Source organism: Hyla sarda, chromosome 3 (genome assembly GCF_029499605.1).
Source record: "Hyla sarda isolate aHylSar1 chromosome 3, aHylSar1.hap1, whole genome shotgun sequence".
NCBI classification, from domain to species: Eukaryota; Metazoa; Chordata; class Amphibia; order Anura; family Hylidae; genus Hyla; species Hyla sarda.
In genome coordinates this window covers 433445001-433587226 of record NC_079191.1, presented here as the reverse complement: position 1 = coordinate 433587226, position 142226 = coordinate 433445001, and the positions used below count along the sequence as shown (strand labels likewise).

The window sequence follows — 142226 nt, the reverse complement described above, 5'->3', positions numbered from 1 at the left end:
TAAAACCAAAATATTCAAAAAGGGTGAACTTTATTTTCTTCTCACGACCGTCCACAGTGATTCCCCAACATACAATGGCCTCAGGTTTCAATAATTCCAGTCTTTTCTGGACCATTGTAACTTAAGATCAAACTCAACATACAATATGCAGATAGTCCAGATCTGTGAAACGTGTCAAAGGCTGGAAGAACCGACCAATCAGAACACTGTGTACTGTACAGGACCCTGAAGAAGCTCCTGTCCTCTACATAGACAGTGATTACAGCTCCCAGCAGATCTTTATTACTTTTATATGTAAGGATTTGCTTTATCTATATTAGTTATCTACTTATTTTTCTTTATTCCTCGCTTTTTCCTATTTTTGGTGACATTTTGAGCTTTAGAACCAATTACGAGGTTTCCATAGAGTTATGGTCCCAACATACAATGGTCGTCCTGGAACCAATTAATATTGTAACTTGAGTGACCCCTGTGTGTATATATATGTGTGTGTGTGTGTATATTTATCTGTGGATGTATTTGGATGTATGTGTATATTTTATATTTATATATTTGTGGTGTCCCGGTACAGGACCTAGTACTGTACCATCCTTAAAGGGGTATTCCGGTGCTTAGACATCTTATCCGCTATCCGAAGGATAGGGGATAAGATGCCTGATCGCGGGGGTCCTGCCGCTTGGGACCCCTGTGATCTTGCACGCAGCACCCCAGTTAAAATCAGTCCCCGGAGCATGCTCCGGTGACTGATTTTAACTGGGGTGCTGCGTGCAAGATCACGGGGGGTCCCCAGCGGCAGGACCCCCGCGATCAGGCATTTTATCCCCTATCCTTCGTATAGCGAATAAGATGTCTAAGCGCCGGAATACCCCTTTAAGTCCCCTCAGCAAGAGTCGCTTGAGTCCATAGGGCTCTCCTGCCGGGTTTCCGCCTTGCTCACCTTCTTATTGTTCTATTTAAATGCATTGTATATATTGTGTATGCATTGTCAATATGTATAAATTTTGTACAAATGTATAAAAGTGTTAGTCATGCGAACCACTGTCATGTGATATACCCAGAGTTCCAAGGGCACAGGAACCCCAGGCATTAGCAACCAATGGGCTTGGAGGGGCAAACTGTGCATAACTAGCTTGCCCCCTGACTGGTGAGCAGTTAAGGGGTTAAGAAATATACAGGCAAGGTTTTTTAGCCCCCTCCCCCGTCTGTTAAACTTGTGGGTAAATCTAGTGGTATGTCCCATGGGTGGGGGCAAGGAGTGCACCAATCAGGGGCTTAATAGTTTCCCGGGCTTTCAGGGGCCCTCCCCTGGGTATTTATAGCTGTGGTGCCTCCCTTCCCCCCCCAATCTGCCCAGGACCCGGAGTTTTTGCCCTCCCTCCCTCCCTTTTTGTATCTCTGTTTATTGTAAGTCACAGCTTGGCGATAAGAAGACGGTGAAAGCGGGGTCAACCCGGGGTAGACCTCCACACAGGACGGTGTGGCAGCACCTCTCGGGTTGGCAAGAAGCCAATCGGTGTCTTTGTTACAGTTAAATTGTTATTTATATAAGTAATTTTATAAATAAAGCTGTGGCCGATCCCCACCCACGGAAAAGTTGAATTGTTGTTGTGTCAGTTATTATTTAATTAATTATTGTAATAAGGGGGAGGGGAAGTTATAGCCTGCTAGGAGCTAATTGGGTCTCAACAGTCTTAGTCCAGCCCCCTAGTATATAAGGGTCTGTAGTCTCTCTTCTCTCTTGATTCCTGGATTCATAAGAAAGCACAAGTCCTGTGTACTGCAAATTCTTCTCATCTAGGCCCAAAGCCTAAAGAACCTGCAGCCACTTCAAAACGTGAGTTACCAAGCTCCCTACAAATCTAGTGACTACTATTCAGCTCAAGAATATATTAGTAGCACAGTGGCCTGCATAAATATCTCAATAACTACAAGTCCAAGCAAGCCTGCGAGGTATCCTGTGTCCCGGTTGCCTCTGAAGGAGACTGCATAACTGTAAAGACTGTTCCCTAAGCATTTCAAGTAAAAGTTCCAGTTTATTCAGAATCCTTGCTGTGGACTTTCCTTTATTACAAACCGTTTTTGGGTTGGTTGACGGCAGTTGCCATACCGGAATAATCACATCCTGGCATCACGAACACTAAGGGGTTAACAACATCTTGACCCCCAAGGTTAATACCACCAGACCCTGCCACATACTACAACACCCCAGTCACCACATAGCTGGACATTTAGGTATAATAATTTGTGTGTATATGTGTGAACATTACAGTAAGTAAATGTAGGTTCTTATCTTGGGTGAAGTACAATGTCATTATACTGTACAACTATTAGACGTATTGATTAGGTAATGTTCCTTTAGCAATGACCTGTGTCTGATCGATCATTTCACCACTTTCTGTATTTGCAGGAGCTGCAAAAATCTTATCTTGAAGGCAAACAAATCAGAGCAACCACCCATGAAGGTAGACCCTGCCATTACCACCCATGAACCCTTCTTAAAGGGCCACTGTATAGCCAACTATAGCCCTTTAAAGGGGTACTCGGTGAAAACCTTTTTTCTTTTAAATCAACTGGTGGCAGAAAGAGAAACATATTTGTAAATTACTTCTATTAAAAAATCTTAATCCTTCCAGTACTTATTAGCTGCTGAAAGCTATAGAGGAAATTCCTTTATTTTTGGAACACTGATGACATCACGAGCACAGTGCTCTCTGCTGACATCTCTGTCTATTTTAGCAACCATGCATAGCCGATGTATGCTAAGGGCAGCATGGTGGTTCAGTGGTTAGCACTAAATCCCACTAAGGACAACAATAAATGAAGCGTTATTATTATTATAATAACGTCAACAGAGAGAACTGTGCTCGTGATGTCATCAGAGAGCATTCCAAAAAGAAAAGAATTTCCTCTGTAGTATTCAGCAGCTAATAAGTACAGGAAGGATTAAGATTTTTTAATAGAAGTAATTTACAAATAAGTTTAACTTTGTGCTACCAGTTGATTTAAAAGAAAAAAGGTTTTCACCGGAGTACCCCTTTAAATACAGGCTTTAAGATGCCTATGAGTCAAAAAGGTGATACTGTTTAGTTTCTTTGATAGCAGTAATACTGACAAAGAGCATCTCTGATATTCCTGAACGCACTTTAGTGCCCCTAGTGGTGGTAGATACACAGTCCAATGCAGTTTTATACTCTGCAAGGAAAGGGTCTATTCCTGTTGGCTAACGATACTTGAGAAGATGGTTTCATGTATTGTTGTTTCCTATAGCAGGGCATAAGACAATCGTGAACTGATACTCACAAGGCTCTAACTCTGCTGGAAACCCACAAAGAGCGCCATGAAAGCACGTACCCCAACCTGTCAGGATGTCAGATTGTGCTTTCAAGTTTGACCTGAAGAAGGGGTACGTGAGCACCGAAACTCATTGTCCATTTTATTTATGAAATAAATCCTGCCCTGTGAAATTGCGGTGGCTAAGACTTTCTGTATGCACAAACAACACTGCTCAGCAAGATCCCACTTTTCCCTCTCCATTTTATTTGTCATTTTATGCAGGTTTATTCTTTACACCCAGTTTAGCATTCAGGAAGTTTTTGGTTTTGTTCCACTGGTTTTAGCCAGTACACCATTCACTATACACCATTCCCCATTCACTATACACCATTCCCCATTCACTATACACCATTCCCCATTCACTATACACCATTCCCCATTCACTATACACCATTCCCCATTCACTATACACCATTCCCCATTCACCATACACCATTCACCATTCCCCATTCACTATACACCATTCCCCATTCACTATACACCATTCCCCATTCACTATACACCATTCCCCATTCACTATACACCATTCCCCATTCGCTATACACCATTCCCCATTCACCATTCCCGATTCACCATACACCATTCCCCATTCACCATACACCATTCCCCATTCACCATACACCATTCCCCATTCACCATTCACTATACACCATTTCCCATTCACTATGCACCATTCCCCATTCACTATGCACCATTCCCCATTCACTATACACCATTCCCTATTCACCATTCACTATACACCATTCCCCATTCATTATACACCATTCTCCATACACCATTCTCCATTCACTATACACCATTCACTATACACCATTCCCCATACACCATTCCCCATTCACTATACACCATACACCATTCCCCATTCACTATACACCATTCCCCATTCACTATACACCATTCCCCATTCACTATACACCATTCCCCATTCACTATGCACCATTCCCCATTCCCCATACACCATTCCCCATTCACTATACACCATTCACCATTCCCCATACACCACTCCCCATTCACTATGCACCATTCACTATACACCATTCCCCATTCACCATACACCATTCCCCATTCACTATACACCATTCCCCATTCACTATACACCATTCCCCATTCACTATACACCATTCCCCATTCACTATACACCATTCTCCATTCACTATACACCATTCCCCATTCACTATACACCATTCCCCATTCACTATACACCATTCCCCATTCACCATACACCATTCCCCATTCACCATACACCATTCCCCATTCACCATACACCATTCCCCATTCACCATACACCATTCCCCATTCACTATACACCATTCCCCATTCACTATACACCATTCCCCATTCACTATACACCATTCCCCATTCACTATACACCATTCTCCATTCACTATACACCATTCCCCATTCACTATACACCATTCCCCATTCACTATACACCATTCCCCATTCACCATACACCATTCCCCATTCACCATACACCATTCCCCATTCACTATACACCATTCCCCATTCACTATACACCATTCCCTATTCACCATTCCCCATTCACTATACACAATTCCCTATTCACTATACACCATTCACCATACACCATTCCCCATTCACTATACACCATTCACTATACACCATTCCCTATTCACCATTCACTATACACCATTCCCCATTCACTATACACCATTCCCCATTCACCATACACCATTCCCCATTCACTATACACCATTACCCATTCACTATACACCATTCCCCATTTACCATACACCATTCTCCATTCACCATTCACTATACACTATTCCCCATTCACTATACACCATTCACCATACACCATTCCCCATTCACCATACACCATTCACCATACACCATTCCCCATTCACTATACACCATTCCCCATTCACCATTCCCCATTCACTATACACCATTCACTATACACCATTCCCCATTCACTATACACCATACACCATTCCCCATTCACTGTACACCATTCCCCATTCACTATACACCATTCCCTATTCACCATTCCCTATTCACTATACACCATTCCCTATTCACTATACACCATTCTCTATTCACCATTCCCCATTTACTATACACCATTCACCATACACCATTCACTATACACCATTCACTATACACCATTCCCTATTCACCATTCACCATACACCATTCCCCATTCACTATACACCATTCCCCATTCACCATTCACCATTCCCCATTCACTATACATAATTCCCCATTCACTATACACCATTCCCCATTCACTATACACCATTCCCCATTCACTATACACCATTCCCCATACGCCATTCTCCATTCACTATACACCATTCCCCATTCACCATTCCCTATACACCATTCCCTATTCACTATACATAATTCCCATTCACTATACACCATACACCATTCCCCATTCACTATACACCATTCCCCATTCACCATACACCATTCCCCATTCACTATACACCATTCCCCATTCACCATACACCATACACCATTCACCATACACCATTCCCCATTCACTGTACACCATTCCCCATTCACTATACACCATTCCCCATTCACTATACACCATTCCCTATTCACCATTCCCCATTCACTATACACCATTCCCTATTTACTATACACCATTCCCTATTCACTATTCACCATTCCCCATTTACTATACACCATTCACTATACACCATTCACTATTCACCATTCCCCATTCACTATACACCATTCCCCATTCACTATACACCATTCCCCATTCACTATACACCATTCCCATTCACTATACACCATTCATTATACACCATTCCCCATTCATTATAAACCATTCCCCATTCACTATACACCATTCCCCATTCACTATACACCATTCCCCATTCACTATGCACCATTCCCCATGCACCATTCACTATACACCATTCCCCATTCACCATACACCATTCCCCATTCACCATTCCCCATTCACTATACACCATTCCCCATTCACTATACACAATTCCCCATTCACCATTCCCCATTCACTATACATCATTCCCCATTCACTATACATAATTCCCCATTCACTATACACCATTCCCCATTCACTATACACAATTCCCCATTCACTATACACCATTCCCCATTCACTATACACCATTCCCCATTCACTATACACCATTCCCCATTCACTATACACCATTCCCCATTCACTATACACCATTCCCCATTCACTATACATAATTCCCCATTCACTATACACCATTCCCCATTCACCATTCCCTATACACCATTCCCTATTCACTATACATAATTCCCATTCCCCATTCACTATACACCATTCCCCATTCACCATACACCATACACCATTCACCATACACCATTCCCCATTCACTGTACACCATTCCCCATTCACTATACACCATTCCCCATTCACCATTCCCCATTCACTATACACCATTCCCTATTTACTATACACCATTCCCTATTTACTATACACCATTCTCTATTCACCATTCCCCATTTACTATACACCATTCACTAAACACCATTCACTATACACCATTCACTATACACCATTCCCTATTCACCATACACCATTCCCCATTCACTATACACCATTCCCCATTCACTATACACCATTCCCCATTCACTATACACCATTCCCCATTCACTATACACCATTCCCCATTCACTATACACCATTCCCCATTCACTATACACCATTCCCATTCACTATACACCATTCATTATACACCATTCCCCATTCATTATACACCATTCCCCATTCACTATACACCATTCCCCATTCACTATGCACCATTCCCCATTCCCCATGCACCATTCCCCATTCACTATACACCATTCCCCATTCACCATACACCATTCCCCATTCCCCATTCACCATTCACTATACATCATTCCCCATTTACTATACATAATTCCCCATTCACTATACACCATTCCCCATTCACTATACACCATTCCCCATTCACTATACACCATTCCCCATTCACTATACACCATTCCCCATTCACCATTCCCCATTCACTATACACCATTCCCCATTCACCATTCCCCATTCACTATACATAATTCCCCATTCACTATACACCATTCCCCATTCACTATACACCATTCCCCATTCACTATACACCATTCCCCATACGCCATTCTCCATTCACTATACACCATTCCCCATTCACCATTCCCTATACACCATTCCCTATTCACTATACATAATTCCCATTCACTATACACCATACACCATTCCCCATTCACTATACACCATTCCCCATTCACTATACACCATTCCCCATTCACTATACACCATTCCCCATTCACCATACACCATTCCCCATTCACTATACACCATTCACCATTCCCCATTCGCTATACACCATTCCCCATTCACTATACACCATTCACCATTCCCCATTCACTATACACCATTCCCCATTCACTATACACCATTCCCCATTCACCATACACCATTCCCCATTCACTATACACCATTCACCATTCCCCATTCTCCATTCACTATACACCATTCCCCATTCACTATACACCATACACCATTCACTATACACCATTCCCCAGCTCCCCGACTTGAACTTTTCCAAGGCAGAAGTCCCCCACAGACCAGACAGTCAACAGGACCCCTCCTCTGGCCAACTCACTGACTGTCTCATCTTTGTTGGCCCATCAGGCACTTCTGGACCTCTGGGTCCCTGTCACAACTAATAGACGCACTACAAAGGCACTGCTCAGTCCAACTTTCACCTTACTGATTGGTTCCTTGATGGCCAAGCACATTCTCCTTATCTGGCACCAAACTTTCCCTTACCCTACCTTATGCCACCTCTAACCTTTGTTCCAGCACCACTTTGTTGACCTACATGGGTGTCAGGCTCTCCTTGGGCATGTGATGACGTTGGCACTGCCTCCTTCAAGCTTGAAGCCAGGAAACTATCATTACTGCTGTGCAACTACTCTGATAAGACATGGCAGTGCCGCCACATATCCCAAACCACAAGGGGATCAGATATACTGAACTGTGAGACAGTGACAGGAATAGTGGTCAGGGATTGCTATATTTCCCCAAGGTACTTCTCATATGTAGCTACCAGTTTCACAAAATGCATATATCACTCAGGGAAAGCTGGGTGAGATATGGGAAATCCAGAAATAGTTAAATTCCTGGCAAGACATAGCTTGCTTAGGACTTTAGTAAATTTTGTATTCGGGCCTGGATTTTTATGGGATGAAAGACAGGTTGGTATTGTGGCTTTTCATCCCCTACCCGGGCCAGTCCTGGTTTGCAGTGTTGCCCAGATCAGCACAGGCGCTGAAGATGTAAATCAGTTTGCAGGGTGAAGCTGCGTGAAACCTCTAATAAGAGTTGGGGTCCTTAGGTGTGCAGCCTCAAAGAGGACATTTGCTTGGTGTTAGTAACACATTTGTTGGGTGGCTGGTAGTAAGCCACCTGTATACTGTAAAAGCAGGATTCATTTTGTATTTGTTTGTGACTGAAGCTAAAGGCTGCATTTTGTATAGTGCTGGAAAAATAAAGACAGGAAAAGCCCTATTTGAATTATAATCCTGTGTCACTGTCTCTGACTGCTATTTTGCTGTTATTTGCCTGAGTCTACAGGGCTAATCTCCCACAGTACACATTATAATACAGACAAATGCACAACATATACTCATGACAATTACAGCACAAAATCAATAAATTACTATATTTGAACTCATCACTCTTATGTAAGGAAGGGGATAATGTGAATTTTTCAGAGAAGGTTAAAAAGAGTGATATGTGAACCCTGGGGGTCCCCTATACTGCAGCCTCATTTATCTTCTAGGATTAAAGGGGTACTCCGGTGCAAAACTTTTTTCTTAAATTAACTGGTGCCAGAAATTTTTACAGATTTGTAAATTACTTCTATTAAAAAAATCTTTATCCTTCCAGTACTTTTTAGCAGCTCTATGCCACAGAGGAAATTCTTAGCTCTTTGAATTTAATTTTTGTCTTGTCCACAGTGCTCTCTGCTGACGCCTCTGTCCGTGTCAGGAACTGTCCAGAGCAGTATAGGTTTGCTATGGGGATTTTCTCCTGCTCTGGACAGTTCCTGATACGGACATCAGGCGTCAGCAGAGAGCACTGTGGATAAGACAAAAAAGAAATTCAAAAAGAAAAGAATTTCCTCTGTAGCATACAGCTGCTAAAAAGTACTGGAAGGGTAAAGATTTTTTTAATAGAAGTCATTTAAAAATCTGTTTAACTTTCTGGCACCAGTTGATTTAAAAAAAAAAAAAAATGTTTTCTACCACTGTACCACTTTAAGAGTAACTATAAAGACTGTACTACATTCTGGATGACATGGCCCATCAGTGAATTACAAGGACATCCCATTGATTTCAACAGTAAATTTGTGATTCTTCAGTTCACCTGTGGTGGCGCTGTAGGGAAATCATATACTTACTATCAGGTTTCATCACATAGTCCTTCATGCAGAAATCTGTATATATACAGTGGCTACATTGCAAGGTACTTTGAGGCTAGTTCAGTGAGTACCGGCTGTCAGCAGCCAGGACTTGCCACTAATGATGGACATAAACCATCAATCCCAATGCCGCCATCAATCCCAATCAGCTAACATGGTGGCAGGAGGACTTACCTTGGTGTGCTTGATCGCCAATCCTTTTATACAGTCTACCTAGGCAGGCTGTATAAGTAGAGCGCCGATAGCATTGATCAGCGCTATGCCACTGCATAGCAATGAACAGTACTAGAAAATGATTACTATGGGGGAATATGTGAAATGTAAAAAGAATAGTTTTTGTGTTGTAAAGTTATAAAAAAGCCCAACGTTTTAATTGCCCCCTTTTTCCATTTTACAACTATGTAAATATGGATATCGCTTTAATCGTATGGACCCACGGAATAAAGATCACATGTCATTGCGTAAAAACCAAACCTAACTGAAATGACTAATAACGGGGATCAATAATTCACATCGATCAATCCTGCAGTCACCCCTCCCCTGTCTGAAGTGGTTGATAACAAAGAACAATAGTTTGCATGCACACGTCCTTTCATTAAAGGGGTACTCCGCTGCTCAGCGATTGGAATAAAACTGTCCCGAACGCTGGAGCCGGCGCCGGAAGCTTGTGACGTCATAGCCCTGCCCCCTTATGATATCACGCCCGCCCCGTCCCCTCAATGCAAGTCTATGGGAGGGGGCGTGACAGCCGTCACGCCCCCTCCCATAGACTTGCATTGAGGGGGTGGGGCTTGACATCATGAGGGGGTGGAGCTATGACATCACGAGCTCATAGCGTCACTTGACAAACTACATTATACTAACCAGTCAGATCTGGAAACTCCGGATTTACACGTTCTTTATGTTTTGTGTTTCTATTTCCGTTTTCACCGCGTTTTTCTACTGTGACGTCACTTTCACATTCCTTATTTACGCAAAGTGAGGTTTCTCCTTTTTAAGAAAAGTTTCGGAACTAAGGTTAGGTTTACAGGGTCCGATCGGCTCTTTTTTTTCCTGATCCGATCGGACCCAAAAACAGGTCGGATGTAAACAGCTGCTACCGGGTCATGACGGACCCCATTCACTTTAATGGGGTCTGTCGGTAATCTGGTAATTTCACAGGATTTTAGCGGGGAAAAAAAATAATGCTTATTTTTCTCCGCTAAGCTCCCGTCCTTCTGGCCGGATTGCCGACGGAACTCTGAATAGCAGAGTCTGACAGCAATGTGAAGGAGGCCTAAAAAGGAAATAAAAAAAGTTGAGTAAATTTGCAAATCTTTTACTTTAAAGGGGTACTCCGGTGAAAAACTTTTTTTTTTTTTTTAAATCAACTGGTGCCAGAAAGTTAAACAGATTTGTAAATTACTTCTATTAAAAAATCTTAATCCTTCCAGTACTTATTAGCTGCTGAATACTACAGAGGAAATTCTTCTTTTTGAAACGCAGAGCTCTCTGCTGACATCACGACCACAGTGCTCTCTGCTGACATCTCTGTCCATTTTAGGAACTGTCCAGAACAGCATATGTTTGCTGTTCCTAAAAATGGACAGAGATGTCAGCAGAGAGCACTGTGCTCGTGATTCAGCAGCCAGCTCTGTGTTTCAAACGGAAAAGAATTTCCACTGTAGTATTCAGCAGCTAATAAGTACAGGAAGGATTAAGATTTTTTAATAGAAGTCATTTACAAATCTGTTTAACTTTCTGGCACCAGTGGATTTAAAAAAAAAAAAAAAGTTTTTCACCGGAGTACCCCTTTAACCCCTTGAGGACATGGGGTTTTTCATTTTTGCGGTTTTGTTTTTTCCTCCTCGTCTTCTAATAGCCATAACACTTTACATTTTCCCCCTACAGACCCATATAAGGGCTTGTTTTTTGCGCCACCAATGGTACTTTGTAATGACATCACTCATTTTACTAGAAAATCTAAAAACAACAAAAAATATTTGTGGAGCGCAGTTAAAGAAAAACGCCATTTTGCTGCTTTTGGGGGCTTTGTGGTTCACTTTTTTTGTAAAAATGACACATTGGGGTTTATTTACTAAGAGTGTTGTGTAGTTTTCTTTGTGGGTTTTGATTTCCGACGGGTAGCCCTGCCCCCTTATGATGTCATGCCCCGTCCCCCTTATGATTTTTTTTTCTGTCGAGTTTTCCTCAGCTCAAATCCACCACATTTTCTGTGGAAATCTTAATAAATATGTTGGGATTTTTCAAAACTGTCGGGACACACCCCTTTTGCTGGCCACGCCCCCTTTTCAGGTTTTGTTTTTTTCTCCTTATAAAATGGATGTTTTTTTTGGTCGTAAATTGTGTCACATGGAACGTGCGACACAATTTGGGTGCAAAACCCGACGAAAAAGAGTCAGGATCAGGTTAGTAAATAAACCCCATTATTTTTTTATCTGTAGGTCCATATGATTACAACGATTTATATAGGTTTTGTTTTATTTTACTACTTTAAAAAAATCATAACTTTTTTTTAAAGAAAATGAGTACGCTTAAAATTGTCATCTCCTGACCCCTATAAATCTTTTATTTTTCCGCATACGGGGCTGTTTGAGGGCACCTTTTTTTTTTTTTTGCGCCATGATCTGTGTCCACTTTTGTTTTAATGGGACCTTTTGATCACGTTTTAGAATTTTTTTTCTGATATTTGAAGTGACCAAAAATACCCAATTCTGGCATTTGTTTATTTATTTATTTTTTTACATTTACGCCATTCACTGTGCAGTTTAATAAACATTATATTTTAATCGTTCGGACATTTACATTTTGCATGCAGTGATACCAAATATGTTTATTTTTATTTTTGTTTACATTATTATTATTATTATTTTAAATGGTAGAAGGGGGAGAGGATTTAAAATTTTATTTCGGAAGGGGCTTATTCCCATTTGTTAACAATTTTTTTTTACACGTTTTTCACTATTTTTTTTAGTTCCCATAGGAGACTATTACATGAAATCTTTTGATTGCAGACACTGTTCAATGCTGTGCCATAGAATAGCATTGATCAGTGTTATCAGCGCTCCATTACTACAGACTGCTGAGGCTGCCTGGAGCACCAATTGAACTGGACTGAGGCAGGTAGGGACCCTCCGCCCATGCTTTCAGCTGATCGGGACTTCATGATTTTGTTGTTTTGGTCCCGATCAGTTTCCCTGAACTAACCAGCAATAATTTTTAGCCCTTTTAGATGCCAGAATCATATTTGATCCCAGCGTCTAAAGGGTTAATGTCGGGCTACGGCCCTATCGGCGATGTCTGGCATTAGCTATGGGTCCCGGCTGCTATCAGCAGCCGGGACCCATGGCTAATGCCAGACATCGCTCCTGAGGTGTTAGTTTCAGTTTTGGTTTAGCTCCACCCCCTGCCAGTCATGTGACCTAACAGCTTGGTAAGCATGTAATGTCACCTGAGCTCCCACAATGCACTGCTTCCTGAGAATAGAAAGTCATCGTAATCCTGACTGTCCCTGTCAGGGTAAACATCCAATAAAATAATAAAATAATAAAACACAAAGTGATTAAAAAAACAGAACAAGATAAGAAAAACATTCACAAAGTGACTTCATTCTGTTCCATAGAATTTTCCCCGGGAGTATTGCAAAATGTTTCTTATGAGTGGAGGTTTCCTTAAAAATCAGTATTGTCACTGGGTCATGTCATCACCAGCCTAACCCCCGGAAAAATCACGGGGGGAGATTTATCAAAAGTTGACCAGCCCGGGTTGTGGCAGTGGCTCTGCATGACGATATCCACACAGGAAGCTGAGAGAGAAGAGGAGCATCAGGAGCTGCGGGGGAACAGGGGAGAGGTGAGTGGTTTTTTTTTTTCTTTCATGCAGCCGTGTGAGGGGCATAAAATACTATGGGGGCACTATAAGGGGCATAAAATACTATGGGGGCACTATAAGGGGCATAAAATACTATTGGGGTAATATAAGGGACATAAAATACTGTGGGGGCATTGTAAGGGGCATAAAATACTATAGGGGCAATATAAGGGGCATAAAATACTGTGGGGGCATTATAAGAAGCATAAAAGACTATAGGGGCAATATAAGGGGCATACAATACTGTGGGGGCATTATAAGAAGCATAAAAGACTATAGGGGCAATATAAGGGGCATACAATACTGTGGGGGTAATATAAGGGACATAAAATACTATAGGGGCAATATAAGGGGCATAAAATACTATAGGGGCAATATAAGGGGCATAAAATACTGTGGGGGCACTATAAGGGGCATAAAATACTATAGGGGCAATATAAGGGGCATAAAATACTGTGGGGGCATTGTAAGTGGCATAAAATACTATAGAGTAATATAAGGGACATAAAATACTATAGGGGTAATATAAGGGACATAAAATACTGTGGGGGCATTGTAAGAAGCATAAAAGACTATAGGGGCAATATAAGGGGCATAAAATACTGTGGGGGCATTGTAAGAAGCATAAAAGACTATAGGGCAATATAAGGGGCATAAAATACTGTGGGGGTAATATAAGGGACATAAAATACTATAGGGGCAATATAAGGGGCATAAAATACTGTGGGGGCATTGTAAGGGGCATAAAATACTATAGGGCAATATAAGGGGCATAAAATACTATAGGGGCAATATAAGGGGCATAACATACTGTGGAGGCAATATAAGGGGCATAAAATACTATTGGCGTAATATAAGGGACATAAAATACTATAGGGCAATATAAGGGGCATAAAATACTATAGGGGCAATATAAGGGACATAAAATACTGTGGGGGCATTGTAAGGGGCATAAAATACTATAGGGCAATATATGGGGCATAAAATACTGTGGGGGCAATATAAGGGACATAAAATACTGTGAGGGCATTGTGAGGGGCATAAAATACTATAGGGGCAATATAAGGGGCATAAAATACTGTGGGGGCAATATAAGGGACATAAAATACTATAGGGGGAATTGTGAGGGGCGTAATATTCTCTGGGGGCTTTTCATTTTATTGGGGCAATGTGAGCGGCATAATGTACTTTGGGGGCAATGTGAGAGGCATTGTATACTATGGGGGCACTGTGAGGGACATAATACTCTATGGTGGCCATATTTGGTGCCGAATACTATACAGGGGCACAGAGGGGTCTAATACTAAATGGGGCAGCGTAATACATATAGGGGGGTTGTATAGAGGGGAGGTTTGTGCTGCAGCAGATTCGGTGGAGACGAGTTGTGGTCGGGAGACGTCTTCATGATGATCCAGGACAGAGGAAAAGAGAAAAGTGAGCCACTCCGATCAGAAAAAGACGCCCCCTGTGAGTCACTGCATGTAACTAATCACTTATATGGTCTGCAGCACCTGTGTACAGCTCATATGTACTTCTATATGGTCATTGTATGGATATTAAGCTTTGTTTAGTGGTTTTTATTCAATAACAATATAGCGGTATTAGTCAGTGGTCATGGTGTGGCGTAAACATTTGTCCCTTGTGTAGTGATGTTATTGGTGATACTGTTCTGTGTATAGTGGTTTTTATTTCCTTACAATATGATGGTATTATTGGTAGCCACTGCAGAATATGCTGTTTATGCAAAATTTCTGATGGCAGCCCTGCACGGAAAGTCTGTAGTGTGCACAGAGCAGCAGAATCCCATTGAAATAAATGGGACTCTGCTGCAGTGAAAATTCCATGCGGAATATTCCTGCAGAATTAAGCCTGATAATTTTACCATGTGAAGTGAACACAGCCTTATTCTGCACTTCACACTTCCATTCAGGCGGTGCACTCTACCACCATCTAGTTGTAGAGATAGTTACTGCAGCAATGCAACATTTGGCACCATGTCAATAATTCACTTGTTGGCCAAGTCCTGGACATCTATATACATAGAAGCATCAGTCTAAAATCTGAGGCAGATAATGATGTACTGATGAGACCTCGTCACACAAGTCCATTTCTCACAGACATCTATATACATGTATAAATGGTGGCATCGGTCTATTGTCTGAGGCAGATAGAGATGTATTGATGAGACCTCGTCACATACGTCCTTTGTTCACAGACATCTATATTCATGTCTACATGGAAGCATCCGTCTATTGTCTGAGGCAGATAAATATGTACTGATGAGACCTTATCACACACATCCTTTGTTCACAGACATCTATATGCACGTATACATAGTATCATCTGAGGCAGATAATGATGTACTGATGAGACCTCGTAACACTCGTCTTTTGTTCACAGACATCTATATGCATGTATACATAGCAGCATCCGTCTATTGTCTGAGGCAGATAATATACTGAAGAGACCTCATCACACAAGTCCTTTATTCACAGACATCTAAATATATTGTAGGAGGCAGATAATGATGCACTAATAAGACCTTGTCACAAACGTCCTTTGTTCACAGATATCTATATACACGTATACAAATTAGCATCCATCTATTGTATGAGGCAGATAATGATGTACCGATAAGACCTCGTCACACACATCCTTTGTTCACAGACATCTATATGCACGTATACAAAGTAGCATCCATATATTGTCTGAGGTAGATAATGTGTTAGGGACCGATTGGGGGACAGGGAGAGTGAGCCCTAAACTGACCCTAATACCGCTCTCCCACTCACCCTAAACAGTGAGTCGACAACTGGGTGCCGATCCCTCCCTGAACTAAAGTGCTGGGGCCTAAATAACACACACTATCAAATAGTCAGTCACCAACCAGAAAACTAACAGGAACATACAACTCTAGATATATAAGTTCAGAGGACACTAGATCATTGGACATGAACAGACGACACTAGATCATTGGACATGAACAGACGACACTAGATCATTGGACATGAACAGACGACACTAGATCATTGGACATGAACAGACGACACTAGATCATTGGACATGAACAGACGACACTAGATCATTGGACATGAACAGACGACACTAGATCATTGGACATGAACAGACGACACTAGATCATTGGACATGAACAGACGACACTAGATCATTGGACATGAACAGACGACACTAGATCATTGGACATGAACAGACGACACTAGATCATTGGACATGAACAGACGACACTAGATCATTGGACATGAACAGACGACACTAGATCATTGGACATGAACAGACGACACTAGATCATTGGACATGAACAGACGACACTAGATCATTGGACATGAACAGACGACACTAGATCATTGGACATGAACAGACGACACTAGATCATTGGACATGAACAGACGACACTAGATCATTGGACATGAACAGACGACACTAGATCATTGGACATGAACAGACGACACTAGATCATTGGACATGAACAGACGACACTAGATCATTGGACATGAACAGACGACACTAGATCATTGGACATGAACAGACGACACTAGATCATTGGACATGAACAGACGACACTAGATCATTGGACATGAACAGACGACACTAGATCATTGGACATGGACGACACTAGATCATTGGACATGAACAGGGGGCTCAATGGCCATGAACAGAGGACTCTATAGATCTGTGGTCATGAACAGAGGTCACTATAGATAAGTAGACATGTACAAAACTCAAGAGATCAGAATACAAGAACTAATAACAAATAGAGTTCAAAACATTAGACTGGAAAAACTGATAAGTCAACAGACTTCAGGAATATAGCATAATCCCCCAGAACATCCAATAGACTCCAAATCCAAGGACCAGAAACGGGTGTATATATCGCCAACAGGGCAGAATATAGTAAATTAGCAAACAGTTCATAAACCGGAGATCAGATTAACGGCAGCAGACATGCTAAAATGAACAAGACTAAGCATGATAAGAGAATACAGCAGAATACAAGATATTCAGGGGATAGCAGAAGAACTGAGCCGAAACACTAAAACTGAACAGGTAAAATAGAACAAATGTTCATACAGGACAAGACAGGAAACCGCAATCCCTCAGGAACGTTCAGAAGACTCCAAGTCCCCATGGACCAGAAACAGCGATGCCAGATATAGGACACTGTACACACTGGACACACAAACTGGACACTCCACAATAGGAATAGCCAGAATAAACCCAAATAGACCACTGGCACACACCTCAGTGTGGTCAGGATGCTGGCCCAGTAGGAAAACAGAAATACAGAACACAGAACTTCACATAAACGGGCATAAGAGCAAATACAGTGTGAACAGACACATAACAGAAAGGATACAAAAATCCTAAAACCGACAAAACAAACATAGCTAAAAATCTACTAAGAGCATCGCACAACAGGACTAAAACCAGAAATATAAAGTCCATGCAGAAACTGATAGAGTAAAAGCACAAACAAAGTGTTTCACCCTGACCCAGCCTCCATTAACCACATGGCCATATAGCATCAAGGGTATAATAGGGTATAACCAGCACAGAGCTTAACCTGGGCGGACAATAAATAGACACGCCCGAAAGGCTATTGGCTAAGAGAAGCCTGGGCTTAAACAGCCAGAGGAATTAACTCTTCTCTGACTAGGAAAACTAAAACTGTTCACACACACCCAATGCAATAGGTATAGGCTGTGTGTGAATACAGACCAATACAGACATGACATAATGATGTACTGATAAGACCTCGTCACACACGTCCTTTGTTCGCAGACATCTATATACACGTATACAAAGTAGCATCCATCTATTGTATGAGGCAGATAATGATGTACCGATAAGACCTCGTCACACACGCCCTTTGTTCACAGACATCTATATACACGTATACGAAGTAGCGTCCATCTATTGTATGAGGCAGATAATGATGTACTGATGAGACCTCGTCACACCTTTGTTCACAGACATCTAACGGAGATAACGCTTCTATCGCCCTTGGAATCCACCCCGTGCTCCGCCACACAGGATTAGTATTCAGATACACGCCAAGCAGTCAGTGTTTCCAAACTTAATGAGAATTGCGCAAACAGCGGGGTGTAGTTTTAGGCATTTTACAATTATCATCAAGTTGTGAAAGTTAATGTCCCCTTGGATTCTGTAAAAATGCATTTGCATGATTAGAATGAGAACGCTATTCATTGCTGCGGCCGATGATTTACAATTCTCATCCAAAAAAAAACCCTAATCTCATTATTTCAGGTTACACAATCTTTGCGGCCCACGCCGGAGATAAACCGGTTGTGATAGTGGGAAATGTTGGGTCGCTTTTATTTCTTAACTTTAATTTAAAAAAAAGTGATTTGGGCTCCCTGCAGATTCCTAATAAATAGAGAAAAAGATAAAAAAATAAAAATAAAAAAAAAAAAATATATATATATATATATATATATATATATATACATATATATATATATATATATATATATATATATATATATATATATATATGAAAAAATCTGTTCTACAATTAATGGGCAAAATGACAATCGCCACCGCTAAATAGAACTATCCAGGAAAGTATACCGAATACTACTGGGACTTTTCAGCTCACAGATAATTGTCCTTAGCAATGTTTCCCAACCAGGGTGCCTCCAGCTGTTGCAAAACTACAACTCCCGGTCATGCTGGGAGTTGTAGTTTTGCAACAGCTGGAGGCACCCTGGTTGAGAAACACTGGACTATAGACTGGATACAATTGAATCACTAGTTATGTACAATGTATCAGTCTGGAGTCCAGGATGTATAGCTCACAGAGCATTGTCTAGACTGGATACAGTTGTATCACTTCTCAGCTGAGAGCAGGACTAGCTATGTGCAATGTATCAGTCTGGAGTCCAGGATGTTTAGCTCACAGAGCATTGTCTAGACTGGATACAATTGTATCACTTCTTAGCTGAGATCAGGACTAGCTATGTACAATGTATCAGTCTGGAGTCCAGGATGTTTAGCTCACAGAGCATTGTCTAGACTGGATACAATTGTATCACTTCTCAGCTGAGAGGAGGACTAGCTATGTACAATGTATCAGTCTGGAGTCCAGGGTGTTTAGCTCACAGAGCATTGTCTAGACTGGATACAGTTGTATCACTTCTCAGCTGAGAGCAGGACTAGCTATGTACAATGTATCAGTCTGGAGTCCAGGGTGTTTAGCTCACAGAGCATTGTCTAGACTGGATACAATTGTATCACTTCTCAGCTGAGAGCAGGACTAGCTATGTGCAATGTATCAGTCTGGAGTCCAGGATGTTTAGCTCACAGAGCATTGTCTAGACTGGATACAATTGTATCACTTCTTAGCTGAGATCAGGACTAGCTATGTACAATGTATCAGTCTGGAGTCCAGGATGTTTAGCTCACAGAGCATTGTCTAGACTGGATAAATTGTATATACTTCTCAGCTGAGAGCAGGACTAGCTATGTACAATGTATCAGTCTGGGGTCCGGGATGTTTAGCTCACAGAGCATTGTCTAGACTGGATACAATTGTATCACTTCTCAGCTGAGAGGAGGACTAGCTATGTACAATGTATCAGTCTGGGGTCCGGGATGTTTAGCTCACAGAGCATTGTCTAGACTGGATACAATTGTATCACTTCTCAGCTGAGAGGAGGACTAGCTATGTACAATGTATCAGTCTGGAGTTGATGTTTAGCTCACAGAGCATTGTCTAGACTGGACACAATTGTATCACATCATTTTTGATTTTCGTACATCTCCATATATCAGTTTTCCCTGGTACCACGTTGATTCCTTTGCTGGCTCCTTCCATGCTCGCTGCTGTTTACTCTCTTTCCGGCGGTTTATGGTGGCAATAACCCAAAGACAATATTGTCCGTCATAAATGGATTGGAAAGACTGAGACTGAGTCCATTTCGCCCAGAGATTAGAGTGTTAGCAGAGGTGTGTTCAGCAAGTGCTTAAAAAAAACACACAGATTCTCTTCCCATAACAAGATACAAAGGGTTAAATCGGACTGAAAAGGTCACATTATCCTTTATTCAACTACCATGGGTAAGGTCACCACCAGTAGATGCCACCACATCTGGCCCTACACATAGGATACTGTAACTACTTCTCCTGATCCCCATATACACATGCAAGCTCAGCTCAACCGAGCATTCACATATTCTGAATAGCCGCTGCCAGACATCTTTGCTGGTGTCTTACCTCACCAAGAACCAAGGCTGGTGCAAGGTTTTTCGCCACCCTTGCCAAACGCTAATTTTGCCTCCCCAATAAAGGTGATGTTTGGTACAGACTATTCCTATTCCATCCTCCCCGGGCTGCAAATAAAAAAAGAGAAAACAAACTTTCACTTACCTTCCTACGTTCCCCCGGAGCTCCGCAACAGCTGATTGGTCGGGCGGTCTGTCTACTTCCTACTTCCTTTAGCCCCGGACGTCCTACATTGCAAACCCATCTAGTAATACAACAGTATGAAACTGGAGAGATTTGTGAGGGTCCAAAAAAAATGCTCGCCCAGGGTCCAAACAAAATTAAAGACGGCCCTGAATATAATGGCTGCGCAGGCCAAAATGTAGAATTTTTGAGACCACAGTGGGCGCTCGGTGACCATATTCACACACCAGATCCAATCAGATCTTTAAATGTATTTACATATTTGATTATTATTATTATTTATTTGTTACATTAAATGAAATCCTATGTAATGTAAAGAATACATAAAACACATGTACATGTATACACATACCAGTAAGGATTATTCAAAGTTCTCCCTGAGTTTCGTTCTTCCTTGTGCCCCAATCCCCCCCGCCCCCCCAAAAAAAGAGATTGTATACACATTCCATCTCAACCACATATATATACATATATATATATATATATATATATATATATATATATATATATATGGTGGGGTTTTCCAAACAATGTGCCTCCTGCTGTTGCAAAACTACAACTCCCAGTGTGCTAAGCAGCAGGTATCGTGGTTTGGGCAGTGGATGGGAGACCAACAACAATGCTCAAAGTAGTGTTTGTTAACCAGGGTGCCTACAGCTGTTGCAAAACTACAACTCCCAGTGTGCTAAGCAGCAGGTATTGTGGTCTGGGCAGTGGATGGGAGACAAACAACAATGCTAAGAGTTGTGTTTCTCAACCAGTGCACCTACAGCTGTTGCAAAACTACAACTCCCAGTGTGCTAAGCAGCAGGTATCGTGGTCTGGGCAGTGGATGGGAGACCAACAACAATGCTCAGAGTTGTGTTTCTCAACCAGTGCGCCTACAGCTGTTGCAAAACTACAACTCCCAGCAGGCCCGGATAGCCAAAGGCTGTCCGGGCCTGCTGAGAATTGTAGTTTTGCAACAGCTGAGAACAAACTTGTTTGGAAAACACTGATGGAGAGAGACATGATGTCCCAGATGTGCTCAATCGGATTCAGGTCTGGGGAACGGGCGGCCAGTCCATAGCATCAATGCCTTCCTCTTGCAGGAACTGCTGACACACTCCAGCCACATGAGGTCTAGCATTGTCTTGTATTAGGAGGAACCCAGGGCCTCCAAAAATCGCTAAGTGCCGATATTCATGGTAAAAATCCGCATTTCGAATATTCGCGCTCAATACTATTGTCAATCAGTGTTCTTCCTGAGTGGACAGTGTCAGTGACTTGGAGTTACATTGTGTTGTTTAAAGGGGTATTCCAGGCAAAGACTTTTTTTTATATATCAACTGGCTCCGGAAAGTTAAACAGATTTGTAAATTACTTCGATTAAAAAATCTTAATCCTTCCAATAGTTATTAGCTTCTGAAGTTTTCTGTCTAACTGCTCAATGATGATGTCACGTCCCGGGAGCTGTGCATGATGGGAGAATATCCCCATAGAAACTGCACAGCTCCCGGGACGTGAGTCATCAGAAAGCAGTTAGACAGAAAAAAACAACTCAACTTCAGAAGCTAATAACTATTGGAAGGATTAAGATTTTTTAATCAAAGTAATTTACAAATCTGTTTAACTTTCCGGAGCCAGTTGATATATAAAAAAAGTTTTGGCCTGGAATAACCCTTTAAGTGTTGCCTTTATTTTTTTTGAGCAGTGTAGATCCCAAAAGATTGTCAAAAAGAAAAAAAAAAAAAAAAACATAGTGGGGGTGACTTTCAAGACTATGGCAGTCTAAAAAATGGCAGGCGGACGGCTCTACATGACGAATGTTGATGGCCACGCCCCCTATTCGCTATAGTACACCCCCTCCTATTCGCTAGGCCATGGCGAAAACTGCACATAAATCACACAATATCTGCACCTAGAACAAGATTCGCTTTGGCCAGAAGGCAAAATAATCACACAAAGTCCCTTAGTGAATGTTATTAAAGGGGTACTCTGCTGGAAAACATTACTATTATTTTTTTTTTTTTTTAAATCAACTGGTGCCAGAATGTTAAACAGATTAGTAAATTATTTCTATTAAAAATATTAATCCTTCCAGTACTTATCAGCTGCTGTATGCTCCACAGAAAGTTATTTTCTTTCTGATTTTCCTTTCTGTCCGACCACAGTGCTCTCTGCTGACACCTCTGTCCATGTCAGGAACTGTCCAGAGCAAGATAGGTTTGCTATGGGGATTTGCTCCTACTCTGGACAGTAATTGACATGGTACAGAGGTGTCAGCAGAGAGCACGGTGGTCGGACAGAAAGGAAATTCAAAAAGAAAAGAACTTTCTGTGGAGCACACAGCAGCTGATAAGTAATGGAAGGATTACATATCTGTTTGACTTTCTGTCATCAGTTGATTTAAAAAAAAAAAGTGTTCCAGTGGAGTACCCCTTTAAGACCAGGCTGTCCAATAATCCAGAACATTCTGGTAATTTGTGACGATCTGTTCCCGTGGATTTTTGGCGTGGTTTCCTAAAGACCAAATCTTATGCCTCCATTCTGCATACGTAGGGGATCGTCCATGATAGTCCAGGAATTCATTCTACATCATTAGTTGAATCCACTGAAAAACAAAAGATAAAGTATTATTGTATAAAATAAATATTTACAATGGGATAAATGAATTAGGGCTGAGGTAAAGTGAGGATAGCGCCAGGGTTTGGCCAGCAGAGAGGCCATTGTTGTGGGACTGAAGGGGTTACGTTTCTCCTCGAGGAGAGCAAAAAACCGGCATGTGGAGTCTTAAAGGGGTACTCCCCTGAAAAACATTTTTTTTAAATCAACTGGTGCCAGAAATAACGCCATTTAGTAACTTTTGGGGGCTTCCGTTTCTATGCAGTATATTTTTCGGTAACAATGACACCTTCTCTTTATTCTGTAGGTCCATAAGGTTAGAATGATCCCCTTCTTACCGTATTTATCGGCGTGTAACACGCACTTTTTAGGCAAAATTTTTTAGCCTAAAGTCTATGTGCGTGTTATACGCCGATACACCCCCAGGAAAGGCAGGGGGAGAGAGGCCGTCGCTGCCCGCTTCTCTCCCCCTGCCTTTCCTGGGGTCTAGAGCCCTGCTGCCGGCCCTTCTCTCCCCCTGGCTATCGGCGCCGCTGCCCGTTCTGTCCCCCTGACTATCGGTGCCGGCGCCGATAGCCAGGGGGAGAGAAGCGGCGCCGACAGCCAGGGGGAGAGAAGGGGCAGCGGCACCCATTGCCGGCGCCGCTGCCCCGTTGCCTCCCCCCATCCCCGGTGGCATAATTACCTGGGTCGGGTCCGTGCTGCTGCAGGCCTCCGGCGTGCGTTCCATGGCGTCGTTGCTATGCGCTGCACGGCGCATGACGTCCCCTTCTCTCCCCCTGGCTATCGGTGCCGGCACCGATAGTCAGGGGGACAGAACGGGCAGTGGCGCCGATAGCCAGGGGGAGTGAAGGGCCGGCAGCAGGGCTCTAGACCCCAGGAAAGGCAGGGGGAGAGAAGCGGGCAGCGACGGCCTCTCTCCCCCTGCCTTTCCTGGGGGTGTATCGGGGTATACACGCGCACACACGCACCCTCATTTTACCATGGATATTTGGGTAAAAAACTTTTTTTACCCAAATATCCTTGGTAAAATGAGGGTGCGTGTTATAGGCCGGTGCGTGGTATACCCCGATAAATACGGTATATAGGTTTGATTTTGTCGGACTTCTGGAAAAAATCATAACTACATGCAGGAAAATTTATACGTTTTAAATTGTCATTTTCTGACCCCTATAGCTTTTTATTTTTCCGTGTATGGGGCGGTATGAGGACTCATTTTGATCGATTTTCATAAATTTTTTCATGATATAAAAAGTTACCAAAAATACGCTATTTTGGACTTTGGAATTTTTTCGCGCATACGTCAATGACCGTGCGGTTTAATTAACAATATATTTTTATAGTTCGGACATTTACGCACGCGGCGATACCACATATGTTTATTTTTATTACGGTTACATATTTTTTATATGGAATTTGGGAAAAGGGGGGGTGATTTAAATAATGAAGGGGTTAATGGGTGTTTTTTTTAAACTTTCTATTCAACTTTTTTTTTTTACACTTTTAGTCCCCTTCCGGACAGCCAACGGCTGTCAGGGCATGCTGGGAGTTGTAGTTTTGCAAAAGCTGGAGGTCCACATTTTGGAGACCACTGATATACACCTTCCCATGGCATCTCCCATAATGAACACTCACTTTCTCGCAGTGAACGTACGCTCCTTTACCATCAGATGACAGCGAATGAAAAGTTTCTAAAATGAATAAAAAATAAACAGATCAGGAATACTTATACCCAGACAAAAGCTCATTTGCCTTCCCTCTTAACTCACCCTTCCTTACTACTGGGGTGACACACTGTAACAAACCTCCTCCTCATGTAATCTCCTTACTACTGGGGTGACACACTGTAACAAACCCCCTCCTTATGTAATCAACTTACTACTGGGGTGACACTGTAACAAACCTCCTCCTCATGTAATCTCCTTACTACTGGGGTGACACACTGTAACAAACCTCCTCCTCATGTAATCTCCTTACTACTGGGGTGACACACTGTAACAAACCTCCTCCTCATGTAATCTCCTTACTACTGGGGTGACACACTGTAACAAACCTCCTCCACATATAATCTCCTTACTACTGGGGTGACACACTGTAACAAACCTCCTCCTCGTGTAATCTCATTACTACTGGGGGTGACACACTGTAACAACCCTCCTCCTCATGTAATCTCCTTACTACTGGGGTGACACAATGTAACAAACCCCCTCCTTATGTAATTACCTTACTACCGGGGTGACACACTGTAACAAACCTCCTCCTCATTTTATCTCCTTACTACTGGGGTGACACATTGTAACAAACCTCCTCCTCATATAATATCCTTACTACTGGGGTGACACACTGTAACAAACCTACATCTCATGTAATTACCTTACTACTGGGGGGACACACTGTAACAAATCTCCTCCTCATGTAATCTCCTTACTACTGGAGTGACACTGTAACAAACCTTCTCCTCATGTAATCTCCTTACTACTGGGGTGACACACTGTAACAAATCTCCTCCTCATGTAATCTCCTTACTACTGGAGTGACACACTGTAACAAACCTTCTCCTCATGTAATCTCCTTACTACTGGGGTGACACACTGTAACAAACCTCCTCCTCATGTAATCTCTTTACTACTGGGGTGACACACTGTAACAAACCTCCTCCTCATGTAATCTCCTTACTACTGGGGTAACACACTGTAACAAACCTCCTCCTCATGTAATCTCCTTACTACTGGGGTGACACACTGTAACAAACCTCCTCCTCATGTTATCACCTTACTACTGGGGTGACACACTGTAACAAACCCCCTCATGTAATCTCTTTACTACCGGGGTGACACACTGTAACAAACCCCCTCCTCATGTAATCTCCTTACAACTGGGGTAACACACTGTAACAAACCCCCTCCTCATGTAATCTCCTTACTACCGGGGTGACACACTGTAACAAACCCCCTCATGTAATCTCCTTACTACCGGGGTGACACACTGTAACAAACCTCCTCCTCATGTAATCCCCTTACTACCGGGGTGACACACTGTAACAAACCCCCTCCTCATGTAATCTCCTTACAACTGGGGTAACACACTGTAACAAACCCCCTCCTCATGTAATCTCCTTACTACCGGGGTGACACACTGTAACAAACCCCCTCATGTAATCTCCTTACTACCGGGGTGACACACTGTAACAAACCTCCTCCTCATGTAATCCCCTTACTACCGGGGTGACACACTGTAACAAACCCTCTCCTCGTGTAATCTCCTTTCTACTGGAGGGGCACACTGTAACAAACCTCCTCCTCATGTAATTCTTTTCTACTGGGGTGACACACTGTAACAAACCTTCTCCTCATGTAATCTCCTTACTACTGGGGTGACACACTGTAACAAACCCCCTTTTCATATAATCTCCTTACTACCGGGGTGACACACTGTAACAAACCTCCTCCTCATGTAATCTCCTTACTACCGGGGTGACACACTGTAACAAACCTCCTCCTCATGTAATCTCCTTACTACTGGGGTGACACACTGTACCAACACCCCCCCCCCCCCCCCCCCCCCAATCAGGTGAGCACTATTTTGCTTATAGGCAGAGCCGGCCCTGTACCCAGGACTGTGTGTACTAGACTAGAATTCTTCACAAGTATGGTGTCCCGGAGCGGGGTCACCTTTTGCTACCATGAACACTGTCTGTCCGGGCATGCTGGAAGTTGTAGTTTAGCAACAGCTGGAGGCACCCTGGTTGTGAAACATTGTTCTAAAGGTGAAAAACCTAAAGTATCCCAAACTGGTCACTGATTATACAGAATTGTAATTTACTTCTATATAAAAATCTTAACCCTTCCAGTACTTATCAGCTGCTGTATGCTCCACAGGAAGTTGTGTACTTCTTTCCAGTCTGACCACAGTGCTCTCTGCTGCCACCTCTGTCCGTGTCAGGAACTGTCCAGGGCAGGAGAGGTTTGCTATGGGGATTTGCTCCTACTCTAGACAGTTCCTATCACGGACAGAGGTGGCAGCAGAGAGCACTGTGGTCAGTCTGGAAAGAACTACACAACTTCCTGTGAAGCATACAGCAGCTGATAAGTACTGGAGAAAACATCTCCTGCTCCGGAGGGCACCGCTGTCCCAGCAGACTGTTCCCGGCCTATAAAGTGTTAAACTTCCATTTGTTCAGAACTTACGTAAAACGCCCTTCAGCCGCGTCGTACAGATCAGGTAGTCGACAAAACTCAACTTCCCTTCAGGGTCGGAATATCGAGCGAAAAGCTGAATGAGAAGATCCTTGTGGACATTGAACCCTGGATAATAAAAGAATCAAATGTTCACAGACCCATCAAAGTCAACGCAGCCGCCATCTTGTATTGATGATATAGATCTTTTTAGGGAGCCCAATCGTACAGTAACGGGGGGGGGGGGGGGGGGGGGGGACTTTAATGAATTTTCTTTATGATATATTTACTTTAGATAGCAATGGTTTAGCTTTATAGGAGCCCCAGATAAAAATAAAATTGATATTATATCTATTGCAGGTCCTCGGGGGCGGAGCATGAGGCTGTTTTTCTTATGGTTGTTTTTTTGAATGCTCCTCCTCCGAGGACCGGCACTAAAAATAATGTAATGTATTAGCCCTGCCTGGGGTTTCACTTTAGGAGGAGAAGTTTTTATATACATTGTCCTCCAACCTATTTCTTTTAAAGGGATACTCGGGGTACTCTGTGCAGCACCCAGCATTCGTTTAGAACGTTGGGTACGGGCGGCAAGGTCGGGACATCACTGACACACCCCCTTGTGATGTCACGCCCCCTCAATGCAAGTCTATGGGAGGGGGCCTTGCGGCTGCCACGCCCCCTCCCATAGACTTGCATTGAGGGGGCGTGATGTGACATCATGAGGGGGTGTGCCAGTGAGGTCACGACCACGCCGTCCGCTCCAAGCTTTCGGGACTAAATGTTCCCAACGCTGAGTACCCCTTTAAGCAGTTGCCTTCTGGGAGTTGGTGAGCCAGAGGTTGTGAGGGCATGATGGGAGTTGTAGTTTTTGGAAAAGCCACAGGTCGAAGAGCTGAAATTTGGCAGTGAAGGTCTGAACCGCACCTGCTTGTTGTGTTATCTCCAAAAATTGTGTCAGACTGAGGCATCCACAGCGACTGGCATCCACTTTACTAAAGAGATCCTTAAAGGGAAACATCACATAGTTAGTATATACCGGAAACAAAATAAAAGGTTATGCCCCACTGACATCTGGCTTACATCCCCTATATAAACCACTGACCACCAGGGACCATGCCTACATCATACCGTCCTCAAACAATGCCATAGACATAGCGTTTATATATATCACTGATCCTTAAAGGGGTACTCCCCTGCTCAGCGTTTGGAACAAAATGTTCCGAATGCTTAGAGTCGGCGCCGGGAGCTCATGATGTCATAGCCCCACCCCCTCATGAAGCCCTGCCCCCTCAATGCAAGTCTATGGGAAGGGGTGTGGCAGCTCCCGGCGCCGGCTCTAAGAGTTCGGAACATTTTGTTTCAAACGCTGAGCAGGGGAGTACCCCTTTAAAGCGTACCTGTCAGATAGTAACCCTTTCCTTTCTGTTTTTATGCTATTCACAAACACACACACACACACACACACAAAAGCTGTGTGCCTACAGGTTTTGCAAAACTACAACTCCCTTCATGCTCACACATCCTTTTGAGTTGTAGTTTTGCAACAGCTGGAGGCATATGATTGTAGTCCCTCTGTATCACACACACATTCACTCCATATATACATTGATATACACATATATATATATATATATATATATATATATCCACACACAAATACACATACATGCTGGGACACTTACTTTTTAAACAAATAAATCCTCTATTCACCAGCTGCAGTGTGTTTCTGCCCCTTCCCCCTTCTCTTCACAGAAGCAGACAGTCAGAGAGGCCAGCTGCAGTGTGTTGCTGCCCCTCTCCACCTTCTCTTCATACGAGCAGACAGTGAGAACCCAGCTGCAGTGTGTTTCTACCCCTCTCCCACTTCTCTTCACAGGAGCAGGCAGTCAGTGAGAGCCCAGCTGCAGTGTGTTTCTGCCCCTCCCCTTCTCTTCACACAGCAGACAAGTAAACACAGGTAGTGACTGAGCTGAGAGCAGAGCATCTTGCTGCCAATCATGAAGTGGGTCCATGACATAGTGACACAGCAGTGTACACAGCAGGACTGGAATGCATCCCAGGAGGCGGGGGGCGGGGGGGGGGGGGGCAGTTGTTTGACTGGCTTTTTCAGTATGAAATACTGAACATTTTCTAATGGAAGCAATTACAAAACCCATTTAAGGAATGTTATACATTTCAGGTTATTATCTCCTGTATATACCACAGACCACCAGGAACCATGCCTAGAACATACCATAGCATTGTCGTATCAAAGAATAAATCTATATACTACTTTGTCCTTAATGAACATGACCTTATATGTCATGGATGTTAAGGAATGAATGTGGTGTATGCAAGGTTCTCTTCTCCTGTACATACCTCTGACCACCAGGGACCATGCCTACATGATACCGTAGTCATGCCACATCAGAGAATAACTATGGTCTACTTTATCCTCAAACAATGCCATAGACATAGCGTTTATATACTGTATCACTGATCCTTAAGGAATGTTGCACATTTCAGGCCATTATCTCCTGTATATACCACTGACCACCAGGAACCATGCCTAGAACATACCATAGCATTGTTGTATCAAAGAATAAATCTATATACTACTTTGTCCTCAATGAACATGACCTTATATGTCATGGATGTTAAGGAATGAATGTGGTGTAGGCAAGGTTCATTTCTCCTGTATATACCACTGACCACCAGGGACCTTGTCTACATAATACCATAGTCATGTTGCATTATAGAATAACTCTATAAATCACTCTATCTTCAAAGAATGCTTTAGTCATAGCACTTAAATACCAATGGCAATCAGGTATTGAATGTTGCACATACCATCCCCTGTATATACCACTGATCACCAGGAGCCATGCCTAGACTATGTCATAGCAATATCATATCAAAAAATAAATCTATACGTAACTTTGTCCTCAAGGAATGCCATGAACACGAATGGTGCTTATACCAATGACACATATCAGGTTATTTTTTTCCTATATATACCACTGACCACCAGGAACTATGCTTAGACCATAAGACATATAATAAATCTAAATACCACTCTCTCCTTAAAGAATGTCATGGGCATGGTGCTTATATCTCACAGAAATTGAGAAATCAATGTAGCCCATGCCAGGTTCTGATGTCCTATATATACCACTGACCACCAGGGACTATGTCTACATCATATGATTGTCATGTAGGACTACACTATCTAGAACAGAGCATGGCCAGGATGGTTCTCTGCCATACAGTACTTTTCTGAATCCCCTCCCAAGGGCCCAAATCAGGTGATTTTTTTTGTAGTCCTCCTTCTTCTAGGAAGCTATATACCTATGTATCGCCTGCTAGGAGCTGATGTTGCTCTATCTCTGCTCACCATTACAAATACTTCTCACCTACATAGACTGTGTATATAATGTATACCACTGGCCATCAGGGACCCTGAGATGAATATGCGGTGTCCCAGCATCGGGGGCTGTCCTGTGGGCTGCGGATCTCCTCGGGTATGCCTGCTGCTCCTGCGATGGGCCCACTGTTGTATTGTTTACTGTGTTTATGCACTTTGCTATATTTACTATATTATGTTATTTTATGTGTACTGTACTCTTAAGAAGGAGTAGCAGAGTGACCATGTGACCCCTGTTACCCAATTGGAACCCCCCAAATTGCCCTGTATATAGTGAAGGAGGGGAGGAGTTGCCCCAGTCTAAGTCTAGCTCTGTGGAGAGTTAGTCATTGCTGTGTGCAGAGCTCCATGTGAGCTGCAGTGTGGAAAGGAGTTGGAAGAAGTGTGAGTTGATTTAAAGGGAAGCCTGAAGAAAAGCTCTTCATCAGTTCAACCCCGCCATTCTGCAAGTGTCCCCCGTACAGGAGTTGGTGAGTTCATACCCTGGCGGTGTCAGAAATCGGACCTTAGAAGAACCCTAGTCAGCACAGGATATGTCCTAATCTCCAAGTCTCAAGTCTATTTAATTCAAGTGAGTGAAAAGCACCACAAGTCCCAGCAAGTAAACAGGGCTCCCAAGGGTTACACTGCATCCCTTCTACTCGGCTCCATACTGTGTTTATTACCATCTACACCTGCGCTGTAAAAGACAGTTATCCGTAACCTGGTGTCGGTGTGTTCATTGTCCTCTGTCTGGCCCAGGAGAAGCTGTCTCCACCTCGGACCATGTATAGGCTAACGGTGCCCTGGCATCACGACTTGACAAGTATACCTTGCACCCCTGTGTCACTACAAATATGTCATAAAACTCATCATACAGATTGAGTACCAGACAGATTCTGACCTGATCCTTCTATATATTAAGCAGATAAGCGGCGTCTCCTCGCTCTGGAATTACCTTATATTGGGTGATGGTTTTCCACAAGGGAACAAATGTCTCTACGTCAAGTTTTCCTTTCCTGGAAATCTGAACATGTGTTAAAGAAAAGAATCAACTCAAGAGAAGGAGATGGAGACAAATGTGGGAGGAGATTCAGCGCCCTCCAACATGGTGGCCAAGTGTATGGCTTCAGAAGGTACCTCCATAAGTCCCAGAGGCGTAGCTTGTAGCTTCAGGGCCCCATATGCCAATCAATGTACTGCTCTCTTATGGGGCAGATGAGCTTTGGGGCCCCCTTAGGCACCAGAGTCCCCGTGCGACTGCCACCTCTGCTACCTCTATAGCTACACCCCATAAATTGACCTCCCTCTCTCCCCCCATACACAACAGCCAGAGCCCACCCCTCACCCGGTTAGATGGGGGCGAAGGTCATGACAACCTTTACTTACAATTAGGGTTGCCACATTTCTTATAAAAAAATAAATAAATACCAGCCATGATAATTTGCATAATTAATTATATATGCGTGACATCACAGGACACACATATGCGGGGGGGGGGGGGGGGGGGGATTTGTCCTACTCCGACCCCTATAACTTTTTTATTTCTCCTTATACGGGCTGTGTGATTGATCATTATTTGCGCTCCAATCTGTAGTTTTTAACAGTACCATTTTTCTTTTGATCTGACTTTTTGTTCGCTTTTTATTTTTTATTAAATTCGGGAGTTGCAGTTAAAGGGGTGCTCCGGTGGAAAACTTTTGTTTATTTTTTTCAAATCAACTGGTGCCAGAAAGTTAAACAGATTTGTAAATGACTTCTATTAAAAAAATCTTAATCCTTCCAGTACTTATTAGCTGCTGAATACTACAGGAGGAAATTCTTTTCTTTTTGGAACACAGCGCTCTCTGCTGACATCACGAGCACAGTGCTCTCAGCTGACATCTCATTTTAAGAACTGTCCAGAGCAGGAGAAAATCCCCATAGCAAACATAGGCTGCACTGGACAGTTCCTAAAATGGACAGAGGTGTCAGCAGAGAGCACTGTGCTCGTGATGTCAGCAGAGAGCTCTGTGTTCCAAAAAGAAAATAATTTCCTCTGTAGTATTCAGCAGCTAATAAGTACTGCAAGGATTAAGATAAAAGATTACTTTTTAATAGAAGTAATTTACAAATCTGTTTAACTTTCTGGCACCAGTTTATTAAAAAAAAAAAAAAGTTTTCCACCGGAGTACCCCTTTAATTACTAACTACAACTCCCAGCATGCCCTGATACAGCTTGTGGCTCAGCAGCTGCCCCAAGCGAAAACTACAACTCCCAGCATGTTGGACTATATAGTAGTATATAGTATATGTCAGTGTTTCCAAACCAGGGGTGCCTCCAGCTGCTGCAAAACTATAACTCCCAGCATGCCCGGACAGCCAACGGCTGTCCGTGCATGCTGGGAGTTGTAGTTTTGCAACAGCTGGAGGTGCTCTGGTTGGGAAACACGGGTATAGTATATGGTGCAACATTCCGGTAGTTGGAGGATTGGTTGGATAAATACATGGCCGGTATTTTTGATATAAAAATACCGGCAGAGTGGCCAAAATATCGGCGGTGCCGGTAAAATACCAACCAGGTGGCCACCCTTTATACAATGGATGTGATTGGTCAGAAAACTCCTCTCAAAGGGGAGATTTATCAAAACCTGTCCAGAAGAAGAGTTGCCCAGTTGCCCATAGCAACCAATCAGATCACTACTTTCATTTTTGAGAGGCCTGTGAAAAATGAAAGCAGCGATCTGATTGGTTGCTATGGGCAACTGGGCAATTTTTTTCTCTTCACAGGTTTTGATAAATCTCCCCCAAATTCTTTTTTTGTTTTTTATTTTTCAGCCAGCATCAAACACAGTGGGGGGAGATTTATCAAAACCTGTGCAGAGGAAGAGTGGTGCAGTTGCCCATAGCAACCAATCAGATCGCTTCTTTCATTTTAAAGAGACCTGTGGAAAATGAAAGAAGCGATCTGATTGGTTGCTATGGGCAACTTTTCCTCTGGACAGGTTTTGATAAATCTTCCCCAGTGTTAATATAAAAAGCCTATAGATTGGAGGTTTAGGAATAATAATAAACAAAATTATCTTATAAGAATAATCGTAAAGGATACATCTACCGATGCCAGTATTTCCCGACTGCCGTCAATGGTGAATTTTGCTCCATATGGATATTCTAGAAATATATAATAATAATAATAAAAAAAAAAATTAAAAAAAAATAAAATAATAAAAAAAAAAATATATATATATATATATATATATATATATATATATATATATAAAGAATTATTTAGTAAACTACTCTGTAATATATGCATGTCCTGTAGTACTGTAGTATTGCTTAAAAAAAAAAAATATATATTAAAACCTGGAAAAAAACGGTTTAAACTTTTTAGCGTCATAAAACAAATATTATTGTTCATAATTACATTACTTGCCACCAGGGGGAGCAGCAGAAATCACATCAGAATCTCTTTATGACGATCACCATGATAGGGCACCACCAAGTGGACACAATATTTACTGGTTGTATTCAGGATATACTCACGGTCCAGTTAACCCCTAAAGGGGTACTCCGCCCCTTGACATCGTATCCCCCTGCTGCATCGGGCGTTCATTTAGAGTATCGGAGGCTTGTGACGTCATGGTCATGCCCCGCTCGTGACATCACGGCCACTCCCCCTCAACGCAAGTCTATGGGAGGGGGCATGGCGCCCGCTACGCCACCTCCCATAGACTTACATTGAGGGGGCGTGGCCATGGCGTCACGAGCCTCCGCCCCCACACCGCCAATCATCCGTCACAAAGCGAAGTTCGCTCCATGCAGCAGAGATCCTGCAGCAGAGATCGCGGGGGTCCCCAGCGGCGGGACCCTCGCGATCAGACATCCTTAAGCTAGGGGATAAGATGTCTAGGGGCAGAGTACCCCTTTAAGGACCGGGACAATTTTTGGCGTTGCACTTTAGTTTTTTTCCTCCTTGCACTTTAGTAGCCATTCCTCTTTTATTTTTTCATCTACACACCCATATAAGGGTTTATTTTTTGCAGAACCAATTGTACTTATTTTCTCCGATTGTCATATCTTTGTAAATTTTTCCAGAAAATATGCTCCAAAACGGGAAAAAAAAAATTTGTGAGGTGAAATAAAAAAAAATAAAAAATGCAAAAAATTTTGCAAATTTTTTTTCCTCTTTTTACGCCATTCACCTTGCGGTCAAACTAACATGTAATCTTGATACTTTAATACGGCGCGATTAAAACAACACCCAATTTGTATAGTTTGCATCACGTTTTACTAATTTTGAAAAATACAAAACATTTTCCAACCACTTTAGCTTTGTTATTTCTATTTTTTTTTTTTTTTCCGGGCTCCATGACGCCACATGTTTTGCATCGTGATCTTTAGATTTTACCAGTACCACTGTAGTATTGATCTGACTTTTTGATCATTTTTTATGTAATTTTTTTCTGGGGTATAATTTAACGTTTACGCCAGTCACTGCACGGGATAAATAATGTTATATTTTAATAGTTTGGACAAATATGCGAGCATTAACCACTTCCATATTAAAAGTTGAAATCACTCCCCTTTTCCCAAATTCCATATAAAAAATATGTGGTTAAACTTTTATTAAAAAATTATCTTACACTTTATTGGTCCCTTTGGGACTTTTAGGATTATTATATTCCTCATCCAGATCAATGTAGTTCCATAGAACATCATTGATCTGTGTGCTCTGCACTCAATTGATAGAGCCTGGTCCAGCCAAGGACACCGGGGAACAAGAGGTAAGCCCTCCGGCTACCTCAGCAGTGGATCACCCCCCAGCAGTTGCACTGCGGGGGATGGGGGATCCACCCCACTTGACCACTAGGGTCAATAGCCGCCGGCGGTGATCGCCACATGTCGGCTATTAGCAGCATCCCTCAGCTACAGGAATCAGCTGAGGGCAGCCTGGTATGGCGCAGGGTCAAGGCAGGAGCACATTGACGTGTATATACGTCAATGGTCGTTAAGAGGTTAAGGTTAACACTGCTGACGAGGGTCTTTACAGCCTGGCTTACTGTGGTGCCTATGTAGAAGAATTTTATTTATGGCTAGCTGCATTACTATTCTTTAAGACAGAGCATAAGCGAAAGGTTGGGACTTTTAACATGGAACTGACTCCAGCCAGGAGCCCACAAAGAATCCAGTGAAAGCAGAAGAGCCCTTGTACGGCTTCTTTCTCTTCTAGCCTAGAGAGGATTCTCCCTATGTGTAGAAACACAGATGAAAGAATATATACCTTCTCAGTATGGACAGGAGACAGGTCTTTGGTAATAAACCTCCTAAACGCCAGCGGCTCAACTCGGAACAGGAACACACTTCTTTGGCAGAGCCAGGGCTATCTAATTTACTTCACAGCAGGCTTTGCTGGCAGGGACCCTCACAAGACTAAACCTACACCTGCCTCCCTGGTCTAGCCAAGAATAACTAATTTAGACTGGTTCAAGCCATCTGGGAGAGAGAGATTTGGACTGTGGGACTTCTCACTCAGAAGAACATTCTAGTTAAAGGGGTATTCCAGGGGAAAAAAAAAAAAAATATATATATATATATCACTGGCTCCAGAAAGTTAAACAGATTTGTAAATTACTTCTATTAAAAAATCTTAATCCTTCCAATAATTATCAGCTGCTGAAGCTGATTTGTTCTTTTCTGTCTGACAACAGTGCTCTCTGCTGACACCTCTGTCTGTCTCGGGAACTGCACAGAGTAGAAGAGGTTTGCTATGGGGATTTGCTTCTACTCTGGACAGTTCCCGAGACAGGTGTCATCAGAGAGCACTTAGACAGAAAAGAACAACTCAAATTCAGCAGCTCATAAGTACTGAAAGGATTAAAAAAATGAATAGAAGTGATTTACAAATCTGTTTAACTTTCCGAAGCCAGTTGAGATTTTTTCTCCTCGCCTTCTAAAATCCTTAACTCTTTTATATTTCCATCTACAGACCCATATAAGGGCTTGTTTTTTGCGTGACCAATTGTACTTTGTAATGAGACCTCTCATTTTACCATAAAATGTACGGTGAACCCAACAAAATATTTTTTTTAGGGAGGAAATTTAAATGAGAACCAAAATTTAGCACATTTTGGAGGGTTTTATTTTCACACTATACACTTTACAGTAGAAATGACATGTGTTCTTTATTCTGTGGGTCAATACGATTAAAATGATACCCATGGCTAGATACTTTTATATTTTTGTACCGCTTAAAAAAAAATCTAAAACTTTTTGTACAAAACCAGTCATCTAAAATCACCCTATTTTGACCACCTATAACTTTTTCATTTTTCTGTATATAGGGCGATATGAGGGCTTATTTATTGCGCCATCATCTGTACTTTTTATTGATACCACATTTGCATATATAAAACTTTTAGATCATTTTTTATTAATTTTTTTGAGAATAAAATGTGACAAAAAAGCAGCATTTTTGGCCTCTTTAAAAAAAAAATTAGGTTTACGCCGTTCACCGTACGATATAATTAACATTATATTTTAATAGGTCGGACATTTACGCATGCGGCGATACCAAATATGTTTATAAACATTTTTTTTACCCATTTTGGGGGTAAAATGGGAAAAAACTGAAAATGTTCATTTATATTGGGGGAGGGGATTTTTCACTTTTTTTTTTACTTTTTATTTTAACATTTTTCAATTTATTTATTTTTTTTACACTTTTTATGTCCCCATAGGGGACTATCTATAGCAATCATTTGATTGCTAATACTGTTGAGTGCTATGCATAGGACATGGCACTGATCAGTATTATCGGTGATCTTCTGCTCGATCTCAGACCAGAGTAGAAGACCCGAGGAGATGGACTGTGGCAGGTGAGGGGACCTCCGTCCGCCATTACAGATGATCGGATCGGCGCGGCAGCGCTGCTGGCGATCCGATCATCTATTTTAACATTCGCGTTGCCGCAGATGCCGTGATCTGTACTGATCATGGTATTGGAGGGCGTGATCGCGCGATCATTTATCAGGATACACTCTACAGCTGCACTACAACCTACATACCACAGTAGCTGGTGGATCAGTACTAGGACACTGCAAATTTATCTTTTTTTTTTTTGTCCCTTATTATTTACACATTATGTCTCACCTGTTCTTACTATGTCATTCAGAAGCCTTCTTAGGTCCCAGGCGTAGAGTTTTGATCCCTGTTACAGAATAAATCAAGTAAAGAATGAGTCAATGAGCAGATCACATGTCATACACAGAGATTTAGAATCCTTCTAGCAAACCCCATAATATCAAGGTCTTTATCTCTCTATGTGGGACCCATTACTGTGACCGAGCGTATGTGGACATCTTATCGTTATACTCTGGAGTTCTTGACCATCTACGGTAGCCATTAGAGATGAGCGAACTTGCAGTAAATTCGATTCGTCACGAACTTCTCGACTCGGCAGTTGATGACTTTTCCTGCATAAATTAGTTCAGCTTTCCGGTGCTCCGGTGGGCTGGAAAAGGTGGATACAGTCCAAGTAGTCTCTTTCCTAGGACTGTATCCAACTTTTCCAGCCCACCGGAGCACCGGAAAGCTGAACTAATTTATGCAGGAAAAGTCAGAAACCGCCGAGCCGAGAAGTTTGTGACGAATCGAATTTACTGTAAGTTCGCTCATCTCTAGTAGCCATCTTTCTTGCAAAAAACATACCGGCCATGCTAATTTGCATAGTTAAGTATATATGCGTGACATCACAGGATACACAAATTCGGAAGTTGCAGTTTGTTACTAACTACAACTTCCAGCATGCCCTGATACAGCCTGTGACTCAGCAGCTGCCGTTGGCTGTCCGGGCATGCTGGGAGTTGTAGTTTTGCAACAGCTGGAGGTGCTCTGGTTGGGAAACACTGGTATAGTATATGGTACAACATTCCGGGGGTTGGAGGATTGGTTGGATTAATACCGGCCATTGCATTTTTTGATCGCTTTTTTATTAAATTCGGGAGTTGCAGTTGGTTACTAACTACAACTCCCAGCATGCCCTGAAACAGCCTGTGGCTCAGCAGCTGCCCCAAATTAAAACTACAACTCCCAGCATGTTGGACTATATAGTAGTAAATAGTATAGGTCAATGTTTCCCAACCAGTGTGCCTCCAGCTGTTGCAAAACTACAACTCCCAGCATGTTGGACTATATAGTATAGGTCAATGTTTCCCAACCAGTGTGCCTCCAGCTGTTGCAAAACTACAACTCCCAGCATGTTGGACTATATAGTATAGGTCAATGTTTCTCAACCAGGGGTGCCTCCAGCTGTTGCAAAACTACAACTCCCAGCATACCCGGACATCCGTTGGCTGTCCGGGTATGCTGGGAGTTGTAGTTTTGCAACAGCTGGAGGCGCTCTGGTTGGGTAACACTGGAGGATTGGTTGGATTAATACCGGCCATTGCATTTTTATATTAAAAATACCGTCAGGGTTGCCAAAATACCGGCCAAGGGGCAACCCCTATGACCATCTCCAGGACAATGGACGCTGACATGGACAGAGGTTTCAGCAGAGAGCACTGTGGTCAGACTGGAAAGAACTACACAACATCTTGTGGAGCATACTGCAGCTGATAAGTACTGGAGGGATTAAGATTTTTTAATAGAAGTAATTTACAAATCTGTTTAACTTTCTGGCACCAGTTGATGTAAAAAAAATAAAAATAAATAACAAATAAAAAAAAGGGGTACTCCAGTGGAAAACTTTTTATTTTATTTTATTTTTTTAAATCAACTGGTCCCAGAAAGTTAAACAGATTTGTAAATTACTTCTTTAAAAAAAAAAATCTTAATCCTTCCAGTACTTATTAGTGGCTGTATACCACAGAGGAAATTCTTTTCTTTTTGGAACACAGAGCTCTCTGCTGACATCACGAGCACAGTGCTCTCTGCTGACATCTCTGTCCATTTTAAGAACTGTCCAGAGTAGGAGAAAATCCCCATAGCAAATATAGGCTGTTCCTGAAATGGACAGAGATGTCAGCAGAGAGCTCTGTGTTCCAAAAAGAAAATAATTTCCTCAACTAATAAGTACTGGAAGGATTAAGATGTTTAATAGAAGTGATTTACAAATATGTTTAACTTTCTGGCTCCAGTTAATTTAAAATAAAATAAAAGTTTTCCACCGGAGTACCCCTTTAAATGATTCTCTGATACCGGAGTAACCCTTTAAAGGGGTACTCCGGTGAAAACCTTTTTTCTTTTAAATCAACTGGTGGCAGAAAGTTAAACGTATTTGTAAATTACTTCTATTAAAAAATCTTAATCCTTCCTGTACTTATTAGCTGCTGAATACTACAGAGGAAATTCTTTTCTTTTTGGAATGCTCTGATGACATCACGAGCACAGTTCTCTCTGCTGACGTTATTATAATAATAATAACGCTCTATTTATTGTTGTCCTTAGTGGGATTTGAACCCAAGTCCCCAGCACTGCAAGGCAGCAGTGCTAACCACTGAGCCACCATGCTGCCCTTAGCATACATCTGCTATGCATGGTTGCTAAAATGGACAGAGATGTCAGCAGAGAGCACTGTGCTCGTGATGTCATCAGTGTTCCAAAAAGAAAGGAATTTCCTGATAAGTACTGGAAGGATTAAGATTTTTTAATAGAAGTAATTTACAAATATGTTTAACTTTCTGCCACCAGTTGATTTAAAAGAAAAAAGGTTTTCACCGGAGTAACCCTTTAAGTGAACTTTACCTGGGTGGCATAGTTTCTGAAGATACTGTCATGTTTAGGAACCTCCAGCCCCTAAAAACAAGAATAAAGAAAAGTAAAGTTAAAAATGTGCACCATATCTTCTACTCCAATCAGATCCAGAGCTGCATTCATAATTCTGCACACTGCTATAGGGCAGTGGTCTTCAACCTGCGGACCTCCAGATGTTCCAAAACTACAACTCCCAGCATGCCCGGACAGCCGTCGGCTGTCCGGGCATGCTGGGAATTGTAGTTTTGCAACATCTGGAGGTCCGCAGGTTGGAGACCACTGCTATAGGGTATAAGTAATATACATTGTGATGACACAGGTGGAAAGACACTACTATCCTGAATGGAAATCCGCTTGTTTGTTCTTTGTAGATGCTGAAACAGCGTTGGGAAAAGTCTGTTAACTCTTTCCTTTCAGTGGCCAATGAGGTATGGTTTTATTGCAAGGAATTAGCTGGAGGTTCTCTGGTTGGAAACAGGGCTGGTGCAAGGATTTTTACCACCTTAGGCGAAAGCTCATTTTGCTGCCCCCCTGACCGTACCCATTGGCTCCGCCCTTTGACACTCCCCCACCTCACTCCTGGGGTGACACACTGTAAGAAACCTCCTCCTCATAGGTCGGATGTATGGAGGCGTGCACGACATCAGGATGCTGGATGGACCTGACCTCCCTGCCTGTCCTCGGAGGTGGCACTGCGCTCCTCCAGCAGGCTAAAGATTGCAGAATATTATGGTTATTATGGGTGCAGGCTGGGTGGGTGCTTCGGATAAGCGGTGAGTGCTTTGGATGCTGGCTGGCTACTAACTTTCTTGCAGTGGGCAGAGCGGCGGCCCCATCAAGATGATGCTCTAGGCAGCTGCCTATTTTGCCTGCGCAGAACCGGCTCTGGTTGGGAAATACCTGATTACACTTGCATATTGGAAGCTCGCAATGGTGTTGGGCTAACACGTCATCACACTCATGTTAATGGCTACAATTTGAATGCGGTTTTCTGAAAAGCGCTGTAAAAATTGCACAATTTTTTATGCAAAAAAAAAAAAAAAAAAGCAGTAGAATGTATATACTTGAACACAGCCTCAGGGCTTGTTCACACGGGCGGATCCGCAGCGTATTGTATGCTGCTGATCCGCCGATGATGGACCCCTACATTGTGCCTCTGATGTCTGCTCGGAGCGGCAATTCGCTGCTATCAGCAGACACACTGTGATGTGCGAATCATCGCGCGCATGCGCAGTATACTGACACATATCGCGGCTGCTCTTGGCCTAACTTAGGGAGCAGGGCGAATTGCCGCAATGAGTACACTCGCACATCGCAGCCTTGTGTCTGCTCGTAGCTGCGGATCCGAGCAGGCACATCTGAGGCACAATGTAGGGGTTGGCAGCGTAAAATACGCTCTAAACATTGCTGTTGGTCTCCCATTCACTGCCCAGACCATGATACCTGCTGCTTAGCATACTGGGAGTTATAGTTTTGCAAGAGGTACACTAGTTGGGAAACACTGCTCTAAGCATTGCTGTTGGTCTCCCATCCACTACCCAGACCATGATACCTGCTGCTTAGCACACTGGGAGTTATAGTTTTGCAACAGCTGGAGGCACTGGTTAGAAAACACTGCCCGATACTGTGGATAGGGTATAACTGCTTCCGTGTAAATTCAGACATACAGACCATTCAATGGACAATAAAGTTGCAATTTAGTAAAGGTGCAGATTCTCTTCGATAACAGGGTTCCGTACCTTAAAGTAAACATTGCGTTGTTAGGTAGGGGGGGGGGGGGGGCGTGGGATTGTCCCAATTTTGTGTGACTTTCCCAAAAGTCGCAGATGTTAAAACCGGCGCTGAAATATTCGCCGTGCAAACCACGCCCACTTTGCCCAACCAACAACAATCTGCGTTCACTGCAATAATCATGCCCCTTTTAGCTAGCGCATGCGCGACATGCGCTAGCTAAAAGTGGCATGATAATTGCAGTGAACGCAGATTCCCTGTCTACATCGGCCATTTGTCTCAGTAAATGACCCCCAATGTGTGTAAGGATAGCGTCAGTCTGGTACTTTCTTCTTTTTTGCCGCTTTCCTTTCGTTACATTTCCAGAATCTTGTTCTTCATCTTTTATTTTTATTTTTTTGAATTTTTTTTTTTACCATAGTGGTTTAATTTTAGACCGGTCCACAGTCTCTTTCACAAGTCAAATAGATACTTTAGAGGCATAAAAGAGGTATTAAAGTCGGGATCACAGAAGGCCTAGTCCCTGTTATGCAGAGACCGGTTTATCCTTTTGAGGGTTTTGTTCTTGCCTTTATATTCTACTGTGTTTTTTTTTTTCTTTTTTACTTCTTTTTGATGGATTTCTCTCTATGTGAAATGGTGTCAGGAAATAGGTCAAATTTTGTGGACTTTATTGCTCCAGACGTTCACTTTGGCAGGAAGTTTGCACCATAATAATAAGTTCCGTCCAGTGTTACAACTGAGTAAGTTATACGAGGTTGGGCCGCGGGGTCGGGGGTCTTTCTTTGTCTGTGAGGATGGGACTTCTCTTACTGAGTATAAGTTTAATAGTGTGTAAAGAAATGCTTGAAACTCCAAAATCTAGAGATCTTCTTAGGGCAGACTTTTGGCAACAAATATGATTTTTTTTTTTTTTTTTTTGGACGTACTTAAAGGGGTACTCCGCTGCTAGACATCTTATCCCCTATCCAAAGGATAGGGGATAAGATGTCTGATCGCGGAGGTCCCACCGCTGGGGACCCCTGCGATCTCCCACAGCACCCAGCATTCTAAATAAGAGGTCGTGATGTCATGGCCACACCCCTTGTGACACCCCACCCCCTCCATTCATGTCTATGGGAGGGGGCGCGTCGGCCGACGCGCCCCCTCCCATAGACGTGAATGGAGGGGGCATGGCCATGACTTCACGATCACGAACACAAAATGTTCAGAAAGCTGGAGCACCGGAGTACCCCTTTAAAAGAAAATTGAAAAAAATTGCATGAAGGCATCTATTTATTTTTATTAGAGGGAATGTGTCAGTTGCGATTCCCATTCCAAACTGCTGACCCCGTTAGGACAAGGAGACACCTGTCACCTGTCTGTCTGTGCTGTCATAACGTAGAAAGTGCTTATTTTCTGGTGCAAAGAGTCAAGGAGGCATACCAAAGCCCCAGAAGTGCTGAGGGCTGGAACACCTCCTCGCTCCCCCTCCCATCCCTGTCCTTGCCTTGATTGGCTGTCAGCCAGAAGCCAAGCCCTGTTTCCAAATTGCACACCTGCGCACAATTTGTATTCACAGAGCAAGAATGAGATTTAAAAACAGGGCTCGGCTTCCTACTGTCAATCAAGCAGGGACAGGGATGGGAGGAGGAGCACTTTAAGGGCTTAGTAACATGTCTTTGACTCTTTACACCACAGAATAAAAGCATTTTTCTATGTTATAAAAGCACAGACAAATATATGAAAGGTTCCATGCTTCTCCTTGCCCTATCTGCTTGAGCTTCCATAATGTCATATATGATGGTTTTATTCTTTGGTGCCAGGTGTCAAAGAGGCGTTCCCAAGGCCCTGCCCCCTTCCTTACCTGTTCCTGCTTGATTAAAAGTTTGCTGGAAGCCGAGCCCTGTTTCCAAATATCACACCTGCACACTATATGTATGCAAAGTGCTGGAATGATATTTGGAAACAGTGCTTGGCTTTCAGTTGACTGTCAATTAAGCAGGGACAGGGATGGGAGGGGGAAGTGGTGAACTCTTTTACCCTTTACACCAGGGAATTAAATAATTTTTCTATGTATTTCCTAACTGGGGTTCCTTCAGCTACTGCAAAACTACAACTCCCAGCATAACCGGACAGCCTTTAGTATAAAGGTTTAAAAAGCTTCTTGCTCAAAGAGCTCCTCATCCCCCCTCCCATCCCTGTCTGTGCTTAATTGACAGTCAGTTAGAAGCCAAGCCCCATTTTTAAATTTTATTCATGCATTTTGCAGACAAATTTTGCAATATTTGGCAACAGGGCTCACTTCCAGTTTACTGTCACAGCAGGGACTGTCTAGCAGGGACAGGGATAGGAGGGGGAGTAAAAAAAGGCATTCAAGTCCTCAAAATTTCAGGGGCTTGGGAATACCTCTTTAACTCTTTGCACCAGAGAATAAAATCATTTTACAAGTTTATGGAAACACAGATTTATCAAATGCTTTCAAAACAAATAAAAATGCTTTTATTCTCTAGTGTCAAAGTGTCAAAAAGCCCCTTACTTGCCAAAAACAGGCGCCTCCTCGCTCCCCCTCCAATCCCTGCCCCTGCTCCACTTGAAAGTCACCTGGAAGCTGAGCCCTGTTTATAACTATCCCACCTGCACACAATTTATATGCAAAGTGCAGGAATAAGAATTGGAAACAGGGCTTGGCTTCCAGTTGACTGTCAATCAAGCAGGAATGGGAGGGGGAAGTGAGTAGCTCTTTGACCCTTTACACCAGGGAATAAAATCATTTTTCAAAGTTAGTATTTCCAAACTAAGGTGCCTCCAGCTGTGGCAAAACTAAAACTCCCAGCATGCACGGACAGCCAAAGGCTGTCCGGGCATGCTGGAATATTTAGTTTTGCAACAGCTGGAGGCATCCTGGTTGGGAAACACTGTCCTAAATTATAGAAGCCCACTTAGCCCCATAGACATAATAGAGTGGTGGCCATGTATGTATATCTGGTCTTCTGGATGCCGGTGTCAGGGGGACATGGCTCAGTCATACATACCTTAAGGCTCTGCTGAGAACCAATAATCCTAAAATAAAAAGATAATAAATATGGGTTACTTATTATGGAGAACAACACAGCTGTATGATAGGTTATTGTGGCGGGTCTTCGATTTATTATTAAAGGGGTATTCCAGGAAAAAAAACTTATATATACATACATATATATATATATCTCAACTGGTTCCAGAAAGTTCAACAGATTTGTAAATTACTTCTGTCAAAAAATCTCAATCCTTCCAGTACTTTCAGCTGCTGAAGTTGAGTTGTTCCTTTCTGTCTGACCACAGTGCTCTCTGCTGACACCTCTGCTTGTCTCAGGAACTGTCCAGAGTAGGAGCAAATCCCCTCAGCAAACCTCTAATGCTTCGGACAGTTCCTGAGACAAGCAGAGGTGTCAGCAGAGAGAACTGTTGTCAGAAAGAAAAGGACAACTCAACTTCAGCAGCTGATAACTATTGGAAGGATTAAGAATTTTTAATAGAAGTAATTTACAATTCTGTTTTGTAAAAAAAAAAAAAAAAAAAAGTTTTTTCCTGTAATACCCCTTTAATCTGTATACAGCCCTACTGGCCAAAATATAGAATGCAACTAATAGTGAGGGCAGCTCACTGCCGACAGGTAAAAGGCAACCGGATTACGGTACAAGAAACAAGTTGTATGAAACTGTCAACATGTCCAAGCGGTTTATGGGCCATACTGACCTCCTTATAGATATGGAGGCAATGGGGTTCTATATAAAGGCCCCATATAATGGAGGGCTTATATCTGTTATGGAAGGGAGGAGACTCCCCTTAATGTTATATAGGCTCCCTGTGCTGCCATATAGCCTCCCTGTGCTGCCATATAGCCTCTCTGTGCTGCCATATAGCCTCTCTGTGCTGCCATATAGCCTCTCTGTGCTGCAATATAGCCTCCTTGTGCTGCCATATAGCCTCTCTGTGCTGCCATATAGCCTCCTTGTGCTGCCATATAGCCTCTCTGTGCTGCCATACAGCCTCTCTGTGCTGCCATATAGCCTCCCTGTGCTGCCATATAGCCTCTCTGTGCTGCCATATAGCCTCTCTGTGCTGCCATATAGCCTCTCTGTGCTGCCATATAGCCTCTCTGTGCTGCCATATAGCCTCTCTGTGCTGCCATATAGACTCCGTGCTGCCAAATAGCCTCCCTGTGCTGCCATATAGCCTCCCTGTGCTGCCATATAGCTTCTCTGTGCTGCCATATAGCCTCCCTGTGCTGCCATATAGCCTCCCTGTGCTGCCATATAGCCTCCCTGTGCTGCCATATAGGCTCCCTGTGCTGCCATATAGCCTCTCTGTGCTGCCATATCGCCTCCCTGTGCTGCCATATCGCCTCCCTGTGCTGCCATATCGCCTCCCTGTGCTGCCATACAGCCTCTCTGTGCTACCATATAGCCTCCCTGTGCTGCCATGTAACCTCCCTGTGCGGCCATATAGCCTCTTTGTGCTGCCATATAGCCTCTCTGTGCTGCCATATAGCCTCCCTGTGCTGCCATGCAGCCTCTCTGTGCTGCCATATAGCCTCCCTGTGCTACCATACAGCCTCTTTGTGCTGCCATATAGCCTCCCTGCGCTGCCATACAGCCTCTTTGTGCTGCCATATAGCCTCCCTGTGCTGCCATATAGCCTCCCTGTGCTGCCATACAGCCTCTTTGTGCTTCCATACAGCCTTTCTGTGCTGCCATATAGCCTCTCTATGCTGCCATATAGCCTCCCTGTGCTGCCATACAGCCTCTCTGTGCTGCCATATAGCCTCTCTGTGCTGCCATATAGCCTCTCTGTGCTGCCATATAGTCTCCGTGCTGCCAAATAGCCTCCCTGTGCTGCCATATAGCCTCCCTGTGCTGCCATATAGCCTCCCTGTGCTGCCACATAGCCTCCCTGTGCTACCATACAGCCTCTCTGTGCTGCCATATAGCCTCGCTGTGCTGCCATATTGCCTCCCTGTGCTGCCATACAGCCTCTCTGTGCTGCCATATAGCCTCCCTGTGCTGCCATATAGCCTCCCTGTGCTGCCATATAGCCTCTCTGTGCTGCCATATAGCCTCCGTGCTGCCAAATAGCCTCCCTCTGCTGCCATATAGCCTCCCTGTGCTGCCATATAGCCTCCCTGTGCTGCCATATTGCCTCCCTGTGCTGCCATACAGCCTCTCTGTGCTGCCATATAGCCTCCCTGTGCTGCCATATAGCCTCCCTGTGCTGCCATATAGCCCTGCCATATAGGCTCCCTGTGCTGCCATACAGCCTCTTTGTGCTGCCATATAGCCTCCCTGTGCTGCCATATAGCCTCCCTGTGGTGCCATATAACCTGCCTGAGCTGCCATACAGGCTCTTTGTGCTGCCATATAGCCTCCCTGTGCTGCCATATAGCCTCTCTGTGCTGCCATATAGCCTCCCTGTGCTGCCATACAGCCTCTCTGTGCTGCCATATAGCCTCTCTGTGCTGCCATATAGCCTCTCTGTGCTGCCATATAGCCTCCGTGCTGCCAAATAGCCTCCCTGTGCTGCCATATAGCCTCCCTGTGCTGCCATATAGCCTTCCTGTGCTGCCATATAGCCTCTCTGTGCTGCCATATAGCCTCTCTGTGCTGCAATATAGCCTCCTTGTGCTGCCATATAGCCTCTCTGTGCTGCCATACAGCCTCCTTGTGCTGCCATATAGCCTCTCTGTGCTGCCATACAGCCTCTCTGTGCTGCCATATAGCCTCCCTGTGCTGCCATACAGCCTCTCTGTGCTGCCATATAGCCTCTCTGTGCTGCAATATAGCCTCCTTGTGCTGCCATATAGCCTCTCTGTGCTGCCATACAGCCTCTCTGTGCTGCCATATAGCCTCCCTGTGCTGCCATATAGCCTCTCTGTGCTGCCATATAGCCTCTCTGTGCTGCCATACAGCCTCTCTGTGCTGCCATATAGCCTTCCTGTGCTGCCATATAGCCTCCCTGTGCTGCCATATAGCCTCTCTGTGCTGCCATATAGCCTCTCTGTGCTGCCATATAGCCTCCCTGTGCTGCCATATAGCCTCCCTGTGCTGCCATACAGCCTCTCTGTGCTGCCATATAGCCTCTCTGTGCTGCCATATAGCCTCTCTGTGCTGCCATATAGCCTCTCTGTGCTGCCATATAGCCTCTCTGTGCTGCCATATAGACTCCGTGCTGCCAAATAGCCTCCCTGTGCTGCCATATAGCCTCCCTGTGCTGCCATATAGCCTCCATGTGCTGCCATATAGCTTTTCTGTGCTGCCATATAGCCTCCCTGTGCTGCCATATAGCCTCCCTGTGCTGCCATATAGCCTCCCTGTGCTGCCATATAGGCTCCCTGTGCTGCCATATCGCCTCCCTGTGCTGCCATATCGCCTCCCTGTGCTGCCATATCGCCTCCCTGTGCTGCCATACAGCCTTTCTGTGCTACCATATAGCCTCCCTGTGCTGCCATGTAACCTCCCTGTGCGGCCATATAGCCTCTTTGTGCTGCCATATAGCCTCTCTGTGCTGCCATATAGCCTCCCTGTGCTGCCATGCAGCCTCTCTGTGCTGCCATATAGCCTCCCTGTGCTACCATACAGCCTCTTTGTGCTGCCATATAGCCTCCCTGCGCTGCCATACAGCCTCTTTGTGCTGCCATATAGCCTCTCTGTGCTGCCATATAGCCTCCCTGTGCTGCCATATAGCCTCCCGGTGCTGCCATATAGCCTCCCTGTGCTGCCATACAGCCTCTTTGTGCCTCCATACAGCCTTTCTGTGCTGCCATATAGCCTCTCTGTGCTGCCATATAGCATCCCTGTGCTGCCATATAGCCTCCCTGTGCTGCCATATAGCCTCCCTGTGCTGCCATATAGCCTCTCTCTGCTGCCATATAGCCTCCCTGCGCTGCCATATAGCCTCCCTGTACTGCCATATAGGCTCTTTGTGCTGCCATATAGCCTCCCTGTGCTGCCATATAGCCTCCCTGTACTGCCATATAGCCTCCCTGTGCTGCCATATAGCCTCCCTGTGCTGCCATATGGCCTCCCTGTGCTGCCATATGGCCTCCCTGTGCTGCCATACGGCCTCCCTGTGCTGCCATACGGCCTCCCTGTGCTACCATACAGCCTCTCTATGCTGCCATACAGCCTCTCTGTGCTGCCATATAGCCTCCCTGTGCTGCCATATAGCCTCCCTGTGCTGCCATATAGCCTCTCTGTGCTGCCATATAGCCTCCCTGTGCTGCCATACAGCCTCTCTGTGCTGCCATATAGCCTCTCTGTGCTGCCATATAGCCTCTCTGTGCTGCCATATAGCCTCCGTGCTGCCAAATAGCCTCCCTGTGCTGCCATATAGCCTCCCTGTGCTGCCATATAGCCTCCCTGTGCTGCCACATAGCCTCCCTGTGCTACCATACAGCCTCTCTGTGCTGCCATATAGCCTCGCTGTGCTGCCATATTGCCTCCCTGTGCTGCCATACAGCCTCTCTGTGCTGCCATATAGCCTCCCTGTGCTGCCATATAGCCTCCCTGTGCTGCCATATAGCCTCCCTGTGCTGCCATATAGCCTCTCTGTGCTGCCATATAGCCTCCGTGCTGCCATATAGCCTCCCTGTGCTGCCATATAGCCTCCCTGTGCTGCCATATTGCCTCCCTGTGCTGCCATACAGCCTCTCTGTGCTGCCATATAGCCTCCCTGTGCTGCCATATAGCCTCCCTGTGCTGCCATATAGCCCTGCCATATAGGCTCCCTGTGCTGCCATACAGCCTCTTTGTGCTGCCATATAGCCTCCCTGTGCTGCCATATAGCCTCCCTGTGGTGCCATATAACCTGCCTGAGCTGCCATACAGGCTCTTTGTGCTGCCATATAACCTCCCTGTGCTGCCATATACCCTCTCTGTGCTGCCATATAGCCTCCCTGTGCTGCCATACAGCCTCTCTGTGCTGCCATATAGCCTCTCTGTGCTGCCATATAGCCTCTCTGTGCTGCCATATAGCCTCCGTGCTGCCAAATAGCCTCCCTGTGCTGCCATATAGCCTCCCTGTGCTGCCATATAGCCTCCCTGTGCTGCCATACAGCCTCTCTGTGCTGCCATATAGCCTCCCTGTGCTACCATACAGCCTCTCTGTGCTGCCATATAGCCTCCCTGTGCTGCCATACAGCCTCTCTGTGCTGCCATATAGCCTCGCTGTGCTGCCATATTGCCTCCCTGTGCTGCCATACAGCCTCTCTGTGCTGCCATATAGCCTCCGTGCTGCCAAATAGCCTCCCTGTGCTGCCATATAGCCTCCCTGTGCTGCCATATAGCCTCTCTGTGCTGCCATATAGCCTCCGTGCTGCCAAATAGCCTCCCTGTGCTGCCATATAGCCTCCCTGTGCTGCCATATAGCCTCCCTGTGCTGCCATATAGCCCTGCCATATAGGCTCCCTGTGCTGCCATACAGCCTCTTTGTGCTGCCATATAGCCTCCCTGTGCTGCCATGCAGCCTCTTTGTGCTGCAATATAGCCTCCCTGTGCTGCCATATAGCCTCCCTGTGGTACCATATAACCTGCCTGAGCTGCCATACAGGCTCTTTGTGCTGCCATATAGCCTCCCTGTGCTGCCATATAGCCTCCGTGCTGCCATATAGCCTCCCTGTGCTGCCATATAGCCTCCCTGTGCTGCCATACAGCCTCCCTGTGCTGCCATACAGCCTCTTTGTACTTCCATACAGCCTCTCTGTGCTGCCATATAGCCTCCCTGTGCTGCCATATAGCCTCCCTGTGCTGCCATATAGCCTCCCTGTGCTGCCATTTAGCCTCTCTCTGCTGCCATATAGCCTCCCTGCGCTGCCATATAGCCTCCCTGTACTGCCATAAAGGCTCTTTGTGCTGCCATATAGCCTCCCTGTGCTGCCATATAGCCTCTCTGTGCTGCCATATAGCCTCCCTGTGCTGCCATACAGCCTCTCTGTGCTGCCATATAGCCTCTCTGTGCTGCCATATAGCCTCCGTGCTGCCAAATAGCCTCCCTGTGCTGCCATATAGCCTCCCTGTGCTGCCATATAGCCTCCCTGTGCTGCCATATAGCCTCCCTGTGCTACCATATTGCCTCCCTGTGCTGCCATACAGCCTCTCTGTGCTGCCATATAGCCTCCGTGCTGCCAAATAGCCTCCCTGTGCTGCCATATAGCCTCCCTGTGCTGCCATATAGCCTCTCTGTGCTGCCATATAGCCTCCGTGCTGCCAAATAGCCTCCCTGTGCTGCCGTATAGCCTCCCTGTGCTGCCATATAGCCTCCCTGTGCTGCCATATAGCCCTGCCATATAGGCTCCCTGTGCTGCCATACAGCCTCTTTGTGCTGCCATATAGCCTCCCTGTGCTGCCATGCAGCCTCCCTGTGCTGCAATATAGCCTCCCTGTGCTGCCATATAGCCTCCCTGTGGTGCCATATAGCCTGCCTGAGCTGCCATACAGGCTCTTTGTGCTGCCATATAGCCTCCCTGTGCTGCCATATAGCCTCCGTGCTGCCATATAGCCTCCCTGTGCTGCCATACAGCCTCCCTGTGCTGCCATACAGCCTCTCTGTGCTGCCATATAGCCTCCCTGTGCTGCCATATAGCCTCCCTGTGCTGCCATATAGCCTCCCTGTGCTGCCATTTAGCCTCCCTGTGCTGCCATTTAGCCTCCCTGTGCTGCCATTTAGCCTCTCTCTGCTGCCATATAGCCTCCCTGCGCTGCCATATAGCCTCCCTGTACTGCCATAAAGGCTCTTTGTGCTGCCATATAGGCTCCCTGTGCTGCCATATAGCCTCCCTGTGCTGCCATTTAGCCCTGCCATATAGGCTCCCTGTGCTGCCATGCAGCCTCTTTGTGCTTCAATATAGCCTCCCTGTGCTGCCATATAGCCTCCGTGCTGCCATATAGCCTCCCTGTGCTGTCATATAGCCTCCCTGTGCTGCCATACAGGCTCTTTGTGCTGCCATATAGCCTCCCTGTGCTGCCACATAGCCTCCCTGTGCTGCCATATAGCCTCCGTGCTGCCATATAGCCTCCCTGCGCTGTCACTTTGGCTCCATGTGCTGCCATAAGGCTCTCTGTGATGTCATATAGACTCCATGTGCTGCTATATATGCTCCCTGTGCTGCCATATAGGCTCCTTATGCTGCCATACAGGCTCAATGTGTTGCCATATAGGTGTGGTGGCCCAGTACAGGCGTTATACCCCTGTACCCTTGCTGTCCTGTCAGGCAGCTTCCCTGCAGTGTCCCCTATACTATGTAATGTATATAAAATGCTGTAGCTTTAAAGGGGTACTCCACTGCCCCAGTGTCCGGAACATTTAGTTCCGAATGCTGACGTCACACCACGCCCCCTCAATGCAAGTCTATGGGAGGGGGCGTGACGGAAGTCACGCCCCCTCCCATAGACTAGCATTGAGGGGGTGTGACATCACGAGGGGACATGGCAGTGACGTCATCACCCCCGCACCCAGCGTTCTGAACTAAACGTTCCGGACGCTGGGGCAGTGGAGTACCCCTTTAAGAACAGTTGTCCTGTGGATTTAACCCTTTCTACCGCAGAGTTGCTCACTGAGTGCCGTCTTTACTCTTCAGGAAAACTTGAAATAGGAATGAAGACTCGTGCTGCCTCTGGGTGGTGTAAGGGATGACTCCGTATCTCCCCGGCGCCAATCGTAACACCTCGGTGACAATCAGCTGCCTGAAAGACTTTATACTGGACATTTTCTCCGGAGTCAGGAAAGTATTTGGAGATTTGTCCTGAGATTCAGGGAGCTGGGAAAGAGAAAGACAATGTCAGCGCCATTATAATATCATGAAATCAATAACCGTAATAATCATGTAAGGCAGTGTGCCTCCAGCTGTTGCGAAACTACAAATCCCAGAATGCTAAGCAGCAGGTGTTAGGGTCAGGACTAGAGATGAGCAACTTTTTTGAAAAGTTCGATTCGGCCGATTTGCCGAATTTTCCGGAAAAAATTTCCGGCTATTTCTGGCCTACAGGGGTGTAGAACACTTTGCCTTGTCATAACACGAATAGGGAGTGTGCTGTGTTAGTGAAATTCGTTAATTTCTAACGATAATTTATTTTCCCTTAGTCCTAACAGTAGCACAGATGGGGTATTCCACCCCCCGCGAACTGGTTAGGACAGATGGAAGTTTTATTGAACATAATTAAACAATCAGTGAAAACACACCCACAACACCCTGTATAAGTAAGAGGGTCACCCTCTGTCCCATTGTGTAGTAACAAGAAGAACTAAAGACAAAGAATAGAAAAAAAAATAACTTAACTAGGGAGGGAAAGTTGTGCTACTGTTAGGACTAAGGGAAAACAAATTATCGTTAGAAATTAACGATTCCCTTACGTCCTAACCAGTAGCACAGATGGGGAAATGGCAAGCAGAAACCCTATGAGGGAGGGCTCTCATGCCTGACGGCAGATAATACTCTTCCGTCCAAATGAGGAGAAATCGGCCAATCTACTGTCAAGTCTGTAGTGGGTGATAAATGTGGAGAGTGAACTCCAGGAAGCAGCTTTGCATATATGTTCCAAGGGAACAAGACTCCTTTCCGCAAAGGAGGTAGATACAGACCTGGTGGAATGAGCTTTTACAAACTCAGGAGGTTCCTTACCTTGGGATACCATGGAAATACGAATGGCATCTTTTACCCATCTACTGATGGAGGGTTTTGAAGCTTTAAGACCTCTCTTGGGTCCTGAAAAGAGAATTAGCAGATTTTCATCCTTCCGAAACTCCAAAGATCTTTTTATATAGATCTGGAGGCATCTCGAGATATCTAGGCAATGAAGAGCGCTATCTTCATTGGAGGATGGAGGAGGAGAAAATACTGGCAGGGATATAACTTGATTAATATTTTGGAATGATGGAACTTTAGGTATAAAGGATGGCATAAATCTGAGTAACACTCGATCTGGCAAAAATTTAGTATATGGTTCAAGTGCCGAGAGCGCTTGAAGTTCCCCAATCCTTTTGGCTGATGTGATTGCCAGTAAAAAAGTTATTTTAATGGTAACAAGTTTCATGTCCACCTCCTCCAAGGGCTCAAAGGGGGGAGATGCTAACCCCTTGAGCAGCACCATCGATAAGTCCCATGCTGGGACAGGTTGTATAATTGTAGGTTTTAACCTTGAGGATCCCCTCAAGAATGTTTGAGACAATGGTTTATTGAGAAAGGCAGAGATGGCTGATACCTGAACTCTGAGTGTGGAAGGAGATAGATTCTTGTCTAATCCCTCCTGGAGAAAGTTGAGGATTGTGGCAACAGCTGGATTCTGTCCAGGTAGTTGTTTCTTGGAGCACCAAGACTGAAAAGTTGTCCAAATTCTTTTATAGGCTCTGTTAGTGGACTCCGCTCTGGAATGCGAGAGGGTATTCAAGACCGCACTAGAAAGCCCTTCTAGATGTGGAAGGGACTGGTCAACCTCCAGGCTGTCAGTTTGAACATTTGAAGATTTGAGCAGCTGTGAGTGTCCCCCGACACTAGTGCTTGCTCTGGGGGAAGCCTCCAGAATTGTCCCCGACTCATTTGCAACAGTTGGGTAAACCAAGCTCTCTTGGGCCACAATGGAATTATGGCTATGACAGAGGCTTGGTCCTGCCTGATTTTCATCAATACCCTTGGGATCAAGGAAATTGGAGGGAAGATGTAGGCCAGCCTGAACCTCCATGGGATTGAGAGAGCATCGATTGCTACTGGGTTGTCTTCCCTGTACAGGGAGCAAAATCTCACCACTTTGGTGTTGAACCTCGTTGCCATAAGATCTATTTCCGGCATACCCCACCTGAGTGTTATTTGTTTGAATATCTCTGGATGGAGAGACCATTCTCCAGTTGAAAGTCCTCTGCTCAGGCGGTCGGCGATCACATTGAGAGATCCCCAAATGTGAACTGCCGACAGATGGGTTAGGTTCCTCTCTGCCCAATCCAAGATCAGACCCACCTCTCTGAGGAGGCTTTGTGATCGAGTGCCTCCCTGCTTGTTGATGTACAATACAGCCGTCATGCTGTCGGATTGGATCTTTACTGCTTTCCCTTGAAGAAGAGAAGCAAAGTGGAGGAGTGCTAATCTGATGGCTCGAATCTCGAGGAGATTGGAGGTTAACCCTCTCTCCTGTGGAGACCAAGATCCCCGCACTGACAGATCCAAGAGATGCGCTCCCCAACCTACAAGGGACGCGTCGGTGGTAAGTATGATCCAAGAGGGTTGGATCATTGACTTGCCGTCCTCGAGGTGAGACCACCATCTGAGAGAGGACCGGACTCGATAAGACAGGGAGTGGCACTTGTTTAGGCCCGAGGGCCTGAGATTCCATGTGGCGAGCACCTCTGATTGAAGAGGGCGTAGATGCCAAAGAGCCCAAGGAACCGCATCCACGGTAGCGGACATAAGTCCCAACATCCGCATGAGAGTGCGAATGGATACTCTCCGGGGTACAGAGAGAAAAAGGGCCGATTCTTGAACCCGAGATTTCCTCTCGGGAGAGAGGTAAAGTGTCATGGAGATTGAGTCGACTATGAAGCCGAGGAACCTCACTGAGGTCGTTGGGAGGAAATTGGATTTGGCCCAATTGACTATCCACCCTAACTGGTGAAGGAAGGATACTGCTAGTTGCAGATGTTGGGTTAGGATCGCAGAAGAAGGAGCTGTGAGGAGCCAATCGTCTAGGTAGGGAACAATGCTGAGCCCCTGGAGCCTTAGAGCGGCAAATTCCAAACGGGAGGGCTACAAACTGGAGGTGTTTTAGAACTCCCCCTACCTGAACTGCGATCCTTAGATACTTTCTGGATACCGGATGAATAGGAATATGAAGGTAAGCATCCTTTAGATCCAGAGTAGCCAGGTAATCCCCTGGCGAAATGAGGTTGACCACAGATTGAATAGTTTCCATACGAAAGCGTTTGTGCTTTACATACTGATTGAGATATCTCAGATCTATAATCATCCGCCAGTCTCCTGTTACCTTGGGAACTAGGAAGACTGGAGAATAAATTCCTGACCCCCGCTCTGCAAGAGGAACTTCCTCTAAGGCATTCTTCTGGATGTATTCCAGAATGTAAGTTTCTAGCGCCCCCTGTTTGATTGGTGAAAGAACTCTTGTCTCCACATAATTGGATGGGGGAATTGATTCGAGGTCTATCGAATAACCATCCGAGATTAATCTCAGGACCCAAGGGTCTTGAATGTGGAGGGACCAGGCGCTTAAAAAATGGTGAAGACGACCACCAACTGGAATCTGGGGGGCAGGATGGGAAACTGGAAAGGTCACCTCGGCAAGGAACCCAGAGCTTTGTAGAAGCCCGCAGTCAGAGCTTTCTGTTGTCTTTGGGGCCACGGGAGCGTTTTCCGCCCCGGCGTTGATTACCCCAGTCTCTCTGAGGCTTAGGCTGGGGGGCTGATCCGCCCCCAGAACGCCGCCCTCGACCACGAAAGGAGGAATAAGGGAGGGACTTGCCTTTCTTGTCAGAAAGTCCCTCCATAATGCGGTCCAACTCAGCTCCGAAAAGAATGCCGGGTTCGTAAGGCATAGCACATAAGGTGTTCTTGGAAGAGTTGTCGACCTTCCAAGGTTTTAACCACAGAGGACGTCATCCAGGGGAAGCCAGGGCCATAGACTTGGAGGCCAATTTAAGATGCTGGGTGGAAGCATCGCACAAAAAATCAACGGCCAGATTGGTCGTCTTGAAGGATGAAAGAATTTCATCCCTAGGAACCCCCTGGTCCAAATCCGACTGGATGTTAGAAAGGCGGGTCTTTAAAAAGTTTGCTACCTCTGAGCAAGCTATCGCCACTGATGCAGACGCAGAAACAGTGGAGTAGGAGCGGCTCATGGCACAGTCAGCCTTCCGATCTATTGGATCCTGCAAGGAAGACCCATCCTCAGAAGGGACTACTGTCCTCTTGGACAGTTTGGCAACTGCCATATCAACCTTAGGGACAGGGCCCCAGGAGGAAAGCTGAGATTCCTGTATAGGAAACATGGTCTTAAATCTTTTGGTTAAGACTGGACCCTTTTCTGTTTTTTTCCATTCCGTTCTAAGCACGGACAGAAGGGTATCATCCGCTTTAAAGACCCTAGGTCCCTTAGAGGTGGAGGTAGAGGCTTCCCCGGGATCAACATCCTGCTCCCCCGACCGGATGGATCTCAGAAGACGCTGGGTCTTTTCCAGCGGAAAGAAATAGGAGGCAGCGACCTCCTCATCCGAAGAGAAGGACTTGGAATCTTCTCTCTCCTGATCCACAGACGTCTCCATTCTGGGAGGTGAAGAAGGTCTGGCGCGTTTCTGAGAGACAACGTGTTTCAGCTCCTCAATAGAGGCTTGCATGGCCGACATGTTAGAGGAGACCCACACATACATATCTTGGACTGTAGGCTCAGTCTGATGGGAAGGTAGAGACTTAGCCCTACAAGGAGGGCACCTGGAAAATTCATAATTATCCTCAAGGGGAGTATTGCAGTCATGGCAAGAGAGGTGCTTGCGCTTGGCGGATCTTTTTGCCAAACCTTCACGATCCCCTGAGCCCTCGGTCGACATATCTAGATAAATATGAGAGGAGGATTAGATAATGTAGCGGCAAGAAAAAAATTGCGGCTAGCTAAAATATAATTTTAAATACCCAAAGTTCTCAGCAAGAGACCAGGTAAGAGATATATATAGGGAAACAGTAGTATCCGCAAGGATGCACTACTAGACTCAAAAAGACAGGACTGTGGAAGTACCAACAGCTCTGCGCTCTAGGAGGCTGAATGACAGCCTAGGGGGAGTTTAAATATCCCCCTGGCTGGCGCCAAAACAAGACTCCGCCCACAAGGTGGAGTTATGGAGGGATAAAGAAATCTTGCTTAAAAAAACAGGAAAAAAAGGAACCCTAAGTTAGAGGGTTATAGAAAGAGGCTCCCCGCTCGGTTTCGCCGCATTATTAGCAAAAACGGCACAAAAAACCGAGCCGAGAAGCGAAGAGAGAAACAGGAAGTGACGTCAGACGCCGCTGACGCACTTCCGGCCGGGGCCGCGATTGGAGTCGCGGCTCCGTGGTACAGAAGCAGATGGGCGCAAATCATGCCCAAATTTGCAAGTAAGAAAGAACCCCCCCTACTCATATAACAGGAGTAAGGGGGTCACCATCTGTCCCACTGTCCGGGAGGACAGAAAATAACACAATGGGACAGAGGATGACCCTCTTACTTATACAGGGTGTTGTGGGTGTGTTTTCACTGATTGTTTAATTATGTTCAATAAAACTTCCATCTGTCCTAACCAGTTCGCGGGGGGTGGAATACCCCATCTGTGCTACTGGTTAGGACGTAAAGGAAAATACTGTTATTCAGTATGACATGCAGATCACAGGCGTCGCTATTAGGCTAAGTTTCCACTTGTTTTTTTTTTTTCTGGCAGTTTTTGAGCCAAAGTCAGAAGTGGATCCGGCAGGAAGGAGAAGTATAAGTCCTTCCTTTATATGTCCTATTCCTTTTGAATACATTTCTGGCTTTGGCTCGAAAATTGCAGTGGGAGATATCCAAAAACTGCCAGGAAAAACCCAAGTGGAAACTTAAAGGGGTATTCCAGGAAAAACTTTTTTTTATATATATCAACTGGCTCCAGAAAGTTAAACAGATTTGTAAATTACTTCTTTTAAAAAATCTTAATCCTTTCAGTACTTATGAGCTTCTGAAGTTAAGGTTGTTCTTTTCTGTCTAAATCCTCTCTGTTGACACCTGTCTTGGGAGCCGCCCAGTTTAGAAGAGGTTTGCTATGGGGATTTGCTTCTAAACTGGGCGTTTCCTGAGACAGGTGTCATCAGAGAGGACTTAGACAGAAAAGAACAACCTTAACTTCAGAAGCTCCTAAGTACTGAAAGGATTAAGATTTTTTTTTAATAGAAGTAATTTACAAATCTGTTTAACTTTCTGGAGCCAGTTGATATATAAAATAAAGTTTTTTCCCGGAATACCCCTTTAACCTTAGAATCACTGCCCCACAGCGGCACAATGACAGAGCCTGGTAATTGGAATGAGCAAACTTTAAAGGGGTACTCCCGTGGAAAACTTTTTTTTTTTAAATCAACTGGTGCCAGAAAGTTAAACAGATTGGTAAATCACTTCTGTTAAAAAATCTTAATCCTTCCAGTACTTTTTAGGGGCTGTATACTACAGAGAAATCCAAAAAGAAATGCATTTCCTCTGATGTCGTGACCACAGTGCTCTCTGATGACCTCTGCTGTCCATTTTAGGAACTGGAGAAAATCCCCATAGCAAACATATGCTTAGCAGTTCCTAAAATGGACAGCAGAGATCAGCAGAGAGCACTGTGGTCAGGACATTACAGGAAATGCATTTCTTTTTGGATTTCTCTTTAGAATACAGCCCCTAAAAAGTACTGGAAGGATTAAGATTTTTTAATAGAAGTGATTTACAAATCTGTTTAACTTTCTGGCACCAGCTGATTTAAAAAAAAAAAAAAAAAAAGTTTTCCACGGGAGTACCCCTTTAAATCCTTTTTTGAGATAATAATGGTATGGGGGGATTACAAGACCAAGACAGGTTATCATATGTGGTTACCGTATTTTTCGCTCCATAAGATGCACTTTTCCTTACGGAGCGAATGTGTGTGCGAATGAAGTGCAGGGAAGGCTGCAGAGGGGAGGCTGCTAAGAGAACGGGGCCTGTATGGCGAAGTGCTCCGCTGCCCCGTTCTCTGATTCACGCTCTGCCATCCCCTTTACTGCCGCTGTCCCATTCTCCTGTCTGCATAATGGAGACTTATGGAGGACCATGTGACACACACGTCACTCCACCTCCTCCCCTTCGCCCAGCGTAACGCTACGGAGGAAGCAGAGTGACGTGTATGTCACATGCTCCTCCATAGACTCCATTATGCGGACGGCAGAACAGGGCAGCGGTAGTGATATACCGGTAAGCAACTACAAGGGGGCCCTGCCGTTTACAAGGGGGGTTCTGCTGTTTACAAGGGGGGTTCTGCTGGCTACAAGGGGGGTTCTGCTGGCTACAATGGGGGTTCTGCTGTTTACAAGGGGGATCCTGCTGGCCACAAGGGGGATCTGCTGTTTACAAGGGGGGTTCTGCTGGCTACAAGGGGGTCCTGCCATTTACAAGGGGGGTCCTGCTGTTTACAAGGGGGGTTCTGCTGGCTACAAGGGGGTCCTGTTGTTTACAAGGGGGGTCCTGCTGTTTACAAGGGGGGTCCTGCTGTTTACAAGGGGGGTCCTGCTGGCTACAAGGGGGGGTTCTGCCATTTACAAGGGTGGTCCTGCTGTTTACAAGGGGGGTCCTGCTGTTTACAAGGGGGGTTCTGCTGGCTACAAGGGGGTCCTGTTGTTTACAAGGGGGTGTCCTGCTGTTTACAAGGGGGGTCCTGCTGTTTACAAGGGGGGTCCTGCTGGCTACAAGGGGGGTTCTGCCATTTACAAGGGTGGTCCTGCTGTTTACAAGGGGGGTTCTGCTGGCTACAAGGAGGGTTCTGCTGTTTACAAGGGGGGTCCTGCTGTTTACAAGGGGGGTTCTGCTGGCTACAAGGGGGGTTCTGCTGGCTACAATGGGGGTTCTGCTGTTTACAAGGGGGATCCTGCTGGCCACAAGGGGGATCTGCTGTTTACAAGGGGGGTTCTGCCATTTACAAGGGGGGTCCTGCTGTTTACAAGGGGGGTTCTGCTGGCTACAAGGGGGTCCTGCCATTTACAAGGGGGGGTCCTGCTGTTTACAAGGGGGGTTCTGCTGGCTACAAGGGGGTCCTGTTGTTTACAAGGGGGGGTCCTGCTGTTTACAAGGGGGTCCTGCTGTTTACAAGGGGGGTCCTGCTGGCTACAAGGGGGGGGTTCTGCCATTTACAAGGGTGGTCCTGCTGTTTACAAGGGGGGTCCTGCTGTTTACAAGGGGGGTTCTGCTGGCTACAAGGAGGGTTCTGCTGTTTACAAGGGGGGTCCTGCTGTTTACAAGGGGGGTTCTGCTGGCTACAAGGGGGGTTCTGCTGGCTACAATGGGGGTTCTGCTGTTTACAAGGGGGATCCTGCTGGCCACAAGGGGGATCTGCTGTTTACAAGGGGGGTTCTGCCATTTACAAGGGGGGTCCTGCTGTTTACAAGGGGGGTTCTGCTGGCTACAAGGGGGTCCTGCCATTTACAAGGGGGGTCCTGCTGTTTACAAGGGGGGTTCTGCTGGCTACAAGGGGGTCCTGTTGTTTACAAGGGGGGGTCCTGCTGTTTACAAGGGGGGTCCTGCTGTTTACAAGGGGGGTCCTGCTGGCTACAAGGGGGGGTTCTGCCATTTACAAGGGTGGTCCTGCTGTTTACAAGGGGGGTCCTGCTGTTTACAAGGGGGGTTCTGCTGGCTACAAGGGGGTCCTGTTGTTTACAAGGGGGTGTCCTGCTGTTTACAAGGGGGGTCCTGCTGTTTACAAGGGGGGTCCTGCTGGCTACAAGGGGGGTTCTGCCATTTACAAGGGTGGTCCTGCTGTTTACAAGGGGGGTTCTGCTGGCTACAAGGAGGGTTCTGCTGTTTACAAGGGGGGTCCTGCTGTTTACAAGGGGGGGTTCTGCTGGCCACAAGGGGGGTTTGGTTCAGAATATTTTTGTTCTCCTCCTCTAAAACCTAGGTGCGTCTTATGGAGCGAAAAAAAATGGTATTTAGTTTGGAGAAAAGACATTTTAGGGGATCTGATCACAATGTACAAATATATGAATGGACAGTACAGAGACCTTCCTATCGGGGGCATCTACCTCTCCAAAGGGGTATCTATTTATTGAGTGCACCTACCTACCTAAAGGTGAAAATACCTACCTACTGAGGGCACCTACCAACCTAAGGGGGAAATACCTACTTGGTGAGAAAACTTTGCTATCTAATGGGGGAAACCATCTACCTAATGGTTGAAATTACTTATCTAACGGGGACACCTACCTAGGAGGGACCTACCTACTTAAAAAGGGTACTCCAGAGGGAAAAAAAAACTTCTAATCAACTGGTGCCAGAAAGTTAAACTGATTTGTAAATTACTTCTATGTAAAAATCTTAATCCTTCCAGTACTTATCAGTTGCTGTAGGCTCCAGAGGAAGTTGTGTAGTTCTTTCCAGTCTGACCACAGTGCTCTCTGCTGACATATCTGTCCATGTCAGGAACTGACAGGAGCAGGAGAGGTTTGTTAAGGGGATTTGCTCCTGCTCTGGACAGTTCCTCAGAGGGACAGAGGTGTCAGCAGAGAGCACTGTGGTCAGACTGGAAAGAACTACACAACTTCCTGTGGAGCATACAGCAGCTGATAAGTACTGGAAGGATTAAGATTTTGAAATAGAACTAATTTACAAATCTATGTAAATGATTACAGTGCAGTTTTCCTTTGCATTTGCCCCTGTACATGTGAGTGAATATACACATTATTGATCCTTTCTCCCTTACATTTGCCTCGGATATTGGTGATCAGTATGGAGAACACGGTATTTAACAAGAATCAATCCCCGGATGATATACGGCCGCGTCTTATGAATAATCTGAATTCAGCCTCATTTTTTTTTTTCGGTTTGCAAACACATTAGCAGGAACAAGAAAACAAATCCCTGTCGACCGTCTGGGGGAAAATTTACGAGCCGTGAGCAATGAGCGCGATCAATATAATCAATGGAACATTTCGCGAAAACATCGGGATACATTGTATTCTGCGGCCGATCGCTGGGACCATTACCAGATTGTAGAATCGGCTTTATGTATCTCCCGTCCCAGTCATAACTCATCACCGGGCTCATCGGTCCTCATCTACATGCACATAATATATCTTAATCATCCACCGGGGGGCGCCACCTACCTCAAACAACTGGAAACCAATTGGCAGCCAATGGCCGAATTTATGCCTATTCCTGCTGCTTTGTATAAGAGATATAACCACGTTTACTCCACCATTGACTTCATCCGATCCGGTCACCGTTATACTGTACATGGGATTCTTACTGAAGAAATCTAAAGGGAATATCCTATGTTTATCACTTTGTATATGGTAAGTGTTGAAAGGAGTACTCCGCTGGCCAGCGTTTGGAACTTAAAGGGGTTATCCAGGAAAAAACTTTTTTTTATATATCAACTGGCTCCAAAAAGTTAAACAGATTTGTAAATTACTTCTATTAAAAAATCTTAATCCTTTCAGTACTTATGAGCTTCTGAAGTTAAGGTTGTTCTTTTCTGTCTAAGTGCTCTCTGATGACACCTGTCTCGGGAACCGCCCAGTTTAGAAGCAAATCCCCATAGCAAACCTCTTCTAAACTGGGCGGTTCCTGAGACACGTGTCATCAGAGAGCACTTAGACAGAAAAGAACAACCTTAACTTCAGAAGCTCATAAGTACTGAAAGGATTAAGATTTTTTAATAGAAGTAATTTACAAATCTGTTTAAATTTCTGGAGCCAGTTGATATATAAAAAAAGCTTTTTCCTGGAATACCCCTTTATTTTTTTTATTTCAATTTTTTTTTCTTCCACCAGACATTTTTTTTTTGGGGGGGGGGGGGTTAAAAGCTGATTATTATTGTGAATTTTGGATGTTGTAACTTTGTATATGTCACTCAATATACTGATGTTTGTGTACTAACAGATTGCAATAAAAGGTTTAAATAAATAAAAATCTATATTTGAAAAAATTAAATAAAAATTATGTTCCGAAGGCTGTTTTTTTGCAGCGCAAATTATTATTATTTAAAAATTTTTCTTCCACCAGACATTTTTTTATTTTGGGGGGAGGTTAAAGCTGATTATTATTATTGTGAATTTTGGATGTTGTAACTTTGTATATGTCACTCACTATACTGATATTTGTGTACTAACAGATTGCAATAAAAAGGTTTAAATAATAAATAAAAAAAATTATATTAAAAAAAAAAAAAAAAAAAAAAAGAATAATAATAATGTTCCGAACACTGTTCTCGCACTGCGAGGGGTCGGCCACGCCCCCTCCCATAAACTTGGACTGAGGGGGCGTGGCCGTGACATCATAAGGGGCATGGCCGATCCCCGCAGCGCGAAAACAGCATTCGGAACATTTAGTTCCAAACGCTGGCCAGTGGAGTACCCCTCTAAAAAAAGAGCAAAAGTGTAAAAAAAAAAATAATAATAAAAAAGGGGTACTCCACTGGCTAGCGTTCGGAAGTAAATGTTCCAAACGTTGTTTTCGCGTTGCGGTGGTCGGCCACGCCCCTCGTGACATAACGACCACGCCCCCTTCAATTCAAGTCTATGGGAGGGGGCATGAAGGCCTCCCATAGACTTGCATTGAGGGGGCATGGTCGTGATGTCATGAGGGGCGTGGCCGACCCCCGCAGCGCGAAAACAGCGTTTGGAACATTTAGTTCCCAATGCTGGCCAGTGGAGTACCCCTTTAAAAAAAAAAAGAGCAAAAGTGTTAAAAAGAAAGTCGTAGCAGAGATAATGAATGGTAAGAAGTTAGTATCTGCCTTTTTTTTCCATAAACAGCTCCACTCTTGTCCACAGGTTGTGTTTGGTATTGCAGCCACAAACAGCATTGTGTCAGTAAAGGGATGGGGACGTGCAGCCTGATGTTTCTATACTGTACGCTGCCTGAGGAGGCCACACATCGAGGTGTGAATAAAGCCTCTTCCATGGTACGTGGCCACGTATTGACAAAAAAAAAACATTTTGTCCATACGCTGTATCTGGTTTTAAAGCTAGAAATAGTGCTGCCACTTCATAAAGATATGCCCTATATTTAGTACTTTTACTGATGTTGTTAAGCCCCCTATTGCCCCCTCCATGGTGTACAGCTATTTCTCACTCTCTTCATTGTATGGGGTGGGACCAGAGATAGGCCGTTTGCAAGTAGTACACACACAGGGACTTCTTTCCTTACTTGTCTGGCCAATCACAGCACATCATATATTACTCTATGCTATGTCATGACATAGTATTGGTGATAGTGAACTGGACAGAACAGGCTGGCACTGTGCTGAGGGGATGATTTGCACAGTACACTACTACCACTAATATAGAGCAGAAAGGGAAAAAAAACAACAAAAGCAGCACAGCAGGGAAGGGGTTACACTAAGCACTGACCTACTGGTGCTAAGATGCCAAAGGCAGAAGGGAGGTTGCACTGCAACACTGTGGACATACAGCAGTAGGTACACTGGTATTTACATTAGGACCTGAGCTTTATGGGTGGTGAGAGTTGAGAGGGAAGCCTTGATTTCCCTTTCAGGAACAGTGTGAACTGGCAGACTAACTCAGCTTGCAGGTACACAGCCCAGGCTTTCTTAAACTTTCTCCTCCTCACGCCTGCACATAGTACATGCTAAAAACGTGCCCTTACTCCATGTGTTTTGTCCTGATCTAGATGTTACTAGAGACAGATTTACTCTAACAACAGGCAGTGGATAACAGTTTGCAAGGAATGGAGACAACTAGTGGCCTAGACTTTAGAGCTGTTTGGTTAGGTAAGGAGTCATTTTTTTGGTAAATTAAGTGATATACAGAAATGTTAGGAATGACACAGACGATGACGTGGGGGGGGGGGGGGCACTGTTTAAAATGACAGTGACCATTTTAAACATTAAGACATAATAACCTTTACCTGTATTATTCCAGGAGATGTTCTCTTTCATCCATCGGCCTGGGAACATATTTCTGTACCATTTCTTGTGGTGATCTCTCCAACCCAAAAAATCCGGAAGTTGACTGCAGATGATCAGTCTGGAAAATTCTTTCACAAAATCCTCCCAGCACATCCTAAAAAAAAAAGAAAAAGAAATAAAGATAAACTTCTAAACTAATAATCCTGAAAATATTAATTCCCAGGTATTTATGTGGTGGCCCAGTACAGGAGTTGCACCCCTGTACCCTAACTGCCCTGTCAGGCAGACTCCATCCAGTGACCCCTATATAGTGTATTGTATATAAAAATGTGTTATACCTTTAAGTAATGTTGTCATGTGATTGTGACCAGTGACCATGTGACCTACAGGGTGACCTATGGGACCCCTCCTAGTCTCCCCCATATAAGCCCTGGGTGGAGCTTCCTCAGTCTCTTATGTTCTTTAGTGCTGAGTGCAGAAAGGTCAAGTCCTAGGTTTGTGTCTGGAGTCCAGAAGAGGCCAAAGTCTACCGCGCAGCCACGGATTCTCAAGTCCATTGCCCCACAGGTCAAGTCAAAGCCTGGTAATCTACAGTAGGGGTGAAGTCAGTCATAGTCAAGTCAGTCCAAGTGAATTATACCAAGTCAGCGTGGCTCTGCAACAAATCATCCCAGTCCACCATAAGTCCCAGCAAGACCTGTGGTCTCTAAAGTCACTGGTCACCTCCGTGGACCTAGCCAAGCTGTATAGACTGTTACATCGGTCTACACTCGGTAAAGCTGCCGTTGTTCCGTAACTTGGCGTCGGAGTCATTATTTGCCCCCCGTGCCTAGCCCAGGATCCAGAGGTCTACCTTCGGGTGGTGTAGAGGATGAACCACGCCCTGGCGTCACGAACACAAGAGGTTAAAGGGGTTATCCAGGAAAAAACTTTTTTTTTATATATATCATCTGGCTCTGGAAAATTAAACAGATTTGTAAATTACTTCCATTAAAAAATCTTAATCCTTTCAGTACTTAAGAGCTTCTGAAGTTAAGGTTGTTCTTTTCTGTCTAAGTGCTCTCTGATGACACGAGTCTCGGGAAACGCCCAGTTTAGAAGCAAATCCCCATAGCAAACCTCTTCTAAACTGGGCGGTTCCCAAGACACGTGTCATCAGAGAGCACTTAGACAGAAAAGAACAACCTTAAAGGAGTACTCTAGTGCAGAATATTCCTGCTCCGTCCTGCAAAATAAATGAAAATGAACCATCACTCACCTCCCTGGGTTCCCGCGGAGCGCCACTACAGCTGATCGGTCCTTCGGTCCATCCTCTTCATACTTCCGGGTGTAACGAAGCGTCACATGGCGCTCAGCCTATCGCCGGCCGAGGCTGAACATCGCGGCGACCGGCGATAGGCTGAGCGCCATGTGACGCTTCGTTAAACCCGGAAGTATGAAGGAGATGCACCGGAGGACCGATCAGCTGTAGTGGCGCTCCGTGGGAACCCAGGGAGGTGAGTGATGGTTCATTTTCATTTATTTTGCAGCCCGGGCAGGACGGAGCAGGAATACTCTGCACTAGAGCACTACTTTAACTTCAGAAGCTCATAAGTACTGAAAGGATTAAGATTTTTTAATAGAAATAATTTACAAATTTGTTTAACTTTTTGGGTCCAGGTAATATATATATATATATATATATATATATAAAAAGTTTGGATAACCCCTTTAATGCCATCTGCCCCTAGGGAAATTCCATCTGCCCTCATCACACCCTCACCACATTTAGGATTTTCAATATTTAGAGTTTGAATGGAAAGGATAGGAGAAAAGATGTCTCATCGCGGGGGTCCCGCCGCTGGGTGTCCAGCATCCGGTGCTCATTTAGAACGCTGGATGCGAACGGCAGGGGTTGTGAAGACATGGCCACTTGTGATGTCACGTCACGCCCCCTCAATGCAAGTCTATGGGAGGGGGCGTGACGCCCCCTCCCATAGACTTGCATTGAGGGGGCGTGGCTTTACATAACAAGGCATGTGACCATGATGTCACTCCCCCCACTGACCCACTCCAAGTATTTGGAGCAAAATGTTCCAAATGCTGGGGCAACAGAGTACCCCTTTAAGGAGACCACATTATCGTGGCGGTCAATGGGGTCTCACTGTGACTTGTGACACAGTCCTGTGTTGGTTTAATGTGTTTTTTGTGGAATTGGAATACTCACATTTTTGCCAAATTTTGGCCAGTTGGGTCAATGATCCATGAGTACTGGCTCTTTTTGTAGCCCTTGGATGTGATTCTCTAGACATCTAGAAGCACCTGCCTTATGGTGGAGAAATTAAAGGGGTACTCCATTGGAAAACATTTGCTTTTTATATCAACTGTCTCCAGAAAGTTAAACAGATTTGTAAATTACTTCTCTTTAAAAATCTTAATCCTTCCAGTACTTATCAGCTGCTGTATGATCCACAGGAAGTTATTTTCTTTTTGAATTTCCTTTCTGTCTGACCACAGTGCTCTCTGCTGACACCTCTGTCCATTTTAAGAATTGTCCAGAGTAGAAGCAAATCCCCTTAGGAAACCTCTCCTGCTCTGGACAGTTCCTGACATGGACAGAGGTGTCAGCAGAGAGCACTGTGGTCAGGCAGAAAGGAAATTCAAAAAGAAAATAACTTCCTATGGATCATACAGCAGCTGAGTACTGTACTGTTTAAAGGGGTACTCCGGTGGAATTTTTTTTATTTATTTTTTTTAAATCAACTGGTACCAGAAAGTTAAACAGATTTGTAAATGACTTCTATTAAAAAATCTTAATCCTTCCAGTACTTATTAGCTGCTGAATACTACAGAGGAAATTCTTTTATTTTTGGAACACAGAGCTCTCTGCTGAATCACGAGCACAGTGCTCTCTGCTGACATCTCTGCCCATTTTAAGAACTGTCCAGAGTAGGAAAAAATCCCCATAGCAAACATATGCTGCTCTGGACAGTTCCTAAAATTGACAGAGATGTCAGCAGAGAGCACTGTGGTCATGATGTCAGCAGAGAGCTCTGTGTTCCAAAAAGAAAAGAATTTTCTCTGTAGTATTCAGCAGCTAATAAGTACTGGAAGGATTAAGATTTTTTAATAGAAGTAATTTACACATCTGTTTAACTTTCTGGCACCAGTTGATTTAAAAAAAAACATGCCCCCTCAATGCAAGTCAATGGGAGGGTGCGTGACGGCAATCACGCCCCCTCCCATAGACTTGCATTGTGGGGGTGTGGCCGTTATGTCGCGAGGGGCTTGACCAACTTCCGCAGCGTTCGGAACATTTACTTCCGAACGCTGGCCAGTGGAGTACCCCTTTTAATGTAAGTTTTTGGGTACTGCGTTAGTTCCGGCCCTCATCTCTGCACTGAGATTGATTATTAATATATTGATTATGCTTTTATGCGTTCTAATATTGAATAAATGATCAGAAGTGATCAGACGCACGCGATACGTTATCTCAGAAACAAAACAAACCGTACCAGAATTGCCCGTCCTCATTGATCCTCAGCAGCCTCAGCCGATCTTCCTCTCTCAGCTCCTTCCATAAGGGGCTCCTAAGAAGTGCGCAACATCTTTTTATTATGTTTATTTATTTATTTATTTTAAGTTTATGTTCTACTACAACAGTGGTTTTCAACCCGCGCACCTCCAGATGTTGCAAAACTACAACTCCCAGCGTGCCCGGACAGCCAATGGCTGTCCGGGCACGCTGGGAGTTGTAGTTTTGCAACATCTGGAGGTCCGCAGGTTGAAGACCACTGTACTACAACATTTACCTTGTGCACTTAGTTTGCCAAATACGTTACACTACCTCCGCTATTGTGAGGTGCTTTGCATTCTTTTTATTTGCATTTTATGACACCATTGACCATTGACATACCCCGCCCCTTTTGTAGCCCCGCCCCTTTTGTAGGTTAAGTTTATGTTCTACTACAACAGTGGTCTTCAACCCGCGCACCTCCAGATGTTGCAAAACTACAACTCCCAGCGTGCCCGGACAGCCAATGGCTGTCCGGGCACGCTGGGAGTTGTAGTTTTGCAACATCTGGAGGTCCGCAGGTTGAAGACCACTGTACTACAACATTTACCTTGTGCACTTAGATTGCCAAATACGCTATTGTGAGGTGCTTTGCATTCTTTTTGTTTGCATTTTATGACACCATTGACCATTGACATACCCCGCCCCTTTTGTAGCCCCCGCCCCTTTTGTAGGTTACCTGTCATTCCAGTTCCCGTTCCATTCTCCGTACCCCCATGGGTTCCATATCTGAAGGAGTCTCACAAATCCATCCCGAAAGGGAACCTATACAGAGACATAAAGATTAATTTCATATTGCTGCATAATTAAATGCAACATTTAAATGGAAAATATCTTCTATGTCGCATCAGCAGTGGGATAAATGTTTTCTACTAGAGATGAGCGAACTTACAGTAAATTCGATTCGTCACGAACTTCTCGGCTCGGCAGTTGATGCCTTATCCTGCATAAATTAGTTCAGCTTTCCGGTGCTCCGGTGGGCTGGAAAAGGTGGATACATTCCTAGGAAAGAGTCTCCTAGGACTGTATCCACCTTTTCCAGCCCACCGGAGCACCGGAAAGCTGAACTAAGTTATGCAGGATAAGTCATCAACTGCCGAGCCGAGAAGTTGGTGACGAATCGAATTTACTGTAAATTCGCTCATCTCTATTTTCTACGTAACCCATAATTCAATAGGCACTGACAGATCACAGAATTTACCGATTTAAAAAAATTAAATAAAAAATAAAAATGGAATAAGAATTTGAGAAAAGTACTGAATGGCAACTATATTTACGAAAATGTGTTACTTTCAATCTCAATTAAATGGCAGCCAATGGTCTGCCATTTATTTTATTTTTTTAAATCAACTGGTGCCATTAAGTTACACAGATTTATAAATTACTTCTATTTAAAAAATCTTAATCCTCCCAGTACTTATCAGCTGCTGTATGCTCCACAGGAAGTTGTGTAGTTCTTTTCTGTCTGACCACAGTGCTCTCTTCTGACACCTCTGTCCGTGTCAGGAACTGTCCAGAGTAGGATGAAATCCCTATAGAAGATTTCTCCTGCTCTGGACAGTTCCTGACATGGACAGAGGTGTCAGCAGAGAGCACTGTGGTCAGACAGAAAAGAAATTCAAAAAGAAAAGAACTTCCTGTGGAGCATACAGCAGCTGATAAGTACTGGAAGGGTTAAAGGGGTATTTCACTGGGAAAAAAAATGTTTTAAACAGATTTGTAAATTGCTTTTATTTAAAAATCTTACTCCTTCCAGTACTTATTAGCTGCTGAATACTACAGAGAAAATTATTTTCTTTTTGGAACACAGAGCTCTCTGCTGAATCATGACCACAGTGCTCTCTGCTGACACCTCTGTCCATTTTAGGAACTGTCCAGGGCAGCATATGTTTGCTATGTGGATTTCCTCTGGACAGTTCTTAAAATGGACAGAGATGTCAGCAGAGAGCACTGTGCTCGTGATTCAGCAGAGAGCTCTGTGTTCCAAAAAGAAAAATAATTTCCTCTGTAGTATTCAGCAGCTAATAACTTCTGGAAGGATTAAGATTTTTTAATAGAAGTAATTTACAAATCTGTTCAACTTTCTGGCACCAGTTGATGAAAAACAAAAGTTTTCCACCGGAGTACCCCTGTAAGTCGGCCCTTGGCAATTCACTGTGCTCGTGATGTCAGCAGACAGTTCTGTGTTTCAAACGGAAAAGAATTTCCACTGTAGTATTCAGCAGCTAATAAGTACAGGAAGGATTAAGTTTTTTTTATAGAAGTCATTTACAAATCTGTTTAACTTTCTGGCACCAGTTGATAAAAAAAAAAAAAAAATAGGTTTTCACCGGAGTACCCCTTTAAGGTCAGAGTTTTCCAAACAGCGTGCCTCCAGCTGTTGCAAAACTATTACTCCCATCATGCTAAGCAACTGGTATCATGGTCTGGGCAGTGAATGGGAGACCTACAGCAATGCTCAGAGCTGTGTTTCCCAACGGGGGTGCCTCCCGCTGTTGCGAGACTACAACTCCCAGCATGCCCGGACAGCCAAAGGCTGTCCGGGCATGCTGGGAGTTGTAGTCTCGCAACAGCTGGAGGCACCTTGGTTGGGAAACGCTGTCCTAGATTTTGCAGGTCGACGCATTAGAGAAGCTTCATAAAAATCCCACAGATGTGAACATGAGCGACATGACAAATGCCGAACCCGAGGAACGTCTTAACGGCGCAGGTATAGATTTATTCGTTTTTTTTTTCTCTCGAAGCGAGCGCAAGACAAATGACACGGCGGCGAATGGTCATTTTTCAGCAGAAGATCTCGGAGGCTTCTTCTCAGAAAGCACAAGTCGACATTCATCATCACCGGGATGAATCTGTAAAAACTCAACTGACCCGGAACGGACATGATGAAGTAGATAAAAGTGAACTAGAGACGAGCGAACTTACAGTAAATTCGATTCGTCACGAACTTCTCGGCTCGGCAGTTGATGACTTTTCCTGCATAAATTAATTCAGCTTTCTGGTGCTCCGGTGGGCTGGAAAAGGTGGATACAGTCCTAGGAAAGAGTCTCCTAGGACTGTATCCACCTTTTCCAGCCCATGGGAGCACCTGAAAGCTGAACTAATTTATGCAGGAAAAGTCAGCAACCGCCGAGCCGAGAAGTTCGTGCCGAATCGAATTTACTGTAAGTTCGCTCATCTCTACAGTGAACAATTCAGTCTTGTGTTTTTGGGTAAATAAAAAACAATAATAAAAAATAATTGAATCGCTACCACCACAACCACTACAAACCTGTAAGATTACGGCTTCGGTCTATGCATTTCTAGCAACATTTGCAGATATTTACAGTAAATGCCGTCACATTTACACAGCTGGCAGGGTTACGGATCAGCACAGGTGCTGCGTAAGTGTATGGTTTTTCCAAAATTTATTTGTCATGCATTGCACATCACTTCAAACATTTATGCAAATGAAAGGAAGCCCCAGAATAAGGCCGAAAAAGTGAAAAGCTTGTACTTATTCCTACATCAGCCGGTTACTGGAGCACAAAAATATTTTGTCATAAATTCGACGCACCATCCAGTGCATCTGCTAACCATGCACTGGATGCATGAAAAATTAGAAGACAAAAAAAAATAAAAAAATAAATATCACAGAATTTAAAAATTTTGCGCAAAAAAAAAAAAAACACAGGGAACGCAATTTTGCAGGTGCGCGCCAGTTGATAAATTCCCTCCAAACTTATCAGCATCATGTATTTCAGGAAAAAGGGGTATTTCAGGAAAAAGCTTTATATATATATATCAACAGGCTCCAGAAAGTTCAACAGATTTGTAAATTACTTCTATTAAAAAAAATCTTAATCCTTCCAATAATTATCAGCTGCTGAAGTTGAGTTGTTCTTTTCTGTCTGGCAACAGTGCTCTCTGCTGACACCTCTGTTTGTCTCGGGAATTGCACAGAGTAGAAGAGGTTTGCTATGGGGATTGGCTTCGACTCTGGACACTTCCCGAGACAGGTGTCATCAGAGAGCGCTTAGCCAGAAAAAAACAACCCAACTTCAGCATCTCATAAGTACTGAAAGGATTAAGATTTTTTTAATAGAAGTCATTTAAAAATCTGTTTAACTTTCTGGAGCCAGTTGTGTGTGTATATATATATATATATATATATATATATATATATATATATATATATATACACCGTATTTTTCGCCGTATAAGACGCACTTTTTCTTCCCCAAAATTGGGGGGAAAAAGTTGGTGCGTCTTATACGGCGAATACACCCCTATCCCTGCGGCCATCAACGGACGGGACCCGCGGCTAATACAGGACATCAACGATCGCGGTGATGCCCTGTATTAACCCTTCATACGCGGCGATCAAAGCTGACCGCCGCGTCTGAAGGGAAAGTGACACTAACCCGGCTGTTCAGTCGGGCAGTTCGGGACCGCCGCGATTTCACCGCGGCAGTCCCGAACAGCCCGACTGAATAGCCGGGTTAGTGCTTACAGGACACCGGGGGGGACCTTACCTGCCTCCTCGGTGTCTTCTCCGTTCAGGGATCCCCTGTATGGCCGGCGCTCTCCTTCCTCGTCATCATGTCGTCGTGCGTAACAACGTGATGGTGGCGACGGAGAGCGAGGATACCCGGCCGGCAACAGAGACGTTCCGGAGCGACGGCGACGCGGCGACAGCGATGGAGCGACATCCGGGGCAGCGGTGACGGGTCCGGAGCGGCGGGGACACGTGAGCATTACCACCTATGCAGTGGTCTTCAATCTGCGGACCTCCAGATGTTGCAAAACTACAACTCCCAGCATGCCCGGACAGCCGTTGGCTGTCCGGGCATGCTGGGATTTGTAGTTTTGCAACATCTGGAGGTCCGCAGGTTGAAAACCACTATTGGGTTCAAAATCTAAAAAGTCTTACATGCCGATGCGTCCTATAGGGCGAAAAATACAGTATATATATATATATATATATATATATATATATATATAAGTTTTTTCCTGCATAACCCTTTAAATAATTAAACAGATAGTATCTCTACCTAGGTTTAACATAAATCCACATTAAACTCCTAATCTTTTTCAATAAAAAAAAGAATGGTTGGCAGAGGGTGGATGAAGGAGTACAGAGATGAGCACCTTTGTTTGTCATGTGCTCTGCCAGTCGGCATGTTGGTGGCAGTTGCAGTTCTCTGGGCACCACCCATTTGCCCAGGCCCAGTACAGGTAGCAGCAGCAGCAGCAGCCCGGTGCCTGGTGATAGTAGTAGCAGCATCAGCAAGGAAAAGCTGTCACTGTCTGCCAGAAGTTGTGTGTTTTCAGAGGATATTACGGCCCTTGTGGACTCGTTCAAAGTCTTCAAAGGAGGAGAAGGAAGAGCCTGACGATATAACGGTGAGCCAGGTGTTGAGCGGCATAGGCCATATTCGAATTTGTGATATTTCGCGAATATATGGACAAATATTCGTCATATATTCGCTAAATTCGCATATTCGTAATATTCGCGTTTTATTTTCGCATATACGAAAATTAGCAGAAACCATAATTAGCATAAGCAAAAATTTGCACACACGAAAATTAGCAAATGCGAAAATTAACATGAACAGAAATTCGCATATGCGAAACTTTGCATAACCCTAAATTCGCATATGCGAAAATTAGCATAACCCTAAATTCGTATATGCGAAAATTAGCGTAACCCATAATTCGCATTAAAAAATTAGCAAATGAGAAAATTACCATAAACCAAAATTCGCATATGCGAAAATGTGCAAAAAAACATAATTAGCATAAGAACAAATTCGCACACACGAAAATTAGCAAATGCGAAAATTCACATAAACCAAAATTCGCACGCCAGTCTCACACAGTAGTATTAGAGGGATGATCACTGTGATGTGTACTGTGAAAAAAAAAAAAAAGAATATTCGTAATTACGAATATATAGTGCTATATTCGAGAATATTCGCGAATTCGCGAATATGCGATATTCGCGAATAAAATTTGCATTGCGAATATTCGCGAGCAACACTATTTATTATTCGCACCTGGCCAAATTATTGGTGCTGCAGCCGCTCCTCTACCATCTTGTTTACTCCAGGCAACTAATGGGATGTGGCTTTGTCGGCCAATAATTATCAAAAATAAACCATCCCTGCTTTATGTCAATCAGCTGGCGGAGAGGCTGCGCAGTTGTCAGTATGCAGCACAGTACAGTGGTCCCTCAAGTTACAATATTAATTGGTTCTGGGATGACCATTGTATGTTGAGACCATTGTATGTTGAGACCAGAACTCTATGGAAACCTGGTAATTGGTTCTGAAGCCTCAAAATGTCATCAAAAATAGGAAAAAAGTGAGGATTAAAGATAAATTAGAAGATAACTAATACAGATAAAGCAAATCCTTACATATAAAAGTAAGAAAGATCTGCTGGGAGCTGTAATCACTGTCTATGTCAGTGTTTCCAAAGCAGGGTGCCTCCAGCTGTTGCAAAACTACAACTCCCAGCATGCCCGGACAGCCTTTGGCTGTCCGGGCATGCTGGGAGTTGTAGTTTTGCAACAGCTGGAGTCACCCTCATTGGGAAACACTGGTCTATGTAGAGGACAGGAGCTTCTTCAGGGTCCTGTACAGTACACGCAGTGTCCTAAAAAGGAGCCGCACTCACCTGGTGTCCAAAGGAGCAGCACAGGTACCCTGGCACAGGTAAAGAGTACTGAACATGTAATACCTCCCTGTACTGTAGGGGGCGCTACCAGACACCAGTCAGTGCATACACTTCAGTAATACAGGTAAAGAGTACAGAACATGTAATACCTCCCTGTACTGTAGGGGGCGCTACCAGACACCAGTCAGTGCATACACTTCAGTAATACAGGTAAAGAGTACAGAACATGTAATACCTCCCTGTACTGTAGGGGGCGCTACCAGACACCAGTCAGTGCATACACTTCAGTAATACAGGTAAAGTGTACAGAACATGTAATACCTCCCTGTACTGTAGGGGGCGCTACCAGACACCAGTCAGTGCATACACATCAGTAATACAGGTAAAGAGTACAGAACATGTAATACCTCCCTGTACTGTAGGGGGCGCTACCAGACACCAGTCAGTGCATACACTTTAGTAATACAGGGGTTTTACCAGTGAAATGTCCATTCTGATTGGTCGGTTCTTCCAGCCATTGACACGTTTCGCAGATTCCACAGTATTGTATGTTGAGTCTGGTTTCAAGTTACAATGGTCCAGAAAAGACCAGAAAAGACCATTGTATGTTGAAACTATTGTATGTTGAGGCCATTGTAAGTTGAGGGATCACTGTACATATATGTGTGTCACACTGGCCCTGATTTACTAAGAGTGTTGTGCAGTTTTCTTTGTGGAATTTAATTCCGTACAATTTTTTTTCCCACGGTATTTACTAAGGTTTCCCTACATTTTCCTCTTTTCCCTACATTTTCTTCTTTTCCCTACATTTTCCTCTTTTCCCTACATTTTCCTCTTTTCCCTACATTTTCCTCTTTTCCCTACATTTTCCTCCTTTCCCTACATTTTGCTTTTTTTTTTACACCTGTTCTGATCCGTCGGGTTTTCCTCGGCTCAAATCCACCACATTTTATGTGGAAACCTTAGTAAATATGTTGGGTTTTTGTGAAAATGTCAGGAACACGCCCCTTTTTAGAGACCACGCCCCATTTCCCCGGCAGCCACGCCCCTTTTTCAGTTTTTTTTTTCAATTCTGGCGCAAAATCTGGCGCAGACAGAATTTCTGGCGCACAACTCGACGAAACATGTCGGGTTTGCAATAGTAAATGAGGGCCATAGGGTATGTGTGTGAATGTTATACATGTGAGTGTGACACTGTTTATTCTGGAGGGATTTCAATATCACTCGTCTTTTTTTTTCAGGCTTATTTACTATTCTGTCGCACATTTGTTTTTTGTTTTTTTTTGTGTCGCACAAACTCCGAGCTAAAGAAATTAGTTGTGTGAGTCAAAATGGTTTAGACTTTGTTTGTTTAAAAATGTTTCCAGGAATCAAAAGTCTTCAGGTGTTATCATTCTTCAAACATTACAACAATTCTCCATCAGCTTGGGGGTTAAATTGATTTAAAGGGGTACTCCGTTTTAAGAACTGTCCAGAGTAGGAGAAAATCCCCATAGAAAACATATGCTGCTCTGTACAGTTCCTAAAATGGACAGCAGAGGTCAGCAGAGAGCACTGTGCTCGTGATGTCAGCAGAGAGCTCTGTGTTCCAAAAAGAAAATAATTTCCTCTGTAGTATTCAGCAGCTAATAAGTACTGGAAGGATTAAGATTTTTTGTAATAGAAGTCATTTACAAATATGTTTAACTTTCTGGCACCAGTTGATAAAAAAAAAAAAAAAAAAAAAAAAACTTTTCCACCGGAGTACCCCTTTAACCCCTTAAGGACCAAGCCCATTTTAACCATAAAGGGGTATTCCAGGCAAAACCTTTTATATATATATATATATATATATATATATATATATATATATATATATATATCAACTGGCTCCGGAAAGTTAAACAGATTTGTAAATTACTTCTATTAAAAAATCTTAATCCTTCCAATAGTTATTAGCTTCTGAAGTTGAGTTGTGGTTTTCTGTCTAACTGCTCTCTGATGACTCACGTCACGGGAGCTGTGCAGTTCCTATGGGGATATTTTCCCATCATGCACAGCTCCCGTGACGTGAGTCATCAGAGAGCAGTTAGACAGAAAACCACAACTCAACTTCAGAAGCTAATAACTATTGGAAGGATTAAGATTTTTTAATAGAAGTAATTTACAAATCTGTTTAACTTTCCGGAGCCAGTTGATATATAAAAAAAAGTTTTGGCCTGGAATACCCCTTTAAGGACCAGGCCTATTTTATTTTTGGGTTTTCGTTTTTTCCTCCTCGCCTTCTAAAATCCATAACTCTTTTATATTTCCATTTACAGACCCATATAAGGGCTTGTTTCTTGCATGAACAATTGTACTTTGTAATGAAACCTCTAATTTTACCATAAAATGTACGGCGAACTCCCAAAAAAATTTTTGAGGAGGAAATTTAAATGAAAACCACAATTTTGCACATTTTGGAGGGTTTCGTTTTCACACTATACACTTTACGGTAAAATGACATGTGTTCTTTATTCTGTGGTCAATCCGATTAAAATGATACCCATGGCTAGGTACTTTTATATTTTTGTACCGCTTGAAAAAAATCTAAAACTTTTTGTACAAAATCAGTAATCTAAAATAGCCCTATTTTTGCTTGACCCACAGAATCGCCCTATTTTGACAACCTATAACTTTTTCATTTTTCTGTATATAGGGCGGTATGAGGGCTCATTTTTTGCGCCGTCATCTGTACTTTTTATCGATACTACATTTGCATATATGAAACCTTTAGATAATTTTTTATAAATTTTTATTTTAATAAAATGTGACAAAAAAGCAGCATTTTTTGGACTTTTTTATTTTTTACGTTTACGCCATTCACCGTACGGGATAATTAACATTATATTTTTATAGTTTGGACATTTACGCATGCAGCGATACCAAATATGTTTATAAGAGAAAATGTTACGCATTTTGGAGGTAATGGGAAAAACTGACAATTTTTATTTTTATTGGGGGAGGGGATTTTTCACTTTTTTTTTTTATTTTTTATTTTTACATTTTTCAACTTTTATTTTACAATTTTTTATGTCCCCATAGGGGACTATCTATAGCAATCCTTTGATTGCTAATACTGTGCAGTGTTGTGCATAGGGCATAGCACTGATCAGTATTATCGGTCATCTTCTGCTCTGGTCTGCTCGATCTCAGACCAGAGCAGAAGACCCCGGGAGATGGCCGGAGCAAGGTGAGGGGACCTCCGGCCGCCATGCTGGATGATCGGATCGCCGCGGCAGCGCTGCGGGCGATCCGATCATCCATTTAAAGTGCCGCACTGCCGCAGATGCCGTGATCTGTATTGATCACGGCATCTGAGGGGTTAATGGCAGACATCCGCGCGATCGCGGATGTCGGCCATTACCAGCGGGTCCCCGGCTGCTACAAGCAGCCGGAACCTGCCGTGTATGACGCGAGCACCGTTCCGATGCTCTCGGTCATACACAGGACGTAAATGTACGTCCTGGCGCGGGAAGTCCCGCCAAACCAGGACGTACATTTACGTCCGTGGCCGTTAAGGGGTTAAACCTAACATTGCAAATGTGTTAAAAAAAACAATAATAATTAATCGCTCCATTTTTTGATTTTCCCTCGTCCTCTTGGCTGTTGGTTATTCTCACGCTTTTTCTGGAGTGATTTTTGAAGTACTCCGAGTATTTTTGGCTTTTTATGTCTGGAACACGCCCATTTTTGGTTTAACCACGCCCATTTCAGAGTAAAAAAACAAAACAAAAAAAAAACACTTTGAGTGTTTTCAAAAGTGTAGGTTTTGCGGCATAAAATTTGGGCGCAGAAATAATCGCACGGATGGTGTCACAGATGTCCCAACATCTGTGATCTGAGTAAAACAGACAGATGGAAGGCGGATTAAAGGGGTATTCCAGGCAAAAACTTTTTTTATATATATATATCAACTGGCTCCGGAAAGTTAAACAGATTTGTAAATTACTTCTATTAAAAAATCTTAATCCTTCCAATAGTTATTAGCTTCTGAAGTTTTCTGTCTAACTGCTCAATGATGATGTCACGTCCCGGGAGCTGTGCATGATGGGAGAATATCCCCATAGGAGCTGGACAGCTGCCGGGGCGTGAGTCATCAGAAAGCAGTTAGACAGAAAACAGCAACTCAACTTCAGAAGCTAATAACTATTGGAAGGATTAAGATTTTCTAATAGAAGTAATTTACAAATCTCTTTAACTTTCCGGAGCCAGTTGATATATAAAAAAAAGTTTTGGCCTGGAATACCCCTTTAATCCGATACAGCAGAGGTATCCTCAGTATTATATCTAGGGCAGTGTTTCCCAACCAGGGTGCCTGCAGCTGTGGCCAAACTACAACTCCCAGCATGTCCGTTGGCTGTCCGGGCATGCTGGGAGTTGTAGTTTGGCCACAGCTGGAGGCACCCTGGTCGGGAAAAACGAATCTAAGGTATAAAAATTAGTGTTGAGAGCGAATTTTCGAAATTCGAATTTTTACCGTGAATATCGGCATTTCGCAAATATTTAGAATATAGTGATATATATATATATATATATATATATATATATATATTCGTAATGACAAATATTAGTTTTTTTTAAATGTGAATTTATCAGACTATTTATCGGCACACTGATCTCTCCCTTTTTTTAGGTGAAAGATAAAATTGCGCATGCGCGCTATGCGGATCTCATTACGAATTTTTGCATGAAAAAAAAAAAAGAGAACGAACATAGCGATGATGTGAAATTTGCGAATATAGGACGAATATTCGTCCAAATATTTACGAAATATCGCGAATTCAAATATGGCCCCTGCGGCTCATCACTAATAATAATGGTGTATCAGGGTGACCCATGTGGGCACCATATATAGCAGCACAAGGACAATGGTGCCGCCTGCATGTTCCCCTCTCCGACTTCACCCACACAGCTCTGCTACATGCACCAGATCTAAAACAAATGTGTTCAATAGAAATTGCTTTGTAGTCATTTCTGGCTGAGAGAACTGAAGAACTTCTTGTGACCGAGCGTCTTCCGCAGCTTTATTGCGCTTAACATTTAGTTTTTAAATGAGATTCTTAAAAAAAAAAAAAAAAAGTGAAACATTTTAATTGGTGTTTTTGTGCTGAGCTCGGCAGAAGAAAATTATCTCAGAAAATGAAAGTTTGCGCTTTTTTTTTTCAAGCTGAATTTTACAATTCTCATCCAACTATAATTGCAGCGTATTTTGCATTTACTAAGTAAATCCCTTGTGGGGCAAGTAAGGCAATTGCAGGACCAGTAAGGCCCTTGTGGGGCAAGTAAGGCCATTGCGGGACCAGTAAGGCCCTTGTGGGACTAGTAAGGCCATTGCGGGACCAGTAAGGCCCTTGTGGGGTCAATAAGGTCCTTGTGGGTTCAGTAAGGCCCTTGTGAGTCCAGTAAGACCGTTGTGGGGTCAGTAAAGAACCTGTAGGGCCCATAAAGCCCTTGTAGGATCAGTAAAGCCCTTGTAGGGCCAGTAAGGTCCTTGTGGGATCAGTAAGGCCCTTGTGGGTTCAGTAAGGCCCTTGTGAGTCCAGTAAGACCCTTGTGGGGTCAGTAAGGTCCTTGTGGGGTCAGTAAAGCCCTTGTGGGATCAGTAAAGTCCTTGTGGGTCAGTAAGGCCCTTGTGAGTCCAGTAAGACCCTTGTGGGGCCAGTAAGGTCCTATCGGGGTCAGTAAGGCCCTTGTGAGTCCAGTAAGACCCTTTTGGGGTCAGTAAGGTCCTTGTGGGGTCAGTAAAGCCCTTGTGGGATCAGTAAAGTTCTTGTCGGTCAGTAAGGCCCTTGTGAGTCCAGTAAGACCCTTGTGGGACCAGTAAGGACCTATCGGGGTCAGTAAGGCCCTTGTGAGTCCAGTAAGACCCTTGTGGGGTCAGTAAAGAACCTGTAGGGCCCATAAAGCCCTTGTAGGATCAGTAAAGCCCTTGTAGGATCAGTAAAGCCTTTGTGGGGTCAGTAAAGAACCTGTAGGGCCGTAAAGCCCTTGTAGGATCAGTAGGACCCCTGAGGGGTCAGTAAAGCCCTTGTGGGGGGTTTTCTGGTTCTGGTATTAGTTTATTAGGACCTTGGAATCACAATGTTTAGTTAGATAATTGTTGGGTCAAGGACAAGTTTTGCCCCCATGTATAATGATTTCCAAAACCCTTTGGAGGGCTAACCCTCCTCGGGGACTAGTACCCGTCTCATTAAGATGTTATGCGAATATATATGAGAATATCGGCACTTCCAGACGGGACACTGATCTCTCCCTTCTTTTAGGCGAAAGATAAAATTGCGCATGCGCGCTATGCGAATTTCATTATGCATTTTCGCATAAAAAAGAGAATGAACATAGCGATTATGCGAAATTTGCGAATATAGGACGAATATTCGTCCAAATATTTACGAAATATCGTAAATTCGAATATGGCCCCTGCCGCTCATCACTAATAATAATGGTGTATCAGGGTGACCCATGTGGGCACCATATATAGCAGCACAAGGACAATGGTGCCGCCTGCATGTTCCCCTCTCCGACTTCACCCACACAGCTCTGCTACATGCACCAGATCTAAAACAAATGTGTTCAATAGAAATTGCTTTGTAGTCATTTCTGGCTGAGAGAACTGAAGAACTTCTCGTGACCGAGCGTCTTCCGCAGCTTTATTGCGCTTAACATTTAGTTTTTAAATGAGATTCTAAAAAAAAAGTGAAACATTTTAATTGGTGTTTTTGTGCTGAGCTCGGCAGAAGAAAATTATCTCAGAAAATGAAAGTTTGCGCTTTTTTTTTCAAGCTGAATTTTACAATTCTCATCCAACTATAATTGCATCGTATTTTGCATTTACTAAGTAAATCTCTTGTGGGTCCAGTAAGGCCATTGCAGGACCAGTAAGACCCTTGTGGAGCTAGTAAGGCCATTTTGGACCAGTAATACCCTTGTGGGGCCAGTAAGGTCCTTGTGGGGTCAGTAAGGCCCTTGTGGGGTCAATCAGGCCCTTGTGAGTCCAGTAAGACCGTTGTGGGGCTAGTAAGGTCCTTGTGGGGAAAGTAAGGCCATTGGGTCAGTAAGGCCCTTGTGAGTCCAGTAAGACCCTTGTGAGGTCAGTAAGGTCCTTGTGGGGTCAGTAATGCCCTTGTGGGGTGAGTAAGGTCCCTGTGAGTCCAGTAAGATCCTTTTGGGGTCAGTAAGGTCCTTGTGGGGTCAGTAAAGCCCTTGTGGGGTCAGTAAGGTCCTTGTGGGGTCAGTAAGACCCTTTTGGGACCAGTAAGGTCCTTGTGGGGTCAGTAAGACCCTTTTGGGGCCAGTAAGGTCCTTGTGGGACCAGTATGGTCCTTGTGTGGTCAGTAAGGCCCTTGTGGGGTCAGTAAGGCCCTTGAGAGTCCAGTAAGACCCTTGTGGGGCCAGTAAGCTCCTTGTGGGGTCAATAAGGCCCTTGTGGGGTCAATAATGCCCCTGTAAGTCCAGTAAGACCCTTGTGGGGTCAGTAAAGAACCTGTAGGGCCCGTAAAATCCTTGTAGGATCAGTAAAGCCATTGTAGGATCAGTAAAGCCTTTGTAGGACAAGTAAGGCCCTTGTGGGTCAGTAAAGAACCTGTTGGGCCCATAAAGCCCTTGTAGGATCAGTTGGACCCCTGAGGGGTCAGTAAAGCCCTTGTGGGGGTTTTTCTGGTTCTGGTATTAGTCTATTAGGACCCTGGAATCACATTGTTTAATTAGATAATTGTTGGGTCAAGGACAAGTTTTGCCCTCATGTATAATGATTTCCAAAACCCTTTGGAGGGCTAACCCTCCTCGGGGACTAGTACCCCTATCTAGGGTCTCATTAAAAGCCCTCTTTAATTGGTATGCTATAAAATTATATGTTGGTGAGTGGATTTGAAACAGTGGTTAAAACTATCAGAGACTCTCTATAGTGTTGGCTAATAGAGATATATACTTCTTGGCCAATGGGCACACTCCTGCTTCTTATACCAGCATCTGCTGGTTAATAGATATTTGATATGGGGGGATTTAATAGGTCTCTCACACCTTTAGCGCTAATCGGGGGTCTTACACGCCCTCCATAATATCCCTGAATGGGTATCCTATCGCAGCTCTGATGTCAGGAGTTTTTATATGGTCCGGTTTGGGCTCATCTTGTCATTATGATTCTCCTTCCTATAGAGAGTCTCTGTCTAAAAATATTCACCAGCCTGTAACCCTATTGCATGAGTAAAATAATAAAGTATAATATTTACCTAGGTCTAGGAATCCTGAGCATGCGCAATATGGACAATACCAGGGAAAGCTTAAGTCCGCGCGCATGCGCGATTATGTATGAAACCAACGGGGAAATTTCAGTCCGAGCGCATGCGCGAATATACAAAACAACGTGAGAACGTGCAATGACGTAGGTGCCGGGATACGGGATGGGCGCACGGTCATGTGACTAGTCGTCACATGATCATAACACAAGACCATGTGACATATGACGTGGCGGCCTTTGATTGCTAGAGATGACCGGAAGCAGGGTGACGGTAAAACGGAAGTGACGTCACGATAAAAGTCTATAAATACACAAGCATGGGAAATTTTCGCCATTACCCTATTGCCCTTGACAAAGTCAGGTTTTCTGGTGAAACGTTGGGGAGGCTGGTGAATATTTTTAGACAGAGACTCTCTATAGGAAGGAGAATAATAATGACAAGATGAGCCTAAACCGGACCATATAAAAACTCCTGACATCAGAGCTGCATGATAGAGGGGATAGGATACCCTTTTAGGGATATTATGGAGGGCATGTAAGACCCCCGATTGGCACTAAAGGTGTGAGAGACCTATTAAATCCCCCCATATCAAATATCTATTAACCAGATGCTGGTATAAGAATCAGGAGTGTGCCCATTGGCCAAGAAGTATATATCTCTATTAGCCAACACTATAGAGAGTCTCTGATAGTTTTAGCCACTTTTTCAAATCCATTCACCAACATATGATTTTATAGCATACCAATAAAGAGAGAGACCCTAGATAGGGGTACTAGTCCCCGGGGGGGGGGGTTAGCCCTCCAAAGGGTTTTGGAAATTATTGTTTAGTCTACCCTGGGACTCATGAGGGATTAGTTGATGGTGCCCATGTATAATGCACTCACATAAAGCATTAGGATTCATTCTTTGCACATGTAAATTACAATTTTTATTAACAAAATAAAAATTGAAAACGTGAACAAGCTGCTGTCAGTGGATCTGTATTTGTATTTTCTGTCATTGGGGGGGGGGGGGGGGATTGGATTGGGGTGATTGAAAGAGCTTTCGGTTTCATGTCCTTTTCAGGGCTTCTAAGAATTCCTTTTATACCTTACATTGCCGCAGGGGTTTAGAGTAGGTTTCAGAGGGTAGTTTTTAACCTTGAGGAGACTGCCAGTTAGTGTAGGGAGTTTTTTTTAGGCCAGGCAATGCCCTCTGGGAAAAAGTATGCAAATGAGCTCTTCTCCAGTATAAGGGCTTGCTCTCTAGTGCCACCTATAGGTAGCTAAATCACAGAATTACATTTTTAGAAAAAGGCTGTATTAAAACAGCTATTACTGACAAAACAAGCTAAGATATAACTGTTGTTATTATTATTAGTAGTAGTATTACATTATTATTATTAGTAGTAGTATTACATTATTATTATTAGTAGTAGTATTACATTATTATTAGTAGTAGTAGTATTACATTATTATTATTATTATTAGTAGTAGTATTACATTATTATTAGTAGTAGTATTACATTATTATTAGTAGTAGTATTACATTATTATTATTAGTAGTACTAGTATTACATTATTATTAGTAGAAGTAGTAGTATTACATTATTATTATTAGTAGTAGTAGTATTACATTATTATTATTATTATTATTAGTAGTAGTATTACATTATTATTAGTAGAAGTAGTAGTATTACATTATTATTATTAGTAGTAGTATTACATTATTATTATTAGTAGTAGTAGTATTACATTATTATTAGTAGTAGTAGTATTACATTATTATTATTATTATTAGTAGTAGTAGTATTACATTATTATTATTAGTAGTAGTATTACATTATTATTATTAGTAGTAGTAGTATTACATTATTATTATTATTAGTAGTAGTATTACATTATTATTATTAGTAGTAGTATTACATTATTATTATTAGTAGTAGTAGTATTACATTATTATTATTAGTAGTAGTATTACATTATTATTATTAGTAGTAGTAGTAGTATTACATTATTATTATTATTAGTAGTAGTATTACATTATTATTAGTAGTAGTATTACATTATTATTATTAGTAGTAGTAGTATTACATTATTATTATTAGTAGTAGTAGTATTACATTATTATTAGTAGAAGTAGTAGTATTACATTATTATTATTAGTAGTAGTATTACATTATTATTATTAGTAGTAGTATTACATTATTATTATTAGTAGTAGTATTACATTATTATTAGTATTAGTAGTATTACATTATTATTATTAGTAGTAGTAGTAGTAGTATTACATTATTATTATTAGTAGTAGTATTACATTATTATCATTATTATTATTATTAGTAGTAGTAGTAGTAGTAGTATTACATTATTATTATTAGTAGTAGTATTACATTATTATTATTATTAGTAGTATTACATTATTATTAGTAGTAGTAGTATTACATTATTATTATTATTAGTAGTATTACATTATTATTATTATTAGTAGTAGTAGTATTACATTATTATTATTAGTGGTAGTAGTATTACATTATTATTATTATTAGTAGTAGTAGTAGTATTACATTATTATTATTAGTAGTAGTATTACATTATTATTATTAGTAGTAGTAGTATTACATTATTATTATTAGTAGTAGTAGTATTACATTATTATTATTAGTAGTAGTAGTAGTATTACATTATTATTATTATTAGTAGTAGTATTACATTATTATTATTAGTAGTAGTAGTATTACATTATTATTATTATTATTATTATTATTAGTAGTAGTAGTAGTAGTAGTATTCGATTATTATTATTAGTAGTAGTAGTAATATTACATTATTATTATTATTATTAGTAGTAGTAGTAGTAGTAGTAGTAGTATTCGATTATTATTATTAGTAGTAGTAGTATTACATTATTATTATTATTAGTAGTAGTAGTAGTAGTATTACATTATTATTATTATTATTAGTAGTAGTAGTAGTAGTAGTAGTAGTATTACATTATTATTATTATTAGTAGTAGTAGTATTACATTATTATTATTATTAGTAGTAGTATTACATTATTATTATTAGTAGTAGTAGTATTACATTATTATTATTAGTAGTAGTATTACATTATTATTATTAGTAGTAGTAGTATTACATTATTATTATTATTAGTAGTAGTAGTATTACATTATTATTATTATTATTAGTAGTATTACATTATTATTATTAGTAGTAGTAGTATTACATTATTATTATTATTAGTAGTATTACATTATTATTATTAGTAGTAGTATTACATTATTATTATTATTAGTAGTAGTATTACATTATTATTATTATTAGTAGTAGTAGTATTACATTATTATTATTATTAGTAGTAGTATTACATTATTATTATTAGTAGTAGTATTACATTATTAGTAGTAGTAGTATTACATTATTATTATTAGTAGTAGTAGTATTACATTATTATTATTATTAGTAGTAGTATTACATTATTATTATTAGTAGTAGTAGTATTACATTATTATTATTATTAGTAGTATTACATTATTATTATTAGTAGTAGTATTACATTATTATTATTATTAGTAGTAGTATTACATTATTATTATTAGTAGTAGTATTACATTATTATTATTAGTAGTAGTAGTAGTAGTAGTATTACATTATTATTATTATTATTATTAGTAGTAGTAGTAGTATTCGATTATTATTATTATTAGTAGTAGTAGTAGTATTACATTATTATTATTAGTAGTAGTAGTAGTAGTATTACATTATTATTATTATTATTATTAGTAGTAGTAGTAGTAGTAGTATTACATTATTATTATTAGTAGTAGTATTACATTATTATTATTATTAGTAGTAGTAGTATTACATTATTATTATTATTAGTAGCAGTAGTATTACATTATTATTATTAGTAGTAGTAGTATTACATTATTATTATTAGTAGTACTAGTATTACATTATTATTATTAGTAGTAGTAGTATTACATTATTATTATTAGTAGTAGTATTACATTATTATTATTAGTAGTAGTATTACATTATTATTATTAGTAGTAGTAGTAGCATTCGATTATTATTATTATTATTATTAGTAGTAGTAGTAGTAGTAGTAGTAGTAGTATTCGATTATTATTATTATTATTATTAGTAGTATCATTATTATTATTAGTAGTAGTAGTAGTATCATTATTATTATTATTATAATTAGTAGTAGCAGTAGTATTACATTATTATTATTACTATTATTATTATAAAACACCAAGGACAAAGATAGACCACGTGACCAGATGGCTACTGTGGTGCAGAATGACCAATCAAAATATGAAAACAGGACAATTACTTTAGAACAAAAAAAAAAATTATATATATTGGGATCTGAGGGTTGTACTTCATGTGACCCTTCTTACTATCCCTAGAATTTCTAAATTTCATGACCCTGGGCCTAGACATAGTGATCGCCTTAAAAAGTTTGGCCCCATGCAGAAACCTCTTACATCCTTGCAGGTGCGTATTACCCACAGGAAACCTATTTGTGGCCACAAATGAGGCAAATTGTTGTTCCCCGGGGATCTAAGGGACAAGGGAATAGTCACAAAGAAAACACAAATATGTCAAACCAATAGCTAAAGTACAGCGACCAGCACAACAATTAAACAAAAATGTATAACAGTATCCCAAAAACAGCAAGAAAATATTTACTGCCCTGACGTGTTTCACCAAAGTCTTTCTCCTCAGGGGACAAAGATAGAATAGCATACCCAACATCCAGATGGAAGATTCATGATAAATAATGTGCAGATTATATAATATAGAGATAAAGTGATGACATCAACCTCCTGATGTGCCACTACACGAGAACACTAAAAAAAAATCTCTTTTATCTCAATAGTAAAGCGGGCGTTCAGGAAGGGCCTGAGGGGGTAAGTTTGCTCCTTGAGGATCTTATAGGTCTTTCTAGAGATAATCAACCAATTCAAAATCATTCCAAAATAAAGAGCACCTATATGGTAGGAAGTCTTCCTTCAATATCAATATTATTGCTACTTTTTTATTTTATTCATTATTTATTAATAATATTAACATTATTATTATTATTATTATTATTATTATTATTATTTACCTTGGCGTAGTTTGTGATAGAGTAGGCATGACGCTCCACCAGGCCTTTCTCTAGGAGAGGATTTTCTGGGAGTTTCTGTAGAGAAAATACAGAACGGTTATACATAGGGATAGCTTCTAAATGTTGACCATGCTTTAGGGCAATGATTCTCAACTAGGGTGCCTCCAGCTGTTGCCGAACTACAACTCGCAGCATGCTAAGCAGCAGGTATCATGGTCTGGGCAGTGGATAGGAGACAAACACCAATGCACGGAGCAGTGTTTCCCAACCAGGGTGCCTACAGCTGTTGCAGAACTACAATTACCAACATGCTAAACAGCAGGCATCATGGTCTAAGCAATGGATGGGAGACCAACACCAATGCACAGAGCAGTGTTCCTCAACCAGTGTGCCTCCAGCTGTTGCAAAACTGCAACTCCCACCAAGCTAAACAGCAGGCATCATGGTCTGGGCAGTGGATGGGAGACCAACAACAATGCTCCGAGCATTTTTCCTCAACCAGGGTGCCTAGAGCTGTTGAATAACTACAACTCCCAGCATGCTAAGCAGCAGGTATCATGGTCTGGGCAGTGAATGGGAGACCAACAGGAATGCACAGAGCAGTGTTCCTCAACCAGTGTGCCTTCAGCTCTTGCAAAACTCCAACTCCAAGCATGCCCGGACAGCCTTTGGCTGTCCGGACATGCTGGGAGTTGTAGTTTTGCAACAGCTGGAGGCACCCTGGTTGGGAAACACTGCTCTGAGCATTGCAGAAATTCTGCGATAAATCACTCTAAATCCAGATATACCAGTTCTCTAGAGAAAATGTCACATGATGCATAAAGAATTCCCATTCAACAGAAAGATATTCTGCTGCTGTCATGTATGACCTCTATACTATGGGGTCACGGTCTGTCATAAACGCTGACACTACAATGTTGTATTTATACCTCCCGCTGTGACTAAACCGGATTGTGCGCACAGCTCACTGCAGCCCCTGTCCCTGTATAAGAGAGCTAAGAAAGATAAGGCAGAGCAGGATTACAGCTGATGTGGCAGGCATAAGAGTTTTCAGCCATACCAATTACCATTCCATCACTGAAATGGTTTCCTGATGCTGCCTTAATTTTCCATGAATTCTCTGACTTTGCAGAGAGAGAAGGTGGAGTCTGATCACTGCACATGGTCATCTAATTAGTCTGCTGGTGCTGGACCCAGGTGAAGTGATGAGACTTGGTTGGGGTCAGTTCACATAATGCAGTTATGATGCGTTTTTATCTTAATAATATATTTTTAGCTAAATATTGCAATGAGGCAAAAGTGATTTAAACTATATGAGGTGTGAAATGAAGATTGTAAGTGTTTAAGCTTTGATCAAATGTAGAATTTTTACTGTATTTGCCACATTTTTTCCACTGTATTTTTGTTGTTTTTGCTGCAATCTTCCAAAATCGCAGTAAAAATGACAGGTTTTTACTATATTTTGAACAACTGCTGTAAAATATCACCATTTTTGCAGTGATTTGGAAAAACAATCATGGCACAAACTGAAGGAATGCAACAAAAAAACACAAGCTGGAGGGGAGGTGTATAACTACTATATATCCTGATCCCATAGAGATAGCAGCAGTATACAGATAGAGCTGGAGGAGAGGTGTATAACTACTATATATCCTGATCCCATAGAGATAGCAGCAGTATACAGATAGAACTAGTGGGGAGGTGTATAACTACTATATATCCTGATCCTATAGAGATAGCAGCAGTATACAGATAGAGCTGGAGGGGAGGTGTATAACTACTATATATCCTGATCCTATAGAGATAGCAGCAGTATACAGATAGAGCTGGAGGGGAGGTGTATAACTACTATATATCCTGATCCTATAGAGATAGCAGCAGTATACAGATAGAGCTGGAGGAGAGGTGTATAACTACTATATATCCTGATCCTATAGAGATAGCAGCAGTATACAGATAGAGCTGGAGGGGAGGTGTATAACTAGTATAACTACTATATATCCTATAGAGATAGCAGCAGTATACAGATAAAGCTGGAGGGGAGGTGTATAACTACTAGATATCCTGATCCCGTAGAGATAGCAGCAGTATACAGATAGAGCTGGAGGGGAGGTGTATAACTACTATATATCCTGATCCCATAGAGATAGCAGCAGTATACAGATAGAGCTGGAGGGGAGGTGTATAACTACTATATATCCTGATCCTATAGAGATAGCAGCAGTATACAGATAGAGCTGGAGGAGAGGTGTATAACTACTATATATCCTGATCCTATAGAGATAGCAGCAGTATACAGATAGAGCTGGAGGGGAGGTGTATAACTAGTATAACTACTATATATCCTATAGAGAAAGCAGCAGTATACAGATAAAGCTGGAGGGGAGGTGTATAACTACTAGATATCCTGATCCAGTAGAGATAGCAGCAGTATACAGATAGAGCTGGAGGGGAGGTGTATAACTACTATATATCCTGATCCCATAGAGATAGCAGCAGTATACAGATAGAGCTGGAGGGGAGGTGTATAACTACTATATATCCTGATCCTATAGAGATAGCAGCAGTATACAGGTAGAGCTGGAGGGGAGGTGTATAACTACTATATATCCTTATCCCATAGAGATAACAAAAGTATACAGATAGAGCTGGAGGGGAGGTGTATAACTACTATATATCCTGATCCCATAGAGATAACAGCAGTAGTGTACAGATTGAGCTGGAAGGGGTCTGGCAGTTAGCAGGAGGGACCTAATAGGTGATGATTTTATCATGTAACACCCAGGAAGTCAGCTGACTTAGGAATGACCAGGAGCTGCTTTATTTTTATTTTATTATTTTATTTTAGATGTACTGTAGAAGTCAGTGGATTATACAACCTCTGCAGGTAATGAAGAATAGAAGCGGGATAAGCTGCAGAAATCCTGCGATGAATAACAAGAAAACTAGATTTACCTGTTTTCTAAGGAAAATGCTGCATGATGCATTCAAGATAAGTCTAGTCTATGTTTATTTATGCGAAGCATTCACACCCATAAGGAAGCTATCCTGCGGCTATCATGTATGGGGACTAAATACGCTGACACTGCATTGTTGGATTATACCTCCTGCTGTGACTAACCCGCATTGTGCGCACAACTCACCGCAGTCGTCACAGTGAGAGCCCCTGTCCCTGTATAAGAGAGCCCATGTCCCTTTATAAGAGAGCCCCTGTCCCTGTATGAGAGCCCTGTCCCAGTATGAGAGCCCCTGTCCCTGTATGAGAGCCCTGTCCCAGTATGAGAGCCCCTGTCCCTGTATGAGAGCTCTGTCCCTGTATGAGAGCCGTGTCCCTGTATAAGAGCCCCTGTCCCTGTATGAGAGCCCCTGTCCCTGTATGAGAGCTCTGTCCCTGTATGAGAGCCGTGTCCCTGTATAAGAGCCCCTGACCCTGTATGAGAGAGCCCCTGTCCCTGTATGAGAGCCCCTGTCCCTGTATGAGAGCTCTGTCCCTGTATGAGAGCCGTGTCCCTGTATAAGAGCCCCTGACCCTGTATGAGAGAGCCCCTGTCCCTGTATGAGAGCCCCTGTCCCTGTATGAGAGCCCCTGTCCCTGTATGAAAGCCCCTGTCCCTGTATAAGAGAGCCCTGTCCCTGTATAAGAGAGCCCCTGTCCCTGTATGAGAGCCCCTGTCCCTGTATAAGAGAGCCCTGTCCCTGTATAAGAGAGCCCCTGTCCCTGTATGAGAGCCCCTGTCCCTGTATGAGAGCCCCTGTCCCTGTATGAGAGAACCCCTGTCCCTGTATAAGAGCCCCTGTCCCTGTATGAGAGCTCCTGTCCCTGTATGAGAACCCTGTCCCTGTATGAGAGAGCCCCTGTCCCTGTATGAGAGCTCCTGTCCCTGTATGAGAGCTCCTGTCCCTGTATGAGAGAACCCCTGTCCCTGTATGAGAGCCGTGTCCCTGTATAAGAGCCCCTGTCGCTGTATGAGAGAACCCCTGTCCCTGTATGAGAGCCCTGTCCCAGTATGAGAGCCCCTGTCCCTGTATGAGAGCTCTGTCCCTGTATGAGAGCCGTGTCCCTGTATAAGAGCCCCTGTCCCTGTATGAGAGCCCTGTCCCAGTATGAGAGCCCCTGTCCCTGTATGAGAGCTCTGTCCCTGTATGAGAGCCGTGTCCCTGTATAAGAGCCCCTGACCCTGTATGAGAGAGCCCCTGTCCCTGTATGAGAGCCCCTGTCCCTGTATGAGAGCCCCTGTCCCTGTATGAAAGCCCCTGTCCCTGTATAAGAGAGCCCTGTCCCTGTATAAGAGAGCCCCTGTCCCTGTATGAGAGCCCCTGTCCCTGTATAAGAGAGCCCTGTCCCTGTATAAGAGAGCCCCTGTCCCTGTATGAGAGCCCCTGTCCCTGTATGAGAGCCCCTGTCCCTGTATGGGAGAACCCCTGTCCCTGTATAAGAGCCCCTGTCCCTGTATGAGAGCTCCTGTCCCTGTATGAGAACCCTGTCCCTGTATGAGAGAGCCCCTGTCCCTGTATGAGAGCTCCTGTCCCTGTATGAGAGCTCCTGTCCCTGTATGAGAGCTCCTGTCCCTGTATGAGAGAACCCCTGTCCCTGTATGAGAGCCGTGTACCTGTATGAGAGCCGTGTCCCTGTATAAGAGCCCCTGTCGCTGTATGAGAGAACCCCTGTCCCTGTATGAGAGCCCTGTCCCTGTATGAGAGAACCCCTGTCCCTGTATGAGAGCCCCTGTCCCTGTTTGGGAGCCATGTCCCTGTATGAGATCTCCTGTCCCTGTATGAGAACCCTGTCCCTGTATGAGAACCCTGTCCCTGTATGAGAGAATCCCTGTTGCTGTATGAGAGCCGTGTCCCTGTATGAGATCTCCTGTCCCTGTATGAGAACCCTGTCCCTGTATGAGAGAACCCCTGTCCCTGTATGAGAGCTCCTGTCCCTGTATGAGATCTCCTGTCCCTGTATGAGAGAATCCCTGTTCCTGTATGAGAGCCCTGTCCCTGTATGAGAGCCCTGTCCCTGCATGAGAGAACCCTTGTCCCTGTATGAGAGCTCCTGTCCCTGTATGAGAACTCCTGTCCCTGTATGAGATACCCTGTCCCTGTATGAGAGCCCCTGTCCCTGTATAAGAGAGCCCTGTCCCTGTATGAGAGCCCCTGTCCCTGTATGAGAGCCCCTGTCCCTGTATAAGAGAGCCCTGTCCCTGTATAAGAGAGCCCCTGTCCCTGTATGAGAGCCCCTGTCCCTGTATGAGAGCCCCTGTCCCTGTATGGGAGAACCCCTGTCCCTGTATAAGAGCCCCTGTCCCTGTATGAGAGCTCCTGTCCCTGTATGAGAACCCTGTCCCTGTATGAGAGAGCCCCTGTCCCTGTATGAGAGCCCCTGTCCCTGTATAAGAGAGCCCTGTCCCTGTATAAGAGAGCCCCTGTCCCTGTATGAGAGCCCCTGTCCCTGTATGAGAGCCCCTGTCCCTGTATGAGAGAACCCCTGTCCCTGTATAAGAGCCCCTGTCCCTGTATGAGAGCTCCTGTCCCTGTATGAGAACCCTGTCCCTGTATGAGAGAGCCCCTGTCCCTGTATGAGAGCTCCTGTCCCTGTATGAGAGCTCCTGTCCCTGTATGAGAGAACCCCTGTCCCTGTATGAGAGCCGTGTCCCTGTATAAGAGCCCCTGTCGCTGTATGAGAGAACCCCTGTCCCTGTATGAGAGCCCTGTCCCAGTATGAGAGCCCCTGTCCCTGTATGAGAGCTCTGTCCCTGTATGAGAGCCGTGTCCCTGTATAAGAGCCCCTGTCCCTGTATGAGAGCCCTGTCCCAGTATGAGAGCCCCTGTCCCTGTATGAGAGCTCTGTCCCTGTATGAGAGCCGTGTCCCTGTATAAGAGCCCCTGACCCTGTATGAGAGAGCCCCTGTCCCTGTATGAGAGCCCCTGTCCCTGTATGAGAGCCCCTGTCCCTGTATGAAAGCCCCTGTCCCTGTATAAGAGAGCCCTGTCCCTGTATAAGAGAGCCCCTGTCCCTGTATGAGAGCCCCTGTCCCTGTATAAGAGAGCCCTGTCCCTGTATAAGAGAGCCCCTGTCCCTGTATGAGAGCCCCTGTCCCTGTATGAGAGCCCCTGTCCCTGTATGTGAGAACCCCTGTCCCTGTATAAGAGCCCCTGTCCCTGTATGAGAGCTCCTGTCCCTGTATGAGAACCCTGTCCCTGTATGAGAGAGCCCCTGTCCCTGTATGAGAGCTCCTGTCCCTGTATGAGAGCTCCTGTCCCTGTATGAGAGCTCCTGTCCCTGTATGAGAGAACCCCTGTCCCTGTATGAGAGCCGTGTACCTGTATGAGAGCCGTGTCCCTGTATAAGAGCCCCTGTCGCTGTATGAGAGAACCCCTGTCCCTGTATGAGAGCCCTGTCCCTGTATGAGAGAACCCCTGTCCCTGTATGAGAGCCCCTGTCCCTGTTTGGGAGCCATGTCCCTGTATGAGATCTCCTGTCCCTGTATGAGAACCCTGTCCCTGTATGAGAACCCTGTCCCTGTATGAGAGAATCCCTGTTGCTGTTTGAGAGCCGTGTCCCTGTATGAGATCTCCTGTCCCTGTATGAGAACCCTGTCCCTGTATGAGAGAACCCCTGTCCCTGTATGAGAGCTCCTGTCCCTGTATGAGATCTCCTGTCCCTGTATGAGAGAATCCCTGTTCCTGTATGAGAGCCCTGTCCCTGTATGAGAGCCCTGTCCCTGCATGAGAGAACCCTTGTCCCTGTATGAGAGCTCCTGTCCCTGTATGAGAGCCCCTGTCCCTGTATGAGAGCCCCTGTCCCTGTATGAAAGCCCCTGTCCCTGTATAAGAGAGCCCTGTCCCTGTATAAGAGAGCCCCTGTCCCTGTATGAGAGCCCCTGTCCCTGTATAAGAGAGCCCTGTCCCTGTATAAGAGAGCCCCTGTCCCTGTATGAGAGCCCCTGTCCCTGTATGAGAGCCCCTGTCCCTGTATGTGAGAACCCCTGTCCCTGTATAAGAGCCCCTGTCCCTGTATGAGAGCTCCTGTCCCTGTATGAGAACCCTGTCCCTGTATGAGAGAGCCCCTGTCCCTGTATGAGAGCTCCTGTCCCTGTATGAGAGCTCCTGTCCCTGTATGAGAGCTCCTGTCCCTGTATGAGAGAACCCCTGTCCCTGTATGAGAGCCGTGTACCTGTATGAGAGCCGTGTCCCTGTATAAGAGCCCCTGTCGCTGTATGAGAGAACCCCTGTCCCTGTATGAGAGCCCTGTCCCTGTATGAGAGAACCCCTGTCCCTGTATGAGAGCCCCTGTCCCTGTTTGGGAGCCATGTCCCTGTATGAGATCTCCTGTCCCTGTATGAGAACCCTGTCCCTGTATGAGAACCCTGTCCCTGTATGAGAGAATCCCTGTTGCTGTTTGAGAGCCGTGTCCCTGTATGAGATCTCCTGTCCCTGTATGAGAACCCTGTCCCTGTATGAGAGAACCCCTGTCCCTGTATGAGAGCTCCTGTCCCTGTATGAGATCTCCTGTCCCTGTATGAGAGAATCCCTGTTCCTGTATGAGAGCCCTGTCCCTGTATGAGAGCCCTGTCCCTGCATGAGAGAACCCTTGTCCCTGTATGAGAGCTCCTGTCCCTGTATGAGAACTCCTGTCCCTGTATGAGATCCCCTGTCCCTGTATGAGAGCCCTGTCCCTGTATGAGAGAACCCCTGTCCCTGTATGAGAGCTCCTGTCCCTGTATGAGAGCCCCTGTCCCTGTATGAGAGCCCGTGTCCCTATATGAGAACCCTGTCCCTGTATGAGAGAACCCCTGTTGCTGTATGAGAGAACCCCTGTTGCTGTATGAGAGCCCTGTCCCTGTATGAGAGCTCCTGTCCCTGTATGAGAACCCTGTCCCTGTATGAGAGAGCCCCTGTCCCTGTATGAGAGGAGCTCCTGTCCCTGTATGAGAGCTCCTGTCCCTGTATGAGAGCTCCTGTCCCTGTATGAGAGAACCCCTGTCCCTGTATGAGAGCCGTGTCCCTGTATGAGAGCCGTGTCCCTGTATAAGAGCCCCTGTCGCTGTATGAGAGAGCTCCTGTCCCTGTACGAGAGCCGTGTCCCTGTATGAGGGAGCCCCTGTCCCTGTATGAGAGCTCCTGTCCCTGTATGAGAGCTCCTGTCCCTGTATGAGAGCTCCTGTCCCTGTATGAGAACCCTGTCCCTGTATGAGAGCCCCTGTCGCTGTATGAGAGCCGTGTCCCTGTATAAGAGCCCTGTCCCTGTATGAGAGAGCTCCTGTCCCTGTATGAGAGCTCCTGTCCCTGTATGAGAGCTCCTGTCCCTGTATGAGAGCCCTGTCCCTGTATGAGAGCCGTGTCCCTGTATGAGAGCTGTTTCCCTGTATGAGAGCTCCTGTCCCTGTATGAGAACTCCTGTCCCTGTATGAGATGCCCTGTCCCTGTATAAGAGCCCTGACCCTGTATGAGAGAACCCCTGTCCCTGTATGAGAGCTCATGTCCCTGTATGAGAGCCCCTGTCCCTGTATCAGAGCCCCTGTCCCTATATGAGAACCCTGTCCCTGTATGAGAGAACCCCTGTTGCTGTATGAGAGCCCTGTCCCTGTATGAGAGCCCCTGTCCCTGTATGAGAGCCCCTGTCCCTGTATGAGAGAGCCCCTGTCCCTGTAGGAGAGCTCCTGTCCCTTTTTGAGAGCCCTGTCCCTGTATGAGAGCCGTGTCCGTGTATGAGAGAGCCCCTGTCCCTGTAGAAGAGCCCCTGTCCCTGTATGAGAGCTCCTGTCCCTGTATGAGAAACCCCTGTCCCTGTATGAGAGAACCCCTGTCGCTGTATGAGAGCCCTGTCCCTGTATGAGAGAACCCCTGTCCCTGTATGAGAGAACCCCTGTCCCTGTATGAGAACTCCTGTCCCTGTATGAGAGCCGTGTCCCTGTATGAGAGAACCCCTGTCCCTGTATGAGAGCCGTGTCCCTGTATAAGAGCCCTGTCCCTATATGAGAGAACCCCTGTCCCTGTATGAGAGCCCCTGTCCCTGTATGAGAGAACCCCTGTCCCTGTATGAGAACTCCTGTCGCTGTATGAGAGAGCCCCTGTCCCTGTATGAGAAAACCCCTTTCCCTGTATGAGAGAACCCCTGTCCCTGTATGAGAGAGCCCTGTCCCTGTATGAGAGCTCCTGTCCCTGTATGAGAGAATCCCTGTTGCTGTATGAGATCTCCTGTCCCTGTATGAGAGCCCTGTCCCTGTATGAGAGAACCCCTGTCCCTGTATGAGAGCCCCTGTCCCTGTATGAGAGCCGTGTCCCTGTATGAGATCTCCTGTCCCTGTATGAGAACCCTGTCCCTGTATGAGAACCCTGTCCCTGTATGAGAGAATCCCTGTTGCTGTATGAGAGCCGTGTCCCTGTATGAGATCTCCTGTCCCTGTATGAGAACCCTGTCCCTGTATGAGAGAACCCCTGTCCCTGTATGAGAGCTCCTGTCCCTGTATGAGATCTCCTGTCCCTGTATGAGAGAATCCCTGTTCCTGTATGAGAGCCCTGTCCCTGTATGAGAGCCCTGTCCCTGCATGAGAGAACCCTTGTCCCTGTATGAGAGCTCCTGTCCCTGTATGAGAACTCCTGTCCCTGTATGAGATCCCCTGTCCCTGTATGAGAGCCCTGTCCCTGTATGAGAGAACCCCTGTCCCTGTATGAGAGCTCCTGTCCCTGTATGAGAGCCCCTGTCCCTGTATGAGAGCCCCTGTCCCTATATGAGAACCCTGTCCCTGTATGAGAGAACCCCTGTTGCTGTATGAGAGAACCCCTGTTGCTGTATGAGAGCCCTGTCCCTGTATGAGAGCTCCTGTCCCTGTATGAGAACCCTGTCCCTGTATGAGAGAGCCCCTGTCCCTGTATGAGAGCTCCTGTCCCTGTATGAGAGCTCCTGTCCCTGTATGAGAGAACCCCTGTCCCTGTATGAGAGCCGTGTCCCTGTATGAGAGCCGTGTCCCTGTATAAGAGCCCCTGTCGCTGTATGAGAGAGCTCCTGTCCCTGTATGAGAGCCGTGTCCCTGTATGAGAAAGCCCCTGTCCCTGTATGAGAGCTCCTGTCCCTGTATGAGAGCTCCTGTCCCTGTATGAGAGCTCCTGTCCCTGTATGAGAACCCTGTCCCTGTATGAGAGCCCCTGTCGCTGTATGAGAGCCGTGTCCCTGTATAAGAGCCCTGTCCCTGTATGAGAGAGCCCCTGTCCCTGTAAGAGAGCTCCTGTCCCTGTATGAGAGCTCCTGTCCCTGTATGAGAGCCCTGTCCCTGTATGAGAGCCGTGTCCCTGTATGAGAGCCGTGTCCCTGTATGAGAGCTCCTGTCCCTGTATGAGAACTCCTGTCCCTGTATGAGATCCCCTGTCCCTGTATAAGAGCCCTGACCCTGTATGAGAGAACCCCTGTCCCTGTATGAGAGCTCCTGTCCCTGTATGAGAGCTCCTGTCCCTGTATGAGATCTCCTGTCCCTGTATGAGAGAATCCCTGTTGCTGTATGAGAGCCCTGTCCCTGTATGAGAGCCCTGTCCCTGTATGAGAGAACCCTTGTCCCTGTATGAGAGCTCCTGTCCCTGTATGAGAACTCCTGTCCCTGTGTGAGATCCCCTGTCCCTGTATGAGAGCCCTGTCCCTGTATGAGAGAACCCCTGTCCCTGTATGAGAGCTCCTGTCCCTGTATGAGAGCCCCTGTCCCTATATGAGAACCCTGTCCCTGTATGAGAGAACCCCTGTTGCTGTATGAGAGAACCCCTGTTGCTGTATGAGAGCCCTGTCCCTGTATGAGAGCCCCTGTCCCTGTATGAGAGCCGTGTCCCTGTATGAGAGCCCCTGTCGCTGTATGAGAGCCGTGTCCCTGTATAAGAGCCCTGTCCCTGTATGAGAGAGCCCCTGTCCCTGTAAGAGAGCTCCTGTCCCTGTATGAGAGCTCCTGTCCCTGTATGAGAGCCCTGTCCCTGTATGAGAGCCGTGTCCCTGTATGAGAGCCGTGTCCCTGTATGAGAGCTCCTGTCCCTGTATGAGAACTCCTGTCCCTGTATGAGATCCCCTGTCCCTGTATAAGAGCCCTGACCCTGTATGAGAGAACCCCTGTCCCTGTATGAGAGCTCCTGTCCCTGTATGAGAGCTCCTGTCCCTGTATGAGATCTCCTGTCCCTGTATGAGAGAATCCCTGTTGCTGTATGAGAGCCCTGTCCCTGTATGAGAGCCCTGTCCCTGTATGAGAGAACCCTTGTCCCTGTATGAGAGCTCCTGTCCCTGTATGAGAACTCCTGTCCCTGTGTGAGATCCCCTGTCCCTGTATGAGAGCCCTGTCCCTGTATGAGAGAACCCCTGTCCCTGTATGAGAGCTCCTGTCCCTGTATGAGAGCCCCTGTCCCTATATGAGAACCCTGTCCCTGTATGAGAGAACCCCTGTTGCTGTATGAGAGAACCCCTGTTGCTGTATGAGAGCCCTGTCCCTGTATGAGAGCCCCTGTCCCTGTATGAGAGCCGTGTCCCTGTATGAGAGAGCCCCTGTCCCTGTAGCAGAGCTCCTGTCCCTGTATGAGAGCCCTGTCCCTATATGAGAGCCGTGTCCCTGTATGAGAGAGCCCCTGTCCCTGTAGAAGAGCCCCTGTCCCTGTATGAGAGCTCCTGTCCCTGTATGAGAAACCCGGTCCCTGTTTGAGAGAACCCCTGTCGCTGTATGAGAGCCCTGTCCCTGTATGAGAGCCCCTGTCCCTGTATGAGAGAACCCCTTTCCCTGTATGAGAGAACCCCTGTCCCTGTATGAGAACTCCTGTCCCTGTATGAGAGCCGTGTCCCTGCATGAGAGAACCCCTGTCCCTGTATGAGAGCCGTGTCCCTGTATGAGATCTCCTGTCCCTGTATGAGAACCCTGTCCCTGTATGAGAGAACCCCTGTCCCTGTATGAGAGCCCTGTCCCTGTATGAGAGAGCCCTTGTCCCTGTATGAGAGCCCTTGTCCCTGTATGAGAGCCTTGTCCCTGTATGAGATCTCCTGTCCCTGTATGAGAACCCTGTCCCTGTATGAGAACCCTGTCCCTGTATGAGAGCCATGTCCCTGTATGAAATCTCCTGTCCCTGTATAAGAACCCTGTCCCTGTATGAGAACCCTGTCCCTATATGAGAGAATCCCTGTTGCTGTATGAGAGCCGTGTCCCTGTATGAGATCTCCTGTCCCTGTATGAGAGCCCCTGTCCCTGTATGAGAGCCCCTGTCCCTGTATGAGAGAGCCCCTGTCCCTGTAGGAGAGCTCCTGTCCCTGTATGAGAGCCCTGTCCCTGTATGAGAGCCGTGTCCCTGTATGAGAGAGCCCCTGTCCCTGTAGAAGAGCCCCTGTCCCTGTATGAGAGCTCCTGTCCCTGTATGAGAAACCCGGTCCCTGTATGAGAGAACCCCTGTCGCTGTATGAGAGCCCTGTCCCTGTATGAGAGCCCCTGTCCCTGTATGAGAGAACCCCTGTCCCTGTATGAGAGAACCCCTGTCCCTGTATGAGAGCCGTGTCCCTGTATGAGAGAACCCCTGTCCCTGTATGAGAGCCATGTCCCTGTATAAGAGCCCTGTCCCTATATGAGAGAACCCCTGTCCCTGTATGAGAGCCCCTGTCCCTGTATGAGAGAACCCCTGTCCCTGTATGAGAACTCCTGTCGCTGTATGAGAGAGCCCATGTCCCTGTATGAGAAAACCCCTGTCCCTGTATGAGAGAACCCCTGTCCCTGTATGAGAGAGCCCTGTCCTTGTATGAGAGCTCCTGTCCCTGTATGAGAGAATCCCTGTTGCTGTATGAGAGCCGTGTCCCTGTATGAGATCTCCTGTCCCTGTATGAGAAACCTGTCCCTGTATGAGAGAACCCCTGTCCCTGTATGAGAGCCCTGTCCCTGTATGAGAGAACCCCTGTCCCTGTATGAGAGCCCCTGTCCCTGTATGAGAGCCGTGTCCCTGTATGAGATCTCCTGTCCCTGTATGAGAACCCTGTCCCTGTATGAGAACCCCTGTCCCAGTATGAGAGAATCCCTGTTGCTGTATGAGAGCCGTGTCCCTGTATGAGATCTCCTGTCCCTGTATGAGAACCCTGTCCCTGTATGAGAGAACCCCTGTCCCTGTATGAGAGCTCCTGTCCCTGTATGAGATCTCCTGTCCCTGTATGAGAGAATCCCTGTTGCTGTATGAGAGCCCTGTCCCTGTATGAGAGCCCTGTCCCTGTATGAGAGAACCCTTGTCCCTGTATGAGAGCTCCTGTCCCTGTATGAGAACTCCTGTCCCTGTGTGAGATCCCCTGTCCCTGTATGAGAGCCCTGTCCCTGTATGAGAGAACCCCTGTCCCTGTATGAGAGCTCCTGTCCCTGTATGAGAGCCCCTGTCCCTATATGAGAACCCTGTCCCTGTATGAGAGAACCCCTGTTGCTGTATGAGAGAACCCCTGTTGCTGTATGAGAGCCCTGTCCCTGTATGAGAGCCCCTGTCCCTGTATGAGAGCCGTGTCCCTGTATGAGAGAGCCCCTGTCCCTGTAGCAGAGCTCCTGTCCCTGTATGAGAGCCCTGTCCCTGTATGAGAGCCGTGTCCCTGTATGAGAGAGCCCCTGTCCCTGTAGAAGAGCCCCTGTCCCTGTATGAGAGCTCCTGTCCCTGTATGAGAAACCCGGTCCCTGTTTGAGAGAACCCCTGTCGCTGTATGAGAGCCCTGTCCCTGTATGAGAGCCCCTGTCCCTGTATGAGAGAACCCCTGTCCCTGTATGAGAGAACCCCTGTCCCTGTATGAGAACTCCTGTCCCTGTATGAGAGCCGTGTCCCTGCATGAGAGAACCCCTGTCCCTGTATGAGAGCCGTGTCCCTGTATAAGAGCCCTGTTCCTATATGAGAGAACCCCTGTCCCTGTATGAGAGCCCCTGTCCCTGTATGAGAGAACCCCTGTCCCTGTATGAGAACTCCTGTCGCTGTATGAGAGAGCCCCTGTCCCTGTATGAGAAAACTCCTGTCCCTGTATGAGAGAACCCCTGTCCCTGTATGAGAGCCCTGTCCCTGTATGAGAGCTCCTGTCCCTGTATGAGAGAATCCCTGTTGCTGTATGAGAGCCGTGTCCCTGTATGAGATCTCCTGTCCCTGTATGAGAACCCTGTCCCTGTATGAGAGAACCCCTGTCCCTGTATGAGAGCCCTGTCCCTGTATGAGAGAGCCCCTGTCCCTGTATGAGAGCCCTTGTCCCTGTATGAGAGCCGTGTCCCTGTATGAGATCTCCTGTCCCTGTATGAGAACCCTGTCCCTGTATGAGAACCCTGTCCCTGTATGAGAGCCATGTCCCTGTATGAAATCTCCTGTCCCTGTATGAAAACCCTGTCCCTGTATGAGAACCCTGTCCCTGTATGAGAGAATCCCTGTTGCTGTATGAGAGCCGTGTCCCTGTATGAGATCTCCTGTCCCTGTATGAGAACCCTGTCCCTGTATGAGAGAACCCCTGTCCCTGTATGAGAGCCCCTGTCCCTGTATGAGAGCCCTTGTCCCTGTATGAGAGCCGTGTCCCTGTATGAGATCTCCTGTCCCTGTATGAGAACCCTGTCCCTGTATGAGAACCCTGTCCCTGTATGAGAGCCATGTCCCTGTATGAAATCTCCTGTCCCTGTATGAAAACCCTGTCCCTGTATGAGAACCCTGTCCCTGTATGAGAGAATCCCTGTTGCTGTATGAGAGCCGTGTCCCTGTATGAGATCTCCTGTCCCTGTATGAGAACCCTGTCCCTGTATGAGAGAACCCCTGTCCCTGTATGAGAGCTCCTGTCCCTGTATGAGATCTCCTGTCCCTGTATGAGAGAATCCCTGTTGCTGTATGAGAGCCCTGTCCCTGTATGAGAGCCTGTCCCTGTATGAGAGAACCCTTGTCCCTGTATGAGAGCTCCTGTCTCTGTATGAGAGCCCCTGTCCCTGTATGAGAGCTCCTGTCCCTGTATGAGAACCCTGTCCCTGTATGAGAGAACCCCTGTTGCTGTATGAGAGTTCTGTCCCTGTATGAGAGCCCCTGTCCCTGTATGAGAGCCATGTCCCTGTATGAGAGAGCCCCTGTCCCTGTAGGAGAGCCCCTGTCCCTGTATGAGAGCCCCTGTTTCTGTATGAGAGCTCCTGTCCCTGTATGAGAGCCCCTGTCCCTGTATGAGAGAACCCCAGTCCCTGTATGAGAACCCCTGTCCCTGTATGAGAGCCCCTGTCCCTGTATGAGAGAACCCCTGTCCCTGTATGAGAACTCCTGTCGCTGTATGAGAGCCCCTGTCCCTGTATGAGAAAACCCCTGTCCATGTATGAGAAAACCCCTGTCCCTGTATGAGAGCCTCTGTCCCTGTATGAGAGAACCCCTGTCCCTGTATGAGAGCCCCTGTCCCTGTATGAGAGCCCCTGTCCCTGTTTGAGAGAACCCCTGTCCCTGTATGAGAACTCCTGTCGCTGTATGAGAGCCCCTGTCCCTGTATGAGAAAACCCCTGTCACTGTATGAGAAAACCCCTGTCCCTGTATGAGAGCCCTGTCCCTGTATGAGAGAACCCCTGTCCCTGTATGAGAAAACCCCTGTCCCTGTATGAGAACCCCTGTCCCTGCATGAGAACTCCTGTCGCTGTATGAGAGCCCCTGTCCCTGTATGAGAAAACCCCTGTCCCTGTATGAGAACCCCTGTCCCTGCATGAGAGCCCCTGTCCCTGTATGAGAACCCCTGTCCCTGTATAAGAACCCCTGTCCCTGTATGAGAGCCCTGTCCCTGTATGAGAGCCCCTGTCCCTGTATGAGAGCCGTGTCCCTGTATAAGAGCCCTGTCCCTGTATGAGAGAGCCCCTGTCCCTGTATGAGAGCCCCTGTCCCTGTATAAGAGAGCCCTCTCCCTGTATGAGAGCCCCTGTCCCTGTATGAGAGCCCCTGTCCCTGTATGAGAGTCCCTGTCCCTGTATGAGAGTAGTTCTTTCCAGTCTGACCACAGTGCTCTCTGCTGACACCTCTGTCCATGTTAGGAACTGTCTAGAGTAGGAGCAAATTCCATAGCAAACCTCTCCTGCTCAGGACAGTTCCTGATATGGACAGAGGTGTCAGCAGAGAGCACTGTGGTCAGAATGGAAAGCAGCAGTATACAGATAGAGCTGGAAAGGGGGGATCTAATAGAAGATGAGCTCTTCCTGTAGTTCACAGTAAGTCAGCTCACCCAGGACTGACCACTTCCTCTGACACATTAAACACTGTGATTTTCTCTAGGTCACACTGATGATCACATGACACAGTTACAGTCACATGTATCTCCCATCACACCCCTGCACCATGCCACTCACATCACTCAGCAGGTGTTTCCTCCAGTTGTCTGAGAAGTGAGGTGTGTACAAACCTGTGACCTGTGCCCCCACCATACCCCCATCATAATACCGCCATCATAATACCGCCATCACAATACCGCCATCACAATACCGCCATCACAATACCGCCATCATAATACCACCATCATAATACCACCATCATAATATCGCCATCATAATACCGCCATCATAATACCGCCATCTTAATACCACCATCTTAATACCGCCATCATAATACCGCCATCATAATACCGCCATCATAATACCGCCATCATAATACCTCATAATACCACCATCATAATACCGCCATCAAAATACCGCCATCATCATACCTCATAATACCACCATCATAATACCGCCATCATAATACCGCCATCATAATACCTCATAATACCACCATCATAATACCGCCATCATAATACCGCCATCATAAAACCTCATAATACCACCATCATAATACCGCCATAAAAATACCGCCATCATCATACCTCATAATACCACCATCATAATACCACCATCATAATACCGCCATCATAATACCGCCATCATAATATCGCCATCATAATACCGCCCTCATAATACCACCATCATAATACCGCCATCAAAATACCGCCATCATCATACCTCATAATACCACCATCATAATACCGCCATCATAATACCGCCATCATAATACCACCATTATAATACCGCCATCATAATACCGCCATCATAATACCGCCATCATAATATCGCCATCATTATACCGCCATCATAATACCACCATCATAATAACACCATCATAATACCGCCATCATAATACAGCCATCACAATACCCCCATCATAATACCGCCATCATAATACCCCCATCATGATACCACCATCATAATACCACCATCATAATACCACCATCATGTCACTTACCTGCCCATTCTTTGTTTCATTATATGTATGGAGTTCCTCAGGGGCGTTGTCTACGAGTTCTGGATTATTCTGGAAGGAATGTGGAAGACAATAACATATTAATAGTAATAAAAACATAAAGAGAATGTGTCATCAGGACAGGACCTGCGGTTTAATACAAGTTTATACGGTAGCCATATTTTTTTTTTGCTTTTGTTGATGTATTTTTTGAATTTACTATTTTACTATTGATATTATAAAATAATCCTAAAATCTTACAGTCTTCATTCTGGCAACTAGCGGAGACTTCCTGTTCTGTACAGATCACTTCCTAGCAGTCTCCTCCTTATTATCATAGACAGGAATACAGTGACAGGTGACACCAGTATATAGATAAAAGAAGTACACACAGCAGATGTTGATCACAGATCAGTCTCCCCCTCCCTGTAGAATGACCCGTTTTGAAGGTCACTGAGCATCCCCAGAAACCCTTTCTCATTCATATCAATGGAACAACTTCAGTCTATTGTTGCCTATGTCCACAGGGCTTGCCTTAAAGCATAACTCTAAATGCTGGAAAGATGAGCCATGCCCCCCCCCCCACCCCCGCCTCCCCCCATAATAATGTACCAAAAAAAAATGAAATAAAAGACATTACAATTAGAAAATAGAAACATATAAAAAATGATTCAGTAAAAAAAATTAGGAGATAAATCTCTGCATTTACTGTTCTGCATCAATGTCTCAAATAAATAATGGAGCAGTTTTGCTTGTGGTTTTAAAGGGGTACTCCGAACGCTGGGTGCGAGCTGCGGCGCTCGTGACGTCAGGCCGCGCACCTCCTGACGTCATGCCATGCCCCCTCAATGCAAGTCTATGGGAGGGGGCGTGGCAGCCGCCACGCCCCCTCCCATAGACTTGCATTGAGGGGGCGTGACATGACGGAATGAGGGGCGTGGCCTTAACATCACAACCCTTTAACCCCTTAAGGACCCAGCCATTTTACACCTTAGGACCCGGCCATTTTTTGCACATCTGACCACTGTCACTTTAAACATTAATAACTCTGGAATGCTTTTAGTTATCATTCTCATTCTGATTTGTTTTTTCGTGACATATTCTACTTTAACTTAGTGGTAAAATTTTTGGTAACTTGCATCCTTTCTTGGTGAAAAATCCCAAAATTTGATGAAACATTTGAAAATTTAGCATTTTTCTAACTTTGAAGCTCTCTGCTTGTAAGGAAAATGGATATTCCAAATAATTTTTTTTTTATTCACATTTCCAATATGTCTACTTTATGTTTGCATCATAAAATTGATGAGTTTTTACTTTTGGAAGACACCAGAGGGCTTCAAAGTTCAGCAGCAATTTTCCAATTTTTCACCAAATTTCCAAACTCGCTATTTTTCATGGACCAGTTCAGGTTTGAAGTGGATTTGAAGGGTCTTCATATTAGAAATACCCCACAAATGACCCCATTATAAAAACTGCACCCCCCCAAAATATTCAAAATGACATTCAGTAAGTGTTTTAACCCTTTAGGTGTTTCACAGGAATAGCAGCAAAGTGAAGGAGAAAATTCCCAATCTCCATTTTTTACACTCGCATGTTCTTGTAGACCCAATTTTTGAATTTTTACAAGGGGTAAATGGAGAAAATGTATACTTCTATTTGTAGCCCAATTTCTCTCGAGTAAGCACACACCTCATATGTCTATGTAAAGTGTTCGGCGGGCGCAGTAGAGGGCTCAGAAGCGAAGGAGCGACAAGGGGATTTTGGAGAGTACGTTTTTCTGAAATGGTTTTGGGGGGCATGTTTCATTTAGGAAGCCCCTATGGTGCCAGAAAAGCAAAAAAAAAAAAAAAAACACATGCCATACCATTTTGGAAACTAGACCCCTTGAGGAACATAACAAGGAATAAAGTGAGCCTTAATACCCCATAGGTGTTTCACGACTTTTGCATATGTAAAAAAAATTAAAAAAATGTCACTAAAATGTGTGTTTCCCCCCAAATTTCACAAATTTGTAACCCCATCTCTTCTGAGTATGGAGGTACCCCATAAGTTGACCTGAAGTGCACTACGGGCGAACTACAATGCTCAGAAGAGAAGGAGTCATATTTGGCTTTTTGAGAGCAATTTTGCTCGGGGGGCATGTCGCATTTAGGAAGCCCCTATGGTACCAGGTCAGCAAAAAAAAAAACCACATGGCATACCATTTTGGAAACTAGACCCCTTGAGGAACATAACAAGGGGTACAGTGAGCATTTACCCCCCCCCCCCCCCCCCCCCCGGTGTCTGTCAGATCTTTGGAACAGTGGGCTGTACAAAACTTTTAATTTGTACAGCCCACTGTTCCAAAGATCTGTCAGACACCAGTGGGGTGTAAATTCTCACTGTACCTCTCATTACATTCCGTGAGGGGTGTAGTTTCTGAAATGGGGTCACATGTCGTTTTTTTTTTTTTGCATTTGTCAAAACCGCTGTAACAATCAGCCACCCCTGTGCAAATCACCTCAAATGTACATGGCGCACTCTCCCTTCTGGGCCTTGTTGTGCGCCCCCAGAGCACTTTGCGCCCACTTATGGGGTATCTCCGTAGTCGGGAGAAATTGCATTACAAATTTTGGGGGGCTTTTTTCCCATTTACCTCTTGTCAAAATGAAAAGTATAGGGCAACACTAGCATGTTAGTGTAAAAAAATTATTTTTTTACACTAACATGCTGGTGTAGACTCCAACTTCACCTTTTCATAAGGGGTGAAAGGAGAAAATACCCCCCAAAATTTGTTAGGCAATTTCTCCCGAGTACGGCGATACCCTATATGTGGCCCTAAACTGTTGCCTTGAAATACGACAGGGCTCCAAAGTGAGAGCGCCATGCGCATTTGAGGCCTGAATTAGGGATTTGCATAGGGGTGGACATAAGGGTATTCTACGCCAGTGATTCCCAAACAGGGTGCCTCCAGCTGTTGCAAAACTCCCAGTATACTTGGACAATCAACGGCTGTCCGGCAATACTGGGAGTTGTTGTATTGCAACAGCTGGAGGCTCCATTTTGGAAAGAGTGGCGTACCAGACGTTTTTCATTTTTATTGGGGAGGGGGGCTGTGTAGGGGTATGTGTATATGTAGTGTTTTTTATTTTATTTTGTGTTAGTGTAGTGTTTTTAGGGTACAGTCACATGGGCGGGGGGTTACAGCGAGTTTCCCGCTGCGAGTTTGAGCTGCCGCGCAAAATTTGCTGCATCGCAAACTTGCAGGCTGATACTCACTGTAAGCCCCCTGCCCATGTGAATGTACCCTGTACATTCACAGGGGGGGGGGGGGGACCTCCAGCTGTTGCAAAACTACAACTCCCAGCATGCACAGTCTATCAGTGCATGCTGGTAGTTATAGTTTTGCAACAGCTGGAGGCACACGGGTTGGGAAACACTGAGTTAGGAAACAGACAATGTTTCCCAACCAGTGTGCCTCCAGTTGTTGCAAAACCACAACTCCCAAACATTCTCAGGCATGCTGGAAGTAGTAGTTCGGCAACATCTTTAGAGCCAGATGTTGCTGAACTACAACTCCCAGCATGCTTGGAGTTGTAGTTTTGCAACATCTGGAGGACTACAGTTTGCAGACCACCGTATCGGGACGTCCAGGGTCCTTAAAGCCCAGGGTGCGTGGACGTCCCCGTACGTCCTGGGTCCTTAAGAGGTTAAAGGGGTACTCCACTGGAAAAAAAAAATGTATTTATTCAACTGGTGCCAGAAAGTTAAAAAGATTTGTAAATTACTTCTATTAAAAAATGTCATCCTTCCAGTACTTATCAGCTGCTGTATGCTCCACAGAAAGTTATTTTCTTTTTAAATTTCTTTTCTGTCTGACCACAGTGCTCTCTGCTGACACCTCTGTCCATGTCAGGAACTGTCCAGAGTAGAAGAGGTTTGATACAGGGATTTGCTCCTACTCTTAGACATTTCTTAAAATAGACAGAGGTGTCAGCAGAGAGCACTGTGGTCAGGCAGAAAGGAAATTCAAAAAGAAAAGAACTTCCTGTGGATCATACAGCAGCTGATAAGTACTGGAAGGGTAAATATTTTTTAATTGAAGAAATTTACAAATCTGTATAACTTTCTGGCACCAGTTGATTTAAAGGGGTAATCCTGTGGAAAACTCTTTTTTTTTTAAATCAGCTGGTTATACAGAAAGTTATACAGATTTGTAAATTACTTCTATTAAAAAATCTTAATCCTTCCAGTACATTTTATGGGCTGTATACTACAGAGGAAATGTTTTTCTTTTTTGGATTTCTCTGATGTCACAACCACAGTGCTCTCTGCTGACCTCTGCTGTTCATTTTAGGAACTGTCCAGAGCACCATATGTTTGCTATGGGGATTTTCTCCTGCTCTGGACAGTTCCAAAAATGGACAGCAGAGGTCAGCAGAGAGCACTGTGGTCATGACAGAAGAGAAATCCAAAAAGAAAAGCATTTCTTAAAAAGTACTGGAAGGATTAAGATTTTTTTTTAATAGAAGTCATTTACAAATCTTAGAGAATAAAAAAGATCACTAGCGCTGGAGGGGTCTGGTTTGATGTGTGATTGTACTGCTGCTTTACTATAAATGTGCTCCCCTATGGATGAACACTGTGTAAAAAGTAATGTACTGAAAAATAATTGAATAGTAAGCGCCGTATTATCCCCACACGTTACACAGGTTGCTGATAAAAATCGGTGGTTGCGGTGTAAGTGTAATGATGCGGTTACAGCGCGATCGCTGTGTATAGCAGTGAAGGAGGTAACGCTCTGCAGATACGTGGGCTCCCTGAAGTGGTGTTCCAGAGGTTGCAAGTGGTTCTTACTGAATTGACTCCCGGATGTAGCACGTTACTTCTTTTAATGTTGTTTCCCAGAGTGTTACTTCATGAAGGGTCCGGTCTCTAGGAAGGAGCGTGGATTGCAGTGGGAGCGCGCCCCGGCCGGTGGCGCCTCTACCAACTTGCACGCACACGCTACGATCAGGTTAAGGTTCCGACTGAGTGTGTTGTGAGTGACGTCACTATGGTATCCTCAGCCGTCCACAAGGCTATCGACGTACGTTTCGGAAGTCTCGGCTTCCTTCGTCTGTTTAAAGGGGTATTCCAGGAAAAAAACTTTTTTTTTACATATATCAACTGGCTCCAGAAAGTTAAACAGATTTGTAAATTACTTCTATTAAAAAATCTTAATCCTTTCAGTACTTATGAGCTTCTGAAGTTAAGGTTGTTCTTTTCTGTCTAAGTCCTCTCTGATGACACGTGTCTCGGGAAACGCCCAGTTTAGAAGAGGTTTGCTATGGGGATTTGCTTCTAAACTGGGCGTTTCCTGAGACACGTGTCATCAGAGAGGACTTAGACAGAAAAGAACAACCTTAACTTCAGAAGCTCATAAGTACTGAAAGGATTAAGATTTTTTTATAGAAGTAATTTACAAATCTGTTTAACTTTCTGGAGCCAGTTGATATATATATATATATATATATATATATATATACATATATATATATATATGTATATATATATATATATATATATAAATTTTCTTGGAATACCCCTTTAACTTTCTGGCACCAGTTGATTTAAATTAAAAAAAATTCCACAGTAGTACCCCTTTAAAATAAAAAAAAATTCCAATGAAGTACCCCTTTAAGTAAAAAAATCTTCTATGATTTTGTCCATACAGCTCATCGCCAAAGCTATGTTCTCCATGTTACAGACTACAACCAAACCCTGTGTAATCTGGTGGTACCAGTATTCTTAGTAGTATCAGATCACCACATAGGAGGGCACCCTAATTAGGTGGAGGTCCAGAACATTGGCATTGGGGTCTTGTTATACCTCATATAGATACTGTAGGTTGTCTACTTACATTGTTGAGGCCACTGCCCCTCCGGTTGCTCGAATATGGCTTCTGTAAGGTACAAAGTTTGTTTCGTTAACATAAAATCTAAGTCAACTACAGAATTTTTTTTTTATCCCAGATAAAGGGGTTCTCCACTTAAAATATGCTAATCACAGAGTGTCTCCCCACTGGAACCCCCACGATCAGCTGTTATCTGGGAAGTGAATTAGGGTCTATGCACACGGCAGAATTTCCGCACATCCGCACCGATTCCACTTCCGCATTAAAGGGGTACTCCGGTGAAAACCTTTTTTCTTTTAAATCAACTGGTGACAGAAAGTTAAACATATTTGTAAATTACTTCTATTAAAAAATCTTAATCCTTCCAGTACTTATTAGCTGCTGAATGCTACAGAGGAAATTCCTTTCTTTTTGGAACACTGATGACATCACGAGCACAGTGCTCTCTGCTGACATCTCTGTCCATTTTAGCAACCATGCATAGCAGATGTATGCTAAGGGCAGCATGGTGGTTAGCACTGCTGCCTTGCAGTGCTGGGGACTTGGGTTCAAATCCCACTAAGGACAACAATAAATAAAGTGTTATTATTATTATAATAACGTCAGCAGAGAGAACTGTGCTCGTGATGTCATCAGAGAGCATTCCAAAAAGAAAAGAATTTCCTCTGTAGTATTCAGCGGCTAATAAGTACTGGAAGTATTAAGATTTTTTAATAGAAGTAATTTACAAATATGTTTAACTTTCTGCCACCAGTTGATTTGAAAGAAAATACGTTTTCACCGGAGTACCCCTTTAATTTGGGTGGTTTCTGGCTTGCGCAGATTTTGTGCGGAATTGATGCGGAATGACGTGTGACGTCACGCCCTGCCCCCGCTATGCAAGTCTATGGGAGGGGGCGTGACGCCCCCTCCCATAGACTTGCATAGCGGGGGCGGGGCGGGATGTCACACGGGGGCGGAGTCATGACGTCACGATACTCTGGCCCCATGGTCGGCACCGGGCAGTTTGTGATCGTGCAGCTCAAAGAGCTGGGTGCCGAATGCAAGATTGCGGATAGGGGATAAGATGTCTTAGGGCCGGAGTACCCCTTTAAGTGGGCATTTATATAAATGATAATGGGAAGTGCCCTTTTTTTCAGTTCAGCCCCTGCCCCCCCCCCCCCCCAAAAAAAAAAACATCTGTGCACGTCCCTGCATAGAAGTCTATTGGGCTTTAATTTGAGGTGGAAATTCTGCCGTGTGACTAAGACCCTATTTAGCAATTGTTTAAAGGGGTACTCCACTGTAAAACATTTTTTTTTTAAATCAACTGGTGCCAGAAAGTTAAACAGATTTGTAAATTACTTCTACTTAAAAATCGTAATCCTTCCAGTAGTACTTTTTTAGTTTCTTTTCTGTCTGACCACAGTGCTCTCTGCTGACACCTCTGTCCATGTCAGGAACTGTCCAGAGCAGGAGCAAATCCCCATAGAAAACCTCTCCTGTTCTGGACAGTTCCTGACATGGACAGAGGTGTCAGCAGAGAGCACTGTGGTCAGACAGAAAGGAAATAGAAAAAGAAAAGAACTTCCTCTGTAGTATACATCAGCTGATGAGTAATGAGTACTGGACGGATTAAGATTAAGAGAAGTCATTTGAATTCTGGCACCAGTTGATTTAAAAAAAAAAAAAAATCCAGCGGAGTACCCCTTTAATTCTCCTGTTGCACTCCCAGAGGAGAAATGAAGTATCACATCCTATAATAAAACAAACAAATGTTTAGATTCTTAGGCGTAGGGTCCTACAAAACAAAAGGTGAATATTTAAAAAGAATTGTGTTTAAAATGAGAAAATAAAAATAAAAAATAACCTTAAAATGTAAATATCTGTAAAATTCATGGCTTAGCAATATCCATCTACCTCTGTACACCAACTAGGGGGTTTATTCCACAAGAAATTAAAGGGGTATTCCAATGAAATATTTTTTTTTATATCATCTGATTCCAGAAAGTTATACAGATTTGTAAATTACTTCTATTAAAAAATCTTAATCCTACCAGTACTTATCAGCTGCTGAAGTTGAGTTGTTCTGTCTGACCACAGCGCTCTCTGTTGACACCTCTGTTTGTCTCAGGAACTGTCCGGAACAGGAGAGGTTTGCTCTGGGGATTTGCACCGACTCTGAACAGTTCCTGAGACAGACAGAGGTGTCAGCAGAGAGCAATGTGGTCAGACAGAAAAGAACAACTCAACTTTAGCAACTGATAAGTACTGGTAGGATTAAGATTTTTTTTAATAGAAGTAATTTACAAATCTGTTTAACTTTCTGGAGCCAGTTGATATGAAAAAAAAATTGTTTTTCACTTGAGTACCACTTTAACTATGCAGTAACATTCCCTTAATTGAAGCTCCACCCCAAATGAAGCTCCACCCCAAATAAAGCCAAAGCGCCCTCCAAATAACCCTGTGATAAATATTAGAATAATCTCTACCATTTGTGGTCCAGTTTGCTCCAGACAATGCTGATGCACAATGTTGGTTTTCTTTGATTCTACCCATGGGTCACTGACCCATCAGTGGTCCTGTCCAGGACCTATGTGCATATGCCCCCGGTTAGAGTCCTACATGGCCCGTTACCTGCTCGTCATTGATGCAGGCCATCACAGTGTCTTGACTTGTGGAGCTGATCATGTTCCAATAGGTGTGGGCCTCGGTGCTCCTGAGATCAAAAGTCATGGGCAGTCCTCCGGTCAGGTTCATGAAGGCGTCACAGGGGTTTCCCCAGTGTAAATTTTCATATGAACCTAAAAATCTAAAAAAAAAAATGTATACTGTCATTTTTTATTTCTGTAATGACTGTGGAGACAAAAAACCCTAGAAATACTGCGTCTAAGACAGAAGGTGACGCATCATGGGGGCACCAGACGTCGGCCCATAGAGAGCCCAATGGTCTGTATTATGAAACTGTAGACATCTGCGTGCCAGTGCATGAGGCCTAACAAGACTTCAACAAAAAAACACAAAACCCACACGATGATACATTTAGGGCCATATGTGAATAATAAAGCAGAGCCACCGCCACCTTCCAGCCTTTGAGCATAGCACCCTCTTCTGGTCTACTATTAGTCTAAGTAATCATGTCTCTCCTGACCTCCTAAAAGGTCAGTGAGCCCAAAGTCTCTTGTCATCCTCCAAGAACCCTTTGCCCTGAGTGTTCTAAAGGACCCGTCCCTGTTCCTCTGGTCCTAAGCGATAAGGTCCATTTGGTTGTTGGTGTCACTACTGCGGGCACTGCACAGTGTAGTGGTTTCTACTCCATACCCAGTTAGTTATTTTCCCATGTCAGTTGTCTACTGTCCGCCCTGTGCTCAGTCTGCCTCTCGCTTTCGAGTGAACTCCACTTGCCTAGACCCATGCCTGTCTGACCAGTCTGCCACATTACAAATTGGTCTTCAAAATATCCACTAAAAACTTACAAAGGTTGAAGGGGTACTTCTCTGCCCCAGCGTTCGGAGCATTTGTTCTGAACACTTAGAGCGGGCGATGGGGGGTTGTGACGTCACAGCCATGCCCCTTGTAACGTCACGCCATGCCCCCTCAATACAAGTCTATGGGAGGGGGCGTTGTGGCCGCCACGCCCCCTCCCATAGACTTGCATGAGAGGGCGTGGTGTGACATCACAGGGGGGTGGCCTTGACGTCCCGACCCCGCTGCTGGCACCCAGTGTTCTAAACCAATGCCGGGTGCTGCACAGAGATCGTGGGGGTCCCAGCTGAAGGACCCCCACGATCAGACATCTTGTCCCCAATCCATTGGAGTAGTCCCCTATCCTTTGGGGGTACTCCACCGGAAAACATTTTTCTTTTAAATCAACTGTTGCCAAAAATCTTAATCCTTCCAGTACTTATCAGCTCTTGTATGCTCCACAGGAAGCTCTATTCTTTTTGAATTTCCTTTCTGCCTGACCACAGTGCTCTCTGCTGACACCTCTGTCCATGTCAGGAATTGTCCAGAGTAGGAGCAAATCTATACTGCTCTGGACAGTTCCTAAAATGGACAGAGGTGTCAGCAGAGAGCACTGTGGTCAGACTGGAAAGAACTACACAACTTCCCGTGGAGCATACAGCAGCTGATAAGTACTGGAAGGATTAAGATTTTTAAATAGAAGTAATTTACAAATCTATTTAACTTTCTGGCATCAGTTGATAAAAAAAATAAAAACAATTATGTATCCAGTGATGTACCCCTTTAAGGTTGATGAACCTATAATCCCTTAGACCCAAGCAATACTCTGGGAATTCAAATGGTCCACATCATCTCCAGTAATCCCTGTGTAACCTAAAGAATACAGTTCCTCATGGACGTGCAGAAACTCAAGTCTTCATAAGCCTCCTCAGATATTAAGTTGATTTTGAAAACCCCAGATGGCCCATGATACCCCATGTGTCTTGCATTATGGGGTATTCCGGGCAAACATTTTTTAACCCCTATTCAAGGGATAGGGGATAAAATGTCTGATCGGGGGGGGGGGGCACTGCTGAGATTCCCCGCGATCTCCCTGCAGCACCCGCATTCTATGTGGGTGCTGAATCTCCAGTTTTGGAAACCTCCGGGTTTCCGGGACTGGGGACATGACATCACGCCACATCCCCTCCATTCATGTCTATGGGAGGGGGTGACACTCCAAAGGAACGCCGGGTGCAGCAGGAAGATCACGAGGGTCCCCAGAGGTGGGACCCCTGTGATCAGGCATCTTTTTCCCTATGCTTTGGATAGGGGATAAAATGGACCCTTTAAAGGGGTACTCTGCTCCTAGACATCTTATCCCCTATCCAAAGCATAGAGAAAAAGATGTCTGATCACAGGGGTCCCACCTCTGGGGACCCTCGTGATCTTCTTGCTGCACCCGGTGTTCCTTTGGCGTGTCGGGTGCAGCGCCAGAGGCTCGTGATGTCATGGTCATGCCCTGCTCGTGAAGTCACGGCCACGCCCCCTCAATGCAAGTCAATGTGAGGGGGCCCATAGACTTGCAATGAGAGGGCATGGGCGTGACGTCACGAGCCTCTACCCTGCATCGCCAGTCATCCTGCACAGAGGGAAGTTCGCTCGTGCACCGGATGTCTGGGTGTGCCGCAGCCAAGATCGTGGGGGTCCCCAGTGGCAGGACCCCCGGGATCAGACATTTTATCCCCTATCCTTTGGACAGGGAATAAGATATCTAGGGGCGGAGTACCCCTTTAAGGTAGTGATACATTCCTCTCATTCAGGAGAACCTTCAATCATCAGATTACTACACCTTACTTTGCGTAGGCTTTCTCCAGAAGACAAGGCCAAAATTCATTTTCGCAGGATGGCTGCACGGACAGATATTTTCCGTCAAGGAACGGCAGCAAGTCATCTATCACAATATCCACCCACTCTCCAAGGTGCCACAACTGGAAAAACAAAAACACAGCAAATATTATCGTAAGAATCTTCTGAATGTCTTAAGGGGTATTCCAGTAAAAAAATTAACATTTTTAAATCAACTGGCTCCAGAAAGATAGATTTGTAAATTACTTCTATTAAAAAAAATCTTACACCTTCTAGTACTTACCAGCTGCTGAAGTTGAGTTGTTCTTTTCAGTTAGACCACAGTGCTCTCTGCTGACACCTCTGTCTGTCTCAGGAACTGTCCAGAGTAGGAGCAAATCACCATAGCAAACCTCTCCTGCTCTGGAAAGTTCCTGAGACAGACAGAGGTGTCAGCAGAGAGCCCTGTGGTCAAACAGAAAAGAACAACTCAACTTCAGCAGCTGATAAGTACTGGAAGGATTAAGATTTTTTTAATAGAAGTCATTTACAAATCTGTTTAACTTTCTGGAGCCAGTTGATATGACCAAAAATGTTTCACTGGAATACCCCTTTAACATAGCTTTTGTCCTCTTTTGTACCATCCTATGTCTGTTACTATTGTTTATAGCAGTGGTCCCCAAACTGTGGCCCTCCAGATGTTGCAAAACTACAACTCCCAGCATGCCTGGACAGCCAACGGCTGTCCAGGCATGCTGGGAATTGTAGTTTTGCAACATCTGGAGGGCCACAGTTTGGGGACCACTGGTTTATAGGAACATCAAGTGACAACCTTCATTTACCCCAAAGGGGGAACATGGCGGCCAATGTGCCTCTCCATACAGTCAGACATCACCTCCATCTATCAATCCCATACTAGGCGTGGTCGGCATCACACTTGGCAGCGGCAAAGGGACTATGTTAGTTGTCACCCAGTTATTTTAAAGGAGTACTCTGGTATAGGAAAACGTATCCCCTATCCTAAGGACAGGGGATAAGTTTCAGATCGTGGGGGTCTGACCACTGGGACCCTCCATGATCTCCTGTATGTGGCCCCGGAAGGGGGCATATTTGACTACCACACAAAGCGGTGGATGACACGCCCCCTCAATACAACTCCAGGGGGGGGGGGGCGGAGTGCTGCATTCGGCAATCTGCCATAGAGCTGAATTTAGGGGGATTATTGTGCCCCTCTTTGTGCGGTGATTGACACTCGCTGTTTGGCATGAGAGCCGGGGCCCCGTACAGGAGATGTGAAACTTATCCTTAGGATAGGGGATACGTTTTCATATACCGGAGTACTCCTTTAAGTCTTTGCCTACGTTTTCTTTCCATGTTTGCTGATAAAATAGAATGATCATGGTGTGGAGCTAGAGGAGAACACTCTCACCATTATATGCTCCCTCTCCCCTCTCACAGCACGAAAAGACTGAAAAAATGCAGCTTCATCCCCCTCTTCACCCCTCCATCTCTTCTCCTCACAGAATTCAGTTATTTTAGATGTAGGAACTGCAGGAAGGTTAAAGGGGCACTACAGGAATTAGTAGTTGCTAGAATTCATTTAAAGGGCCATTCCGGGATTATTTTCCTATTTGACTGTGCTATAGGGGGATGTAAAGTTAGTGTAGTTCATAATATAGTATCTGTACCCGTGTTGATGGCCGGTCTTGCTATTCTTATTAAATCTTTGCTGTGATATTCATTTTAGCAGCATACAAAATGAGTGGTGTCTCAACTTTTCCCAGATTTCAGTGAAGCCCGAGACATTACATCACTAGTCAGGTGTTGAAAGGAAGCCTGTCTGTGCTTCAATGGGTGGAGCGACAGCTGGGTGGTGGGGGAGGGGGGTGGAATCATTCTGTACTGCAATGGGTGGGGTGACTGATGTGTGGGAGGGAGAAAAGGGACCTCAAACTTACAAACGAGGAATCATGGGACTTGTAATTGGAGGGAGGGAACTCCAACAGGAAATAGGCATTTCATAAAAATAAAGCAACAGCAATATGGTGACCTTATCGTCCAACCCAGGTTTTTTTGGATCATTTACCTACCCGCACAACCGGAAATGATGTCACACGCCAAGTCCAGGTGAACTCACATTTATTCAGGTATGTGCGTCACATATTACAGATATTAAATCAAGTCATTTCCCATTATTCTTTGCCATGACTAAGGGTTGTTATTCAGCTCGAAACGTGTCGGCGTGCCTTTTATCTCCCCTGAATTTTTCCATGTTTTAATGAAGGAATAAAGTTTGGATTTTAACAGTGTTTTGCTGTGAAGCTGGATCCATCCTCCATTGTATCCATGCTTATATGGGCAGGTGGCAGCTTCTTCCGAGCTCCAGCGCTTCTTACCCAGAGCAAGTCGTTCTACATCTGGTCCTTTTGGTGAGTGAGCTGAGTTGCTTTTCTACTTATTATCTATACAGCAATATGGTGGACTCAAAACACAGCCATTTAGCCCTAAAAAAAGCATGGATCCTTCTTAAAGGGGTACACCACTGGAAAACTTTTTTTTTCCCAAAATCAACTGGTTCCAGAAAGTAATTTTTTTAACAGATTTGTAATTACTTCTATTAAAAAATCTTAATCCTTCCAGTAGCTGCTGTATGCCCCAGAGGAAGTTGTGTAGTTCTTTCCAATCTGACCACAGTGCTCTCTGCTGACACCTCTGTCTGTGTTAGGAACTGTCCAGAGCAGGAGAAAATCCCCATAGCAAACCTATCCTGCTCTGGACAGTTCCTGACATGGACAGAGGTGGCAGCAGAGAGTAGTGTGGTCAGACTGGAAAGAACTACACAACTTCCTCTGGGGCATACAGCAACTAAGTACTGGAAGGATTAAGATTTTTCAATAGAAGTAATTACAAATCTGTGTTACTTTCTGGAACCAGTTAATTTGAAAAATCTAAAAAAAAATAATAAAAAAAAATGTTTACAAAAATTGTATCTAGATAACCAAGCTGTGGGGTACCAACTTTCCACAGTAAACCCATGTAAGTGACCTACAGGCCTTTTTGTGGTTTCTGACTTTTGTCTCATCTTACATATTAAGATTTCCCATTCCTAATAAATACACCAAAATAAAATATATAATCATTTAGATCTTACTCTGAAATGGAAGATTCCAGCATAGCTTCTGGAGTAGCCTTGACCTTGTGGCATGATGTTGTCCAGTAGCCTGGGTTTAAAGGTAATGGCTCCAATAGCGGATAAGACCCAGCAATCCCCTGTGAAATACATCATCAATGATTGGGTTATCCCTCCGGACCAGACTAAGATCAACAAAAGGCAACTGGATGCATGGGGGACCCAGATGGGCACAATAATGGGCCCCAAATGCCCAGCAGAAGACAGTTCTATTTGAAACCAATCACTTGTATTTACTTATCGGCTTTATCCCAAGTTTTTGGTTTTCCAATACGTCTACAAAAATGTTGTCTGATTTACACAATCATTTGACAACAACATCACTACTGAATTAGTGGAGCATGTAGCATTGTCTTTATCTTTACTTCAATAGTTGGGCCTCATCCTATGATGGATTTAGCACAGAATTGTCGATTCCATTATGAACAGAAGCCATAATTAAGGTGTGAACAGAGTTTGTTATCAGAAGGAACAGTTTAAAGATCTCTGCCCTGAGACACTAAACGTAACACTAGATTCCACTAAAGATTTGACCATGTGGATGCATAGAAATAGTAGGAACACCCCATCATCCCCCGAAACACTTGCATTGGGTCTTTTTGAAGTTTTATATATTTTTTTTTTTTAGAGGGGAGGGTGGATATGGTTTTGCTATGGTTACTCTTCAGTATAAATTATATGAAAACATCCTACAAGTCAGTATGATTACAGTTATACCCAGGTTAAATAGTTTTCAATGTTTTGTTTTAATACTTTTATAAAACAAACTTTAAAATAAAAATAGCTACCGTGTTTCTTCGAAAACAGGACCGGGTCTTATATAAATTTTAGCCCCAAAAAACACACTAGGGCTAATTTTCAGGGTAGGGCTTATTTATTTATGGTAATGTATGCACATTGAACAACATGGCGGTTCCACAGTATTTCCCCCCCATTATCATCATGTGATATGCGCGAGCTGCGCATATCACAGGATGATAATGGGGGGGGGGGGTGTAAATGCCCCCCAACGTCCCTAACCCCCCCACCCCTGCTGGTTTATCAGCCCAGAGCTGCACCCCACAATCCCCACATCGGGGTACTGATCATTAGTCACCCGCGAGCGCAGCTTTTCTCCCCCTGCCAAATAATTATCAGCCGCTGCGCTGCATCTATTCCTGTGCCCGGGCTGCAAATATTAAAAAGCAATCTTTAACTTACCTTCGTCCTCCGTTCCCCCGTTGCTAAGGCACCGGCCTCATGTTCCCTCCGCTGTTCTTGCTGCTTCCTGGTGTTGTGACGTCTCAGAGCCTTCAGCCTATCACCGGCCGCAGCGATGTCCCGCCTATGCCGATGATAGGCTGAGCCGACTGTCATGTAAGAAGCCGGCCGGCGAGCGAGAACAGCGGAGGACAGCGAGGCCGGTTCCTTAGCAACGGGGGAACGGAGGACGAAGGTAAGTTAAAGATTGCTTTTTAATATTTGCAGCCCGGGCATTGTCTAGGTCAGTGGTCTTCAACCTGCGGACCTCCAGATGTTGCAAACATTTGCAACATGTGGAGGTCCGCAGGTTGGAGACCACTGGTCTAGGTCTTATTATCGGGGTAGGGCCAATATTGCAGCCCACCCCGATAATCCGGCTAGGGCCTATTTTCGGGGTAGGTACTATTTTCGGGGAAACATAATATGTATTGTCATAATCCGAACCCTTGAAACTATTAGGGTAATCTCTAAATTCATTTCAGGGCAATTTTCCAGATAATCAGTCAAAATCGATTTGTGTTTGACAGCCATTTCAGATTTGTACAGGAGCAGGGACTCCTGTCTTTTGACAGATGTCCCTATTCCTGCACACTAAACAGCATGGTATACATTGTATGCATCAAGCTCAGTGAACATTTGCTAGGCCAGATGAAGAGCAGCTGTCCAAGAAAATGTTAGTTGAGCAGCGAGGTATACAGTGTATGTCATGCTGCTCAGTGTACAGAAGCAGGGACTCCTGTCAAAATATAGGAGTCCCGGCTCCTCTACACAGTTCACCCTAAATAATCCCAATAAATTCAGATTTGGAAGAATATGCTCCTCAGAGTACAGGAGCAGAAACCCCCTTCAAAATTATCTTATAAAAGTCAGATTTGTAACAATATGTTGCTCAGTGTACATGATCAGGGATTTTCTGTCAAAAGATAGAAGTGCCCGCTCCTGTACATGATTAATCCAAAATTAGTCTCAAGAAATTCACAATAAAATTGTTTTGTGCCAAACTTGTTTGCTCATCTCAACTCTATTTTTTCATCCAACTGTGTCAGCACAAATTGTTGGCGGGATGAAATATTTTTATAATTTTGAGGTATATATGACTTTTTATGGTGTGGTGTCCCGGTACAAGACATGTCCTGTCCCTTTTGTCTGGAGTCCCCGCAGCCAGAGTCCCTCCTCTCAATGTGTTAATATTTAATGTATATATTTATATATCTAATTAATCTAGAATACCTCTGTATAGGACCTTAGAGGTCACGTGCCTTTAATTTATGTTATGCTATGGTTTAAGGACCTTTGGGTCATGTGATATACCCAGAGTTTCAGAGGTCAGGACTGACAGGTTTGGCTATCCAATGAGCTTTGTCCCACCCCCTTAATATATAAGGGGCTGCTGCCACTAAATAGAAGTTTTCCAAAATTTCCTATCTAGCCTCCTAGATGCCTGCAGGTGTCAACTGTAATACACAGCCCCTAAGCCCACAACTTATCTCCCATGTGAAGTTACAGAAGATGTCACAAACAGGTTAAATTCCCTGCTGTACCAAAGGCATCACTTAGGGGGCAGCTGCTGGAGCATGTGTGCCAGTTTCTGAGTTATACAGTGCCAAAAAGCCCCTCTGCCCCTGCCAGGGTATTTACATAAAGTCCTAGATAATCAAACTAAACAATTGCCCCATATTGGCTGTACTAATAAACAATTCTTACCGAGTTGACTTTGTAGAATGTCGAATAAGGTGGCCCCTTTTACAATGAGGTGCGGCTCCTTACATATTTCCTGCATAAAAGAAAAGTTATCATAACTAAATCCAGACCTAACAAAAGTTTAAACATTTATGAGCACCATTTTTATAGAATTCTAAATTCCCTGTACAAAGAGATAAATAATATAATTCTGTTTGTTTCAGCCTGCACTAGAGACAAGGAAACCAAGAGAATAGGAAGCATTGGCCCCATGGAAGAATGAGAAGGACGGATCACATGACCTCTGAGAAGCCCATAATGCCTTGCAAACACCTATCATAGCCAATCAGGAGGCCTTATAATGTTGATGTCAAAGCCACTATAAAAGCCTATGTACATAGCTTCAGCAGCCATTTTGAAGATAGCAGGTGTGAGATGAAGATCTCTGTGAGGGACACTGAGTAGTAAACAACACAGATAGAATTAGGACCACACAAACACAGTAACTGGAGTAAAGCAGCATAGCACCTGCATCTGTTCTGTCAGTGCAAAATCAGTTTCATTGCAAGTGTGAATGTTGTTTTGTTTTGTGGTACAGCAATTGTTGTGAAAAAGAAGCATAGAGAAGTTTTGTATCACTTTTTTTGCACACAGTCTGTTAAATTGCAAATTCAAGCATGGTAGTTTTTATTTGATCTACACCAATTGTTGGGAAAAATCCGTGCATAGAGAATAGTGAGAATAGTTCTTGGGTGCCAATGCTGCAAAAAAATTTCGAAAATGGCAAGTAAAAAGTGATTGTTTATTCACTTTTCAGGTGCAAAACCTGTTGCTACTTACATAAAAAATATTTGTAATGCTTGGAACTTTTAGGAATTTTTTAAACTTTTTTTTACAAATACATTTCTTTCCCTGTAAGGATCTTGAATTACACTGTGATTTATACATCCAGAGCTGCATTCAGAGTTCTATGTTTATATCTCATAGTATTTCCTGCTGGTTCAGGGTCTGAGATACAAATTCCTTATATAAAGCACTACCAAAAGTAATCCAGTGAAAAGCATTCCATCTCCCAGAATTCATTTCAAATAAACACATTCCAGGATCTCCGATTAGGTGAGGTAATACAAGATATAACTCAGGATCAGTACAGGATAAATAATGTAATGTATATACACAGTGACCCCACCAGCAGAATAGTGAGTGCAGCTCTGGAGTATAATACAGGATATAACTCAGGATCAGTACAGGATAAGTAATGTAATGTATGTACACAGTGACCTCACCAGCAGAATAGTGAGTACAGCTCTGAAGTATAATACAGGATATAACTCAGGATCAGTACAGGATAAGTAATGTAATGTATGTACACAGTGACCTCACCAGCAGAATAGTGAGTACAGCTCTGGAGTATAATACAGGATATAACTCAGGATCAGTACAGGATAAGTAATATAATGTATATACACAGTGACCTCACCAGCAGAATAGTGAGTACAGCTCTGGAGTATAATACAGGATATAACTCAGGATCAGTACAGGATAAGTAATATAATGTATATACACAGTGACCTCACCAGCAGAATAGTGAGTACAGCTCTGGAGTATAATACAGGATATAGTAACTACATAATACAATCATAATACTAACCGATGGTCTCCTCCATACAATTTTTTGGGTATTAAACTCTTTCTTCAGGCCCAGGCCAATGCTGTTCATGTTTGCTGGGAAGGATTCGTCAGTAAACAAGGTGCCATTCTTCAGGTAGTGTTCTCGTAAACTTTTAAAATCCTGACTGTAAAACTTCCGCGGATTCTCTATCGTTCCCATCTTCAAAAAAACGTATGAACCTGGACAGGTGTCGGTTCTTATGAGACTTATTCTTGCTCTGAAATTAAAGGTAAATACATGGATATATTTTCAACAATTTCTAACAATGTAATGTTTTGGGGTTCTTTTTGTGACCTGTGCTGCTACTCTCTGATATGTCACATTTCTAGGAATACAGTGAACAAACCTGATACTCTATGTTATGTCTTGTACAGCGCCTGAGGGAGCAGAGCAGAAATCCTCATCTTTTGAGAGCTGTAACTTTTATTTTTTTCTGGTGATACAGTCAACTGAGGGATTGTTTTCATTGGATAAGTTGTGTTTTTAATTGCGCCATTTTATGGAACCTATTAAAGGGTACCTTTCATCAAAAAAACTTTTGATATATTATAGATTAATTTTTGCAGAATAACTTTCAAATTGTATTTTATAAAAAAAAATATGCTTCTTTCTTTTTAATTTTCCACTTTGAAAAAATGACCACTAGGGGTCTCCCTACCAGTCCTGGCCGCAAGCCCTTTTTTACAGACTTCAGACTCATGCTGGAGTCCTAAATCTCAGACTGCAGCCAGGACACAGACAAGCTCAGCACTGCTCTCTGGCTCTCCTCCATGTCAAAAGTTTTTTTGATGAAAGGTACCCTTTAAAGGGGTATTCCGGCCTTAGACATCTTATCCCCTATACACAGGATAGAGGATAAGATGTCTGATCGCAGGGGTCACGCCATGCCTCCTCGTGATATCATGCCATGACCCCTCCGTTCATATCTATGGGAGGGGGCATGGCAGCCATCACGCCCCCTCCCATAGACGTAAATGAAGGGGGCATGGCGTTACGTCACGAGGGGACATGACGCCATGTCTCCTTCTCTGAAAAACAGCATTGCCGAGACTGGAGCAGCACCCAGCACAGAATGCCGAGTGCTGCATGGAGATCACAGGGGGTTCCAGCGGCAGGATCCCTGCAATCGGACATCTTATCCCCTCCTTTGGATAAGACGTCTAAGGCCAGACTACCCCTTATACTCTTTCTAGAGGGAATGCAACCTGCTCCCCTCCCCAGTCCCAAAATTAAAATGTCAGTACCCCAGGTACAGCAATACCAAACTTATGTTTTAATTATTTTTAAAACAAATTAAAAAAAAATTATTCTTATGTAACCAGATTCTACAAGCAAGAATTTTTAATTTTCTGTCGACAAGGCTGTTAGAGGACTCGTGTTTTGCCGGACAAACTGTACTCTTCATTTGTATGATATTAGGGTTCCTGGGAATTTTTGGTCCATTTAAAATCAATTTTTTTCTGGGAAGCTGAATAAACATTAGTATCAATTCTGGCTTTGTTGTCACAGTGTGGAGTAGTTTTACAAATTAAAAATTGTTTTTTTTATGCTGGAAACAAAAAATACAGTGTATATAATAGTATTATGCTTTGAAACAAATGTTCAGCTTAATCAGTGAATAATAAACTAAATTTGCCTTTTAAAACGAAATTTTTTGCTACAAATGGAACAAGCTTCATAGCGAGGCTTAGCTTTGAGCATTTTTAGACAAAAATGTAAGGAAACTGAAAAAAGAAAAAAAAAACTAAATATATTAGAGAACTTACAAGATTTTCATATGTATTTCATTAAAGTTTAGTAGTTACATAGTTTGATTATCATGTTATGAACATATTCTTTATTGTTATAAATGGTCCATTTAAAAATCTATAACATTACAGAAAAATAATATTATTTTTTATTATTATTATTTAGTTATTTTTTATTACCGTATATACTCGAGTATTAGCCATTCCGAATATAAGCCGAGGCCCCTAATTTCACCCCAAAAACCCAGGAAAAGTTTTTGACTCGACTATAAGCCTAGGGTGAGAAATACATCAACCCTCCCCGTCATCATCCAGACCCCCGTCATTAACACCCCTGTCATCATCCAGACCCCCGTCATTAAAACCCCCGTCATCATCACCCCCGTCATTATCACCCTGTCATTATGACCCCGTCATCCTCACCATCACCCTCGTCATCATTCCCCTCGTCATCATCCTCCTCGTCATCATCACCGCTTGTCAATCCCTTGGTCATCATCCAGACCCCCCTTTTGTTTTCTACTCACCTCCCCAGTTGTGGAAGGGTGAGCTGGTCCAGGCCGTCCATCTTCGGCCATCTATGCTGCAGGGACTGTCCGGTGGGGAGGGTTAGTCGTTCCGGGCTGTCCATCTTCACTGGGAGGCCCTCTTCTCCGCTCCGGGCTGACCATGGACTAGTGACGTTGCGTTGACGATGACGCACAGAGACGTCTGTGTCGTCCCTGCGCATGAACGTCCCTGCATGGTGGCATCAATGCTGCGTCACTAGTTCGGGGCCGGCCCGGAGCAGAGAAGAGGGCCTCCCGGTGAAGATGGACAGCCCAGAACGACTAACCCTCCCCACCGGACGGTCTCTGCAGCATAGATGGCCGAAGATGGAGGGCCTGGCCCATCCCCTCACAGCTAAGCCAGAAGTCTTTTTTTGTTCACTCGAGTATTAGCCGAGGGGTGCGTTTTCAGAACGAAAAATCATGCTGAAAAACTCGTCTTATACACGAGTATATACGTTATATTATATTGCTATTTCTATTTGGGAAAAAAAATGGAAAAAACAAAAACAAATCCCCCCCCCCCCCAGTTCTTCAGGCCTACCCATCTCTAAGAAGGAGGATGTCACAGGCACAATTTCAGCACCATCTAAGCAACTAGTAGTTATTTTCGGTAAGAAGGGGTTAAATAAATAGAGATAATAATACAATAATAATAATAACATAATAAAAATAATCTAATAATAAATATAATGATGATGATAATATTAATAATAATAATCATGATAATATAAATAATAATGATATTAATAATAATAAATATAATGATGATAATAATAATAATCATGATAATATAAATAATAATGATATTAATAATAATAAATATAATGATGATAATAATAATAATCATGATAATATAAATAATAATGATATTAATAATAATAAATATAATGATGATAATAATAATAATGAGAATATAAATAATAATGCTATTAATAATAATAAATATAATGATGATAATAATAATAATGAGAATATAAATAATAATGCTATTAATAATAAATATAATGACAATAATAATAATCATGATAATATAAATAATAATGATATTAATAATAATAAATATAATGATGATAATAATAATAATCATGATAATATAAATAATAATGATATTAATAATAATAAATATAATGATGATAATAATAATAATGAGAATATAAGTAATAATGATATTAATAATAATAAATATAATGATGATAATAATAATCATGATAATATAAATAATAATGATATTAATAATAATAAATATAATGATGATAATAATAATCATGATAATATAAATAATAATGATATTAATAATAATAAATATAATGATGATAATAATAATCATGATAATATAAATAATAATGATATTAATAATAATAAATATAATGATGATGATAATAATAATAATCATGATAATATAAATAATAATGATATTAATAATAATAAATATAATGATGATAGTAATAATAAATACAATGATAATACATATAATAATACATATAATAATAAATATGAATATTATATAATAACAACAACAAATAACAATAAACATCTGTAAACTGTTTACTTTCTTTTTACGTAAAAGATAACATCATAATAGCTATACTAATAGAAAAATCAAGATAATAAAATTATTATAAAATAAAAAAAATTGACCAGCAAAAGAACAGAGTTCTCTCTAAAGCAGTGGTTCTCAACCAGGGTGCCTCCAGCTGCTTTAAAACTACAACTCCGAGCATTCTGGGAGTTGTAGTTTTCCAACAGCTGGAGGCACCCTGGTTGCGAAACACTGCTCTTAAGCCTCACGTTCGCAATATTACTGCACCCATAAAACTCTCTGTCATAGAACTTTGAGACAATTGGGGAGATTTATCAAAACCTGTGTAGAGGGATCGTAGTGCCGTTGCCCATAGCAACCAGATCGCATTTTCCAGAGGCCTTTTATTAAAAAATGAAAGAAGCAATCTGATTGGTTGCTATGGGCAACTGCACCACTCTTCCTCTGCGCAGGTTTTGATAAATCTTCCCCAATAAATCTTCCACAAGTCCTGGGGGAAAAAAAGTGTGGGAACTCAGTTCCCACATGTTCCTGCAGGACTTGAGCCCCGAATAGCTCAGTAAAGTTCATTTGGGTGTCCTATAGAGGTACCATACAGCAAAACACAAAATATATGCAGCCTTATTCCAATAAGAAATGCAAAAATAGTATAGTAAGTATAAAATAAAATAAAAAACACCCAAAAATAACAAACACACAGAGCATTGTATAAGTCGCTGTAGACAACTTACTGTTTATCGTCTCTTCTTCTACGACCTGCTCTTCAAAGAAAGGTCTGTCTGATAATTCTCTGTAAGATGCCGGCAGCTATATATAGGAGGTGGGAAGGTCCAAAATTTGCTTACAAAGCCGACAAAAACAAGCTAGAACACCTCACGGATGCCCCGGAGGGCCTGGTATCCGGTAACATTGACGTTTATAAATACAAATGAATGCTTGTGACCAGAAACCAGAAGACACTCGGAGCACCTGGTGATGAGATGGGGGGTGCCTTGCAATGTGTTTATCCCATAAATGTGCCCCTTGTTGTCCCCCACCCTCTAGGGATAGGGACATATAGCATACATGTAAATAATATTGCCATTACATGACCATTTATTAATGCCAGACAGGTAAGTACGAGACCTGATATCCTTGCTTTAATATAACATACCTCACATGACAACAACAATGCTCTGAGAACAACCTTAATCCACACATGACAACCACAATGCTCTCAGAACAGCCACAATGTCCACGTGACAACCACAATGCTCTCGGAACAACCATAATGCCCACATGACAACAACAATGTTCTGAGAACAACCAAAATCCCACATGACAACCACAATGCTCTGAGAACAGCCATAATGTCTACATGACAACGACAATGTTCTGAGAACAACCATAATCCCCATATGGCAACCACAATGCTCTCAGAATCACCATAATGTCGACATGACAACAACAATGTTCTGAGAACAACCATAATCTCCATATGACAACCACAATGCTATGAGAACAACCATAATGCCCACATGACAACCACAATGTTCTGAGAACAACCATAATCCCACATGACAAACACAATGCTCTGAGAGCAGCCATAATCCCCACATGACAACCACAATGCTCTCAGAACAACCATAATGTCCACATGACAACAACAATGTTCTGAGAACAACCATAATCCCCATATGACAACCACAATGCTCTGAGAACAACCTTAATCCACACATGACAACCACAATGCTCTGAGAACCACCATAATGCCCACATGACAACCACAATTGTCTCGGAACAACCATAATCCCACATGACAACCACAATGCTCTGAGAACAACCATAATCCCACATGACAACCACAATTGTCTCGGAACAACCATAATCCAACATGACAACCACAATGCTCTCAGAACAACCATAATCCTACATGACAACCACCACAATTGTCTCAGAACAACCATAATCCCACATGACTACCACAATGCTCTGAGAACAACCATAATCCCACATGACAACCACAATACTCTGAGAACAACCATAATCCCACATGACAACCACAATGCTCTCAGAACAACCATAATGCCCACATGACATCCACAATGCTCTGAGAATAACCTTAATCCACACATGACAACCACAATGCTCTGAGAACCACCATAATGCCCACATGACATCCACAATTGTCTCGGAACTACCATAATCCCATATGACAACCACAATGCTCTCAGAACAACCATAATCCTACATGACAACCACAATTGTCTCGGAACAACCATAATCCCACATGACAACCACAATGCTCTGATAACAACTATAATCCCACATGACAACCACAATACTCTGAGAACAACCATAATCCCACATGACAACCACAATACTCTGAGAACAACCATAATCCCACATGACAATCACAATGCTCTGAGAACAACCATAATCCCACATGACAACCACAATACTCTGAGAACAACCATAATCCCACATGACAACCACAATGCTTTGAGAACAACCTTAATCCACACATGACAACCACAATGCTCTCAGAACAACCATAATGCCCACATGACATCCACAATGCTCTGAGAACAACCTTAATCCACACATGAAAACCACAATGCTCTGAGAACCACCATAATGCCCACACGACAACCACAATTGTCTTGGAACAACCATAATCCCACATGACAACCACAATGCTCTCAGAACAACCATAATCCTACATGACAACCACAATTTTCTCAGAACAACCATAATCCCACATGACAACCACAATACTCTGAGAACAATCATAATCCCACATGACAACCACAATACTCTGAGAACAACCATAATCCCACATGACAGCCACAATGCTCTACGAATAACCATAATCCACAGGACAACCACAATGCTCTGAGAACAACCATAATCCACACATGACAACCACAATGCTCTGAGAACAACCATAATCCACACATGACAACCACAATGCTCTGAGAACAACCATAATCCACACATGACAACCACATTGCTCTCAGAACATTTCTTATGCCCCATGATAACCAAATCTGGTGGCCAATTTGAGTATATTTTAGAGGACATTTGATTTTGTTAGGAGTTTCCATAAACTTTGTACCAGACCTTATTCTATATGAACCTTGGTATAATTCTGTTACACAAAAGTGTTTATCTCTTTGCTAAAATGGTTATTATGTTCTATATAAATTATCCTGTAAACCAGTGGTCTTTAACTTGCAGACCTCCAGATGATGCAAAACTACAACTCTCATTATTCACCATTTATGTTCACTAAAAAAATCTAACTATGTCGCACAATTTTTAATACTCACCCATCACAATCCAGCGTTTTTTAGGTCATGAAAGAAAGAGGTGACAAGAGCCATCAGTTCGGAATACAAGCGCAGGTAACCTTTAGGCATTCAGACCTGATTGAGTCAAAGTTCTTGCTCTTGCGCGGGTGTGGTGAAGTTAACTGGGAGTCTGTTGTAAAGTATGAGCGCATGCGCGGTTTACTACGGACATTCCCCAATTAGCATAGGGCTAGTGTACGCAGCGTCATGAGCGTAGTTTGCTTGCCAATTCAGCAGTAAACTGTGAGCGCATGCGCAGTTTACTACAGACTTTTCTAGCGTTATGAGCGTTATGCGCTATTATGCCAGCAAAGTCCGTAGTAAACTGCTCACTCGCTCGCAATTTACTGCTGACTTGGCAAACAAACTACGCTCATGACGCTGCGTACACTAACCCTAAGCTAACTGGGGAGTCCGTAGTGAACTGCGCATGCGCTCGTGCTTTACTATGGACTCTGAGAAAACTTTACCACACCATCACTAATAACCATCGCTGTGCGCTCTGTATCAGATGGCCGACATGCGCACTTAGACTAAGACGGCATTCACACCACGTTTTTGCAGTACAGTTCCCGTATACGTTTTCAATTTGAAAACCATACGGAACCGCATTGAAAACCGTATGCATTAACTCTCCATTGAAAACCGTGTGCCAAACGATCCATCCATTTGCATCCGTTTTGCGTCTTTTACGGTTTTGTCCGTTTTTTTTCCCGTACCCAAAACCGCAGTTTTTGGTCCAGGTGAAAAACGGTATTGAAACCGTATATGTTTTTTTTTTTTACATGGAAGTCAATGGGAACCGTAGAGAACTGTATGTGCGTATGGTTCCATCCGGTTTTCACCATAAGGTTTTTTACTTAGAAAATTTTTTTTACTTGGAATTTCAATTAAACTTGTGAAACTTTATTCATAATGGAGAATGCAACCGGACATCATTTTTCAAACTGTATACGGGTTATAATTTGTATACACAATTTGATACAGTTTAGTCCAGTTTTGAGGAATCCGTTTTTCATCAAAAACCTGATACGGGAACGGTATTGCAAAAACGTGGTGTGAATGCAGCCTTAGCAAGTCCGGTGAATCTTAGTATTGGCGCAGCTCGGTGTGCGCATGTACGTCATAGCCGCTTACACCAGCCAGAGATGGCCAGCTGCCATTGGCCAAGGGGAAAATACTCATTAGGTATAGTGGATGCCCTTCTACAGCTTGGGAGTCGATTAGCCGCCCCTTGAGAAGGAGTTTCAGATTGGTGGAATCTGATTTTATCTACATCACCACGTCATTATAGGACAGTGTTTCCCAACCAGAGTGCCTCCAGCTGTTGCAAAACTACAACTCCCAGAATGCTAAACAACAGGTATCATGGTCATAGCAGTGGATGGGAGACCTACAGCAATGCTCACATCAGTGTTTCCCAACCAGGGTGCCTCCAGCTGTTGCAAAACTACAACTCCCAGCATGCTAAGCAACATGTATCATGGTCATAGCAGTGGATGGGAGACCAACAGCAATGCTAACATCAGTGTTTCCCAACCAGGGTGCCTCCAGCTGTTGCAAAACTACAACTCCCAGCATGCTAAGCAACATGTATCATGGTCATAGCAGTGGATGGGAGACCAACAGCAATGCTCACAGCAGTGTTTCCCAACCAGGGTGCCTCCAGCTGTTGCAAAACTACAACTCCCAGCATGCTAAGCAGCAGGTATCATGGTCATAGCAGGGGATGGGAGACCAACAGCAATGCTCACAGCAGTGTTTCCCAACCAGGGTGCCTCCAGCTGTTGCAAAACTACAACTCCCAGCATGCTAAGCAACAAGTATCGTGGTCATAGCAGTGGATGGGAGACCAACAGCAATGCTCACAGAAGTGTTTCCCAACCAGGGTGTCTTCAGCTGTTGCAAAACTACAACTCCCAGAATGCTAAGCAGCAGGTATCATGGTCATAGCAGTGGATGGGAGACCAACAGCAATGCTCACAGCAGTGTTTCCCAACCAGGGTGCCTCCAGCTGTTGCAAAACTACAACTCCCAGCACCCTAAGCAGCAGGTATCATGGTCATAGCAGTGGATGGGAGACCAACAGCAATGCTCACAGCAGTGTTTCCCAACTAGGGTGCCTCCAGCTGTTGCAAAACTACAACTCCCAGCATGCTAAGCAACAAGTATCGTGGTCATAGCAGTGGATGGGAGACCAACAGCAATGCTCACCGCAGTGTTTCCCAACCAGGGTGCCTCCAGCTGTTGCAAAACTACAACTCCCAGCATGCCCGGACAGCCATCGGCTGTCCGGGCATGCTGGGAGTTGTAGTTTTGCAACAGCTGGAGGCATCCTGGTTGGGAAACACTGTTGTGGGAGGTTATAAAACCTCCAAAATGGCGTCTGACAATCATTAGCCCGCTACCTCTGGACAAAGCCACTGTGCACGGTGAAACATGTTGAGGGGGGCTGTGAATGAATTTTAAAAGTATGTTTTCCCCTCCTAGTACAGGGGTTTGTCTGCAGATAATCCCAGTATAGTTTACTAAGTGTCAAATCCCAGCCTGTCGGCCAGTTGCGCAATTTATTTGTTCAGTGACAGACGGGAAACACTTGATTTCCTTTGTGCATTTCCTTTAGTCTTCATACTTACTAATACATCTTGTGGGTTTTTACACTTATTAGAGATGGGCTCTTGGTGACTGCCAATGGTAGTCATTGTGGATGTGTATATTGTGGTCGCTAAGCTCTAGTGGTAGGGTTTCCCCTATGTCTCCACATCGACTATTTAAAGGGGTACTCGGGTGGAAAACTATTTACTTTAAATCAACTGGTGCCAGAAAGTTAAACATATTTGTAAATTACTTCCATAAAAAAAAAAAAAAAAATCTTAATCCTTCCAGTACTTATCAGCTGCTGTTTAATACACAGGAAGCTCTTTTCTTTTTGAATTTCCTTTCAGTCTGACCACAGTGCTCTCTTCTGACATCTCTGTCCATGTCAGGAACTGTCCAGAGTAGGAGCAAATCCCCATAGTAAACCAATCCTGCTCTGGACAGTTCCTGACATGGACAGAGGTGTCAGCAGAGAGCACTGTGGTCAGACAGAAAGGAAATTCAAAAAGAAAAGCACTTTCTCTGTAGTATACAGCAGCTGGTAAGTACTTTAAGGATTAAGATTTTTTAATAAAAGTAATTTGCACATTTTTTTTACCTTTCTGGCACCAGTTGATTTAAAATAAATAGTTTTCCACCAGAGTACCCCTTTAAAGGGCTTATCCAGGAGAAAACTTTTTTTTATATATCAACTGGCTCCAGAAAGTTAAACTGATTTGTAAATTACTTCTATAAAAAAAAATCTTAATCCTTTCAGTACTTATGAGCTGCTGAAGTTTAGTTGTTCTTTTCTGTCTAAGTGCTCTCTGATGACACGTGTCTCGGGAACTGTCCAGAGTAGAAGCAAATCCCCATTGCAAACCTCTTCTACTCTGTGCAGTTCCCGAGACAAGCAGAGATGTCAGCAGAGAGCACTGTTGCCAGACAGAAAAGAACAACTCAACTTCAGCAGCTGATAATTATTGGAAGGATAAAGATTTTTTTTAATAGAAGTAATTCACAAATCTATTTAACTTTCTGGAGCCAGTTGATATACATATATATATATATAAACAACAACAAAAAACGTGGTCTCAAATGGCTGGAGGTGCTCAACCCCAAATGCAGTTGTGCATATATACTGGGGGAGCAGATCCTGCCCTTGTAGTCCGTTGCTAGGGGCGATCCCCAGCATAAAAATGCATACAATGGAGGATGCCTGCAGTGGACTACAAGTGCCACAATAGAATCCTACACCAGATAAACGGTGTGGATGTGTAACAATTAGAATACAATACAGAAATGTGGGTGCACTACTGTGGTAGATGTATACAATGACATTGGCTATCCCTCAACACTGATGTTAAAATTGAGACATTCGCCAGTGTATCCTTATATTAAGGACACACCAGAGCCCGCACACCAACGCCAAGGTTTCTCAGATGGCACGGGACCTAACGCTAACCTACCTGTGCGTAATAAGCAAAAACCAGGGGCCAGTGGGCAATTACAGCAGCACTAGGTCGACATGTAGCCTGCTCCCAGTTCCCTCCAGCGTGACTAAGCACACATACAATGGAAGGGGGGAGAGAGGCTACAAGCCCCACCCAAGTTGGCTGATATAGGTGCATGGCCTCACAGGTGCAACCCTAATGCTGCCTGGAAAATGTTCAAGGCGCATTAACGTTAATGCGCCTTGAACATTTTCCAGGCAGCATTAGGGTTGCACCTGTGAGGCCATGCACCTATATCAGCCAACTTGGGTGGGGCTTGTAGCCTCTCTCCCCCCTTCCATTGTATGTGTGCTTAGTCACGCTGGAGGGAACTGGGAGCAGGCTACATGTCGACCTAGTGCTGCTGTAATTGCCCACTGGCCCCTGGTTTTTGCTTATTACGCACAGGTAGGTTAGCGTTAGGTCCCGTGCCATCTGAGAAACCTTGGCGTTGGTGTGCGGGCTCTGGTGTGTCCTTAATATAAGGATACACTGGCGAATGTCTCAATTTTAACATCAGTGTTGAGGGATTAGCCAATATATATATTTTCACTACTATTGAGTGCTGCGGTCATCCTTTATGCTTTATATATATATATATATATATATATATATATATATATATACGTTTTTTTCCAGGAATACCCCTTTAAATTTGGCATAATGTACAGTAGCGGGACCACTTTAGTCTTTATCCCAGGTACACTAGAAGTTTAGCGTTACATTGGATTGGTTGTGGAACCAGTGATTTGGCCATTTGCCATAAGTGTATCCAAAGGATAGGGGGATAAGATGTCTGACCCCATAACTTTGGGTACAGCACCGAGGCTCGTGATGTCACGGCCACGCCACCTCCCATAGACTTGCATTGAGGGGGCATGGCCGTGATGTCACGAGCCTCGGCCCTGCATCGCCAGTCATCTGGCACGGATGATACCGGATGTCTGTGGTGCCGCAGTCGAGATCGTGGGGGACCCCCGTGATCAGACATCTTATCCCCTTTACTTTGGCCTGTATTTATGTATATAGTAAGATGTTTTAAATATTTTGTAACCTTTTCTTTATTTTTTTGCATATCATCCCCATGTCTACCCATCCTGTGATTTCCGTGATTCCACAACTTTTCGTTCTCGATGTTGCAATTTCAATGTTGAGGAGTTTAGTAATAGTGTAAGCGAAGGGTTAAGTGACAGGTAAAATACAATGTAAAAGAAAAGTAGAATGTCTATTGTTCTGCGATATATGAAAAGTCCTCTCTTAATGCTTGTTACACCCATCAGGAAGCGCTGGGAGAAATAAAAAAGGTCATGAAGGATTATTCTGAAGTCTGGGGAAATTGTCAGAACATAAATATATATCAGGGAGATTTATCAACAGCTGTAAAGAGGAACAGTTACCCAATCAGATTGCTTCTTTCTCACATCTATCTACCTATCTATCTATCTCATATCTATATATCTATCTATCTCATATCTACCTATCTCATATCTATCTATCTCATATCTATCTATCTCATATCTATCTATCTATCTCATATCTATCTGTCTCATATCTATCTATCTCATATCTATCTATCTCATATCTATCTGTCTCATATCTATCTATCTATCTCATATCTATCTATCTATCTATCTATCTCATATCTATCTATCTCATATCTATCTATCTATCTCATATCTATCTATCTCATATCTACCTATCTCATATCTATCTATCTCATATCTATCTATCTCATATCTATCTATCTATCTCATATCTATCTGTCTCATATCAATCAATCTCATATCTATCTATCTATCTATCTATCTATCTATCATTTATCTATCTATCTCATATCTATCTATCTCATATCTATCTATCTATCTATCTCATATCTATATATCTATCTATCTCATATCTATCTATCTATCTCATATCTATCTATCTCATATCTATCTATCTCATATCTATCTATCTATCTATCTATCTCATATCTATCTCATATCTATCTATCTCATATCTACCTATCTCATATCTATCTATCTCATATTTATCTATCTCATATCTATCTATCTCATATCTATCTATCTATCTATCTCATATCTATCTCATATCTATCTCATATCTATCTATCTCATATCTACCTATCTCATATCTATCTATCTCATATTTATCTATCTCATATCTATCTGTCTCATATCAATCAATCTCATATCTATCTATCTATCATTTATCTATCTATCTCATATCTATCTATCTCATATCTATCTATTTATCTATCTATCTCATATCTATCTATCTATCTATCTATCTCATATCTACCTATCTGATATCTATCTATCTATCTATTTATCTATCTCATATCTATCTATCTATCTATCTCATTTCTATCTATCTCATATCTATCTATCTCATATCTACCTATCTCATATCTATCTATCTCATATCTATCTATCTATTTATCTATCTATCTATCTCATATCTATCTATCTCATATCTATCTATCTATCTCATATCTATCTATCTATCTATCTCATATCTATCTATCGATCTATCTATCTCATATCTATCTATCTCATATCTATCTATGTATCTCATATCTATCTATGTATCTCATATCTATCTATGTATCTCATATCTATCTATCTCATATCTATCTATGTATCTCATATCTATCTATGTATCTCATATCTATCTATGTATCTCATATCTATCTATCTCATATATATCTATCTATCTAGCTCATATCTATCTATCTCATATCTATCTATCTATCTATCTATCTCATATCTATCTATCCCATATCTATCTATCTCATATCTATCTATCTCATATCTATCTATCTATCTATCTCATATCTATCTAATATCTATCTCATATCTATCTCATATCTATCTATCTCATATCTATCTATCTATCTATCTATCTATCTCATATCTATCTATCCCATATCTATCTATCTATCTATCTCATATCTATCTCAGATTAGTTTTATTCTATAGCTAAACACAATACACAGTTAACTCACAGGGACTAATTCACACTCCGTCCTCTGTCCATTATTTAGTCATCTGACTAATGGCGTCCGGCGGGTAGATGAGAATAAACAGTGATAATAACGCTGTCACAGCTGTGGTTTATAAAGCGAGCGGCCATTGTTATCAGCGAACGTGATAACAGCGGCCATCATTGTCACATTAACATCAGCCGGGACTGAGCTTTACAAGTGTAAGATTGTTAATGTGCCGCCTGTCTGTGCCCGCGCTGATGATGGCGCTTTGCTTAATGGCCGCCAGTCCTGGCTGCTATTAGCGGCAGAACACAGACAGATCATTCCATTATATTCCATGGATAATGTTACATGGGGGAGGGATGATTTAATGCGTTGCACCCATCCGCCGAGGACACCAAGACTAAGAATCATTTGTGGTTGATTATTCTGCTCCGAATATCGTATTTATATAGAACGTCTTCATAATTTAGACATCTATGCTGAAGATATAATAGGACGGTCTGCGCTGTCATCTTGAAGAAACATTTGGGATATTCCCCACTTATTTCTCTTCTGGATGTTTTTGTTATGTTTTTTTTTAGTGAGTGTCAGCCCCAGTTGCCTGGCAACCACCTGACTTCCTGGCTGGGTGGCCACCATTACAGTAGAGTGGTCACAGGAAGTTCAATCTGGGGCCCATTGTATGCAAATGTCTATACTACTGTTTCCCAACCAGTGTGCCTCCAGTGTGCCCGGACCGTAGGCTGTGCATGCTGGGAGTTGTAGTTTTGCAACAGCTGGAGGCACAGTTCTAGTAGTTAGTTTCGTCTCAACCTGCTAAAATAGTTTCGGCCACAAGACAGAAAGGAGAAAGAGGAAGGATCACATGACCTCTAGGTAGCACATAATGCATTGCAAACATCTCTTCTAGACAATCAGGAGGCAGTATAGGGGTGCTGTCAGAGCCACTATAAGAGCCTAAGCACATAGCTTCAGTAGACATTTTAAAAATAGCAGGTATTAGGTGAAGATGAGCTCTTGCCTCGGTTCTTAAAAAAAAGGTATTAGGTGAAGATCTCTGTGAGGGACAGTGAAGAATGAACTACACAGATAGGAGTAGGAGCCAATTATATATACACTGTTCAAAAAAAATTAAGTGAATGAATGAACTAATCGTATGAAATACTTTCGTCTTTACATAGTTGAATGTGCTGACAACAAAATCCCACAAAAACTATCAATGGAAATCAAATGTATGAACCCATGGAGGTCTGGATATGGAGTCACACTCAAAATCACAGTGGAAAACCACATTACAGGCTGATCCAACTTTATGTAATGTCCTTAATACAAGTCCCAATGAGGCTCAGTAGTGTGTGTGGCCTCCACGTGCCCGTATGACCTCCCTACAATGCCTGGGCATGCTCCTGATGAGGTGGAGGATGGTCTCCTGAGGGATGTTTCCCAGACCTGTACTAAAGCATCCGACAACTCCTGGACAGTCTGTGGTGCAACGTGGCGTTGGTGGATGGAGCGAGACATGATGCCCCAGATGTGCTCAGGGCCAACCGCACCAGCATATGGTCTCACAAGGGGTCTGATGATCTCATCTTGGTACCCAATGGCAGTCAGGGTAACTCTGGCAAGCACATGGAGGGCTGTGCAGCCCCCCCAAAGAAATGCCCCCCCACACCATTACTGATCCACCGCCAAACCGGTCATGCTGGAGGATGTTGCAGGCAGCAGAACGTTCTCCACAGCGTCTCCAGACTCTGTCACGTCTGTCACATGTGCTCAGCGTGAACCTGTTTTCATCTGTGAAGAGCACAGGGCAGTGGCAAATTTGCCAATCTTGGTGATCTCTGGCAAATGCCAAACGTCCTGCACGATGTTGGGCTGTAAGCACAACCCCCACCTGTGGACGCCGGGCCCTCATACCACCCTCATGGAGTCTGTTTCTGACTGTTTGAG

General features: G+C 43.7%; 1 protein-coding gene and 1 long non-coding RNA gene across 3 annotated transcripts; one reads left to right on the top strand and one right to left on the bottom strand.

Annotated features, from left to right (window-relative positions):
* Positions 1-23256: 23256 nt before the first annotated feature.
* LOC130360882 (calpain-13-like) lies at positions 23257-133309 on the bottom strand. Its single transcript, XM_056563427.1, has 23 exons — positions 133194-133309; positions 126023-126260; positions 124396-124465; positions 121411-121529; positions 118269-118402; positions 115605-115779; positions 112995-113036; positions 107117-107185; positions 89903-89977; positions 70568-70653; positions 69830-69904; positions 66335-66489; positions 63568-63719; positions 53303-53505; positions 45749-45776; positions 40995-41045; positions 38400-38457; positions 34357-34418; positions 32227-32295; positions 28811-28889; positions 27899-28015; positions 25347-25402; positions 23257-23700 (listed from the first exon to the last, which is right to left on the bottom strand). The coding sequence occupies exons 2-23, from the start codon at positions 126200-126202 to the stop codon at positions 23680-23682; spliced, it is 2076 nt and encodes a 691-aa protein (XP_056419402.1). The 5' UTR covers positions 126203-126260; positions 133194-133309; the 3' UTR covers positions 23257-23679.
* LOC130360883 (uncharacterized) lies at positions 34298-66480 on the top strand. Of its 2 annotated transcripts, none has more exons than XR_008890857.1 (3): positions 34298-34393; positions 66098-66197; positions 66349-66480. It is a non-coding gene; the product is annotated as an uncharacterized LOC130360883 (long non-coding RNA). The 2 variants fall into 2 exon arrangements; XR_008890856.1 differs by lacking the exon at positions 34298-34393 and adding an exon at positions 65244-65369.
* Positions 133310-142226: the final 8917 nt, after the last annotated feature.

Bases quoted from the DNA above. Each gene is read 5' to 3' on its own strand.
- LOC130360882 (XM_056563427.1), bottom strand. From the start codon at position 126,202: ATGGGAACGATAGAGAATCCGCGGAAGTTTTACAGTCAGGATTTTAAA. The intron at 115,780-118,268 runs GTAAGGTGTAGT...TTTTTTTTTTAG, and splicing joins CTGGAGAAAGCCTACGCAAA to ATTTTTAGGTTCATATGAAA. The intron at 89,978-107,116 runs GTAAGTGACATG...TTTTCTCTACAG, and splicing joins ATGAAACAAAGAATGGGCAG to AAACTCCCAGAAAATCCTCT.